Source organism: Cheilinus undulatus, linkage group 9 (assembly GCF_018320785.1).
Source record: "Cheilinus undulatus linkage group 9, ASM1832078v1, whole genome shotgun sequence".
Lineage (NCBI taxonomy): Eukaryota > Metazoa > Chordata > Actinopteri > Labriformes > Labridae > Cheilinus > Cheilinus undulatus.
The window spans coordinates 51,396,394-51,540,572 of record NC_054873.1 but is presented as its reverse complement, the minus strand read 5'-3'; the positions used below and the strand labels follow the sequence as shown (position 1 = coordinate 51,540,572).

At 41.2% G+C, this 144,179-nt stretch overlaps 3 protein-coding genes across 6 annotated transcripts; 2 read left to right on the top strand and 1 right to left on the bottom strand.

The window, feature by feature from the left end:
• Nucleotides 1-1,905: 1,905 nt before the first annotated feature.
• LOC121514619 (G1/S-specific cyclin-D1-like) lies at nucleotides 1,906-16,548 on the top strand. 2 transcript variants are annotated; one of them, XM_041794810.1, is made up of 5 exons: nucleotides 1,906-2,365; nucleotides 7,554-7,769; nucleotides 9,616-9,772; nucleotides 10,199-10,347; nucleotides 15,847-16,548. In XM_041794810.1, the coding sequence occupies exons 1-5, from the start codon at nucleotides 2,162-2,164 to the stop codon at nucleotides 16,015-16,017; spliced, it is 897 nt and encodes a 298-aa protein (XP_041650744.1). In that variant the 5' UTR covers nucleotides 1,906-2,161; the 3' UTR covers nucleotides 16,018-16,548. The 2 variants fall into 2 exon arrangements, with proteins under 2 accessions (XP_041650744.1, XP_041650743.1); XM_041794809.1 differs by having other exon boundaries at nucleotides 9,613-9,772; nucleotides 15,847-16,546.
• Nucleotides 16,549-29,144: 12,596 nt separating this feature from the next.
• zgc:158868 (uncharacterized protein LOC791147 homolog) lies at nucleotides 29,145-39,813 on the top strand. Of its 3 annotated transcripts, XM_041796244.1 has the most exons (7): nucleotides 29,145-29,368; nucleotides 35,640-35,694; nucleotides 35,800-35,996; nucleotides 36,435-36,492; nucleotides 36,977-37,095; nucleotides 37,824-37,934; nucleotides 39,568-39,813. In XM_041796244.1, the coding sequence occupies exons 1-7, from the start codon at nucleotides 29,159-29,161 to the stop codon at nucleotides 39,679-39,681; spliced, it is 864 nt and encodes a 287-aa protein (XP_041652178.1). In that variant the 5' UTR covers nucleotides 29,145-29,158; the 3' UTR covers nucleotides 39,682-39,813. The 3 variants fall into 3 exon arrangements, with proteins under 3 accessions (XP_041652178.1, XP_041652180.1, XP_041652179.1); XM_041796246.1 differs by lacking the exon at nucleotides 36,977-37,095; XM_041796245.1 differs by lacking the exon at nucleotides 37,824-37,934.
• A 4,588-nt stretch (nucleotides 39,814-44,401) lies between these two features.
• On the bottom strand, nucleotides 44,402-91,017 carry bcar1 (BCAR1 scaffold protein, Cas family member). Its single transcript, XM_041795212.1, has 8 exons — nucleotides 90,877-91,017; nucleotides 73,979-74,080; nucleotides 55,702-55,851; nucleotides 50,067-50,162; nucleotides 49,483-49,869; nucleotides 47,901-48,776; nucleotides 46,607-46,693; nucleotides 44,402-45,491 (listed from the first exon to the last, which is right to left on the bottom strand). The coding sequence occupies exons 1-8, from the start codon at nucleotides 91,015-91,017 to the stop codon at nucleotides 44,949-44,951; spliced, it is 2,382 nt and encodes a 793-aa protein (XP_041651146.1). The 3' UTR covers nucleotides 44,402-44,948.
• Nucleotides 91,018-144,179: the final 53,162 nt, after the last annotated feature.

Here is a 144,179-nt window from a genome sequence, read left to right as displayed (position 1 = left end):
GTGTCACCCTGTTAAGTTTATGGACATTCCATCCTTGCCTTAGAACACCGTGTCACCCTGTTAAGTTTATGAACATTCCATCCTTGCCTTAGAACACAGTGTCACCCTGTAAAGGTTATGGACATTCCATCCTTGCCTTAGAACACCGTGTCACCCTGTTAAGTTTATGAACATTCCATCCTTGCCTTAGAACACCGTGTCACCCTGTTAAGTTTATGGACATTCCATCCTTGCCTTAGAACACCGTGTCACCCTGTTAAGTTTATGGACATTCCATCCTTGCCTTAGAACACAGTGTCACCCTGTAAAGTTTATGGACATTTCATCCAGCAGTAGAGCAGGGGTAACTGATCTACTCAGAGCATGCTGAGTAGTTTATTAGCATGCTCTGAGCACATTTCTGCAGTCAGCCCTCTGTAAACCGCGGTAACTCTACTTTAGTTTAGTTTCATTTATGATAGACTGGGGTCATCTCTCTCTCTCTCTCCCTCACTCTCTCCTTCTCTCTCTCTCTCTCTCTCCCTCACTCTCTCCTTCTCTCTCTCTCTCTCTCCCTCACTCTCTCCTTCTCTCTCTCTCTCTCCCTCACTCTCTCCTTCTCTCTCTCTCTCTCTCCCTCACTCTCTCCTTCTCTCTCTCTCTCTCTCTCCCTCACTCTCTCCTTCTCTCTCTCTCTCTCTCTCCCTCACTCTCTCCTTCTCTCTCTCTCTCTCTCCCTCACTCTCTCCTTCTCTCTCTCTCTCTCCCTCACTCTCTCCTTCTCTCTCTCTCTCTCTCTCGCTCTCTTTCTGTGTTTAAAGAATAAAGCTAACTAAGTGTAGCTCTCTTACCGGAAGTAGAATTTTTCTTGCTTTTTTAAAAGGATGGGGCAATTTTAATGACTACAAGGAAAATGGGGCAAATAATTTCATTATTATAAATTAAAATCTGATAATTCCCACATTTAGATCCCACAATCATACCTGAACACCCCCTAATTTATCTTTATGTTACATTATGGATGTTTAACATCATATTTTGTTCTTTTCATCTCATATAACACTCATAGGCCATTAATGTCACATTTTCTTTTAAAACAATGACAATCCAACATATAGAAATCAGATTTTTGACACCAGCCAAAATAAAAGATAAAATATTTTTTTATCTGATAGTTTCTATTTAATTCTCATGATTGTGAATTTACATCTTATCTTACATCAAATACATTTACAACCTTATTTTTAAAACCCCCTTTCACATTTATGTGTCTTAAATCTCGAAATAAATCAAATATATGTGAATTATTTATTCAGGATTTCTACTTTTTTTTTTACAAAATTTTCATTTTTACTTATATACCCTTTTCAACTTCTTTTTTAATTTCCTAATGGCTTTTAATTTATTAATGATGGTATTTAATTTCATGTTAAATTGAGCCTATCTTATAGCTGTAATTATTGATCTGTATCAGCTGTAAATATCAAGAGGAATAAAACCAAAGACTTTACATCATAAAAATATATCAAACTGCCTCATAATAACGTATAATTTTTACAACACCTTTCAAATGAATATAATTTTTGAGTCGAAATTAGGATTTTTTTTTCTTAATGTGGATTATTATCTCATAACGTCTTTTAACTTTGTACTTCCATCTTTAGACTTTCTATGTATATTTATGTGTGTGTGTGTGTGTTTCTTTTTCCTCATAATGGCTCTTCGTGTTGTTGTTATGACATTTATCTCGTATTTATTATTATTTCCTTGTAATTTTGTCATTTCTACGTCGTGATCATGAATGAACGGGTACTCACGTTCTGGAGTGTGTGGTTTTATTTTGAAATGTTAGACCGGATGTGCTTTGGTGTCCTCTGATTGGCTGACGCAGTCTTCGTATAAAGAGGGGCAGAGCGGGGGGCATTGGCTAGTAAACTTTTCGGATTCTGCTGGCAGAAGCGAAACTTTCTACTTTTAACAAAACAAACGACACAAAAAAAGATTAAAAAAGGAACAAAGAAGGAATAAGCTAACACAGGAGACAGCAGAGACGAACCAGGACTCATCAGATTACCCGCTAATTTATTTAAAATAATAAAACTGGAAGACATTGTGCTTCCAGGGATTTTTAGGTCTTGTTGAAACTCCTCCAGAGGTTTCCTTTTGAAGCAGACGAAATTAAATGGAAGCGCAGTTGTTGTGCTGTGAAGGGGACAGGCCTGCCATCAGGAGGGCCTACCGGGACTCCAACCTGCTCACTGACCGGGTCCTGAACGCTCTGCTGCGGGCAGAGGACAAGTACCTCCCCGCTGCTAACTACTTCAAATGCGTCCAGAAGGAGATCGCTCCGTACATGAGGAGGATAGTGGCCACCTGGATGCTGGAGGTGAGGGAAACACTAAATGAATCAGCTTAAGGTGAAAGAAATTACAGCCGAATGAAAGCTGGAAGCAGTATTACTCATTCCAGCACTTAAAATGTTACACAGAATGCACACGGTGGGGGAAATTAACGTTATTTTGAATAGTTGGCATGTTTTTAAAAGGGGTTTGGCCCATTGTTGTCGCTATCTGAAGCTGCTCGGTAGCAGCGCTACTGCCCCTTTGGCAGAAGTTTGCAGAAAGAAAAGCTAAAAACGTAATAAAATCAGCTGAAATATGATGAAAATATAGGCCGAATTAAACACGGAACCCTTTATTATCGACCCCACCCTTAAAAGTTTAAAAATAAGCACTTAGTTGAAAACTTTAACACTTTTTCTTATAGTTAGCATGTTTATAGGCGGAGTTTGGCCTGCTGGTGTAGCTCACTGTGCTGCTCTGTAGCAGCGCCGCTGTCTTTGTGAGAGACTTTCAGAGATTTAAAGGCTTTAAACGTAACAGACTCAGCTTAAATATGATAGAAATTAATGCCGAATTAAAGATGAAAACTTATTTCGTAATCCCACCATGAAACGTCAAATAAACTGGCGTTTAATGTGAAAATGGCAGCATTTTTTTTCATTTAGCATGTTTTTAAACGGAGTTCGGACTGATGTTGTGTTCGGTGGCTGCTATCAAATCGGTCAAACAAAGGCTTTGTACACGTCTGAAGATGTGTTTTAATGTCTCTGTGGCCTGAATTAGACTAAACAGTCTAAGCTGAAATGTCCAGAATGTTCTTTCAATCAGACAATGGAGTTAGAAAAGTTGTGGCTGAAACAAACCGTCGCCCTAAATTAAAGTTTATTATCCGCTTACTCTCTAATTTTATCCCAGCAGGGACTTAAACCCGCTCCATCTGCAGAAATGCGTCTGTACTTCATGTGTAGAGTATTTAATGATTGTTTATGAACATTTCTGAGGAGGTTGGGGCCAACAGGCTGCAGACCACGCGCTGCCTTTGTGTTGGAGGCTCGTGAGGAATTGAGGGTCCTCAGCTTTACTGAGGCTCATCGACCTGCAATTAACGTTAGTGAAGTTTACAGCCTTAGTCTGCCACAGAGACTCTCCGCGTATATGGCAGCCTTGTTCTAGTCTGTTTGCAGTATTGTCACGTAATCATGCATCCATACAGATTATTTATGAGGGGGGACTTTTAAAATCCCCATTTCCTCTTTAGTTAAATGACCTACACCCAAGGAGACCGTGGCTTTAGGGTTGGGACACTTTCCTTATGAAAAGCATTAACACACATGAGGTTGGCTCACAGCATTCCCACATTTATCCCTGTTTGTGGGTGGGCAACTGGTGGTCAGTGGACCACATCCGGCCACCGTCCTCTTTCACTGCAGCCCTCAAGTCAGGGTTAGGGTTAAATCACACTGAAATGTAATCTAGGGTTGGGACAGTCACTGATTTAATGACAACCATGGTATAACCATTGATAATATCAGATATCGGTGATAATTAATGTCCAGACAGCATACAGCCTGGGTTAGTTTTCCTAAAAGGAATGAAGAAAATATCCACAGGTGCACCAGGGATGTAAAGAAAATAAAGTTAGAGTTGAGGACATATCAATGTGTTTCTACTGCTGTCCAGTCCGCACAATAGCAATGCACTGAGAGAACAGTTAGACACAGACTAGGACAAAGGCTAAAGAACACTTTAGCAACAGGCTAATAAATGCAAACATCAACCTTTATCAACTATATCTACTGAAACATATCAGCTGTAAATATCAGTCTACATCAGCTGTAAATATCAGTCTATATCAGCTGTAAATATCAGTCTATATCAGCTGTAAATATCAGTCTACATCAGCTGTAAATATCAGTCTACATCAGCTGTAAATATCAGTCTACATCAGCTGTAAATATCAGTCTATATCAGCTGTAAATATCAGTCTATATCAGCTGTAAATATCAGTCTACATCAGCTGTAAATATCAGTCTATATCAGCTGTAAATATCAGTCTACATCAGCTGTAAATATCAGTCTATATCAGCTGTAAATATCAGTCTACATCAGCTGTAAATATCAGTCTACATCAGCTGTAAATATCAGTCTACATCAGCTGTAAATATCAGTCTATATCAGCTGTAAATATCAGTCTATATCAGCTGTAAATATCAGTCTATATCAGCTGTAAATATCAGTCTACACCAGCTGTAAATATCAGTCTACATCAGCTGTAGATATCAGTCTACATCAGCTGTAGATATCAGTCTACATCAGCTGTAGATATCAGTCTATATCAGCTGTAAATATCAGTCTATATCAGCTGTAAATATCAGTCTATATCAGCTGTAAATATCAGTCTATATCAGCTGTAAATATCAGTCTACATCAGCTGTAAATATCAGTCTACATCAGCTGTAAATATCAGTCTATATCAGCTGTAAATATCAGTCTACATCAGCTGTAGATATCAGTCTACATCAGCTGTAGATATCAGTCTACATCAGCTGTAGATATCAGTCTACATCAGCTGTAGATATCAGTCTATATCAGCTGCAAATATCAGTCTGTCAGCTGTAGATATCAGTCTATATCAGCTGTAGATATCAGTCTATATCAGCTGTAGATATCAGTCTATATCAGCTGTAGATATCAGTCTATATCAGCTGTAGATATCAGTCTATATCAGCTGTAGATATCAGTCTATATCAGCTGTAGATATCAGTCTATATCAGCTGTAGATATCAGTCTATATCAGCTGTAAATATCAGTCTATATCAGCTGTAGATATCAGTCTATATCAGCTGTAGATATCAGTCTATATCAGCTGTAGATATCAGTCTATATCAGCTGTAGATATCAGTCTATATCAGCTGTAAATATCAGTCTATATCAGCTGTAGATATCAGTCTATATCAGCTGTAGATATCAGTCTATATCAGCTGTAGATATCAGTCTATATCAGCTGTAGATATCAGTCTATATCAGCTGTAAATATCAGTCTATATCAGCTGTAAATATCAGTCTATATCAGCTGTAAATATCAGTCTATATCAGCTGTAAATATCAGTCTATATCAGCTGTAAATATCAGTCTATATCAGCTGTAAATATCAGTCTATATCAGCTGTAAATATCAGTCTATATCAGCTGTAGATATCAGTCTACATCAGCTGTAGATATCAGTCTATATCAGCTGTAAATATCAGTCTGTCAGCTGTAGATATCAGTCTATATCAGCTGTAGATATCAGTCTATATCAGCTGTAAATATCAGTCTATATCAGCTGTAGATATCAGTCTATATCAGCTGTAGATATCAGTCTATATCAGCTGTAGATATCAGTCTATATCAGCTGTAGATATCAGTCTATATCAGCTGTAGATATCAGTCTATATCAGCTGTAGATATCAGTCTATATCAGCTGTAAATATCAGTCTATATCAGCTGTAGATATCAGTCTATATCAGCTGTAGATATCAGTCTATATCAGCTGTAGATATCAGTCTATATCAGCTGTAAATATCAGTCTATATCAGCTGTAAATATCAGTCTATATCAGCTGTAAATATCAGTCTATATCAGCTGTAAATATCAGTCTATATCAGCTGTAAATATCAGTCTATATCAGCTGTAAATATCAGTCTATATCAGCTGTAAATATCAGTCTATATCAGCTGTAAATATCAGTCTATATCAGCTGTAAATATCAGTCTATATCAGCTGTAAATATCAGTCTACATCAGCTGTAGATATCAGTCTATATCAGCTGTAAATATCAGTCTATATCAGCTGTAAATATCAGTCTATATCAGCTGTAAATATCAGTCTACATCAGCTGTAAATATCAGTCTATATCAGCTGTAAATATCAGTCTATATCAGCTGTAAATATCAGTCTATATCAGCTGTAAATATCAGTCTACATCAGCTGTAGATATCAGTCTACATCAGCTGTAGATATCAGTCTACATCAGCTGTAGATATCAGTCTACATCAGCTGTAGATATCAGTCTATATCAGCTGTAAATATCAGTCTGTCAGCTGTAGATATCAGTCTATATCAGCTGTAGATATCAGTCTATATCAGCTGTAGATATCAGTCTATATCAGCTGTAAATATCAGTCTATATCAGCTGTAGATATCAGTCTATATCAGCTGTAGATATCAGTCTATATCAGCTGTAGATATCAGTCTATATCAGCTGTAGATATCAGTCTATATCAGCTGTAGATATCAGTCTATATCAGCTGTAAATATCAGTCTATATCAGCTGTAGATATCAGTCTATATCAGCTGTAGATATCAGTCTATATCAGCTGTAGATATCAGTCTATATCAGCTGTAAATATCAGTCTATATCAGCTGTAAATATCAGTCTATATCAGCTGTAAATATCAGTCTATATCAGCTGTAAATATCAGTCTACATCAGCTGTAAATATCAGTCTACATCAGCTGTAAATATCAGCCTATATCAGCTGTAAATATCAGTCTATATCAGCTGTAAATATCAGTCTATATCAGCTGTAAATATCAGTCTATATCAGCTGTAAATATCAGTCTATATCAGCTGTAAATATCAGTCTATATCAGCTGTAAATATCAGTCTACATCAGCTGTAAATATCAGTCTACATCAGCTGTAAATATCAGTCTACATCAGCTGTAAATATCAGTCTATATCAGCTGTAAATATCAGTCTACATCAGCTGTAGATATCAGTCTATATCAGCTGTAGATATCAGTCTACATCAGCTGTAAATATCAGCCTATATCAGCTGTAAATATCAGTCTGTATCAGCTGTAAATATCAGTCTATATCAGCTGTAAATATCAGTCTATATCAGCTGTAAATATCAGTCTATATCAGCTGTAAATATCAGTCTACATCAGCTGTAAATATCAGTCTACATCAGCTGTAAATATCAGTCTATATCAGCTGTAAATATCAGTCTATATCAGCTGTAAATATCAGTCTACATCAGCTGTAAATATCAGTCTACATCAGCTGTAAATATCAGTCTACATCAGCTGTAGTTATCAGTCTACATCAGCTGTAGATATCAGTCTTTATCAGTTAAGTCTATGATTAGACATGTTGTGGTCTTGTTTTTGGGTGCAGGTCTTTAGTATAACATTAGGCATGTGTAAGGTGTAATGCTAACAGTGTTGTGGTCTTGTTTCTGGCTGTAGGTCTGTGAAGAGCAGAAATGTGAGGAGGAGGTCTTCCCCCTCGCCATGAATTACCTGGACCGCTTCCTGTCTGTGGAGCGGACGAAGAAGACTCACCTGCAGCTGCTGGGAGCTGCCTGCATGTTCCTGGCGTCCAAACTGAAGGAGACGATCCCGCTCACTGCAGAGAAACTCTGCATCTACACCGACAACTCCATCACACCCTCACAGCTGCTGGTAGGTGGGCAGGAGTGGGCAGAGCTTTGAATCTGAGGAGAATAATGTTAGCTTAGAGGAAACGTTAGGGCTGTCTGGATCTGCTGGTTTTTACTGTGACAGAAACATTTGTGTCTACCTGGTCTAAACATTACCAAAGCAGACAAGCAGCTCAAAAAACAACCCTGATTACAAAGGAGTTGGGTCACTGTACCACCTGTTGGTGGAGTCATCATAAAATCCAAGAGCAGAGATCAGTTAAGAGCTCTGAGAAAGTTTGGTACAGAGAAAAATCAGAGTTTCAGTTTGACAAAATGACCTGAGTGAGAGGAGGACGGATGGAGCATGAGCTCAGGAAAATTAAGCGAGCAACTTAAGACTTGAGCACAAACGGCACCGAGGCGGTTTTAGAAAAGCCTGAGCCCAACATTCAAAGTGGTGATGTTAAAATTAGGTCTTTAGTTTCGCGACAACAGTGACTCCATATAAACCAATGAGAAATGTTCATTCATCAAATATAACTAACGAGGAAATCAGCTGATTGGCTCTGCCACGATCAGCTGATCAGTCTACAGCCTGTTAGGAGTGTGACATACATGTAAATGACATATCTGATCTAAAACCATCAGTTTAGAGCTGGACAGCGAGTCCACGCTGACCAGGCTGAGAGCTGTCTGGCTTTATAGCGCTTGCTCTGCTCACGCTCAGATTGATCTGATTGATTTTTTAAAAACGATTTAATGAAAACCTTTTCTCCCATTATTGTTTCTTTGTTCTGTTTAACCACTTTATACCATGTTCCTCCTCATTTTATTACCCGTTTTACCTTTCTTAACCCCTTGTTGCCCACTTTTTAACTGCTTTTCTCCATTTTCCTGCCCATTTTCCATTTTCACCTTTTTTGCCTTTGTCAACTGATTTTTGCAGCTTTTGTCTCATTTTTGCAACTTTAAACCATTTATGCCTGTTTTAACTACTTTATACCATATTCCTCTTAATTTTATTACGTTTTTTTAGCTTTCTTAAGTCATTGTTTGCCACCTTTAACCACCATTTTCCTGTTCATTTTGCCCCTTTTTTGCCTTTGGTAGCTTTTTTTTGCAGCTTTTCCCCCATTTTGCCACTTTTTAGCCCTTTTTGCCTTTTTCCTTGTTGCTGTTATTTTCCCTGGGTTATTTCAGTTCCTTCCTCTTCATTCTCTGGCATCCTGACGTTTTTTGCACATCGTGGCCCAGCTGTGAGGTCCAACATTATTTTCCTGCTGGTCTGGTTCAGATGGCCGTCCACATGGTTAACATGAACGTAAAAAGCTGATTTGGTCTTAGAACAGGAGTTTACATGAAGAGCTGCTCCATCATGAATAAATCAGTCTTTGTAGCTCTGGTCAGAGCTTTTATTATTCAGGTTTTCACTGCCTGACTTTAATGGACCATGGTTTCTGACCTCCATGGGCCCTAGTCTGTCAGGGTCCCAGAAAGCTTGGCCCTTATCCCCCTTATGGACGACCTTGGTCATGAGTATTCAGGTTTCTGTTTAGATGGTCCAGGATTAGAAATATTGATGTAAGTGTTTTTAAGAGTACCAGAGCTGATCTGAGCAGCAGACTGTTCTGGATCCAACGTCTCTGGAGGAAGGGTCCTAAGTGGTCTGCTGATCTTACCTTCTACCCCTGTTTCACTGATCAAGTTCACTGCCAGCTCATCTTCCCTGTGGAGGTGTCCTAGTGGTCTCAGAGACCCTCAGAGCCTTCTCTCTTAAATCCAAAAATCCCCCCGTGCAGACAGGGGCCCTCCGTCTGCCCGCCCGCGTTAATCCGTTCATCTGTTCCTGGATCACTCCTGAACCTGTCCTCGTCCTCTCACAGCAGATGGAGCTGATGGTTCTGAACAAGCTGAAGTGGGACCTGGCCTCTGTGACCCCCCTGGACTTTATCGACCACTTCCTGTCTCAGCTGGCGGTACGGGGGCAGAACAGGCCGATCCTCAGGAAGCACGCACAGACGTTTGTGGCGCTCTGTGCTACAGGTACGCGTCTCTCTATAGTGTTGAAATGTTCATGAAGAAGGATGGTTGGTACTAAAAATGAAAGACAAGCTCATGAAACTAACCTGTTACTGATGACTGATCCTCTGTGGTGGCTCTGACACACCCACCCACCAGGGGAGGGGTCTCATAGGGCAGACGCCACTGACTCTGACCCTGCACCACTTTAGCAGACCCTCAGAGCCTCCAGACTCAGTTTTCTGTTCTAGTATGGGTGAAAGGATGCTCTTGGGGCCGCCCCCTCTCCTCAGGTGCAGCCAGTCCTGAGCATGCTTACCTGTTCTACATAAGCACTAAACACCTACTACTAACTCTCACCTGACTGCTGAGCTCAGGTTTGTCTCTCTCTTTGCTGTCGTGAGTGTTCTGATGGTAACCATAGTAACGTTTGGCGTTGCCCCCACACAGACGTGAAGTTCATCGCGAGCCCTCCGTCCATGGTGGCTGCAGGCAGCATGGTGGCGGCGGTGGAGGGTCTGCAGATGAGGATGGCGGGAAACGGCTCTGTGTGTGAGAAACTGACGGAGCAGCTGGCCCAGACCATCAGGAGTGATCCGGTGAGTCCGCCATCAAGGCGCTCAGTTCTTCAGCGTTTATCCGTCCCATTTATAACGGAAACGTTCCATCAGCCACGGTCTGGCGGGGATTTTCTATTCAACTCTGCTCCACGCCCATGTAAAGGCGATGAGTTTTATTAACAAGAGAACAGAAACAAACTTATAGGAGTGTGCCGCAGAACGCTGATCTGTTCAAACCTACTATCACTAGAGTTACATGACCGCCGTCATGGCAACGGGAATTTACACTCACCTTAAAGTCAGTGTACGGAAAATCATAGGGGGCACTCGGCAACAGTTTTTCTGACGCAAAACTTTTTTTTTTTTTTTTCAAATTAGGAAAGTATTTATTCTGAGATCAAAAAGGAATTCTAAAACAAAACTCAGAATTCAGATTAAAAGTCATAATCCTGAGATCGAAGTCGGAATTCTGAGATCAAAGTTGGAATTCCGAGACCAGAGTCGAGGTTCTGAGAAAAGTCGGAATTCTGAGATCACAGTGGAATTTCTGAGGCCAGAGTTGGAGTTCTGAGATCAAAGTTGGAATTCCAAAATTACAGTCAGAATTTGAAGATCAAAATTGGAGTTCTGAGATCAAAGTCAACGTGATGAATCATCACTTTTTTCTCAGTCTTGAGAGCCAGAGTTCGATTTAATAAATTCTGTTTATTGATAACTCTAAAGGTTATTCCTGAGGAGTCAGGGGTCAGTATTGACAGGCGGTCCCTAACAGGGATAGTTTTACCCACCTGGGATACAGGCGGTCTCTAACAGGGATAGTTTTACCCACCTGGGATACAGGCGGTCTCTAACAGGGATAGTTTTACCCACCTGGGATACAGGTGGTCTCTAACAGGGATAGTTTTACCCACCTGGGATACAGGCGGTCCCTAACAGGGATAGTTTTACCCACCTGGGACACAGGCGGTCTCTAACAGGGATAGTTTTACCCACCTGGGATAGAAACGGTCTCTAACAGGGATAGTTTTACCCACCTGGGATACAGGCGGTCTCTAACAGGGATAGTTTTACCCATCTGGGATAGAAACGGTCTCTAACAGGGATAGTTTTACCCACCTGGGACACAGGCGGTCTCTAACAGGGATAGTTTTACCCACCTGGGATACAGGCAGTCCCTAACAGGGATAGTTTTACCCACCTGGGATACAGGCGGTCTCTAACAGGGATAGTTTAACCACCTGGGATACAGGCGGTCTCTAACAGGGATAGTTTAACCACCTGGGATACAGGCGGTCCCTAACAGGGATAGTTTTACCCACCTGGGATACAGGCGGTCCCTAACAGGGATAGTTTTACCCACCTGGGATACAGGCGGTCTCTAACAGGGATAGTTTTACCCACCTGGGACGCAGGCGGTCTCTAACAGGGATAGTTTTACCCACCTGGGATACAGGCGGTCCCTAACAGGGATAGTTTTACCCACCTGGGATACAGGCGGTCCCTAACAGGGATAGTTTTACCCACCTGGGATACAGGCGGTCTCTAACAGGGATAGTTTTACCCACCTGGGATAGAAACAGTCTCTAACAGGGATAGTTTTACCCACCTGGGATAGAAACAGTCTCTAACAGGGATAGTTTACCCACCTGGGATACAGGCGGTCTCTAACAGGGATAGTTTTACCCACCTGGGATACAGGCGGTCCCTAACAGGGATAGTTTTACCCACCTGGGATACAGGCGGTCCCTAACAGGGATAGTTTTACCCACCTGGGATACAGGCGGTCTCTAACAGGGATAGTTTTACCCACCTGGGATACAGGCGGTCTCAAACAGGGATAGTTTTACCCACCTGGGATAGAAACGGTCTCTAACAGGGATAGTTTTACCCACCTGGGATACAGGCGGTCTCTAACAGGGATAGTTTTACCCACCTGGGATACAGGCGGTCTCTAACAGGGATAGTTTTACCCACCTGGGATACAGGCGGTCTCAAACAGGGATAGTTTTACCCACCTGGGATAAACGGTCCCTAACAGGGATAGTTTTACCCACCTGGGATACAGGCGGTCTCTAACAGGGATAGTTTTACCCACCTGGGATACAGGCGGTCTCTAACAGGGATAGTTTTACCCACCTGGGATACAGGCGGTATCTAACAGGGATAGTTTTACCCACCTGGGATACAGGCGGTCTCAAACAGGGATAGTTTTACCCACCTGGGATACAGGCGGTCTCTAACAGGGATAGTTTTACCCACCTGGGATACAGGCGGTCTCTAACAGGGATAGTTTTACTCACCTGGAATACAGGCGGTCTCTAACAGGGATAGTTTTACCCACCTGGGATAGAAACGGTCTCTAACAGGGATAGTTTTACCCACCTGGGATAGAAACGGTCTCTAACAGGGATAGTTTTACCCACCTGGGATACAGGCGGTCTCTAACAGGGATAGTTTTACCCACCTGGGATACAGGCGGTCTCTAACAGGGATAGTTTTACCCACCTGGGATACAGGCGGTCTCTAACAGGGATAGTTTTACCCACCTGGGATACAGGCGGTCTCAAACAGGGATAGTTTTACCCACCTGGGATACAGGCGGTCTCTAACAGGGATAGTTTTACCCACCTGGGATACAGGCGGTCTCTAACAGGGATAGTTTTACCCACCTGGGATACAGGCGGTCTCTAACAGGGATAGTTTTACCCACCTGGGATACAGGTGGTCTCTAACAGGGATAGTTTTACCCACCTGGGATACAGGCGGTCCCTAACAGGGATAGTTTTACCCACCTGGGACACAGGCGGTCTCTAACAGGGATAGTTTTACCCACCTGGGATAGAAACGGTCTCTAACAGGGATAGTTTTACCCACCTGGGATACAGGCGGTCTCTAACAGGGATAGTTTTACCCATCTGGGATAGAAACGGTCTCTAACAGGGATAGTTTTACCCACCTGGGACACAGGCGGTCTCTAACAGGGATAGTTTTACCCACCTGGGATACAGGCAGTCCCTAACAGGGATAGTTTTACCCACCTGGGATACAGGCGGTCTCTAACAGGGATAGTTTAACCACCTGGGATACAGGCGGTCTCTAACAGGGATAGTTTAACCACCTGGGATACAGGCGGTCCCTAACAGGGATAGTTTTACCCACCTGGGATACAGGCGGTCCCTAACAGGGATAGTTTTACCCACCTGGGATACAGGCGGTCTCTAACAGGGATAGTTTTACCCACCTGGGACGCAGGCGGTCTCTAACAGGGATAGTTTTACCCACCTGGGATACAGGCGGTCCCTAACAGGGATAGTTTTACCCACCTGGGATACAGGCGGTCCCTAACAGGGATAGTTTTACCCACCTGGGATACAGGCGGTCTCTAACAGGGATAGTTTTACCCACCTGGGATAGAAACAGTCTCTAACAGGGATAGTTTTACCCACCTGGGATAGAAACAGTCTCTAACAGGGATAGTTTACCCACCTGGGATACAGGCGGTCTCTAACAGGGATAGTTTTACCCACCTGGGATACAGGCGGTCCCTAACAGGGATAGTTTTACCCACCTGGGATACAGGCGGTCCCTAACAGGGATAGTTTTACCCACCTGGGATACAGGCGGTCTCTAACAGGGATAGTTTTACCCACCTGGGATACAGGCGGTCTCAAACAGGGATAGTTTTACCCACCTGGGATAGAAACGGTCTCTAACAGGGATAGTTTTACCCACCTGGGATACAGGCGGTCTCTAACAGGGATAGTTTTACCCACCTGGGATACAGGCGGTCTCTAACAGGGATAGTTTTACCCACCTGGGATACAGGCGGTCTCTAACAGGGATAGTTTTACCCACCTGGGATACAGGCGGTCTCAAACAGGGATAGTTTTACCCACCTGGGATAGAAACGGTCTCTAACAGGGATAGTTTTACCCACCTGGGATACAGGCGGTCTCTAACAGGGATAGTTTTACCCACCTGGGATACAGGCGGTCTCTAACAGGGATAGTTTTACCCACCTGGGATACAGGCGGTATCTAACAGGGATAGTTTTACCCACCTGGGATACAGGCGGTCTCAAACAGGGATAGTTTTACCCACCTGGGATACAGGCGGTCTCTAACAGGGATAGTTTTACCCACCTGGGATACAGGCGGTCTCTAACAGGGATAGTTTTACCCACCTGGGATACAGGCGGTCTCTAACAGGGATAGTTTTACCCACCTGGGATAGAAACGGTCTCTAACAGGGATAGTTTTACCCACCTGGGATAGAAACGGTCTCTAACAGGGATAGTTTTACCCACCTGGGATACAGGCGGTCTCTAACAGGGATAGTTTTACCCACCTGGGATACAGGCGGTCTCTAACAGGGATAGTTTTACCCACCTGGGATACAGGCGGTCTCTAACAGGGATAGTTTTACCCACCTGGGATACAGGCGGTCTCAAACAGGGATAGTTTTACCCACCTGGGATACAGGCGGTCTCTAACAGGGATAGTTTTACTCACCTGGAATACAGGCGGTCTCTAACAGGGATAGTTTTACCCACCTGGGATAGAAACGGTCTCTAACAGGGATAGTTTTACCCACCTGGGATACAGGCGGTCTCTAACAGGGATAGTTTTACTCACCTGGAATACAGGCGGTCTCTAACAGGGATAGTTTTACCCACCTGGGATACAGGCGGTCTCTAACAGGGATAGTTTTACCCACCTGGGATACAGGCGGTATCTAACAGGGATAGTTTTACCCACCTGGGATACAGGCGGTCTCAAACAGGGATAGTTTTACCCACCTGGGATACAGGCGGTCTCTAACAGGGATAGTTTTACCCACCTGGGATACAGGCGGTCTCTAACAGGGATAGTTTTACTCACCTGGAATACAGGCGGTCTCTAACAGGGATAGTTTTACCCACCTGGGATAGAAACGGTCTCTAACAGGGATAGTTTTACCCACCTGGGATAGAAACGGTCTCTAACAGGGATAGTTTTACCCACCTGGGATACAGGCGGTCTCTAACAGGGATAGTTTTACCCACCTGGGATACAGGCGGTCTCTAACAGGGATAGTTTTACCCACCTGGGATACAGGCGGTCTCTAACAGGGATAGTTTTACCCACCTGGGATACAGGCGGTCTCAAACAGGGATAGTTTTACCCACCTGGGATACAGGCGGTCTCTAACAGGGATAGTTTTACTCACCTGGAATACAGGCGGTCTCTAACAGGGATAGTTTTACCCACCTGGGATAGAAACGGTCTCTAACAGGGATAGTTTTACCCACCTGGGATACAGGCGGTCTCTAACAGGGATAGTTTTACTCACCTGGAATACAGGCGGTCTCTAACAGGGATAGTTTTACCCACCTGGGATAGAAACGGTCTCTAACAGGGATAGTTTTACCCACCTGGGATAGAAACGGTCTCTAACAGGGATAGTTTTACCCACCTGGGATAGAAATGGCCCTGGCCATCTAGACCACCTTGGCCGTGTGAAGTCCGCACTGACGTGGTCTCCCTGTCCCCCCTTTAGGACTGTCTGCGAGCGTGTCAGGAGCAGATTGAAGCTCTGCTGGAGACGAGCCTGAGACAGGCTCAGCACCAACAGCAGCAGCAGCACTCGGTTGCCATGGAAACCAAGAACAGCAGCGAGGGGCAGGGCCTCTCAGTCACGCCCACAGACGTCCGAGACGTGAACATCTGATGGAGGAAGCGACGGAGGAGCTGGTCCAGGTCCAGGTGATAACCCAGGAGGCTGTGTTTGAGCTCTGCAGAGACTGAACGTCTGGGATGAGGAGCAGAGCCAAATCCAGGAGCTGATTGGACGGTAACATGTCCGGGACTCTAAAGACTGAAATCCAGCCGTCAGTAAGGCTGAAACACTACACTGTGGCTGAGTGATGAATGGGCAGCTGAGATCTGTGAGGGTTTGTTTTCAGACCTGCAGGTGGACTTCCTCCTGAGACTGAAGCTGACGCTGAGTCGCTCTCTCTTTAAACGCTGTTTTTTATAACCTTTAAAGCTACAGGTCATGTTTCTGTTTGAAAACTTCAGGGTGGTGATGACGCAGACATCCACGTCTGCTCTGATAACGGTGATCACCTCAGCTGTTTCTCCTCAATGATCAACCTCAGCCTTCGCTAACGGCCGTTATCTCTACATGAATTGTTCATACATGAGCTGCTGAACGTGTTGTCCATGCTAGCTGCTGTTTGGAAGTTCTATTAAAACGTTTCTACGTTTCTAAAGCTCTGAGTCAGTCTTTTCCATGTCCAGATTTTAACAGCTCACCTCACTCTCTCCAACACCTACAGTCTTATCTTTGAACCAATGACGGCCTGAGCACCAAAACAGAGCAAAACCTCTCAAGAAGTCAGGATTATTCTTGTTATCGAGCATGTTAAATCACATCTTTACAGCTTCATATCCAAACCTTCACTGAATGTGGCACATCTACCCAGCCTGGTGAAACATTGAATGTTTTGGTGCTTCGGCCCCTTGAATTTCCAAAAAGAGGTTCTTCATAGAGGTTACCGTCACCTAGAACGATCTGGTGGGCTTATGTTTTAATGAGAACTATGAAAAAGCTTCTCAGCCCATACCCAACGCTGACAGGCATTTCCAGAAGAATCTCTAAGATGAACTCATCCTAGGAGGCTCATCCACATCAGTTTAGAGGGAGTCCTCAGTCCCTGACTGTAGTATTATCACTTAATTACCACTAGATGGCACTAAAGTGTGGAGTAACGAGCACAAATCTGAGCTCAAAAGAAGCAAGCATGCAGTAATGTCACTATCTAATATGTAGTCATTTATGACATCAATATTCATCACATACTCATTTATGACCTAAAACAGTCAGTCAGTAAAACACACTTTGTTGAGTAGAAGATGAAGGAATTAGGATGAACAAAGAAATTATGTGTAATTTATGAAAATGATATAGACTGATATTTACAGCTGATGTAGACTGATATTTACAGCTGATGTAGACTGATATTTACAGCTGATATAGACTGATAACAGCTGATATAGACTGATATTTACAGCTGATGTAGACTGATATTTACAGCTGATATAGACTGATATTTACAGCTGATGTAGACTGATATTTACAGCTGATGTAGACTGATATTTACAGCTGATGTAGACTGATATTTACAGCTGATGTAGACTGATATTTACAGCTGATGTAGACTGATATTTACAGCTGATATAGACTGATATTTACAGCTGATGTAGACTGATATTTAAAGCTGATATAGACTGATATTTACAGCTGATGTAGACTGATATTTACAGCTGATGTAGACTGATATTTACAGCTGATATAGACTGATAACAGCTGATATAGACTGATATTTACAGCTGATGTAGACTGATATTTACAGCTGATATAGACTGATATTTACAGCTGATGTAGACTGATATTTACAGCTGATGTAGACTGATATTTACAGCTGATGTAGACTGATATTTACAGCTGATGTAGACTGATATTTACAGCTGATGTAGACTGATATTTACAGCTGATATAGACTGATATTTACAGCTGATGTAGACTGATATTTAAAGCTGATATAGACTGATATTTACAGCTGATGTAGACTGATATTTACAGCTGATGTAGACTGATATTTACAGCTGATATAGACTGATATTTACAGCTGATATAGACTGATATTTACAGCTGATGTAGACTGATATTTACAGCTGATGTAGACTGATAACAGCTGATGTAGACTGATATTTACAGCTGATATAGACTGATATTTACAGCTGATGTAGACTGATATTTACAGCTGATATAGACTGATAACAGCTGATATAGACTGATATTTACAGCTGATGTAGACTGATATTTACAGCTGATGTAGACTGATATTTACAGCTGATGTAGACTGATATTTACAGCTGATATAGACTGATATTTACAGCTGATGTAGACTGATATTTAAAGCTGATATAGACTGATATTTACAGCTGATGTAGACTGATATTTACAGCTGATGTAGACTGATATTTACAGCTGATATAGACTGATATTTACAGCTGATATAGACTGATATTTACAGCTGATATAGACTGATATTTACAGCTGATGTAGACTGATAACAGCTGATGTAGACTGATATTTACAGCTGATATAGACTGATAACAGCTGATATAGACTGATATTTACAGCTGATGTAGACTGATATTTACAGCTGATATAGACTGATATTTACAGCTGATATAGACTGATATTTACAGCTGATATAGACTGATATTTACAGCTGATATAGACTGATATTTACAGCTGATATAGACTGATATTTACAGCTGATGTAGACTGATATTTACAGCTGATGTAGACTGATATTTACAGCTGATGTAGACTGATATTTACAGCTGATATAGACTGATATTTACAGCTGATGTAGACTGATATTTACAGCTGATGTAGACTGATATTTACAGCTGATATAGACTGATATTTACAGCTGATGTAGACTGATATTTACAGCTGATATAGACTGATATTTACAGCTGATGTAGACTGATATTTACAGCTGATGTAGACTGATATTTACAGCTGATATAGACTGATATTTACAGCTGATATAGACTGATATTTACAGCTGATATAGACTGATATTTACAGCTGATGTAGACTGATAACAGCTGATGTAGACTGATATTTACAGCTGATATAGACTGATAACAGCTGATATAGACTGATATTTACAGCTGGTGTAGACTGATATTTACAGCTGATATAGACTGATAACAGCTGATATAGACTGATATTTACAGCTGATATAGACTGATATTTACAGCTGATATAGACTGATAACAGCTGATGTAGACTGATATTTACAGCTGATATAGACTGATAACAGCTGATATAGACTGATATTTACAGCTGATGTAGACTGATATTTACAGCTGATATAGACTGATATTTACAGCTGATATAGGCTGATAACAGCTGATATAGACTGATATTTACAGCTGATATAGACTGATATTTACAGCTGATATAGACTGATATTTACAGCTGATATAGGCTGATAACAGCTGATATAGACTGATATTTACAGCTGATATAGGCTGATATTTACAGCTGATATAGACTGATATTTACAGCTGATGTAGACTGATATTTACAGCTGATATAGACTGATATTTACAGCTGATATAGACTGATATTTACAGCTGATGTAGACTGATATTTACAGCTGATGTAGACTGATATTTACAGCTGATATAGACTGATATTTACAGCTGATATAGACTGATATTTACAGCTGATGTAGACTGATATTTACAGCTGATGTAGACTGATATTTACAGCTGATGTAGACTGATATTTACAGCTGATGTAGACTGATATTTACAGCTGATATAGACTGATATTTACAGCTGATGTAGACTGATATTTACAGCTGATATAGACTGATATTTACAGCTGATGTAGACTGATATTTACAGCTGATGTAGACTGATATTTACAGCTGATGTAGACTGATATTTACAGCTGATATAGACTGATATTTACAGCTGATGTAGACTGATATTTACAGCTGATGTAGACTGATATTTACAGCTGATGTAGACTGATATTTACAGCTGATGTAGACTGATATTTACAGCTGATATAGACTGATATTTACAGCTGATGTAGACTGATATTTACAGCTGATATAGACTGATATTTACAGCTGATATAGGCTGATAACAGCTGATATAGACTGATATTTACAGCTGATATAGGCTGATATTTACAGCTGATATAGACTGATATTTACAGCTGATGTAGACTGATATTTACAGCTGATATAGACTGATATTTACAGCTGATATAGACTGATATTTACAGCTGATGTAGACTGATATTTACAGCTGATGTAGACTGATATTTACAGCTGATGTAGACTGATATTTACAGCTGATGTAGACTGATATTTACAGCTGATGTAGACTGATATTTACAGCTGATGTAGACTGATATTTACAGCTGATATAGACTGATATTTACAGCTGATATAGACTGATATTTACAGCTGATGTAGACTGATATTTACAGCTGATGTAGACTGATAACACCTGATGTAGACTGATATTTACAGCTGATATAGACTGATAACAGCTGATATAGACTGATATTTACAGCTGATGTAGACTGATATTTACAGCTGATATAGACTGATAACAGCTGATGTAGACTGATATTTACAGCTGATATAGACTGATAACAGCTGATATAGACTGATATTTACAGCTGATGTAGACTGATATTTACAGCTGATATAGACTGATATTTACAGCTGATATAGGCTGATAACAGCTGATATAGACTGATATTTACAGCTGATATAGACTGATATTTACAGCTGATATAGACTGATATTTACAGCTGATATAGACTGATATTTACAGCTGATATAGACTGATATTTACAGCTGATGTAGACTGATATTTACAGCTGATATAGACTGATATTTACAGCTGATATAGACTGATATTTACAGCTGATATAGACTGATATTTACAGCTGATGTAGACTGATATTTACAGCTGATGTAGACTGATATTTACAGCTGATGTAGACTGATATTTACAGCTGATGTAGACTGATATTTACAGCTGATATAGACTGATATTTACAGCTGATGTAGACTGATATTTACAGCTGATATAGACTGATATTTACAGCTGATATAGACTGATATTTACAGCTGATGTAGACTGATATTTACAGCTGATGTAGACTGATAACACCTGATGTAGACTGATATTTACAGCTGATATAGACTGATAACAGCTGATATAGACTGATATTTACAGCTGATGTAGACTGATATTTACAGCTGATATAGACTGATAACAGCTGATGTAGACTGATATTTACAGCTGATATAGACTGATAACAGCTGATATAGACTGATATTTACAGCTGATGTAGACTGATATTTACAGCTGATATAGACTGATATTTACAGCTGATATAGGCTGATAACAGCTGATATAGACTGATATTTACAGCTGATATAGACTGATATTTACAGCTGATATAGACTGATATTTACAGCTGATATAGACTGATATTTACAGCTGATATAGACTGATATTTACAGCTGATATAGACTGATATTTACAGCTGATATAGACTGATATTTACAGCTGATATAGACTGATATTTACAGCTGATATAGACTGATAACAGCTGATATAGACTGATATTTACAGCTGATATAGACTGATATTTACAGCTGATATAGTCTGATAACAGCTGATATAGACTGATATTTACAGCTGATATAGACTGATATTTACAGCTGATGTAGACTGATAACAGCTGATGTAGACTGATATTTACAGCTGATATAGACTGATAACAGCTGATATAGACTGATATTTACAGCTGATGTAGACTGATATTTACAGCTGATATAGACTGATAACAGCTGATATAGACTGATATTTACAGCTGATATAGACTGATATTTACAGCTGATATAGACTGATAACAGCTGATGTAGACTGATATTTACAGCTGATATAGACTGATAACAGCTGATATAGACTGATATTTACAGCTGATGTAGACTGATATTTACAGCTGATATAGACTGATATTTACAGCTGATATAGGCTGATAACAGCTGATGTAGACTGATATTTACAGCTGATATAGACTGATATTTACAGCTGATATAGACTGATATTTACAGCTGATATAGACTGATATTTACAGCTGATATAGGCTGATAACAGCTGATATAGACTGATATTTACAGCTGATATAGGCTGATATTTACAGCTGATATAGACTGATATTTACAGCTGATGTAGACTGATATTTACAGCTGATATAGACTGATATTTACAGCTGATATAGACTGATATTTACAGCTGATGTAGACTGATATTTACAGCTGATGTAGACTGATATTTACAGCTGATATAGACTGATATTTACAGCTGATATAGACTGATATTTACAGCTGATATAGGCTGATAACAGCTGATATAGACTGATATTTACAGCTGATATAGACTGATATTTACAGCTGATATAGGCTGATAACAGCTGATATAGACTGATATTTACAGCTGATATAGGCTGATATTTACAGCTGATATAGACTGATATTTACAGCTGATGTAGACTGATATTTACAGCTGATATAGACTGATATTTACAGCTGATATAGACTGATATTTACAGCTGATGTAGACTGATATTTACAGCTGATGTAGACTGATATTTACAGCTGATATAGACTGATATTTACAGCTGATATAGACTGATATTTACAGCTGATGTAGACTGATATTTACAGCTGATGTAGACTGATATTTACAGCTGATGTAGACTGATATTTACAGCTGATGTAGACTGATATTTACAGCTGATATAGACTGATATTTACAGCTGATGTAGACTGATATTTACAGCTGATATAGACTGATATTTACAGCTGATATAGACTGATATTTACAGCTGATGTAGACTGATATTTACAGCTGATGTAGACTGATAACACCTGATGTAGACTGATATTTACAGCTGATATAGACTGATAACAGCTGATATAGACTGATATTTACAGCTGATATAGACTGATATTTACAGCTGATATAGACTGATAAAAGCTGATGTAGACTGATATTTACAGCTGATATAGACTGATAACAGGTGATATAGACTGATATTTACAGCTGATGTAGACTGATATTTACAGCTGATATAGACTGATATTTACAGCTGATATAGGCTGATAACAGCTGATATAGACTGATATTTACAGCTGATATAGACTGATATTTACAGCTGATATAGACTGATATTTACAGCTGATATAGACTGATAACAGCTGATATAGACTGATATTTACAGCTGATATAGGCTGATATTTACAGCTGATATAGGCTGATATTTACAGCTGATATAGACTGATATTTACAGCTGATATAGACTGATATTTACAGCTGATGTAGACTGATATTTACAGCTGATGTAGACTGATATTTACAGCTGATATAGACTGATATTTACAGCTGATATAGACTGATATTTACAGCTGATATAGACTGATATTTACAGCTGATGTAGACTGATATTTACAGCTGATGTAGACTGATATTTACAGCTGATATAGACTGATAACAGCTGATGTAGACTGATATTTACAGCTGATATAGACTGATAACAGCTGATATAGACTGATATTTACAGCTGATGTAGACTGATATTTACAGCTGATGTAGACTGATATTTACAGCTGATGTAGACTGATAACACCTGATGTAGACTGATATTTACAGCTGATATAGACTGATAACAGCTGATATAGACTGATATTTACAGCTGATATAGGCTGATATTTACAGCTGATATAGACTGATATTTACAGCTGATGTAGACTGATATTTACAGCTGATATAGACTGATATTTACAGCTGATATAGACTGATATTTACAGCTGATATAGACTGATATTTACAGCTGATGTAGACTGATAACAGCTGATGTAGACTGATATTTACAGCTGATATAGACTGATAACAGCTGATATAGACTGATATTTACAGCTGATGTAGACTGATATTTACAGCTGATATAGACTGATAACAGCTGATATAGACTGATATTTACAGCTGATATAGACTGATATTTACAGCTGATATAGACTGATAACAGCTGATGTAGACTGATATTTACAGCTGATATAGACTGATAACAGCTGATATAGACTGATATTTACAGCTGATGTAGACTGATATTTACAGCTGATATAGACTGATATTTACAGCTGATATAGGCTGATAACAGCTGATATAGACTGATATTTACAGCTGATATAGACTGATATTTACAGCTGATATAGACTGATATTTACAGCTGATATAGGCTGATAACAGCTGATATAGACTGATATTTACAGCTGATATAGGCTGATATTTACAGCTGATATAGACTGATATTTACAGCTGATGTAGACTGATATTTACTGCTGATATAGACTGATATTTACAGCTGATATAGACTGATATTTACAGCTGATGTAGACTGATATTTACAGCTGATGTAGACTGATATTTACAGCTGATATAGACTGATATTTACAGCTGATATAGACTGATATTTACAGCTGATATAGACTGATATTTACAGCTGATGTAGACTGATATTTACAGCTCATGTAGACTGATATTTACAGCTGATGTAGACTGATATTTACAGCTGATGTAGACTGATATTTACAGCTGATATAGACTGATATTTACAGCTGATGTAGACTGATATTTACAGCTGATATAGACTGATATTTACAGCTGATATAGACTGATATTTACAGCTGATGTAGACTGATATTTACAGCTGATGTAGACTGATAACACCTGATGTAGACTGATATTTACAGCTGATATAGACTGATAACAGCTGATGTAGACTGATATTTACAGCTGATATAGACTGATAACAGCTGATATAGACTGATATTTACAGCTGATGTAGACTGATATTTACAGCTGATATAGACTGATAACAGCTGATATAGACTGATATTTACAGCTGATATAGGCTGATATTTACAGCTGATATAGGCTGATATTTACAGCTGATATAGACTGATATTTACAGCTGATATAGACTGATATTTACAGCTGATATAGACTGATATTTACAGCTGATGTAGACTGATATTTACAGCTGATGTAGACTGATATTTACAGCTGATATAGACTGATATTTACAGCTGATATAGACTGATATTTACAGCTGATATAGACTGATATTTACAGCTGATGTAGACTGATATTTACAGCTGATGTAGACTGATATTTACAGCTGATATAGACTGATAACAGCTGATGTAGACTGATATTTACAGCTGATATAGACTGATAACAGCTGATATAGACTGATATTTACAGCTGATGTAGACTGATATTTACAGCTGATGTAGACTGATATTTACAGCTGATGTAGACTGATAACACCTGATGTAGACTGATATTTACAGCTGATATAGACTGATAACAGCTGATATAGACTGATATTTACAGCTGATATAGGCTGATATTTACAGCTGATATAGACTGATATTTACAGCTGATGTAGACTGATATTTACAGCTGATATAGACTGATATTTACAGCTGATATAGACTGATATTTACAGCTGATATAGACTGATATTTACAGCTGATGTAGACTGATAACAGCTGATGTAGACTGATATTTACAGCTGATATAGACTGATATTTACAGCTGATATAGACTGATAACAGCTGATGTAGACTGATATTTACAGCTGATATAGACTGATAACAGCTGATATAGACTGATATTTACAGCTGATGTAGACTGATATTTACAGCTGATATAGACTGATATTTACAGCTGATATAGGCTGATAACAGCTGATATAGACTGATATTTACAGCTGATATAGACTGATATTTACAGCTGATATAGACTGATATTTACAGCTGATATAGGCTGATAACAGCTGATATAGACTGATATTTACAGCTGATATAGGCTGATATTTACAGCTGATATAGACTGATATTTACAGCTGATGTAGACTGATATTTACTGCTGATATAGACTGATATTTACAGCTGATATAGACTGATATTTACAGCTGATGTAGACTGATATTTACAGCTGATGTAGACTGATATTTACAGCTGATATAGACTGATATTTACAGCTGATATAGACTGATATTTACAGCTGATATAGACTGATATTTACAGCTGATGTAGACTGATATTTACAGCTCATGTAGACTGATATTTACAGCTGATGTAGACTGATATTTACAGCTGATGTAGACTGATATTTACAGCTGATATAGACTGATATTTACAGCTGATGTAGACTGATATTTACAGCTGATATAGACTGATATTTACAGCTGATATAGACTGATATTTACAGCTGATGTAGACTGATATTTACAGCTGATGTAGACTGATAACACCTGATGTAGACTGATATTTACAGCTGATATAGACTGATAACAGCTGATGTAGACTGATATTTACAGCTGATATAGACTGATAACAGCTGATATAGACTGATATTTACAGCTGATGTAGACTGATATTTACAGCTGATATAGACTGATATTTACAGCTGATATAGGCTGATAACAGCTGATATAGACTGATATTTACAGCTGATATAGACTGATATTTACAGCTGATATAGACTGATATTTACAGCTGATATAGACTGATAACAGCTGATATAGACTGATATTTACAGCTGATATAGACTGATAACAGCTGATATAGACTGATATTTACAGCTGATATAGACTGATATTTACAGCTGATATAGACTGATAACAGCTGATATAGACTGATATTTACAGCTGATATAGACTGATATTTACAGCTGATATAGACTGATAACAGCTGATATAGACTGATATTTACAGCTGATATAGGCTGATATTTACAGCTGATATAGGCTGATATTTACAGCTGATATAGACTGATATTTACAGCTGATATAGACTGATAACAGCTGATATAGACTGATATTTACAGCTGATATAGGCTGATATTTACAGCTGATATAGACTGATAACAGCTGATATAGACTGATATTTACAGCTGATATAGACTGATAACAGCTGATATAGACTGATATTTACAGCTGATATAGGCTGATATTTACAGCTGATATAGACTGATATTTACAGCTGATATAGACTGATATTTACAGCTGATATAGGCTGATATTTACAGCTGATATAGACTGATATTTACAGCTGATATAGACTGATATTTACAGCTGATATAGACTGATATTTACAGCTGATATAGACTGATATTTACAGCTGATAAAGACTGATATTTACAGCTGATATAGACTGATTTACAGTTGATATAGACTGATATTAACAGCTGATACAGACTGATTTACAGCCGATATAGACTGATATTTACAGCTGATATAGACTGATATTTACAGCTGATATAGACTGATATTTACAGCTGATATAGACTGATATTTACTGCTGATATAGACTGATATTTACAGCTGATATAGACTGATATTTACTGCTGATATAGACTGATATTTACAGCTGATATAGACTGATATTTACTGCTGATATAGACTGATATTTACAGCTGATATAGACTGATATTTACAGACAATCTAATATTGAGCTTTTCTCAGCTAATGTATACTAATGCCATAAAATGCTGATCCTTCTGTACATTTTTATCCCAACTTACGCAGTGATAACTTCTTTTGTATTTTCTTTCCTAATATTGTGACAAAACACTCTGTATTTGGAAATCCTCCCTCGGAAACAAATATGAATAAAATCTGAAGGAAAGCTTAACAATGAATTGAGGGGATAAAGATGGTCAAATATGTGATTAAATTCCACCGACACATACCGCTAAGGTTCAGGGAGGTTCAGACAGAAAGTCCTGAGCGGTCTGAGGTCAGGATGACTGTAAATGATAAAATGTCAGAGCAGACTTTGATCCAGACTGAAAACTCTGCTGTTTCTGTATGGAAGTGAGGAAAACGTGGGCTTTTATTTTGACATCCATCTTCTTTTGCACTACAGAAGAACGTGGTTATAACCATTATAACCATTATAAAGGTTTTAATGGTTGTAATGGTTTTAATGGTTATAATGATTATAATGGTTATAATGGTGATGGTGTGGGCTACAGGTTCAGTTAACCAGAATAATCCGTCCTTTAGCACGATTTGTTCCAAAGATTAGAAAAGAATGACCTCCTGGCAGTCATGTGACTCTGTGAAGTTTACTCCTGCTGGACAGTGAAAGTAGGGCGGAGGGTCTAGGAGGTCAGAGTGATGTCGGTCCTCTGGAGTCTAATCATGTCCAGGTGTAGCTTTGTGCCAGATACTGTAGAAACCACCGGACAAAGTCTGAGGGACGGCAGTCAGACTCTGCCGTCCAATCCACCCCTGCGCACACACACATACCGACAACATTGATCTCAGGTTGACTGACCTTTGTTGGCAACTTTTGTAAAAGTGGGTGGACCTAGTGAGGAGTCAAGGTCCTTGCCAGCTCCACCCACTTTTACCAAAGTTGCCAGCTATGGTCAACTATTAGAGAAAAATGGAGGGAAAATGCTGCGTTCCAGTTACTATCAGTTGGAAACTCCAGGTATCAGATATTTACCTTCTTACCTGCGGCATGTTCTGTGGGAGCGTTCTCTTACTCTACCAGTCTTTTCTTACCCCCGTCCCAACTTTTTTGGAGCATGTTGCAGTTCCCCAGGGTTGACCAACAAAATCTGTCATGCATTGTTAATCGAGAGTTAAGAGTCTTCTTTCGTTCATGGCCCCCTCTATTTTACATTAAGACCCTTACAGGCACCTGTGCAGGTGACCATGATTATATCTGCTGCTCTGAAGAGTGGATGGTCGCCACAGACTAGTATATCTAAAATATGGATTTATTCCCCAGTAGAGTCACAGAAGATTTCTTACAGATCAGACTGCATAAAGAAAATATTATATGAAAGTGTTATACAAAACAACATTCTGCACAAGAAAAGACTGCATCAAACCAACAAAGAGGAGACTGTTTAAAGACAAGACTGCATGAAGAAAATAATGTCTGAGTAAATAACTGCATCAGAGAAAACACTGCCTGAAACTGTCTGAAAGGAAATATTGCATCAAAGAAAAGATTGTTTAAAGATTACATAAAGAGCAGGTTGCATAAAGGAAGGTTAGAAGTGTGTAATAGAGGAAGTGCTCTGGCCTTTTTTATCAACAAAGAGGCTCCTCCTGCTCTCTTTTAAAGTCCACACCTTAAAGAAGAGTGTTTGTGGATGACTGAGCTCACAGACGCTCAGTCACAGCGCGGCGAGCAGGCTCACAGACGCTCAGTCAACATGTTTGAGACACTGCAGGGGAACATTCTGGTGACCGGCGCCAACAGAGGCATCGGACTGGAGCTGGTGGCACAGCTGGCCCAGCAGGTGGGCAAGGACGCTCACCTGTTCGCCTGCTGCAGGGAGCCAGAGGGCAGCCGAGCTCAGGTGAGACACCTTTACAAGACTGACAACAGCAACTTATGAATGAGCAAGGAAATACATAATTAGACCAAACTAGAGCGGGAAAACAGTTCATTTTCATGTGATGATGGCAGTATTTCTACACTTAATCATGATTAATCCCATTGCTTCTGCAGTTAACCATGATAAACCAGAATTTTTTTTTCAAGTAAGTCATGATTAATTGCAAAATTTCTACAGTTAATCATGATTAATCCCAGTACATCTACAGTTCATCATAATTAAACCATGTACTTCTACAGTTAATCATGATTAATCCCAGTACATCTACAGTTCATCATAATTAAACCATGTACTTCTACAGTTAATCATGATTAATCCCAGTACATCTACAGTTCATCATAATTAAACCATGTACTTCTACAGTTAATCATGATTAATCCCATTACTTCTACAGTTAATCATGATTCATCCCAGCACTTCTAGAGTTAATCATGATTAATCCCAGTACTTCTACAGTTAATCATGATTAGAATAGGTTCTCAAAAACTCTGTGCATCTAATAATGTTACCCCCTGGACAACAAGTACCAGCAAAATAGTTCCTAACATTAAGCATGGAAAATGGGACACTTCCATAAAACAAAAACCAGATGAAATATTCAAATAAATAAATGACATAACACGTATGGCCTTAAAACTCAGTGCTTGATGTTTACATGTTTCACCTTCAGCTGCTTTCTTTCAGCCTTTTTATTATGACAGACACTCATGGCCTTTTATGGTCATTCAGGTTCCTGGTGGTGATCTTTAATGATTAGAGAGCACATGTTTACTAAAAAACAGATTATCTGATAGCTCAGACTGATACAGAGGTGGTCCGGGTGTTCTTCATCCTGATTGGATGGTTGTGTAGACGCAAGGAGTACTAGCAGGCACTAGAGCCATCAGTCAGCTGACCAGGTCTGCGTCATTCTACTAATGGCTTTGTTTATGCCTCCCTAAAGTACTGGGGATTATGGCGCGATTAATGACTTTAACCTCAGAGTTCTGACTTTAATCTCAGACTTTAACCTCAGAATTCTGACTATAATCTCAGACTTTAACCTCAGAATTCTGACTTTAATCTCAGACTTTAACCTCAGAGTTCTGACTTTAATCTCAGACTTTAACCTCAGAATTCTGACTTTAATCTCAGACTTTAACCTTAGAATTCTGACTTTAATCTCAGACTTTAATCTCAGAATTCTGACTTTAATCTCAGACTTTAATCTCAGAATTCTGACTATAATCTCAGACTTTAACCTCAGAATTCTGACTTTAATCACAGACTTTAACCTCAGAATTCTGACTTTAATCTCAGACTTTAATCTCAGAATTCTGACTATAATCTCAGACTTTAACCTCAGAATTCTGACTTTAATCACAGACTTTAACCTCAGAATTCTGACTTTAATCTCAGACTTTAACCTCAGAATTCTGACTTTAATCTCAGACTTTAACCTCAGAATTCTGACTTTAATCTCAGACTTTAATCTCAGAATTCTGACTATAATCTCAGACTTTAACCTCAGAATTCTGACTTTAATCTCAGACTTTAACCTCAGAATTCTGACTTTAATCTCAGACTTTAATCTCAGAATTCTGACTTTAATCTCAGACTTTAACCTCAGAGTTCTGACTTTAATCTCAGACTTTATCCTCAGAATTCTGACTTTAATCTCAGATTTTAATCTTAGAATTCTGACTTTAATCACAGACTTTAACCTCAGAATTCTGACTTTAATCTCAGACTTTAACCTCAGAATTCTGACTTTAATCTCAGACTTTAATCTCAGAATTCTGACTTTAATCTCAGACTTTAATCTCAGAATTCTGACTATAATCTCAGACTTTAACCTCAGAATTCTGACTTTAATCACAGACTTTAACCTCAGAATTCTGACTTTAATCTCAGACTTTAATCTCAGAATTCTGACTATAATCTCAGACTTTAACCTCAGAATTCTGACTTTAATCACAGACTTTAACCTCAGAATTCTGACTTTAATCTCAGACTTTAACCTCAGAATTCTGACTTTAATCTCAGACTTTAACCTCAGAATTCTGACTTTAATCTCAGACTTTAATCTCAGAATTCTGACTATAATCTCAGACTTTAACCTCAGAATTCTGACTTTAATCTCAGACTTTAACCTCAGAATTCTGACTTTAATCTCAGACTTTAATCTCAGAATTCTGACTTTAATCTCAGACTTTAACCTCAGAGTTCTGACTTTAATCTCAGACTTTATCCTCAGAATTCTGACTTTAATCTCAGATTTTAATCTTAGAATTCTGACTTTAATCACAGACTTTAACCTCAGAATTCTGACTTTAATCTCAGACTTTAACCTCAGAATTCTGACTTTAATCTCAGATTTTAATCTCAGAATTCTGACTTTAATCACAGACTTTAACCTCAGAATTCTGACTTTAATCTCAGACTTTAACCTCAGAATTCTGACTTTAATCTCAGACTTTAACCTCAGAATTCTGACTTTAATCTCAGACTTTAACCTTAGAATTCTGACTTTAATCTCAGACTTTAACCTCAGAATTCTGACTTTAATCTCAGACTTTAACCTCAGAATTCTGACTTTAATCACAGACTTTAACCTCAGAATTCTGACTTTAATCTCAGATTTTAATCTTAGAATTCTGACTTTAATCTCAGACTTTAACCTTAGAATTCTGACTTTAATCTCAGACTTTAACCTCAGAATTCTGACTTTAATCTCAGACTTTAACCTCAGAATTCTGACTTTAATCTCAGACTTTAACCTTAGAATTCTGACTTTAATCTCAGACTTTAACCTCAGAATTCTGACTTTAATCTCAGACTTTAACCTTAGAATTCTGACTTTAATCACAGACTTTAACCTCAGAATTCTGACTTTAATCTCAGACTTTAACCTTAGAATTCTGACTTTAATCTCAGACTTTAACCTCAGAATTCTGACTTTAATCTCAGACTTTAACCTCAGAATTCTGACTTTAATCTCAGACTTTAACCTCAGAATTCTGACTTTAATCTCAGACTTTAACCTCAGAATTCTGACTATAATCTCAGACTTTAACCTCAGAATTCTGACAATAATCTCAGATTTTAATCTAAGAAATTCTGACTATAATCTCAGATTTTAATCTCAGAATTCTGACTTTAATCTCAGATTTTAATCTCAGAATTCTGACTTTAATCACAGACTTTAACCTCAGAATTCTGACTTTAATCTCAGATTTTAATCTCAGAATTCTGACTTTAATCTCAGACTTTAATCTCAGAATTCTGACTTTAATCACAGACTTTAACCTCAGAATTCTGACTTTAATCTCAGACTTTAACCTCAGAATTCTGACTATAATCTCAGATTTTAATCTTAGAATTCTGACTTTAATCACAGACTTTAACCTCAGAATTCTGACTTTAATCTCAGACTTTAACCTCAGAATTCTGACTTTAATCTCAGATTTTAATCTTAGAATTCTGACTTTAATCTCAGATTTTAACCTTAGAATTCTGACTTTAATCTCAGACTTTAACCTCAGAATTCTGACTTTAATCTCAGACTTTAACCTCAGAATTCTGACTTTAATCTCAGACTTTAACCTTAGAATTCTGACTTTAATCTCAGACTTTAACCTCAGAATTCTGACTTTAATCTCAGACTTTAACCTTAGAATTCTGACTTTAATCTCAGACTTTAACCTCAGAATTCTGACTTTAATCTCAGACTTTAACCTCAGAGTTCTGACTTTAATCTCAGATTTTAATCTCAGAATTCTGACTTTAATCACAGACTTTAACCTCAGAATTCTGACTTTAATCTCAGATTTTAATCTCAGAATTCTGACTTTAATCTCAGACTTTAACCTCAGAGTTCTGACTTTAATCTCAGATTTTAATCTCAGAATTCTGACTTTAATCACAGACTTTAACCTCAGAATTCTGACTATAATCTCAGATTTTAATCTCAGAATTCTGACTTTAATCTCAGATTTTAATCTCAGAATTCTGACTTTAATCACAGACTTTAACCTCAGAATTCTGACTTTAATCTCAGATTTTAATCTCAGAATTCTGACTTTAATCTCAGACTTTAACCTCAGAATTCTGACTTTAATCTCAGATTTTAATCTCAGAATTCTGACTTTAATCACAGACTTTAACCTCAGAATTCTGACTTTAATCTCAGACTTTAACCTCAGAATTCTGACTTTAATCTCAGATTTTAATCTCAGAATTCTGACTTTAATCTCAGACTTTATCCTCAGAATTCTGACTTTATTCTCAGATTTTAATCTTAGAATTCTGACTTTAATCACAGACTTTAACCTAAGAATTCTGACTTTAATCTCAGATTTTAATCTCAGAATTCTGACTTTAATCACAGACTTTAACCTCAGAATTCTGACTTTAATCTCAGACTTTAACCTCAGAATTCTGACTTTAATCTCAGATTTTAATCTTAGAATTCTGACTTTAATCACAGACTTTAACCTCAGAATTCTGACTTTAATCTCAGACTTTAACCTCAGAATTCTGACTTTAATCTCAGATTTTAATCTTAGAATTCTGACTTTAATCTCAGACTTTAACCTTAGAATTCTGACTTTAATCTCAGACTTTAACCTCAGAATTCTGACTATAATCTCAGATTTTAACCTCAGAATTCTGAATTTAATCTCAGACTTTAACCTCAGAATTCTGACTATAATCTCAGACTTTAACCTCAGAATTCTGACTATAATCTCAGATTTTAATCTAAGAAATTCTGACTTTAATCTCAGACTTTAATCTCAGAATTCTGACTTTAATCTCAGACTTTAACCTCAGAATTCTGACTTTAATCTCAGACTTTAACCTCAGAATTCTGACTTTAATCTCAGACTTTAACCTCAGAATTCTGACTTTAATCTCAGACTTTAACCTCAGAATTCTGACTTTAATCTCAGACCTTAACCTCAGAATTCTGACTATAATCTCAGACTTTAACCTCAGAGTACTGACTTTAATCTCAGACTTTAACCTCAGAATTCTGACTATAATCTCAGACTTTAACCTCAGAGTACTGACTTTAACCTCAGAATTCTGACTTTAATCTCAGACTTTAACCTCAGAGTTCTGACTTTAATCTCAGAATTCTTTCTGCATGTCTGAGTCAAATATAGAGAGTTTGATGGTTTGTGATTACTGTGAAGCTTGGTAAAGCGCAGGATCTGGTTACCTTACTGCTGTAGCACCTGCTGAACCTGCTTACCTGAGTCAGTATGACTCAGTCTGATTCATTAAACACACAAACAAAAGGTGAAATCCTTGGGATTAAGGAACAAGCCTCACATGGGGCCCTGCTGGAGGTAAGGAGGTGCAACCATACAGGTGAAGTTCCCAGCATGACCATTTAAGAGGTGTGTTGAATTATTTGTCAGTGGTATAAAAACGGGACCTTTCAGTTTAAAGAAATGCATTTAAATACCACGTAGAGCAGTGTTTCCCAACCATTTTTCCTTGGAGCCCCCCCCACACGCTCCTCAGAAAAGCAGAGCCCCCCTAGGACCCAAAAGAGAAGAAAAAGTGACATATTGCTGCCAAAAATCAACATAGATTTTAACTCTTCCACTGATAAAACCCTAAAAAAGGTCCATGCATACTTTTCTCAACAAAAGAACTTTGTATGAACTACTTTATAACTGCTTTATCATGGTTTTAGTCAATATTTGCAAACCTATTTTTGGCAGCCTCAGAGCAAACAAAGCCTCGCGCCCCCCCTAAGATCTCTGGCGCCCCCGCTGGGGGGTCCCGAACCCCAGGTTGGGAACCAAGGACGTAGAGTCTGGACCTCCTTTATAGACTAAAGCTCCACCTCCTCCACCCCAGCCTCCTCCTTTATAGACTGAAGCTCCACCTCCTCCACCCCAGCCTCCTCCTTTATAGACTGAAGCTCCACCTCCTCCACCCCAGCCACCTCCTTTATAGACTAAAGCTCCACCTCCTCCACCCCAGCCTCCTCCTTTATAGACTGAAGCTCCACCTCCTCCACCCCAGCCACCTCCTTTATAGACTAAAGCTCCACCTCCTCCACCCCAGCCACCTCCTTTATAGACTAAAGCTCCACCTCCTCCACCCCAGCCTCCTCCTTTATAGACTAAAGCTCCACCTCCTCCACCCCAGCCTCCTCCTTTATAGACACCTCCTCCTCTTCACTGATCCAGACTGGACTGAGTTGGTCGTTTTAAACCTGGTTTGTTTCCTGCAGGCTCTTAGAGACCTCAGCGCTCAGCATCCTGGAAAGATCACAACAATCTGCCTGGGTAAACACAACATTCTTTTCTATATCAGCTCATAGAGTGTTAGAAAGATGTGGCAGCATGGTCGTGCCTGACCATCGCTCCAGTCTGATATAAATGTTTTTCCAGATCTGTCCGATGAAGAGAGCATCTCTGCAGCCGTCCAGGCGGTAAGCGATCAGATCGGAGATGGCGGTCTGAACCTTCTCATCAACAACGCCGCCATCAACACACCAGCTAAGCCGGCGCCACTATCCACCACTGAGAAACAACACATGATGGAGGTCTACGAGACCAACGTGGTGGGACCGTTCCTCCTAGCTAAGGTGGGTCACAGACTCTCATGGTAAAAGTGTGAGAGTAAAAATCCTCCTCAGTCTTTAACAGAAACAGTCAAAAATCTATCAGAGATAAAAAGTGAGTCCATCATGAACAGATGGACAGTTTGAAGTCTGTAGGAGAAACAGAGCTGGAGTTTCAGGGCTGGGAGGTAGAATTAGATGTGTGTATGTGATAGAAAGTTGGGACGTTATCATATTTACTTTGATTGGTGGAGGCTGGACCAATGAAGATCCACTGAACTAGAATAATGTAAACATGAAGAGATAAACAACAGAACACACACAGTAGAGAGCAGCAGTAGTTCTAGTTTTACCTTTTTAGACCTTCTATGTATAAATCTGTCTATCAGTGAAAGGATAAAGACATTTACTAAAGCTGTGAACTGATAAAGTTTAATTCAGCAAACACCTTTCTGTCCTTAGAAGTTTCTTCCACTCCTCCAGAGGGCAGCAGAGAGCTACACACCTGAACACGACACAGGTAAACATCTGTAAAAATAACCTCATAGATAATAATGATTAAAAATAATTGTCATATTAATTAATAACTAATTAAAAATGAATCATCCATCCATCCAGGGGTGCATGTTCTCCCTGTGCATGTGTGGGTTCTTTCCCGGTCCTCCAGCCTCCTCCCACCACCAAAGACATGCATGCTAGGTGAATCTGTGACTCTGATTTGCCCATAGATGTGAGTGCTATTTGTCTCTATATGTCAGCCCTGTGATTGGCTGGTCCCGGGTGCAACCCGCCTCTCGCCCAATGACAGCTGGGACAGGCTCCAGGCCCCTGCGACCCCTAACATTCAGGGAGTTCTGCGAATTGTAGTTGAAGCAGGCCAAGCGTCATCAGAGACTAATCAGGGCTCGCCTCAGCGACCCCCCTCCAGATGGCGCCCACATCCACGCCCACGTAACGTCTCACAGTGTTTGGTGTCACAGTGAAGTCTCTGTGTCTCATTCTAGGTGGGAAAATGTCGTGTAGGAGGTCGGCCATCATCAACATGTCCACCCTCATCTCCTCCATACAGAAGTGTCCGGAAAACTTCTCTTATGCTCAGATGTACCCGTACAGGACCAGCAAGGTAACCTGGCCAGCATCGACGCAGCTGATTGGACAGATCCATCCATATAGATACATAGCCATGCCCAGCTCAAACGTGGCCCATGGCCTTCTGGTAGTTTCTCTGTGCAGTCTCTGCTAACCTCCTGGCTCTCTGCTGCTGTGATGTCATCTTCAGAAACCAATGGGCGTGTCTTATGTGGGTGAAATGTTATCAGCGGTGACCTGAGGTGTGTTCCACCTCCAGGCTGATCTCTGCATCGGTGAAACAGAAACGTAGAGTTTGTCTTCAGACGTCTGTGGGTGTGGGTGGTGGTAAAGAATGTCAGGTTTGTCTCACCCTGACTCTCCGGTTTGTTCCGTCCATCCTGTTCAGGCAGGTTCACGCTGAGCCTCCATCAGTCCCTGATCATGATCCTGTCAGGCCTCCTCTGCTGAGGTTAGGACCATGCGTCTGTAACCCAGGGTCATGTGATCACATATTTCTGTGGACAGGGTGGACTTTAAACTGCAGCCGGTGTAAAACCAGGTTATAAGACCAGTCAGTGGGTTTATGTGTGGTTAGAAAAGTCCAGGTACCAGATCTCTGATTTCTCAGTGTTCTGTCTGAGCTCCAACTCTCAGTGGTAAACCCAGAGGCAGAACAGTACCCACAGCAAACTCCAGGGGGCGTGAGAAACCCCCTCACATGTTTAGAGTGACTGAGAACAGCCTTTATGGTGACTGATACCAACTCCTCTCTGCCTCCAGGCTGCTCTCAACATGCTGACTCGCTGTCAGGCCGAAGACTTCAAGACTCACAACATCCTGGTGGTGGCGATCCACCCGGGCTGGGTCCGCACCGACATGGGAGGAGACCAGGTGAGGCCTGGTGGAGCTTTCTAAGATGATCAGGTTAGAGGCAGCTGCAGGTGAACTGCTGAGGGTGACAGCAGCGTTTCTAACCAGGAACTAACTCCTCACGCTGAAACAGGAAGGAAGTCTGCGGTCTAACCCACAGACTCCACAGGACCGTGTCCAGGTGGTCTGTAGGGGCTGGGGTTTAGATCCAGACTGTGGTCCACGTCCTAGCTCACTGGGTCTGTTTGTAGAGAGCAGAGCGAGTCTCAGAGCAGCAGGAAACTAAAGACTTCATCTATCACAGCCTCACAGCGGACCGCTACAGAAATCTGCCTTCTCTCCTCTCTGATTCTCTGTTCCTTCATCTTTTTCTCTCAGAGTTGATTTTTATTTTCTCCACCCTTCATTCTTAATTCACTTACTGTGTGGAGCCTGTAGTAGGCTCTTTCTTATGTTTTACCCATGTGGTATTGTTATAATTAAAAAGTGGTTCTAATAGAAAATAATAGTAATAATAAAAACAGTTATAATAAAAAATGTACTTGAAATAAAATAATAGTTATAATAAAAACAGTTATAATAAAAAATGTACTTGAAATAAAATAATAGTAATAATAAAAACAGTTATAATAAAAAATGTACTTAAAATAAAATAATAGTTATAATAAAAACAGTTATAATAAAAAATGTACTTGAAATAAAATAATAGTACTAATAAAAACAGTTATAATAAAAAATGTACTTAAAATAAAATAATAGTTATAATAAAAACAGTTATAATAAAAAATGTACTTGAAATAAAATAAAATTAATAATAAAAACAGTTATAATAAAAAATGTACTTAAAATAAAATAATAGTTATAATAAAAACAGTTATAATAAAAAATGTACTTAAAATAAAATAATAGTTATAATAAAAACAGTTATAATAAAAAATGTACTTAAAATAAAATAATAGTTATAATAAAAACAGTTATAATAAAAAAATGTACTTAAAATAAAATAATAGTTATAATAAAAACAGTTATAATAAAAAAATGTACTTAAAATAAAATAATAGTTATAATAAAAACAGTTATAATAAAAAATGTACTTGAAATAAAATAATAGTAATAATAAAAACAGTTATACTAAAAAATGTACTTAAAATAAAATAATAGTTATAATAAAAACAGTTACAATAAAAATTTTACTTAAAATAAAATAATAATGAAAATAATAGTTGTAAAATCATAGTTATATTAAAAACAGTAGTTATAAAGAAAACAAGAGTTATAATAAAACAATATTTATTATAAAAATAATAGTTATAATAAAAATAATAGTGATTATAAAAATAGTACTTATAAAATAATAATAGTAATAATAGTTATATAAAAAGTTTTATTAAAAATAATAATAATAAAATAATAGTTATCATAAAAACAATAGTAATAATAAAATAATAGTGATTTTAAAATAATAGTTATATTAAAAATAATAGTTATAAAAAATAAAAGTTGTATTAATTAATAGTAATAATAAAATAATTGGTATGTTTAAAACAGTAGTTCTGATAAAGACAATATTTATAAATTAAGATTTTTTTAATGTAATCTCTGCTGCTCTGTCTTTCTGTTTGACCCCCCCACCCCCACACACACCCCCTCCCAGGCCCCGTTGACCACTCAAGACAGCGTAGTGAGCATGCTCGGTTTGATGTCATCACTCAGTGACGAGGATTGTGGGCAACTTCTGGACTATCAGGGCAGCGCCATCCCCTGGTAGCAGGCAGAACAACATCAGCTGACAGATGGGACTGATACATTAAAACTTTGATCTCGAGTGCTGTTGTTTGAAACTGTTCTCTAAATCCACATGTCGGCATAAACATTTAATAAATGTTCATATTCAAGTACAGCCTGAGGTTGAACCTGTCCTTGAGCTTTTATTGTAGAGGCAGTAGAGGAACACTGGTGAGGATGCACCGCCATCTAGTGGTGAACCTGCAGACTGCAGCTACTCACTGACAAGTTCTTCCCTCAGTCCAGTGGACCTAGACTCTCCCTGCCAGGTCCCCCTTTGGCAGATGACAATTTATTAAACCCTAATCTCAGAGTTCTGACTTTAATCTCAGAGTTCTGACTTTAATCTCAGCGTTCTGACTTTAATCTCAGTGTTCTGACTTTAATCTCAGAGCACTGACTTTAATCTCAGAGTTCTGACTTTAATCTCAGAGTTCTGACTTTAATCTCAGAGTTCTGACTTTAATCTCAGTGTTATGACTTTAATCTCAGAGGACTGACTTTAATCTCAGAGGACTGACTTTAATCTCAGAGTTCTGACTTTAATCTCAGAGCACTGACTTTAATCTCAGAGTTCTGACTTTAATCTCAGAGTTCTGACTTTAATCTCAGCGTTCTGACTTTAATCTCAGAGTTCTGACTTTAATCTCAGAGTTCTGACTTTAATCTCAGAGCTCTGACTTTAATCTCAGAGTTCTGACTTTAATCTCAGAGCACTGACTTTAATCTCAGTGTTCTGACTTTAATCTCAGAGTTCTGACTTTAATCTCAGAGTTCTGACTTTAATCTCAGAGCTCTGACTTTAATCTCAGAGTTCTGACTTTAATCTCAGAGCACTGACTTTAATCTCAGCGTTCTGACTTTAATCTCAGCGTTCTGACTTTAATCTCAGAGTTCTGACTTTAATCTCAGAGTACTGACTTTAATCTCAGAGTTCTGACTTTAATCTCAGAGTTCTGACTTTAATCTCAGCGTTCTGACTTTAATCTCAGAGTACTGACTTTAATCTCAGAGTTCTGACTTTAATCTCAGAGCTCTGACTTTAATCTCAGAGTTCTGACTTTAATCTCAGTGTTATGACTTTAATCTCAGAGCTCTGACTTTAATCTCAGAGTTCTGACTTTAATCTCAGAGCACTGACTTTAATCTCAGAGTTCTGACTTTAATCTCAGAGTTCTGACTTTAATCTTAGCGTTCTGACTTTAATCTCAGAGTTCCGACTTTAATCTCAGTGTTCTGACTTTAATCTCAGTGTTCTGACTTTAATCTCAGCGTTCTGACTTTAATCTCAGAGTTCTGACTTTAATCTCAGAGTTCTGACTTTAATCTCAGAGTTCTGACTTTAATCTCAGCGTTCTGACTTTAATCTTAGCGTTCTGACTTTAATCTCAGAGTTCCGACTTTAATCTCAGTGTTCTGACTTTAATGTCAGAGCACTGACTTTAATCTCAGCCTTCTGACTTTAATCTCAGAGTTCTGACTTTAATCTCAGAGCTCTGACTTTAATCTCAGCCTTCTGACTTTAATCTCAGTGTTCTGACTTTAATCTCAGAGCTCTGACTTTAATCTCAGAGTTCTGACTTTAATCTCAGATTTCTGACTTTAATCTCAGTGTTATGACTTTAATCTCAGAGTTCTGACTTTAATCTCAGCCTTCTGACTTTAATCTCAGAGCTCTGACTTTAATCTCAGTGTTCTGACTTTGATCTTGGAGTTCTGACTTTAATCACAGAGTTCTGACTTTAATCTCAGAGTTCTGACTTTAATCTCAGAGTTCTGACTTTAATCTCAGAGTTCTGACTTTAATCTCAGATTTCTGACTTTAATCTGTGTTATGACTTTAATCTCAGAGCTCTGACTTTAATCTCAGCCTTCTGACTTTAATCTCAGAGCTCTGACTTTAATCTCAGCGTTCTGACTTTAATCTCAGAGTTCTGACTTTAATCTCAGAGTTCTGACTTTAATCTCAGAGTTCTGACTTTAATCTTAGCGTTCTGACTTTAATCTCAGAGTTCTGACTTTAATCTCAGAGCTCTGACTTTAATCTCAGTGTTCTGACTTTAATCTCAGAGCTCTGACTTTAATCTCAGTGTTCTGACTTTAATCTCAGAGCTCTGACTTTAATCTCAGAGCTCTGACTTTAATCTCAGAGTTCTGACTTTAATCTCAGTGTTCTGACTTTAATCTTAGCGTTCTGACTTTAATCTCAGAGTTCCGACTTTAATCTCAGTGTTCTGACTTTAATGTCAGAGCACTGACTTTAATCTCAGCCTTCTGACTTTAATCTCAGTGTTCTGACTTTAATCTCAGAGCTCTGACTTTAATCTCAGAGCTCTGACTTTAATCTCAGCCTTCTGACTTTAATCTCAGTGTTCTGACTTTAATCTCAGAGCTCTGACTTTAATCTCAGAGTTCTGACTTTAATCTCAGATTTCTGACTTTAATCTCAGTGTTATGACTTTAATCTCAGAGTTCTGACTTTAATCTCAGCCTTCTGACTTTAATCTCAGAGCTCTGACTTTAATCTCAGCGTTCTGACTTTGATCTTGGAGTTCTGACTTTAATCACAGAGTTCTGACTTTAATCTCAGAGTTCTGACTTTAATCTCAGAGTTCTGACTTTAATCTCAGAGTTCTGACTTTAATCTCAGCGTTATGACTTTAATCTCAGAGTTCTGACTTTAATCTCAGATTTCTGACTTTAATCTGTGTTATGACTTTTATCTCAGAGCTCTGACTTTAATCTCAGCCTTCTGACTTTAATCTCAGAGCTCTGACTTTAATCTCAGCGTTATGACTTTAATCTCAGAGTTCTGACTTTAATCTCAGATTTCTGACTTTAATCTGTGTTATGACTTTTATCTCAGAGCTCTGACTTTAATCTCAGAGTTCTGACTTTAATCTCAGCCTTCTGACTTTAATCTCAGAGCTCTGACTTTAATCTCAGAGTTCTGACTTTAATCTCAGAGCTCTGACTTTAATCTCAGTGTTCTGACTTTAATCTCAGAGTTCTGACTTTAATCTCAGAGCTCTGACTTTAATCTCAGAGCTCTGACTTTAATCTCAAAGTTCTGACTTTAATCTCAGAGTTGATTGGTTGGTTGGTATATTGTGTTTATTTGCCTGTCACTGTAGTTGATTGGTTGGCTGGGTGATTGTTGATTGGCTGGTTGGTTGGCTGGTTGATTTATTGATTTATTGATTGGTTGGCTGGTTGATTTATTGATTTATTGATTGGTTGGCTGGTTGATTTATTGATTTAGTGATTGGTTGGCTGGGTGATTGTTGATTGGCTGGTTGGTTGGCTGGTTGATTTATTGATTTATTGATTGGTTGGCTGGTTGATTTATTGATTTATTGATTGGTTGGCTGGTTGATTTATTGATTTATTGATTGGTTGGCTGGTTGATTTATTGATTTAGTGATTGGTTGGCTGGTTGATTTATTGATTTATTGATTGGTTGGCTGGTTGATTTATTGATTTAGTGATTGGTTGGCTGGTTGATTTATTGATTTAGTGATTGGTTGGCTGGTTGATTTGTTGATTGGCTGGTTGGTTGGCTGGTTGATTTATTGATTTATTGATTGGTTGGCTGGTTGATTTGTTGATTGGCTGGTTGGTTGGCTGGTTGATTTATTGATTTATTGATTGGTTGGCTGGTTGATTTGTTGATTGGCTGGTTGGTTGGCTGGTTGATTTATTGATTTATTGATTGGTTGGCTGGTTGATTTGTTGATTGGCTGGTTGGTTGGCTGGTTGATTTATTGATTTATTGATTGGTTGGCTGGTTGATTTGTTGATTGGCTGGTTGGTTGGCTGGTTGATTTATTGATTTATTGATTGGTTGGCTGGTTGATTTGTTGGTTGGCTGGTTGATTTATTGATTGGCTGGTTGGTTGGCTGGTTGATTTGTTGATTGGCTGGTTGGTTGGCTGGGTGATTGTTGATTGGCTGGTTGTTGCTGTGACTGAACCTGTGGAATTGTTTAGAGACAAAGACCCATCATGTCTGTATGTTCCAATAAAAACCAGAGTGTGAGAGGAAAGAAGAAAAGCAGGTTTAATTGGTGGTTTTAACCCTTTCTACTCCTCCTTACATGCCTCTTACAAAAACAGCCCACAGTCAGATTTATGAAAACCATCATCTTGAAGGACACGTACGTGGAGATGTTTGGCTAGCACTGTGACCTGCACTGGTGAAGTAGAACAGTCTGATCCTGAACTTTAGTGATCCATCACGTGTTTCTCTGGGCGTGCTCCAGTGTTTCTGGTCCGTTAAGTGTTTCTCTGTCAGAGCGGGAGAAGAGCATCCTAAAACGTACAGTCATACATATCATCACATCCATAACAATAATGATACAGGAAGCAGCCGCGGTGGACCGGACTCACGCGGCCGCCATGTTCCTCAGACGCCACGCTCAAACGCTGCTATCCCATCATACCCAGCTGTTTTAGGCAGGTACAAACACCTTAGATAACAGCTATAGTGCTCGGCTACTTCCTGTTTCATGGCGAGATTGTGGTTGTTGGTCCTGCCAGGTCATTCTTGTGAACGAGATATCTCAAGATGGCTTGAAGGGATTTTCTCCAAACTTGGCACATTTGTCGACTCTGATTTACGGATGAACTGGTCATTATTTTTGCCAAGAAGTAGGCCATAGCTAGCAACTTCTGGAAAAGTGGGTGGAACTGGCGAGTCGCCAGTTCCACCCACTTTTCCGGAAGTTGCAAACAGGTCAGTCAACATGAGGGACCACCTAGCTTTAGGGGTACAGCATCTGAGCCGTGGCGTCAGTAACATGGCGGCCGTGGGGGGCGCGGCCTATTAGGCGATATGGTATAGTCAGAATAATAACAATTACTGATCATGTCTAAAAACTACACTTAGGTTTCCATCTTTTCTTCAAAAAACGCTCCTTATATTTATATTTCTGAAGTCTTCTCGGACTAAATCGGTAACTTAAATATTTACAATGATTATTTTACATCCGATGGCCCAGCCCACTGAAGAGAAATGTTCCTTTAGTTTGTCCAGAGTAAAAACGGTGGAGAAAGGAGGGATGGGGGAAGAACAGTCCCAGAGAGAGGGGAGGGTCCAAACTGGCCCCCAGTGCGCAGGGTTTCCCACGCTACATGTCAGGAGCACAGGGGTTCCAGGAGGCGGCAGGTTTGTCCACTTCCTGCTGCATGGCGGGCAGGGTCTACCAGGATTTACCACCCTAGTGTTCTGTGCCCTCCCCCCTCCTCCCCCCTACATGACCAGCAGCTGTCCCAGCACCATCCTGAACTGCTGCGTGCACCCCGCCAGCTCCCTGACCCGCTCCGTCATATCGCGGGCGGCCCCGGGGGAGGGGTACTGCAGCGCCGCCGTCTTGGTGCTGATGACGATGTCTTTGAGTTTTTCGCAGAGCGTGTTGCTGCTCTGGGCGACGCGCGCCCTCACCTCCGGGGACTTGGCCTGCCGGGACAGCGTGTCTCCGATGAACACCAGCTTGTGCGCGCTGAGGATCACGAACTTGCTGTGGGCCACGAAGATCTTCGGCGGCTGGTTGGAGTTGACGGCGGTGAAGAAGGCGTCGATGGCGTTGGTCACCGTGGTTACGTTCTGCTCGCACTGCTCCTGGTAAAAGAGGAGGAGCTGTCGGTCGCCGTGGCACAGTTTGGAGGAGGAGCCTCCGGAGCCGTTCTGGGACAGCTGGTTGGCCAACGGGTGGTGAGGGGACGGGACCCAGCCCGTCATGTCGTTGTTGATTGGCCGGCTAACTTCCTGCTCAAGACGCTCAAACTGTTTGATCTGGAGAGAGAAGAAGAGGAAGTTAAGAGACAGGAGGACCAGCTGTGATTGGCTGCTGAGATGACATCATCATTAATGGTCAGCTTTGTTAAATACTGAAATTCTACTTTGGTAAAATCTCAGGTGTTTTCATGGAAATTTGGGGACGTCTTTGTATGTCTGAGAGTTTCATTAGAAGTTTTGAGGGGAATCTAACTGAAAATTGTTTTTTAGCATTTTCAAGTATTGTGGATATCTGTGGAGTTTTTCACTGGAACTTTTGGGTAAAATGTTACATTATAATTTTCATTTTTGCCTGGGAATTTTGGAATTTGTTTGACCGTTTACAAATCACAATTTTTTATTGAATTTGATTTTTATTTAATTTGTCTTTCTTTTTTAATAATTCATACATTTTTTTTCTAAATTTGGGGAATTTCATAGGAAATTTCCAATTTACTTTAAAATTTCCAGAAATTCATTTGAAAGTTTTGGGTAATTTTTCCCACATTTTCATGGATTTGTTTGGGAATGTAGTGTTACATTCTAAGGAATTTGTTAAGAAATTTAAGGAGGATTTTCTTTGATAATTTGGGTAATTTTGAGGAAGATGTCTTTTTTCATTTTCATGTGAACTGACTCGTGTATATATGTTATATTGTTTTAGATCGTCATGTATTTTCTTGTATATTTTAACCAGGGGGCAAACACAATATAAAGAGTAGAGACCAGCACTGCTCTGCCGTTTTTACTTCCTGTTTGAAATAATCTCCATCAGACATTTTCACTAAACACTAAACCGCTGTTCTGGTTTCATGGATGAATTTCGCATAAGGAGGGAGAAAAGCTGTTAAAAGAGGCCTTCCTGGTTCACGCTGGGATCAAACATTTCACAGCTTTTCTTTCTCATCCTGGGGAATTCAACAGTGAAACCAAAACAGCGGTTTAATTTTTAAACACTCATTTTAAGTCTGTTTCTTAATTTTGGATTTCTCATTTTAAAACAGAGTCTACTGGCCTAAAACAACACTGAGCTCCATGCCTGACTCTGTTCTAGATGTTTCTGCGGTACCGTTCATGATGTCAGCTCAGGTCAGAACTCTCTCTGTCCCAGGATGAGAGGCTCTCTGACGTACCTGCTGCTGCTCCAGCTGGGTTTTATGTCTGGTGATGTTTCCTTTCTCCAGCAGCTGTCTTTGGTTCTTCTCAAACTCCTCTTTACCCTGAAACAGAGACGAGAGCAGGTGAGAGTCTTAGACCTGATCCACAACGGCCTAAGGAGAGCTCTGTCTCCCTCTAGTGGTTCAGCCAATGTTAAACAGAAAGACAACCATGTTCATTTTATTTAATAATCAATAAAACTGATTTATCAAGTTCTACCTTTACATGAAGTAATTCAGAATAAAGACTACTATATTTTATTTATTAATTATCAGTATAAATGTAAAAAATTTTAAGTATTTTCATGGAAAATATGATGATATGTTTTCATTATTTGTTGAGAGTTTCACTGGAAGTTTTGGAGGAAATTTAATTTGAATTTGTGTTTTTTTTTATATATATTTTCTCGGGAATTTAGGAAAGTCCCATGAAAATTTTAGAACATTTGTTTGGAAAGTATTTTCATGAGAAATGTGGGGGAATGTTTGAATATTTGTGATTTTTCTTCACTGTAGGTTTAGAAAGAGTTTTTATTTATGTTTTCATTTATTTGACATTGAATGTTTGTGGGAGGGTGAATGGAAATGCCCAGGTTTTGGAATTGATCTGCTTTTTTTAGTTCGTTTGTTTTTTTTTTTTCATTTGTTCTTTTTTTGAGATGGAGGGGTCATGGAAATTTGGGAAATTTATTTGTATTTTTGAGATTTTCACTGGGCATTTTTGGGGGGTCCTGGAAGTTTGGGGTATTTTTTCCCTCATTTTCATGGAATTTCTAAGGAATGTTTTTGTACATTCTTAGGAATTTCTTCAGAACTTTAGGCGGATTTAACCTGAGAATTTGAGGAAGGGGAACTTGTCTTTGGAATGTTTAAGCAGCTTCACTGAAATATTTGGGGATATTTTGGAAACTTCAGGGGACTTTTACATGGGATACTTCAGAAAAAATGTTTAAGAATTTGTGCAGAATTGTTGGAGATTTGGTGAATTTGTGTGGATTTTAAAGGAAAATTTCCACTGAATTCAGCCTTTTTAGGGTTAATGTTGAGCCTCACCTGCTCTAAAACCGACCCAGGTCTGGATTTTCTGCTGAAACAGGACCTTCAGGGGGATTTGTGGATGTCATTTCTGGTCTAAACTACTTCCTGTTCAGAGACTGAGCTTTAGGACTGATCAGGTTCTGCAGTTCCAGAACCAGAAACTGGAACTAGAGCGGAAGTCTGAGGAGGTGAAACCTGGTCTGAACCAGAGTCGGACTACTTCCGTTCGTACCTGTAGATGTACGTAGTCGTAGTCCTCCATCCAGCCTTCCTCCGTGCTCTCGTACGGACGCTCCACGCCCTCCTCTTCCTCTGCAGCAGTAAACTTTGGCGGCGAGGGGAGGGGCCGTGACTGAATGTTGGCTTTCTCGCCTCCCTGGTAGCTTCCACTTCCTGACCCTGTCATGTGACCGCCGATCTCCCCCGGGATTGGGGGGAGGGGCAGCTGCTGCTGCTGCCGGTTGGTCCGTTTGAACAGCAGCGAGGCGTTGCCGTGGAGAAATGAGGCGAGCTGCTTGGCGTCGTCGGGGATGCCTCTCGCCGTCATGATTAGCCGGTCCAAGTCATCCCCACCTGGTGGGGGCGCCGATAGCGCCGAGTGTGACCAGGAGATGGCGTCTAAGCTCTGACTGTGGCGAATCAAACTCTGGAACACCTCCTCCATCTTCCCCACCTGGCGGCCCAGCTTGGTCTGAAGAGAGCGGTCAGTGGCCTGGGCAGCATTCGCCACAGCGCCACGGGCAAACTCCAGGAAGTCCCTGACTGTGGCGCGGACACGGTCAGCCGCCTGATGGATGGCGGGGAGGTTCCCCTCCAGGTGGGACGAACTCCTCCAGTTACCTGTGATGAAGGACATCATGAGGGACACGCTGGACTCCACCGCCTGCTGGAGGCGAGACAGACGCTCCATGGCCTGCTCCAGGTCGAGGATTAGGGGTTTCCCAGGAGTAGATCCAGGGGCAGGATGTGATGTGGAAGTGTCCCGGACAGGAACCATGTCTAAGGACGACGCCGAGTGGTTGCTCCTCGTGCTTCCTGTGCTGGAGGCTGACAGACGCTTAAAGGACATGGACAGGTCGTCTGAGGTGGACTGAGGGTCACGAACCACCTGGAAACACGGGAAAATACCGGAGTGTTATGAACAGTGTTTGGTAGTGTTACTTTTGAGACGAACTCGTTAGATTACTGCGTTACACACTGAGAAAACTAACGCGTTACCCCCAGCACTGGTTATAACATCATAACATAGAAAAACACCGGAATGTTATGAACATAGTAACAAAGGAAAATACCAGAATGATCACCCTGGAATCTCAGGAAAACACTGGAACCTTAAGACCATGATAAAAAGGAAAAAAGGGAATATTCAAACTGAAATCAAAGGTTCAAACACGATCAAAGTCACTGTTTCCTTAGGGTCAGGGTTAGTAACTGAAGTCTGGACGGTTTAAGTTGAAAATATCTAGTGTGCCAAAATCTGACCGTGTTCTGGGTCACTGTTTGGGGAATGCTGGGGTCACAGAATGTTGTAATCAGATATAACTCCCAGTGTTTCCAGCGTAAATATCAGATGGTTTTGTCATTTTCTAACTAATAGACATTTAAGTGAAAAAATATACATACTGTCCCTTTAACTTCCCTTCGGGGATGAATAAAATTATTATTGTATTGTATTATTGTATTGTAAATGACCATGTTATGTTAAATTGATCCCAAATCAAACCCAGATTAAAATCGCATCACTGACAACTTTCTGATGACATCAAAGGTTATTTCAGTCAGATATTGTGGGACTGTCCCTTTAAGAGACCCACCTGTGGGGGGACGTCATACACATAGTGGTCTCCTCTCTCCCCCCCCTTCTCCTCCCTCTCTCGAGGGAAGTCGTAGACGTCCTGGGAGTGGTGACCTCCGGTCCGCATGCTCGCCGGGATGTCGTAGATGTCCTGGCGTGCCTGGCTGACTCCGCCCCTGTCTCCATGGTAATGCTTGTCGGTCAGGATGGGGGGCGGGACGTCGTACACGTCCTCTGGGATGGGGGGCTCGTCGTCGTCGTCCAGGTTGTTGTGCAGGTACTGGCCTGAGGGGACGGGGACCGGAGGTTTGAGTTTGGCAAAGTGAGGGGGAACGTCGTACGTCTCCTCTCTGATTAGCTGAGCATCAGGGACGTCTTTACTGACGGACGGCGGGAAGTCGTACACCTGGAGGGAGAGATGGAGGTGAATGTTATCCTGCTTTAGTTATTACTGTCTTTATTTATGAGGTTTTTGTTCCTCTGAGCTCGTTTTCACTTTAATTTACATCATAAAAACATCTGTGCGCTCTCATATCTCCTCTGTCAGAGCAGCAACACGTGATCATATTTCTCTCAGACCCCTCATCTCAGAGCTGATCTTACCGTCTGCTGCGGGTTCTTGTCTGTGCTCGCCGGGGTGTCGTATATATCCTGACCACTAGAGGGCCCCTTCACCACCATAGGAGGAGTGTCGTACACCTAAACAGAGGGGAAGAGGAAGAACATCAGGGCCATGCGGGAACAGAGATCTGTCAGCTCCTCCTCTTCCTCCTTCTATCAGCCTCACATATGGAGTCATTATTGCTGCAAATCTCAGAGCTTGTCTTAACATTCTGAGATGAGAGTGATTCTGGTCTCAGATGTTTCTTCAGTCTTTCCATCAAACCTCCTCTGTGCTCTAAACCGCCTCCCTGTTCTGAGATCCCCTCTGTTAGAGCTCTAAATGTCTGCTGGGTCTTTAGGGATCACAACATTCTCCTCTGAGTTCCTCATTTTCTCTTTTTGGGTTAAAGACCCTGCAAAGTAAAAATAAATCTGTATTTAGGTTTGTGGTATGATAGATCACTGTGTTATGAACCCCCAGGTCAAATTTCAGTCACATAAAGCATCTCCAAGTTTATAAAATGAAGCTTCAAATCATGAAAAACGAGGCAGTAAAATCTGCTCCAGGATGGTGTGGGCGTGTCTGTTGAATGAGCTGAAACCACGCCCACTCAGGACACCGGTAGTCTGCAGCATTAACCCCCTCACTCATGGTGTCATACTTGGAAAAATATTTTCCCCTAAAAACATGAACCAGTAAACAAACATGCAGAACTATAACTTTGCAATGAAACATGAACATTATAGAACGGTACAAGAGTACAGGACTGGATTCATTTGCACAAAATGAACCAGAAGTCCCTGCTCCAGGTGACTGCTTCCTTCCACAGTATTGTAGCATTAGAGGGGCGGGGTCATTCTCTACTGTGGGCTCATGACATCGTGAGCCCACATATTGGCCCCGCCCACATGAAACCAAGCCAGGAAAGAGATGAAATGGCCTAAATCCAGAATGCAGTTACATGTAGATCTCAGAGTTTTCACATGTTTACAGCAACCAGATTCCAACATTTCTAGAGTGTTAAGACAAAAACTTTGGATTTCACTTTACAGGGTCTTTAAACTTTCTCCGAGCACTCTAAAGTTATTCCTGATCTCAGATTTTATGATGAACCGACCAATAGGAAACAGGCAGAGGATGGACCAGTCAGGTCAGCCCTGCCCATTGTTGCTATGCTGTCCTCCTTTGATCTCACTGAGAGAGTCCCAACATTCTATCACACACACACTCGGTAGAACTCTGAGAGTTAAAATCATCATCAAACTTTAACAGAAATGATTAAACATCTGTCAGAGAAAGTAAAACAGATGGGCTGAGGAGGAGTTTTAGGGCTTGGATTGAGATGATGTGTGTGTATGTGACAGAATGTTGGGACTCTCTCAGTGAGATCAAAGCCAATGTCTCAGCACAGCAACAGCGGGCAGAGCTAACGTGATTGGTTAAGAGCGGCGTTAGACGTCCGTCAGACTGAGACACGTCTGATCTGTCCGCCCTCCAGAGACGGGTGCTGCAGAAAAGATGGACATTAGGGGTCAGCTCCTCTTCCTCATTAGCTCCATTCCTCCTCCTCATCCTGAACCTCCTTCCTCACCTCTCCTCCCTCTCCTCCTCATGTTTGACCTTCACTAAAGACTGATGTAAAATTTAGAGAGGGAGAATGTTACATCACATCAAATATTAAAGCTGAAGAAAAGGAAGACAGCTGAGAGAGTCACTCAGAATTTCAGCCACAGCTCTCTGACCCTTTTTAAACCTCACAGTGACATCCTTAATGACCTTCAATGAAAACAGCCTGACAGCTCAGACTGTCACAGAGAGCTCTGGGATGTCTTCATCCTGATTGGCTGTAAAGACAAACACATTAAAGAACACCCCGTCAGATCTGCTGTATTCTGTTAGTGGACTGAGACCATGGCTGTATTTATGACCGGACTCCCTCAGAGTGACGGGATTCTGTCTCTCTTTAGAGGTCTGGACTTTCATCTGAGCTCGGTAATCAGAGCAGGTCCGTCTGCTAACCTCTCTTTAGTTGGTAAAACTTTGACTTTTAGTCTTTAAAACAACAGAAAAGAACCGTCTCTGGAGTGATAAAGGCCCCAACATTCCAACTTTCACCAACATTCCTCCCCTCTGCCATTGATATCATCTTTTAAAGCCTATTAACATTCTATTCCTGCTTTTAATGATGTCATCATAATGCCTATAAAACATTCTATTCCTACTTTTGATGATGTCATCCTAAAGCTGATAAACATTCTATTCCTACTTTTGATGATGTCATCCTAAAGCTTATAAACATTCTATTCCTGCTTTTGATGATATCATCCTAAAGCTGATAAACATTCTATTCCTACTTTTGATGATGTCATCCTAAAGCTGATAAACATTCTATTCCTACTTTTGATGATGTCATCCTAAAGCTGATAAACATTCTATTCCTACTTTTGATGATGTCATCCTAAAGCTTATAAACATTCTATTCCTGCTTTTGATGATATCATCCTAAAGCTGATAAACATTCTATTCCTACTTTTGATGATGTCATCCTAAAGCTGATAAACATTCTATTCCTACTTTTGATGATGTCATCCTAAAGCTTATAAACATTCTATTCCTGCTTTTGATGATATCATCCTAAAGCTGATAAACATTCTATTCCTACTTTTGATGATGTCATCCTAAAGCTTTCAAACAGTCTATTCCTGCTTTTGATGATGTCACGCTAAAGCTTATAAACATATTATTCCTGCTTTTGATGATGTCATCCTAAAACTTTTAAACATTCTATTCCTACTTTTGATGATGTCATCCTAAAGCTTATAAACATTCTATTCCTGCTTTTGATGATGTCACGCTGAAGCTTATAAACATTCAATTCCTGCTTTTGATGATGTCATCCTAAAGCTTATAAACATTCTATTCCTGCTTTTGATGATTTCATCTAAAGCTTATAAACATTCTATTCCTGCTTTTGATGACATCACCATAATGCTTTCAAACATTCTATTCCTGCTTTTGATGATGTCATCCTAAAGCTTATAAACATTCTATTCCTGTTCTTGATGATGTCATCCTAAAGCTTATAAACATTCTATTCCTGCTTTTGATGATGTCATCCTAAAGCTTATAAACATTCTATTCCTGTTCTTGATGATGTCATGCTAATGCTTATAAACAGTCTATTCCTGCTTTTGATGATGTCATCCTAAAGCTTATAAACATTCTATTCCTGCTTTTGATGATGTCATCCTAAAGCTTATAAACATTCTATTCCTGTTCTTGATGATGTCATCCTAAAGCTTATAAACATTCTATTCCTGCTTTTGATGATGTCATCCTAAAGCTTATAAACAGTCTGTTCCTGCTTTTGATGATGTCATCCTAAAGCTTATAAACATTCTATTCCTGCTTTTGATGATGTCATCCTAAAGCTTATAAACATTCTATTCCTGTTCTTGATGATGTCATCCTAAAGCTTATAAACATTCTATTCCTGCTTTTGATGATGTCATCCTAAAGCTTATAAACAGTCTATTCCTGCTTTCGATGATGTCATCCTAAAGCTTATAAACATTCTATTCCTGCTTTTGATGATGTCATCCTAAAGCTTATAAACAGTCTATTCCTGCTTTTGATGATGTCATCCTAAAGCTTATAAACAGTCTATTCCTGCTTTTGATGATGTCATCCTAAAGCTTATAAACATATTATTCCTGCTTTTGATGATGTCATCCTAAAGCTTATAAACATTCTAATCCTGCTTTTGATGATGTCATCTAAAGCTTATAAACATTCTATTCCTGCTTTTGATGATGTCATCCTAAAGCTTATAAACAGTCTATTCCTGCTTTTGATGATGTCATCCTAAAGCTTATAAACATTCTAATCCTGCGTTTGATGATGTCATCTAAAGCTTATAAACATTCTATTCCTGCTTTTGATGATGTCATCATAATGCTTGCAAACATTCTATTCCTGCTTTTGATGATGTCACCATAAAGCTTATAAACATATTATTCCTGCTTTTGATGATGTCATCCTAAAGCTTATAAACATATTATTCCTGCTTTTGATGATGTCAGCCTAAAGCTTATAAACATTCTATTCCTGCTTTTGATGATGTCATCCTAAAGCTTATAAACAATCTATTCCTGCTTTTGATGATGTCACCATAAAGCTTATAAACATATTATTCCTGCTTTTGATGATGTCATCCTAAAGCTTATAAACATTCTATTCCTGCTTTTGATGATGTCATCCTAAAGCTTATAAACAATCTATTCCTGCTTTTGATGATGTCACCATAAAGCTTATAAACATATTATTCCTGCTTTTGATGATGTCATCCTAAAGCTTATAAACATTCTATTCCTGCTTTTGATGATGTCATCCTAAAGCTTATAAACAGTCTATTCCTGCTTTTGATGATGTCATCATAATGCTTGCAAACATTCTATTCCTTCTTTTGATGATGTCACCATAAAGCTTATAAACATATTATTCCTGCTTTTGATGATGTCATCCTAAAGCTTATAAACATTCTATTCCTGCTTTTGATGATGTCATCCTAAAGCTTATAAACAATCTATTCCTGCTTTTGATGATGTCATCCTAAAGCTTATAAACATTCTATTCCTGCTTTTGATGATGTCATCCTAAAGCTTATAAACATATTATTCCTGCTTTTGATGATGTCATCCTAAAGCTTATAAACAGTCTATTCCTGCCTTTGATGATGTCATCCTAAAGCTTATAAACATTCTATTCCTGCTTTTGATGATGTCATCCTAAAGCTTATAAACAATCTATTTCTGCTTTTGATGATGTCATCCTAAAGCTTATAAACAGTCTATTCCTACTTTTGATGATGTCACCATAAAGCTTATAAACATATTATTCCTGCTTTTGATGATGTCATCCTAAAGCTTATAAACATATTATTCCTGCTTTTGATGATGTCATCCTAAAGCTTATAAACAGTCTATTCCTGCCTTTGATGATGTCATCCTAAAGCTTATAAACATTCTATTCCTGCTTTTGATGATGTCATCCTAAAGCTTATAAACAATCTATTTCTGCTTTTGATGATGTCATCCTAAAGCTTATAAACAGTCTATTCCTACTTTTGATGATGTCACCATAAAGCTTATAAACATTCTATTCCTGCTTTTGATGATGACATCCTAAAGCTTATAAACATTCTATTCCTGTTTTTGATGATGTCATGCTAAAGCTTATAAACATTCTATTCCTGTTTTTGATGATGTCATCGAAAGCTTATAAACATTCTATTCCTGCTTTTGATGTCATCATTCTAAAGCTTATAAACATTCTATTCCTGCTTTTGATGATGTCATCTTTTAATTAAAGTCTGATAACATCTGATTGTACATTAAAACAGTATGGATGTCTTTTTGTGCATTGAGCATGCTCACTGGTTGTGGATGCCACTGAATGCTTTTTCCTTTTAAATCTGTTTTTCCAAATAATTTTCAATCAAAGTAAAAATCCAAAGGAATGTTAGGATGAAAACACGTGAAAACAACATTAACCTCTGCTAAACGCCATATTAAACCAGAGTGGTCCTGTTGGAAACATTACTGACAGTCACACATGAACACACGTGTCTCCTACCTGTGTGTTATACTGCTGGCGGGTCGGCGGTACGTCATAGATGTCCTGCTGAGCCGGAGGTGGATGTCGTGGCGGGACATCGTACTCGTCCTGCTCCGGTTTCACCGTGTCGTACACGTACACCTGTCCGACCCGAGTGGGAACCACCACCTGTACCAGAGAGATGATGAGATGGTGAAACAACATCCAGACTCACGGTCATGATAAAGACAGAAGACTGGTAACATTCTTTTTCACAACACCTACACCAGACAGACATAAATGAAAGACAGAATGTTACATCACCAGTGTTCTGTTCTTTGATCAAACATGAAAATAAAAAACATCTGCAGCTGGTCACACATGTAGGGAAAAAGAATGTTCAATCACCACTGCTCCATTCTTTGATCTTCTCTTTGATCAGAACAGAAAAGATAAAATAAAGAATGACTTGTTTTCATTTAATCTTTCTGTTTGTTTGTTTGTTTGTTTGAATCTGAACTTCCGGGACAACGGCAGCTTTTTCATGTTTTAGCAGTAATCTGGAAAGAGCTTGTTCCTTGATTTTGGATTTATCATGTCAACGTCAAAGTCTCTAAAACCTGACAGAACATGAAGAGTTGAAGTGTTAAAGCCTGCTGATGTGGCTACGGCAGCCTGCAGGGGTCAAACGGTAACTGGTGTCACCTTTTAAAGAGTTTACTGGCCCCTCGCAGCGGCTCAACAAAGACTCGGGTCGTTCATTTTCATTGAAAAGAAAACTCTTGTGACGGGCAGCACTACAAACAGAGCGGGGGTCCTGGCGGCGGCGGCGTGGGAACGGGGCGGTCCTATTGTGTGTCTGTTTAAACTGTGTATTATGGGGTGTGAGTGCAGAGTCAACCCGACTGTCTGGAAGCAGCACAGCTGTGATACACAAACACGCCACGAACATGACTGAAAGAGCTGTGATGGGGAGAAAACATCTGTCATTTATTAACTAGAACATCCTGATCATCAATAACGCTTCTGTAAACCACTGTTCCCTGAATTATAACCCTTAATGCATAAACGGAGCCTGACCCAAAAACCTGAACCAGAATTTATGAAACTCTGAGTTCATACAGAAATCAGCTGCAGGAGCAGATTCATTACACTTCCAGGAAGTTATTAGTGAAAAAGCTCATGTTCTTCTTTAAATTGGATAAACATTCAGTAAAAATGAAGCCAGAGTCTACATGACAGCATAATAAACAAACATAAATAAATAAATAAATACAGAATAACACTGAGCGCTGATGATGGAGCGGGGTGTGATGTGTTGTGCAGATGTGATCTCAATGATGAATTCTAACAGTGATGAGTGGACGTGCTCTATCAGATCCTGTTAAATCCTCTCAGCAGCTCTCTGATAATATTTGCTCAGCGTCAGAGACAGACAGAAACAAACGATCACAGCCTCCATCTGACAGCCTGTCTGTACTCATCTGCTCAGCCTCTCACACGCCGCTCTCTCGCCAGAGACGGGCGATCAAGCTTGTTTTATACCCAAATAAAACCAAGACTCCATCACACCCTCAGAGTCATTCACGCCATCAGGTTTCTGCAGTCTGTTACCCAGAAATATGGAACCAGGCTCACCAGCAGATAGTCAGAGTGGTTCTGGACCTGGGCCCTCCTTCAGACCAAAGTCCTCACAGTCCTGGTGATCAGATGATCTCACCAGAGTCAGACTGATCCTACACTCCATGATCACAATCACAGCTGCTCTGGTTTTACACATTTAACATGATCAGTAATCCTGTTACATGGCGTAAAGCTGAGCACGCTCTCTGAGGATTAGACATAAAACAGAATGATAGCCAACCAGGGAACAGCTGACTGGAGGAGGAAGCACAACAAACACAGCCATGGTGGGGATAGAAAACATGAGGCATGAAGTCAGAAATGGAGGAGAAACTTCCTGTTTTTTGGCAACAACACAACTTCCTGTATAGCTGTGGCTCTCTACTGGTTTATAGCTAACAGCTAGCCACATTTAGCTTGTTTACACAAAAAGGATGTAGCAGGAAACTAACAGCAAGCCACACAAAGCTCCACTACTCAAAAATGGATGTAGCAGGAAGCTAACAGCTAGCCACATTAAGCTCCATTACTCATAAATGGATGTAGCAGGAAGCTAACAGCTAGCCACATTAAGCTCCATTACTCATAAATGGATGTAGCAGGAAGCTACATCGGAGCTAGACATGAAACCAAGTAGCTCTGCTGGTGTTCCTGCTGGTCTAGGATCTAGGGTCGAGTGTCTAAGGTCTAGTGTCTAGGGTCTAGTGTCTAAGGTCTAGGGTCTAGGGTCTAGTGTCTAGTGTCAAGGGTCTAGTTTCTAAGGTCTAGGGTCTAGGGTCTAAGGTCTAGGGTCTAGTGTCTAGGGTCTAGTGTCTAGGGTCTAAGGTCTAGTGTCTAAGATCTAGGGTCTAGTGTCTAGTGTCTAGGGTCTAGTGTCTAAGGTCTAGGGTAAGGTGTCTAGTGTCTAGAGTCTAGTGTCTAGGGTCTAGGGTCTAGGGTCTAGGGTCTAGGGTCTAAGGTCTAGTGTCTAGGGTCTAAGGTCTAGGGTTTAAGGTCTAGGGTCTAGGGTAAGGTGTCTAGTGTCTAGGGTCTAGTGTCTAAGGTCTAGGGTCTAGGGTTTAGGGTAAGTTGTCTAGGGTCTAATGTCTAGGGTCTAGGGTCTAGTGTCTAGGGTCTAGTGTCTAGGATCTAGGGTCTAGTGGTAGTGTCTAGTGTCTAGGGTCTAAGGTCTAGGGTCTAATGTCTAGGGTCTAGGGTCTAGGGTCTAGTGGTAGTGTCTAGTGTCTAGGGTCTAAGGTCTAAGGTCTAGGGTCTAGGGTAAGGTGTCTAGTGTCTAGGGTCTAGTGTCTAGTGTCTAGGGTCTAGGGTAAGTTGTCTAGGGTCTAATGTCTAGGGTCTAGTGTCTAGGGTCTAGGGTCTAGTGTCTAGTGTCTAGGGTCTAGTGTCTAAGGTCTAGTGTCTAGTGTCTACGGTCTAGGGTCTAAGGTCTAGGGTCTAGGGTCTAGTGTCTAGTGTCTAGGGTCTAGGGTCTAAGGTCTAGGGTCTAGTGTCTAGGGTCTAATGTCTAGGGTCTAGGGTCTAGTGTCTAGGGTCTAGGGTCTAAGGTCTAGTGTCTAGGGTCTAAGGTCTAGGGTTTAAGGTCTAGGGTCTAGGGTAAGGTGTCTAGTGTCTAGGGTCTAGTGTCTAAGGTCTAGGGTCTAGGGTCTAGGGTAAGTTGTCTAGGGTCTAATGTCTAGGGTCTAGTGTCTAGGGTCTAGTGTCTAGGATCTAGGGTCTAGTGGTAGTGTCTAGTGTCTAGGGTCTAAGGTCTAGGGTCTAATGTCTAGGGTCTAGGGTCTAGGGTCTAGTGGTAGTGTCTAGTGTCTAGGGTCTAAGGTCTAAGGTCTAGGGTCTAGGGTAAGGTGTCTAGTGTCTAGGGTCTAGTGTCTAGTGTCTAGGGTCTAGGGTAAGTTGTCTAGGGTCTAATGTCTAGGGTCTAGTGTCTAGGGTCTAGGGTCTAGGGTCTAGTGTCTAGTGTCTAGGGTCTAGTGTCTAAGGTCTAGTGTCTAGTGTCTACGGTCTAGGGTCTAAGGTCTAGGGTCTAGGGTCTAGTGTCTAGGGTCTAGGGTCTAGGGTCTAAGGTCTAGGGTCTAGTGTCTAGGGTCTAATGTCTAGGGTCTAGGGTCTAGTGTCTAGGGTCTAGGGTCTAGGGTCTAAGGTCTAGTGTCTAAGGTCTAGGGTAAGGTGTCTAGTGTATAAGGTCTAGGGTCTAGGGTCTAAGGTCTAGTGTCTAGGGTCTAAGGTCTAGGGTTTAAGGTCTAGGGTCTAGGGTCTAGTGTCTAGTGTCTAGGGTCTAGTGTCTAAGGTCTAGTGTCTAGGGTCTAGGGTAAGTTGTCTAGGGTCTAATGTCTAGGGTCTAGGGTCTAGCGTCTAGGATCTAGGGTCTAGTGGTTGTGTCTAGTGTCTAGGGTCTAAGGTCTAGGGTCTAAGGTAAGGTGTCTAGTGTCTAGGGTCTAGTGTCTAGTGTCTAGGGTCTAGTGGTAGTGTCTAGTGTCTAGGGTCTAAGTTCTAAGGTCTAGGGTAAGGTGTCTAGTGTCTAGGGTCTAGGGTAAGCTGTCTAGGGTCTAATGTCTAGGGTTTAGTGTCTAGTGTCTAGGGTCTAGTGTCTAAGGTCTAGTGTCTAGTGTCTAGGGTCTAGGGTCTAAGGTCTAGGGTCTAGGGTCTAGTGTCTATGGTCTAGGGTCTAGTGTCTAAGGTCTAGGGTCTAGTGTCTAGGGTCTAGGGTCTAAGGTCTAGGGTCTAGGGTAAGGTGTCTAGTGTCTAGGATCTAATGTCTAAGGTCTAGAGTCTAGGGTCTAAGTTCTAGGGTCTAGTGTCTAGGGTCTAGGGTCTAAGGTCCAGGGTCTAGGGTCTAGGGTCTAAGGTCTAGGGTCTAGTGTCTAGGGTCTAGGGTCTAAGGTCTAGGGTCTAGGGTAAGTTGTCTAGGGTCTAATGTCTAGGGTCTAGGGTCTAGTGGTAGTGTCTAGTGTCTAGGGTCTAAGGTCTAGGGTCTAGGGTAAGTTGTCTAGGGTCTAATGTCTAGGGTCTAGTGTCTAGGGTCTAGGGTCTAGTGTCTAGTGTCAAGGGTCTAGTTTCTAAGGTCTAGGGTCTTAGGTCTAAGGTCTAGGGTCTAGTGTCTAGTGTCTAGGGTCTAGGGTCTAGTGTCTAGTGTCTAGGGTCTAGGGTCTAGGGTCTAGTGTCTAGGGTCTAGGGTCTAGGGTGTAGTGTCTAGGGTCTAGGGTCTAGGGTCTAGTGTCTAGTGTCTAGGGTCTAGTGTCTAGGGTGTAGTGTCTAGGGTCTAGGGTCTAGTGTCTAGTGTCTAGGGTCTAAGGTCTAGTGTCTAGGGTCTAGGGTCTAGGGTCTAGTGTCTAGGGTCTAGGGTCTAGTGTCTAGTGTCTAGTGTCTAGTGTCTAAGGTCTAGGGTCTAGTGTCTAGGGTCTAGGGTCTAGTGTCTAGGGTCTAGGGTCTAGTGTCTAGGGTCTAGGGTCTAGTGTCTAGTGTCTAGGGTCTAGGGTCTAGTGTCTGGGGTCTAGAGTCTAGGGTCTAGTGTCTAGGGTCTAGGGTCTAGTGTCTAGGGTCTAGGGTCTAGTGTCTAGGGTCTAGGGTCTAGGGTAAGGTGTCTAGTGTCTAAGGTCTAGTGTCTAGTGTCTACGGTCTAGAGTCTAGGGTCTAGTGTCTAGTGTCTAGGGTCTAGTGTCTAGTGTCTAGTGTCTAGGGTCTAGGGTCTAGTGTCTAGGGTCTAGGGTCTAGTGTCTAGTGTCTAGGGTCTAGTGTCTAGTGTCTAGTGTCTAGGGTCTAGGGTCTAGTGTCTAGGGTCTAGTGTCTAGTGTCTAGTGTCTAGGGTCTAGGGTCTAGGGTCTAGTGTCTAGTGTCTAGGGTGTTAGGGTCTAGGGTCTAGGGTCTAGTGTCTAGTGTCTAGGGTCTAGGGTCTAGTGTCTAGTGTCTAAGGTCTAGGGTCTAGTGTCTAGGGTCTAGGGTCTAAGGTCTAGGGTCTAGGGTAAGGTGTCTAGTGTCTAGGATCTAATGTCTAAGGTCTAGAGTCTAGGGTCTAAGTTCTAGGGTCTAGTGTCTAGGGTCTAGGGTCTAAGGTCCAGGGTCTAGGGTCTAGGGTCTAAGGTCTAGGGTCTAGTGTCTAGGGTCTAGGGTCTAAGGTCTAGGGTCTAGGGTAAGTTGTCTAGGGTCTAATGTCTAGGGTCTAGGGTCTAGTGGTAGTGTCTAGTGTCTAGGGTCTAAGGTCTAGGGTCTAGGGTAAGTTGTCTAGGGTCTAATGTCTAGGGTCTAGTGTCTAGGGTCTAGGGTCTAGTGTCTAGTGTCAAGGGTCTAGTTTCTAAGGTCTAGGGTCTTAGGTCTAAGGTCTAGGGTCTAGTGTCTAGTGTCTAGGGTCTAGGGTCTAGTGTCTAGTGTCTAGGGTCTAGGGTCTAGGGTCTAGTGTCTAGGGTCTAGGGTCTAGGGTGTAGTGTCTAGGGTCTAGGGTCTAGGGTCTAGTGTCTAGTGTCTAGGGTCTAGTGTCTAGGGTGTAGTGTCTAGGGTCTAGGGTCTAGTGTCTAGTGTCTAGGGTCTAAGGTCTAGTGTCTAGGGTCTAGGGTCTAGGGTCTAGTGTCTAGGGTCTAGGGTCTAGTGTCTAGTGTCTAGTGTCTAGTGTCTAGTGTCTAAGGTCTAGGGTCTAGTGTCTAGGGTCTAGGGTCTAGTGTCTAGGGTCTAGGGTCTAGGGTCTAGTGTCTAGGGTCTAAGGTCTAGTGTCTAGGGTCTAGGGTCTAGGGTCTAGTGTCTGGGGTCTAGAGTCTAGGGTCTAGTGTCTAGGGTCTAGGGTCTAGTGTCTAGGGTCTAGGGTCTAGTGTCTAGGGTCTAGGGTCTAGGGTAAGGTGTCTAGTGTCTAAGGTCTAGTGTCTAGTGTCTACGGTCTAGAGTCTAGGGTCTAGTGTCTAGTGTCTAGGGTCTAGTGTCTAGTGTCTAGGGTCTAGGGTCTAGTGTCTAGGGTCTAGGGTCTAGTGTCTAGTGTCTAGGGTCTAGTGTCTAGTGTCTAGTGTCTAGGGTCTAGGGTCTAGTGTCTAGGGTCTAGTGTCTAGTGTCTAGTGTCTAGGGTCTAGGGTCTAGGGTCTAGTGTCTAGTGTCTAGGGTGTTAGGGTCTAGGGTCTAGGGTCTAGTGTCTAGTGTCTAGGGTCTAGGGTCTAGTGTCTAGTGTCTAGGGTTTTAGGGTCTAGTGTCTAGTGTCTAGTGTCTAGGGTCTAGGGCCTGGGGTAAGGTGCCTGACTGTGAAGGATGTTTACCTGATTAAACGATGGCAGCTCTGTCCTGTAAACACTGTTCACTAAGCTTTCAGGACTATTGAGCACATTGAGCTGAGTGCCAGATGTGCCCTCCTCTCTCTCTCTCTTGCCCCCCGGCTCGTGTCTGACTGATTACCCATGTTATTGACCCCCCCCCCCCGAGAATAGACACACTAACGCTAAGTGATCTGTTTGATACGAGTCATGGTAAAAACCCCCGAGCCTTTAATCCGTCCAGGAGATGAGAGCGGAGCTGCTCACACATCCTTCCTCCTCCCAGTCCAGGACTGGGACGTCCCAGCTGTTCACCAGTAAAACCAGTTAGAGCGTCCCTATCTTTATGATCATATCTGACTCTGTGGGTTAACCTGAATCTGACCTCAGTCGTCTGGTCATTTTAATGTTCCACTGATAAAAGCAGAGCACACACACCTAAACATGTTTTTATCACTAAAACTGCTGCTTTTAAAGGACCAGTGCGTCATTTTTCACCCAGCAGCATTCAGCAGAAACAACCAAACACAATATTCATGAGTAAACACATTTATTATCAGTGTTTGATTACACAGAAATGTAAAACTGTTTCATTTTCATAAACCAAGAAAAAGACTAATTCGTAGGTTCCCTCCACAGATGGCCAGAGTATTCCAGAACCATGGGACTTTGATTTAGGGTGCTTTCACATTAGGCCCAGTTGTTTCGAACCGCGCCACTACTAAAAAAATGTACTAAAAATAAAAACCTGTACTAAAAAAATGTACTAAAAATAAAAACCTGTACTAAAAAAATGTACTAAAAAAATGTACTAAAAATAAAAACATGTACTAAAAATAAAAACCTGTACTAAAAAAATGTACTAAAAATAAAAACCTGTACTAAAAAAATGTACTAAAAATAAAAACCTGTACTAAAAAAATGTACTAAAAATAAAAACCTGTACTAAAAAAATGTACTAAAAAAATGTACTAAAAATAAAAACATGTACTAAAAATAAAAACCTGTACTAAAAAAATGTACTAAAAATAAAAACCTGTACTAAATAAAATGTACTAAAAATAAAAACCTGTACTAAATAAAATGTACTAAAAATAAAAACCTGTACTAAATAAAATGTACTAAAAATAAAAACCTGTACTAAATAAAATGAACTAAAAATAAAAACCTGTACTAAATAAAATGAACTAAAATAAAAACCTGCACTAAAAATAAAAACCTGTACTAAAAATAAAAACCTGTACTAAATAAAATGAACTAAAAATAAAAACCTGTACTAAATAAAATGAACTAAAAATAAAAACCTGTACTAAATAAAATGAACTAAAAATAAAAACCTGTACTAAATAAAATGAACTAAAATAAAAACCTGCACTAAAAATAAAAACCTGTACTAAAAATAAAAACCTGTACTAAATAAAATGAACTAAAAATAAAAACCTGTACTAAATAAAATGAACTAAAAATAAAAACCTGTACTAAATAAAATAAACTAAAATAAAAACCTGTACTAAAAATAAAAACCTGTACTAAATAAAATGTACTAAAAATAAAAACCTGTACTTAATAAAATGAACTAAAAATAAAAACCTGTACTAAATAAAATAAACTAAAATAAAAACCTGTACTAAATAAAATAAACTAAAATAAAAACCTGCACTAAAAATAAACACCTGTACTAAATAAAATGAACTAAAAATAAAAACCTGTACTAAATAAAATGAACTAAAAATAAAAACCTGTACTAAATAAAATGAACTAAAAATAAAAACCTGACTAAAAAATGTACTAAAATAAAAACCTGTACTAAATAAAATGAACTAAAAATAAAAACCTGTAATAAATAAAATGAACTAAAAATAAAAACCTGACTAAAAAATGAACTACAAATAAAAACCTGTTCTAAATAAAATTAAAACCTGTACTAAATAAAATTAAAACCTGTACTAAATAAAATTAAAACCTGTACTAAATAAAATTAAAACCTGTACTAAATAAAAGGTGCTAAACCTCAGACCTCAGTTAGAAACTGTATTTTGTATTTACTCAGGCTGTCTTAGTGAGATATTAAAGTTGGTTTGATGATCCAGAACATCTCAGAGTGATAAATATGCAGAAGCATCAGGAATCAGAGGGGAATACTCTTTCACGGCTGTAGGTGCCGTTTAACTCCTGAAAACACACATGAGCGCAGAGAGAACGACGTCCTGAAGAACACTGAAGTTTAACCACAGAGGCGCTACTGCTCATGTGCAGACGGTCTAGCGTCTTAGCGGGTCAGTGGAGCAGAAGAACCCGGACCCAGAGGTGTCATCTGTTCATGTGTCAGTGAGAATATCTGGTCTGAGGCTCAGACTCCCCAAGAATGTCCCGCTCTGCCTGATTTACTGTAAATGCTAATTAAACTCACTACCACTCCTTATATGGTCACATCGGGATCTACAGAAACCAGGATGGCCGCAGACTAAATGACAAACTGGAGGACTGAACAACCACCAGGACTGCTGGGTGACATCATGGCGGCGACGCCGGCTTCTTATAGACGGAGGACGGGACAGAAACTCCACCGGTCCGCCTCCGTATGAGCAAACCCTGATCAGAACTACATTTCCCACAATCCTTCAGTGTCACAACAACATCTCTGGGCTGCTGCTGGTGAAGTCAACAGTCCCTGACTGGTGAACAGGACTAACTGTTAACATGAGGATGCGGACCCTAACTGTTAACATGAGGATGTGGACCCTGGCTGGTGAACAGGACTAACTGTTAACATGAGGATGTGGACCCTGACTGGTGAACAGGACTAACTGTTAACATGAGGATGTGGACCCTGACTGGTGAACAGGACTACTAACTACTTAGACTCAGAGGTTTAGGTCTGAATAAAGGGCTCTGAGGGGTTCAGTAGTCTCTAATTAGAGTCCCAGTTCATCCTCAAACTCAGAAACCAGCGGCCTGCTCTGCTGGGTCTCCTCACAGAGACTCTGTCCTGAGTCCAGGTCTACTCTCAGATTTACTGACCCACATAGAGATCTGTGAGAGTCCTGCTCTCAGAATAAATCAGTGGCCTCATAAAAGCTGCCGCCGCTCCGACCTGCTGACAATAAACGCCTCCACGCACTAATTTATGAGCCCACGGCGAAGGAGGATTCCTCCACACGCAGGCTGGATGTTCTCTGTGAGATGACGTCAGGAGGAGTCATTGTTCAGCAGACGACCTTTGCTCCCCCCAGCGCCCCCGCCCTCCTCCAACATGAACAAACAGGCGTGGGCTTTACTCGCCAACCAAACACGCTGGAGGAAATCTCTGCTGGTAAAGAACAGCTCGCTTCAAAACGACCACGCCGACCACACAGGCCGAAAAATAGCCTTTCTATACGTGCAGCTGCATCAGAGAGAGAAACACGGCGTCAGGAGCAGATGTGGGGCTCAGAGAGGAGCATGGGTAAAAATAGAGAGGGATAATTAGAGCAGGAGGGAGGTGGACATCTAAACTCTGCTAACAGGCTCCAAAGACATAGATCTATGTACATAGATCATGGTGGACTCTACAGAGACTGGTCACTAAACAGACGATTCCTCATGTGAAACTTTCACTTTCATACTTTCAGATTTCACAGAACGGAATCATGACAGGATCCAGAAAACGAGCTGGATCTAAAAATGTAGGTGAACAAAAAAAAACAGACAAATTCAACTGGTGACTAACATTAGAACCCTCAAATACACATCATAGACTCTGAGGACCACATCACAGACTCTGAGGACCACATCACAGACTCTGAGGACCACATCACTGACTCTGAGGACCACATCACAGACTCTGAGGACCACATCACAGACTCTGAGGACCACATCACAGACTCTGAGGACCACATCACTGACTCTGAGGACCACATCACTGACTCTGAGGACCACATCACAGACTCTGAGGACCACATCACAGACTCTGAGGCACACATCACTGACTCTGAGGACCACATCACAGACTCTGAGGACCACATCACTGACTCTGAGGACCACATCACTGACTCTGAGGACCACATCACAGACTCTGAGGACCACATCACTGACTCTGAAGACCACATCACTGACTCTGAGGACCACATCACAGACTTTGAGGACCACATCACTGACTCTGAGGACCACATCACTGACTCTGAGGACCACATCACAGACTCTGAGGACCACATCACTGACTCTGAGGACCACATCACTGACTCTGAGGACCACATCACAGACTCTGAGGACCACATCACAGACTCTGAGGACCACATCACTGACTCTGAAGACCACATCACTGACTCTGAGGGCCACATCACTGACTCTGAGGACCACATCACAGACTCTGAGGACCACATCACAGACTCTGAGGACCACATCACTGACTCTGAGGACCACATCACAGACTCTGAGGGCCACATCACTGACTCTGAGGACCACATCACTGACTCTGAGGACCACATCACAGACTCTGAGGACCACATCACAGACTCTGAGGACCACATCACAGACTCTGAGGACCACATCACTGACTCTGAGGGCCACATCACTGACTCTGAGGACCACATCACTGACTCTGAGGACCACATCACAGACTCTGAGGACCACATCACAGACTCTGAGGACCACATCACAGACTCTGAGGACCACATCACTGACTCTGAGGACCACATCACTAACTATGAAGACCACATCACTGACTCTGAAGACCACATCACAGACTCTGAGGACCACGTCACTGACTCTGAGGACCACGTCACTGACTCTGAGGACCACGTCACTGACTCTGAGGACCACGTCACTGACTCTGAGGACCACATCACTGACTCTGAGGACCACATCACTGACTCTGAGGACCACATCACAGACTCTGAGGACCACATCACTGACTCTGAGGGCCACATCACTGACTCTGAGGACCACATCACAGACTCTGAGGACCACATCACAGACTCTGAGGACCACGTCACTGACTCTGAGGACCACATCACAGACTCTGAGGACCACATCACTGACTCTGAGGACCACGTCACTGACTCTGAGGACCACATCACTGACTCTTGGTTGATCTCACTGACACTCAGACCTGCTACAGAGAAACCAACTAGAGTTTATCAGATAGATCATGGCTACACAAAGCCTAAATGTCTCTGATTATCCTGATGAATGCGTATTGTCAGGCTGCTGGTTTGAATGTAACACGGTCGGTTGCGGGCGCTGAGACAAAGACGCCAAAGAGCAGCAGCAGGAGTCAGAGACGGAGCGTGTGGATGCCATGGCAGCTATGTGGGGCATGTGGCAGCACTCACAGAGGCACCAAGAGGCAGCGCAGGGGGGCTTAACAGATTAGTGCATGTCTCCAGGAGAGCACCACCACACTCTACCCCCCACTGCACTGGATTCCAACACCACATGGCACGGCTGATGCTGCCTGCGTTTCTGTCAGGATCCTCTCCATGTGTGCGTGCTCAGACTGGCTGTCTGCTGATTCTGGCAGCGAGGGACGGACTGAGTCGGCTCCAGGCTGCAGAGCCGTGGCAGAATTTGTTATTAGGGCGTCATCGTGTTGATGCTGTCACATTAGGAACCATTTTCATCCTGCTGCATCTGCAGGGGGGTCTTTTCCTCGTCTTTATGATGGCGGTGAGGAAACGGCCCGACTTAACTGAACATACAGAGCTAGCCTCCTGGCTGTTAGCATGAAAATGAAGACCTGATACCGGCCCTGCAGCAGCAAACATCCACTAACAGTGCTGATTATCAAACACAGGGCCTGGCCTCTTTCTATGCCAGCAGCACCTACAACCTCAGCTTCATAACAATATGATAAAACTACAGAGACACAAACCTGGAAACAGAAAAAAGAGATGAGAACTCCTGACAAACAGCAACAACACTCTGGCTTTGAACCATCTCAGCCACAGCCCTAACTCTGCAGAACTGGAACCCTCCAAACCCGAACAGGAGGGTCATTACAAAACCAGATTACTTCATCTCTGTCGTTAGAACACAGACGTACAATCCTACCTGGCCTATCATGGCCTATGTTGGGAAATGTAATGTTGTCTTGGTAAATGTAATGTTGTATCCATAAATGTAATGTTGGATCGGTCCAGTGGTCAGTGGGCAGATCTGTGTGGGACCGTCCCAGACAGCTGTGTTGACTTCATTAGTCTCCTCCTAATCTCTCAGCGTGAGGCTCGGCAGAAACGTAGCTCCAACACTCTCGGCAGCTCTCACCAGTAAATCCAGAGACACGGTTCCTGGTTTAAAGTGGGGTGTGTGAGTCTAATCCAGCACGCTTTGAGCACATTTAGAGAATATCTGTTCCCAGCCTGCTGGCTGTCTGATCTCTGAGAGCTGAGAGAAGAGCTGAATGTTGAAGCTAAATGTGTGCTGTACTGTGTCTAATGTTGAGACTCTGTGCTGTACTGTGTCTAATGTTGAGACTCTGTGCTGTACTGTGTCTAATGTTGAGACTCTGTGCTGTACTGTGTCTAATGTTGAGACTCTGTGCTGTACTGTGTCTAATGTTGAGACTCTGTGCTGTACTATGTCTTACGTTTGTGACATCTCAGGGGGATTTTGGGTTCCTTTCTCATCATCTGGTCCTGATGATCTCTCTTGTCACGCTGGATTAAAGGGGACATATTATGCAAAAGTCACTTTTTTAGGCTTTTCAAACACAAACATGTGTCCCTGTCCACTATCCCCTCAAGTACCAGAAAAATCCATTCCCTCTCTCCCTCCCTTTCTCCACCTTTTAGAAAATGGGTGCTGAAACAAGCTGTTCTCAGATTATATCCGGAGTGACCCCACGAGGGGAGACAGCATCCGCCCCCAGGTTTAGTTGGCCCTCCCCCACTTAGGGGAAAGTTCTGCCCTCCTCTACTGATCCTCTCAGCTACCAGCTGAGATGCTGGATAGCTCAGTGGGTTACTCTGCTGACTATGATCTGGGAGACTGATGGTTTGAATCCCAGTTAGGTCCTAAACTTCGGATAAAAGTGTCTGTAACATCAGGAGTGCCACATCCATTTCCTGAGAGGGGTGTAGTCAGGGGCGGAGTCAGACAGCTCATTAACATTTAAAGCCACTGACACAGAAACGGCTCATTCTGAGAAGGGCTGAAACAGAGGGGTTTTTAGACAAGCAGAAATCCAATACCAGAGGGTTTTTTCAGCAATAAACTTCACAGGCATGTTTTGGGGACCTCTGAGACCGATATAAGCTTGTCTTAAAAGGGTAAAATATGTGACCTTTAAAGCTACCTGGTGGTGTCTTGTCTCGGCCACGGTCACACTGACTCTAGTATCCTGGTTTTGATCCTGTTTTTCAGTATCCTGTTTGTTGTTTGAGCATCTTCACCTGTTTCAGGGTTTTGGGACTCTACTGCTGCACAGCTGCCATCCAACCCTCATAGCTGCAGACTCAAACACGTTAACCTCCAGAGACCTGAGCTTTAGTTTGGAATGTTTCTCTGGGTCACTTTAATAGCTCCGCCCTGTCTCTGTACAGGAAGTAGTTTAGACCAAAAACCGTGAAGGTCCAGTGTTGTTTTGCGGATCATGCAGTCCTGGATCAGTTTTAAAGCAGATATTTTGGATGTGTGTGAGCCGGCTGGTGGGTTGTTGGGGGTCTTCGGTCAGTCAGGAGTCCTAGAGTCATTTTTAATTTTGATGATGGACCACAAGGCCAAAGCAAACACGCACAAAATTTCCTCTGAAGTTCTGAATTTCCTTTTCCAAAACCCACCAGAATTCCCCGGTATGACGGCGGGAACGCCGAGCTGTGGCATGGTCATGTGACCATGCAGGACACAGTGAGCCTCCATAACAACACACACACACCTTCAGCTGTTCTCTCTGTGCGTGTTAAGATCCTTAAGTCGCCACGGCGCGTGGCGTCCGACACAGCCCGCTAAGACTTCAATGCTTTTGATGACAGCTGACAATATTCCTGCAGAACGCTGGGACACGCCCACTACAGCCACACAGGAAGAGAGGGGGGTGTGTTCTACTTTTCTGTAATCAAACATTCCCTCTGGAACGGGAATTTCTCACAGAATTATTCCGCTTTGTTCTGCCAACAGCAGCGCTGGGTCGTTTCTGGAAATTTGACTGATCAAAGAAGGGAGCAGTGGGGATGTAACATTCTTTTGTCCTCTAAGTTTGACCTACAGCAGGTGCAGGGATTGATTTCATTCTAGAAAATAATAAAGAAATAAAAGACAAGAAATAAAAACAGTTTTTCACAGTTGAAATCTGCTTTGAATTGTTTTTAGCATTTCCACAGACATTTGGGAAATTTGTTCGAATGTTTGACGGAATTTGTTTGGAAAATTTCAGGCTTTTGTGTTAATGTAAAATTTGGGAATTTGACGGATCAATTTTATCAAAGAACAGAGCAGTGCTGATGTAACATTCTTTTTTCCTTTATGTGACCAGCTGCAGGTGCTGTGGAAAAAGAATGATACATCCCTAGTGTTCTGTTCTTTGATGTTCCTTTCACATCAGAACAGTTGGCTCCTCCCCCTCCGTCATTGATGCCGAGACTCAGGCGCCATGCTTCATGGCTCCTCAGCTCCGCCTCCTCCTGTGTGGCGGAGCGTCTCAGCAGGAAGTCCTTATCTGAATGACTGTTAGAGTGGGCGGGGTCAGAGGTGAGTGGACATAAAAGCACCTGAACAACGAAGGGCGCTGGCGAGGGGCGGGCTTAATGAGTCGTGTGACCCTCATAAACAGCTTTTAGTGTCCTGACAGAGAAAACATCCGTGAGTCACGCAGAGAAATCAAACGTTCTCCATGGAGACGGCAGAACTTTATTACTCTGTCCACACAAACATCAGCATGAAAGAAGCTCCGCCTCTTTACTCACTAACAGAGATAAAGCTGCTCCAGGTCGCAAAGCTGAGGTCGCCGTCTGTGTTAGACTTTAAACAGCTTTTAGTCTCTTAAATAAAACTGCATGGAAATGTTTCCTTCGCCATGACACAGGAAGTAGTTTTTAGCAGAGTCTTGAACACCGCTACAGCCACAATTGAGAAAAGGAGACAAGTGAGATCAGTTTGGGACAATAATAGAATCTGAGAGGGAATGGGAGGGGCAAGAATGTTCATGAATTTCACTTGGAAATTTTCTGGAATTTTCATGGAAATGTTGAGGCTATGTTTGTTTCTTTTGAGTTTAACTGGAAGGATTTTTCTCTCATTTATTTTGAAATTTTTCAGCATTTTGGGGGGAATTTTCCTGATATTTTTCCAGGTCTAGGCTCATATGTGCTCATAAATGTCCTGAAATATTGGGGGAAATTTGGGTTTATTTTTATAGGACAGAAATTTAAAGTCATTTCTTTGGAACTTTAGTGAATTTGTGTTTTTAAAGGAACATTTCCACTAAATTCAGCCCTTTAGTGTGAATCTGATGCCTGTCCTTATCCAGTCCTTGTGATCCGTCATCAAAACCAGTCCTCTCTCCCTCTCTGACTGACTCTAGACCCCCAACAACACCCAGCTCTAAAACTGATCCAGGTCTGAATTTCCTGCAGAAACAGGACCTTTAGGAGCTCTGTGGACATCAGTTCTGGTCTAAACCACTTCCTGTTCAAAGACAGTCTGAGGTTTTAGCCTGATCAGGTCCTACTGATCCAGAATCAGAGACTAAAACTGTATTCAGACTAAAGCTCAGGTCTCAGGAGGCTAAAGCAACCTCTCCTGTGGCTAATACACTCACTACAGACGAGCCCCCCCCCAAAAAAAACACAGAGCTGTCCCAGGATGCCTTTCACTCGGAGCATTTCATTATGGTCCCTCTCTGATGGTGCAGATGAATTTATTATGAAGCAGGCAGAGGAACACAGATGAGGTCATGTGTTAGGAGGCCAGGGAGCAGCTGGAGCCGGCATCCACATCCTCACTAATGCACACGGCTCAGCGCACCGCGGCGAGCCCGCAGGCCCCGGGACCGCTCGGGCCGTCACCCGCTGCTGCGGCGAAGAGCTGAGTCAGCCGAGCACGAGATCACGGCTGAATTATTAACTATGCTCCACACAGTCACACTTTACCCAGAAATCATCAGTCTGTCTCTGCTGGTTCTCTCCTGTACGGAGTCATTGTTGTCGCAAAAGTCAAAGACAAAGGGGAGTTTGAGGGAAAGTTTGAAGAAAAATCCGAGCAGTCAGTAAGTCATAGTCTGGTTAAAGTGAGCTCTGTGATGGAGAACAGGACAGAACAGTTCAGCAGCATGAACACGACAAACACCGGAACATTCCAGACACGCCCACATCAAACACCAACAGCACACATTAGCAGCAAAACCAGCGATGACTAATCTGACCAATCACGCAACACCTTATTACACCTGCTGACCCACATTCATCTTTCCTTTCTCCTTGATTCTACCTGCATTCATCCTTTCCTCTCTCCTTGATTCTACCTTCATTCATCCTTTCCTCTCTCCTTGATTCTACCTTCATTCATTCTTTCCTTCCATCCTTCCTTCCTTCCTTCCCCCCTCCCTTCATCACTCCCCTATTGTTCCTTCCTTCCTCCATTACTTCCTTTCTTCCTTCCTCATTTGTTTCCTCCTTTTCTTTCTTTCTTCCTTCCTCCCTTGTTTCCTCTTTCCTTCCTCCTTTGCTTCCTGTCTTCCTTCCTCCCTTCCTAACTTCTTTCATTCCTTCCTAGTTTTCCCTCTTTCTTCCTGCCTCCCTTGTTTCCTCCTTTTCTTTCTTTCTTCCTCCCTTCCTTCTTTCCTCCTGTCCTTGATTTCTTCCTTCCTTCCTCCCTTCCATCATTCCTTTCTAGCCTAGCCCAGCACTTTGTTACCTTACTTCCTCCATCCCTTCCTTTGGTGGACCTAACCTTCTTCCTTATTTCCATTGTTCCTTCCTTTCCCTTTGTTCCTTCCTTCCTTAATCCATTGTTCTTTAGTTCCATTGTTCATTCCTTCCTTCCTGCCTTATCCCATTGTTTCTTTCTTACCTTGCCCAGTGTTCTGTTGCCTTATATCTGACCTCCCTCCCATCCTTACTTCCCTGATTCCATTGTTCCTTATCCCTTCCATCGTTCCTTCCTTACCTTGTCTGGGGGTTTGCTGCCTTATTTCCTACCTTCCCGTCCTACCTCCCTCCCTTTCATCCTTCCTTCCCTAATTCCATCATTCCTTCCTCTCTTCCATCGTTCCTTTCTCACCTTGCTGTTTGTTGCCTTATTTTCTACTTTCCTGCCTCCCTCCCTTACATCCTTCCTTTCCTCCCTCCCTCCCTCCCATCCCTCCTTTCCTAATTCCATCATTCCCTCCTCTCCTCCATCATTCCTTCCCTGATTCCATCTTTCCCTCCTCTCCTCCATCGTTCCTTCCTTCCCTAATTCCATCGTTCCCTCCTCTCCTCCATCATTCCTTCCTCTCCTCCATCATTCCTTCCTTCCCTTATTCTATCGTTCCCTCCTCTCCTCCATCGTTCCTTCCTTACCTTGCCCAGGGGTTTGGTGCCGCTCTCCCAGCTCCTTTTCTCCAGCGAAGGAGGTACTTGGTAAACATCTTGTCCAGATCCTGTCACTGTTCCATCTTTACTCTGAGCATTCTAGAAACATGTTCTCTAACTGTTCCATCTTTACTCTGAGCATTCTAGAAACATGTTCTCTAACTGTTCCATCTTTACTCTGAGCATTCTACAGAAACATGTTCTCTAACTGTTCCATCTTTTACTCTGAGCATTCTAAACATGTTCTCTAACTGTTCCATCTTTACTCTGAGCATTCTAGAAACATGTTCTCTAACTGTTCCATCTTTACTCTGAGCATTCTAGAAACATGTTCTCAACTGTTCCATCTTTACTACGGAATGAGCATTCTAAAACATGTTCTCTAACGCCTGTTCCACGTTCTGCAGAAGAAGAATAACAAAGACAAGGTCAGAAAGGTCGACTCAAACCGAAAGACACGGCATCCTCGGGGATGGTCTGATGAAAATCTCTGAGCATTCTAGAAACATGTTCTCTAACTGTTCCATCTTTACTCTGAGCATTCTGAAACATGTTCTCTGATGGTTCTATATTTACTCTGAGCATTCTAGAAACATGTTCTCTAACTGTTCCATCTTTACTCTGAGCATTCTAAAAACATGTTCTCTAACTGTTCCATCTTTACTCTGAGCACTCTAGAAACATGTTCTCTCACTGTTCCATCTTTACTCTGAGCATTCTAGAAACATGTTCTCTAACTGTTCCATCTTTACTCTGAGCATTCTAAAAACATGTTCTCTAACTGTTCCATCTTTACTCTGAGCATTCTAGAAACATGTTCTCTAACTGTTCCATCTTTACTCTGAGCATTCTAGAAACATGTTCTCTAACTGTTCCATCTTTACTCTGAGCATTCTAAAAACATGTTCTCTAACTGTTCCATCTTTACTCTGAGCATTCTAAAAACATGTTCTCTAACTGTTCCATCTTTACTCTGAGCATTCTAGAAACATGTTCTCTAACTGTTCCATCTTTACTCTGAGCATTCTAGAAACATGTTCTCTCACTGTTCCATCTTTACTCTGAGCATTCTAGAAACATGTTCTCTAACTGTTCCATCTTTACTCTGAGCATTCTAGAAACATGTTCTCTAACTGTTCCATCTTTACTCTGAGCATTCTAAAAACATGTTCTCTAACTGTTCCATCTTTACTCTGAGCATTCTAGAAACATGTTCTCTAACTGTTCCATCTTTACTCTGAGCATTCTAGAAACATGTTCTCTAACTGTTCCATCTTTACTCTGAGCATTCTAGAAACATGTTCTCTCACTGTTCCATCTTTACTCTGAGCATTCTAGAAACATGTTCTCTAACTGTTCCATCTTTACTCTGAGCATTCTAAAAACATGTTCTCTAACTGTTCCATCTTTACTCTGAGCATTCTAAAAACATGTTCTCTAACTGTTCCATCTTTACTCTGAGCATTCTAGAAACATGTTCTCTAACTGTTCCATCTTTACTCTGAGCATTCTAGAAACATGTTCTCTCACTGTTCCATCTTTACTCTGAGCATTCTAGAAACATGTTCTCTAACTGTTCCATCTTTACTCTGAGCATTCTAGAAACATGTTCTCTAACTGTTCCATCTTTACTCTGAGCATTCTAGAAACATGTTCTCTAACTGTTCCATCTTTACTCTGAGCATTCTAAAAACATGTTCTCTAACTGTTCCATCTTTACTCTGAGCATTCTAGAAACATGTTCTCTAACTGTTCCATCTTTACTCTGAGCATTCTAGAAACATGTTCTCTAACTGTTCCATCTTTACTCTGAGCATTCTAAAACATGTTCTCTAACTGTTCCATCTTTACTCTGAGCATTCTAAAACATGTTCTCTAACTGTTCCATCTTTACTCTGAGCATTCTAGAAACATGTTCTCTAACTGTTCCATCTTTACTCTGAGCATTCTAGAAACATGTTCTCTCAACTGTTCCATCTTTACTCTGAGCATTCTAGAAACATGTTCTCTAACTGTTCCATCTTTACTCTGAGCATTCTAGAAACATGTTCTCTAACTGTTCCATCTTTACTCTGAGCATTCTAAAACATGTTCTCTAACTGTTCCATCTTTACTCTGAGCATTCTAGAAACATGTTCTCTAACTGTTCCATCTTTACTCTGAGCATTCTAGAAACATGTTCTCTAACTGTTCCATCTTTACTCTGAGCATTCTAGAAACATGTTCTCTCACTGTTCCATCTTTACTCTGAGCATTCTAGAAACATGTTCTCTAACTGTTCCATCTTTACTCTGAGCATTCTAAAACATGTTCTCTAACTGTTCCATCTTTACTCTGAGCATTCTAAAAACATGTTCTCTAACTGTTCCATCTTTACTCTGAGCATTCTAGAAACATGTTCTCTAACTGTTCCATCTTTACTCTGAGCATTCTAGAAACATGTTCTCTCTGGTCCTTCTTTACTCTGAGCATTCTAGAAACATGTTCTCTAACTGTTCCATCTTTACTCTGAGCATTCTAGAAACATGTTCTCTCACTGTTCCATCTTTACTCTGAGCATTCTAGAAACATGTTCTCTAACTGTTCCATCTTTACTCTGAGCATTCTAAAAACATGTTCTCTAACTGTTCCATCTTTACTCTGAGCATTCTAGAAACATGTTCTCTAACTGTTCCATCTTTACTCTGAGCATTCTAGAAACATGTTCTCTAACTGTTCCATCTTTACTCTGAGCATTCTAAAAACATGTTCTCTAACTGTTCCATCTTTACTCTGAGCATTCTAAAACATGTTCTCTAACTGTTCCATCTTTACTCTGAGCATTCTAGAAACATGTTCTCTAACTGTTCCATCTTTACTCTGAGCATTCTAGAAACATGTTCTCTCACTGTTCCATCTTTACTCTGAGCATTCTAGAAACATGTTCTCTAACTGTTCCATCTTTACTCTGAGCATTCTAGAAACATGTTCTCTAACTGTTCCATCTTTACTCTGAGCATTCTAAAAACATGTTCTCTAACTGTTCCATCTTTACTCTGAGCATTCTAGAAACATGTTCTCTAACTGTTCCATCTTTACTCTGAGCATTCTAGAAACATGTTCTCTAACTGTTCCATCTTTACTCTGAGCATTCTAGAAACATGTTCTCTAACTGTTCCATCTTTACTCTGAGCATTCTAGAAACCTGTTCTCACTGTTCCATCTTTACTCTGAGCATTCTAGAAACATGTTCTCTAACTGTTCCATCTTTACTCTGAGCATTCTAAAAACATGTTCTCTAACTGTTCCATCTTTACTCTGAGCATTCTAGAAACATGTTCTCTAACTGTTCCATCTTTACTCTGAGCATTCTAGAAACATGTTCTCTCACTGTTCCATCTTTACTCTGAGCATTCTAGAAACATGTTCTCTAACTGTTCCATCTTTACTCTGAGCATTCTAGAAACATGTTCTCTAACTGTTCCATCTTTAGTCTGAGCGGTCTAAAAACATGTTCTCTAACTGTTCCATCTTTACTCTGAGCATTCTAGAAACATGTTCTCTAACTGTTCCATCTTTACTCTGAGCATTCTAGAAACATGTTCTCTAACTGTTCCATCTTTACTCTGAGCATTCTAGAAACATGTTCTCTAACTGTTCCATCTTTACTCTGAGCATTCTAGAAACATGTTCTCTCACTGTTCCATCTTTACTCTGAGCATTCTAGAAACATGTTCTCTAACTGTTCCATCTTTACTCTGAGCATTCTAAAAACATGTTCTCTAACTGTTCCATCTTTACTCTGAGCATTCTAGAAACATGTTCTCTCACTGTTCCATCTTTACTCTGAGCATTCTAGAAACATGTTCTCTAACTGTTCCATCTTTACTCTGAGCATTCTAAAAACATGTTCTCTAACTGTTCCATCTTTACTCTGAGCATTCTAAAAACATGTTCTCTAACTGTTCCATCTTTACTCTGAGCATTCTAGAAACATGTTCTCTAACTGTTCCATCTTTACTCTGAGCATTCTAAAAACATGTTCTCTCACTGTTCCATCTTTACTCTGAGCATTCTAGAAACATGTTCTCTAACTGTTCCATCTTTACTCTGAGCATTCTAGAAACATGTTCTCTAACTGTTCCATCTTTACTCTGAGCATTCTAGAAACATGTTCTCTAACTGTTCCATCTTTACTCCGAGCATTCTAGAAACATGTTCTCTAACTGTTCCATCTTTACTCTGAGCATTCTAGAAACATGTTCTCTCACTGTTCCATCTTTACTCTGAGCATTCTAAAAACATGTTCTCTAACTGTTCCATCTTTACTCTGAGCACTCTAGAAACATGTTCTCTCACTGTTCCATCTTTACTCTGAGCATTCTAGAAACATGTTGTTCTCACTGTTCCATCTTTACTCTGAGCATTCTAGAAACATGTTCTCTAACTGTTCCATCTTTACTCGGAGCATTCTAGAAACATGTTCTCTCACTGTTCCATCTTTACCCTGATCATTCTAGAAACATGTTCTCTAACTGTTCCATCTTTACTCTGAGCATTCTAGAAACATGTTCTCTCACTGTTCCATCTTTACTCTGATCATTCTAGAAACATGTTCTCTAACTGTTCCATCTTTACTCTGAGCATTCTAGAAACATGTTCTCTTACTGTTCCATCTTTACTCTGAGCATTCTAGAAACATGTTCTCTTACTGTTCCATCTTTACTCTGAGCATACTAGAAACATGTTCTCTCACTGTTCCATCTTTACTCTGAGCATTCTAGAAACATGTTCTCTAAATGTTCCATCTTTACTCTGAGCATTCTAGAAACATGTTCTCTAACTGTTTCCATCTTTACTCCGAGCATTCTAGAAACATGTTCTCTTACTGTTCCATCTTTACTCCGAGCATTCTAGAAACATGTTCTCTCACTGTTCCATCTTTACTCTGAGCATTCTAGAAACATGTTCTCTAACTGTTCCATCTTTACTCTGAGCATTCTGGAAACATGTTCTCTCATGGTTCCATCTTTACTCTGAGCATTCTAGAAACATGTTCTCTTACTGTTCCATCTTCATCTGAGCATTCTAGAAACATGTTCTCTTACTGTTCCATCTTTACTCTGAGCATTCTAGAAACATGTTCTCTTACTGTTCCATCTTTACTCTGAGCATTCTAGAAACATGTTCTCTTACTGTTCCATCTTTACTCTGAGCATTCTAGAAACATGTTCTCTCACTGTTCCATCTTTACTCTGAGCATTCTAGAAACATGTTCTCTAACTGTTCCATCTTTACTCTGAGCATTCTAGAAACATGTTCTCTAACTTTTCCATCTTTACACTGAGCATTCTAGAAACATGTTCTCTTACTGTTCCATCTTTACTCTGAGAATTCTAGAAACATGTTCTCTCACTGTTCCATCTTTACTCTGAGCATTCTAGAAACATGTTCTCTAACTGTTCCATCTTTACTCTGAGCATTCTGGAAACATGTTCTCTCAATGTTCCATCTTTACTCTGAGCATTCTAGAAACATGTTCTCTTACTGTTCCATCTTCATCTGAGCATTCTAGAAACATGTTCTCTTACTGTTCCATCTTTACTCTGAGCATTCTAGAAACATGTTCTCTTACTGTTCCATCTTTACTCTGAGCATTCTGGAAACATGTTCTCTAACTGTTCCATCTTTACTCTGAGCATTCTAAAAACATGTTCTCTAACTGTTCCATCTTTACTCTGAGCATTCTAGAAACATGTTCTCTTACTGTTCCATCTTTACTCTGAGCATTCTAGAAACATGTTCTCTAACTGTTCCATCTTTACTCTGAGCATTCTAGAAACATGTTCTCTTACTGTTCCATCTTTACTCTGAGCATTCTAGAAACATGTTCTCTCACTGTTCCATCTTTACTCTGAGCATTCTAGAAACATGTTCTCTCACTGTTCCATCTTTACTCTGAGCATTCTAGAAACATGTTCTCTTACTGTTCCATCTTTACTCTGAGCATTCTAGAAACATGTTCTCTCACTGTTCCATCTTTACTCTGAGCATTCTAAAAAACATGTTCTCTTACTGTTCCATCTTTACTCTGAGCATTCTAGAAACATGTTCTCTTACTGTTCCATCTTTACTCTGAGCACTCTAGAAACATGTTCTCTCACTGTTCCATCTTTACTCTGAGCATTCTAAAAAACATGTTCTCTTACTGTTCCATCTTTACTCTGAGCATTCTAGAAACATGTTCTCTCACTGTTCCATCTTTACTCTGAGTATTCGAGAAACATGTTCTTTTACTGTTCCATCTTTACCCTGAGCATTCTAGAAACATGTTCTCTTACTGTTCCATCTTCATCTGAGCATTCTAGAAACATGTTCTCTCACTGTTCCATCTTTACTCTGAGTATTCGAGAAACATGTTCTTTTACCGTTCCATCTTTACCCTGAGCATTCTAGAAACATATTCTCTCACTGTTCCATCTTTACTCTGAGTATTCGAGAAACATGTTCTTTTACTGTTCCATCTTTACCCTGAGCATTCTAGAAACATGTTCTCTAACTGTTCCATCTTTACTCTGAGCATTCTAGAGACATGTTCTCTCATGGTTCCATCTTTACTCTGAGCATTCGAGAAACATGTTCTCTCACTGTTCCATCTTTACTCTGAGCATTCTAGAAACATGTTCTCTAACTGTTCCATCTTTACTCTGAGCATTCTAGAAACATGTTCTCTAACTGTTCCATCTTTACTCTGAGCACTCTAGAAACATGTTCTCTCACTGTTCCATCTTTACTCTGAGCATTCTAGAAACATGTTCTCTAACTGTTCCATCTTTACTCTGAGCACTCTAGAAACATGTTCTCTCACTGTTCCATCTTTACTCTGAGCATTCTAGAAACATGTTCTCTCATGGTTCCATCTTTACTCAGAGCATTCTAGAAACATGTTCTCTCACTGTTCCATCTTTACTCTGAGCATTCTAGAAACATGTTCTCTAACTGTTCCATCTTTACTCTGAGCATTCTAAAAACATGTTCTCTAACTGTTCCATCTTTACTCTGAGCATTCTAAAAACATGTTCTCTAACTGTTCCATCTTTACTCTGAGCATTCTAGAAACATGTTCTCTCACTGTTCCATCTTTACTCTGAGCATTCTAGAAACATGTTCTCTAACTGTTCCATCTTTACTCTGAGCATTCTAAAAACATGTTCTCTAACTGTTCCATCTTTACTCTGAGCATTCTAAAAACATGTTCTCTAACTGTTCCATCTTTACTCTGAGCATTCTAAAAACATGTTCTCTAACTGTTCCATCTTTACTCTGAGCATTCTAGAAACATGTTCTCTAACTGTTCCATCTTTACTCTGAGCATTCTAGAAACATGTTCTCTAACTGTTCCATCTTTACTCTGAGCATTCTAGAAACATGTTCTCTCACTGTTCCATCTTTACTCTGAGCATTCTAGAAACATGTTCTCTAACTGTTCCATCTTTACTCTGAGCATTCTAAAAACATGTTCTCTCACTGTTCCATCTTTACTCTGAGCATTCTAGAAACATGTTCTCTCACTGTTCCATCTTTACTCTGAGCATTCTAGAAACATGTTCTCTAACTGTTCCATCTTTACTCTGAGCATTCTAAAAACATGTTCTCTAACTGTTCCATCTTTACTCTGAGCATTCTAAAAACATGTTCTCTAACTGTTCCATATTTACTCTGAGCATTCTAGAAACATGTTCTCTAACTGTTCCATCTTTACTCTGAGCATTCTAAAAACATGTTCTCTCACTGTTCCATCTTTACTCTGAGCATTCTAGAAACATGTTCTCTAACTGTTCCATCTTTACTCTGAGCATTCTAGAAACATGTTCTCTAACTGTTCCATCTTTACTCTGAGCATTCTAGAAACATGTTCTCTAACTGTTCCATCTTTACTCCGAGCATTCTAGAAACATGTTCTCTTACTGTTCCATCTTTACTCCGAGCATTCTAGAAACATGTTCTCTCACTGTTCCATCTTTACTCTGAGCATTCTAGAAACATGTTCTCTAACTGTTCCATCTTTACTCCGAGCATTCTAGAAACATGTTCTCTCACTGTTCCATCTTTACTCTGAGCATTCGAGAAACATGTTCTCTCACTGTTCCATCTTTACTCTGAGCATTCTAGAAACATGTTCTCTAACTGTTCCATCTTTACTCCGAGCATTCTAGAAACATGTTCTCTCACTGTTCCATCTTTACCCTGAACATTCTAGAAACATGTTCTCTAACTGTTCCATCTTTACTCTGAGCATTCTAGAAACATGTTCTCTCACTGTTCCATCTTTACCCTGAACATTCTAGAAACATGTTCTCTAACTGTTCCATCTTTACTCTGAGCATTCTAGAAACATGTTCTCTTACTGTTCCATCTTTACTCTGAGCATTCTAGAAACATGTTCTCTTACTGTTCCATCTTTACTCTGAGCATCCTAGAAACATGTTCTCTCACTGTTCCATCTTTACTCTGAGCATTCTAGAAACATGTTCTCTAACTGTTCCATCTTTACTCTGAGCATTCTAGAAACATGTTCTCTAACTTTTCCATCTTTACCCTGAGCATTCTAGAAACATGTTCTCTTACTGTTCCATCTTTACTCTGAGAATTCTAGAAACATGTTCTCTCACTGTTCCATCTTTACTCTGAGCATTCTAGAAACATGTTCTCTAACTGTTCCATCTTTACTCTGAGCATTCTGGAAACATGTTCTCTCATGGTTCCATCTTTACTCTGAGCATTCTAGAAACATGTTCTCTTACTGTTCCATCTTCATCTGAGCATTCTAGAAACATGTTCTCTAACTGTTCCATCTTTACTCTGAGCATTCTAGAAACATGTTCTCTTACTGTTCCATCTTTACTCTGAGCATTCTAGAAACATGTTCTCTTACTGTTCCATCTTTACTCTGAGCATCCTAGAAACATGTTCTCTCACTGTTCCATCTTTACTCTGAGCATTCTAGAAACATGTTCTCTAACTGTTCCATCTTTACTCTGAGCATTCTAGAAACATGTTCTCTAACTTTTCCATCTTTACCCTGAGCATTCTAGAAACATGTTCTCTTACTGTTCCATCTTTACTCTGAGAATTCTAGAAACATGTTCTCTCACTGTTCCATCTTTACTCTGAGCATTCTAGAAACATGTTCTCTAACTGTTCCATCTTTACTCTGAGCATTCTGGAAACATGTTCTCTCATGGTTCCATCTTTACTCTGAGCATTCTAGAAACATGTTCTCTTACTGTTCCATCTTCATCTGAGCATTCTAGAAACATGTTCTCTTACTGTTCCATCTTTACTCTGAGCATTCTAGAAACATGTTCTCTTACTGTTCCATCTTTACTCTGAGCATTCTGGAAACATGTTCTCTAACTGTTCCATCTTTACTCTGAGCATTCTAAAAACATGTTCTCTAACTGTTCCATCTTTACTCTGAGCATTCTAAAAACATGTTCTCTCACTGTTCCATCTTTACTCTGAGCATTCTAGAAACATGTTCTCTAACTGTTCCATCTTTACTCTCAGCATTCTAGAGACATGTTCTCTCATGGTTCCAGCTTTACTCTGAGCATTCTAGAAACATGTTCTCTTACTGTTCCATCTTTACTCTGAGCATTCTAGAAACATGTTCTCTAACTGTTCCATCTTTACTCTGAGCATTCTAGAAACATGTTCTCTTACTGTTCCATCTTTACTCTGAGCATTCTAGAAACATGTTCTCTCACTGTTCCATCTTTACTCTGAGCATTCTAGAAACATGTTCTCTCACTGTTCCATCTTTACTCTGAGCATTCTAGAAACATGTTCTCTTACTGTTCCATCTTTACTCTGAGCATTCTAGAAACATGTTCTCTCACTGTTCCATCTTTACTCTGAGCATTCTAAAACATGTTCTCTTACTGTTCCATCTTTACTCTGAGCATTCTAGAAACATGTTCTCTTACTGTTCCATCTTTACTCTGAGCACTCTAGAAACATGTTCTCTCACTGTTCCATCTTTACTCTGAGCATTCTAAAAAACATGTTCTCTTACTGTTCCATCTTTACTCTGAGCATTCTAGAAACATGTTCTCTCACTGTTCCATCTTTACTCTGAGTATTCGAGAAACATGTTCTTTTACTGTTCCATCTTTACCCTGAGCATTCTAGAAACATGTTCTCTTACTGTTCCATCTTCATCTGAGCATTCTAGAAACATGTTCTCTCACTGTTCCATCTTTACTCTGAGTATTCGAGAAACATGTTCTTTTACTGTTCCATCTTTACCCTGAGCATTCTAGAAACATATTCTCTCACTGTTCCATCTTTACTCTGAGTATTCGAGAAACATGTTCTTTTACTGTTCCATCTTTACCCTGAGCATTCTAGAAACATGTTCTCTAACTGTTCCATCTTTACTCTGAGCATTCTAGAGACATGTTCTCTCATGGTTCCATCTTTACTCTGAGCATTCGAGAAACATGTTCTCTCACTGTTCCATCTTTACTCTGAGCATTCTAGAAACATGTTCTCTAACTGTTCCATCTTTACTCTGAGCATTCTAGAAACATGTTCTCTAACTGTTCCATCTTTACTCTGAGCACTCTAGAAACATGTTCTCTCACTGTTCCATCTTTACTCTGAGCATTCTAGAAACATGTTCTCTAACTGTTCCATCTTTACTCTGAGCACTCTAGAAACATGTTCTCTCACTGTTCCATCTTTACTCTGAGCATTCTAGAAACATGTTCTCTCATGGTTCCATCTTTACTCAGAGCATTCTAGAAACATGTTCTCTCACTGTTCCATCTTTACTCTGAGCATTCTAGAAAGATGTTCTCTTACTGTTCCATCTTTACTCTGAGCACTCTAGAAACATGTTCTCTCACTGTTCCATCTTTACTCTGAGCATTCTAGAAACATGTTCTCTCACTGTTCCATCTTTACTCTGAGCATTCGAGAAACATGTTCTCTTACTGTTCCATCTTTACTCTGAGCACTCTAGAAAAATGTTCTCTCACTGTTCCATCTTTACTCTGAGCATTCTAGAAACATGTTCTCTTACTGTTCCATCTTTACTCTGAGCACTCTAGAAACATGTTCTCTCACTGTTCCATCTTTACTCTGAGCATTCTAGAAACATGTTCTCTCACTGTTCCATCTTTACTCTGAGCATTCGAGAAACATGTTCTCTTACTGTTCCATCTTTACTCTGAGCACTCTAGAAACATGTTCTCTCACTGTTCCATCTTTACTCTGAGCATTCTAGAGACATGTTCTCTCATGGTTCCATCTTTACTCTGAGCATTCGAGAAACATGTTCTCTCACTGTTCCATCTTTACTCTGAGCATTCTAGAAACATGTTCTCTTACTGTTCCATCTTTACTCTGAGCACTCTAGAAACATGTTCTCTCACTGTTCCATCTTTACTCTGAGCATTCTAGAAACATGTTCAATCACTGTTCCATCTTTACTCTGAGCATTCTAGAAACATGTTCTCTTACTGTTCCATCTTTACTCTGAGCACTCTAGAAACATGTTCTCTCACGGTTCCATCTTTACTCTGAGCATTCTAGAAAGATGCATAAAACATTCCATCCTCTGTCTTTAAATATGGTGTTGTCAACCTTTATGAAACATTCCATCCTCTGTCTTTAAATATGGTGTTGTCAACATTTATGAAACATTCCATCCTCTTTCTTTAAATATGGTGTTGTCAACGTTTATGAAACATTCCATTCTTTGTCTTTAAATATGGTGTTGTCAATGTATATAAAACACTCCATTTTCTTTTTTTTAATATTATGTTGTCAAAGCTTAAAAACATTCCATCCTCTGTCTTTAAATATGATGTTGTCAAAGCTAAAAAATATTCCATCCTCTGTCTGTAAAGATGATGTTGTCAAAGCTAAAAAACATTCCATCCTCTGTCTGTAAAGATGATGTTGTCAAAGCTTATAAAACATTACATCCTCTGTTTTTTAAATATGATGTTGTCAAAGCTAAAAAAACATTCCATCCTCTGTCTTTCAATATGATGTTATCAATGTTTAAAAACATCCCATCCTCTGCCTTTAAATATGATGTTGTCAAAGCTTATAAAACATTCCATCCTCTGTCTTTAAATATGATGTTGTCAAATTTTATACAACATTCCATCCTCTATCATTAAATATGATGTCAAAGCTTATAAAACATTCCATCCTCTGTCTTTAAATATGATGTTATCAATGTTTAAAAACATCCCATCCTCTGCCTTTAAATATGATGTTGTCAAAGCTTATAAAACATTCCATCCTCTGTCTTTAAATATGATGTTGCCAAAGTTTATACAAATTTCCATCCTGTATCATTAAAAAGTATGTAATCAAAGCTTATAAAACATTCCATCCTGTCTTTCAATATGATGTTATCAATGTTTAAAAACATCCCATCCTCTGTCTTTCAATGTGATGTTGTCAAAGCTTATGAAACATTACATCCTCTGTCTTTAAAAAGGATGTAATCAAAGCTTATAAAAGATTCCATCCTCTGTCTTTAAATATGATGTCGTCAAAGCTTTTAAAACATCCCACTCTCTGTCTTTAAAAAGGATTCAATCAAAGCTTATACAACATTCCATCCTCTGTCTTTAAATATGGAGTTGTCAAAGCTTTTTAAACATTCCATCCTCTGTCGTTAAAAATGATGTAATTTCAGAATATAAAACATTCCATCCTCTGTCTTTAAATATGATGATGTCAAAGCTCATAAAAAATTCCATCCTGTCTTTAAATATGATGTTGTCAAAGCTTAAAAAACATTCCATCCTCTGTCTTTAAAAAGGATTTATTCAAAGCAAATAAAACATTCCATCCTCTGTCTTTAAAAAGGATGTAATCAAAGCTAATGAAACATTCCATCATCTGTCTTTAAATATGGTGTTGTTAAAGCTTTAACATTCCATCCTCTGTCTTTCAATATGGTGTTGTCAACGTTTATAAAACATTCCATCCCGTCTTTAAATATGGAGTTGTCAAAGCTTATTAAACATTCCATCCTCTGTCTTTAAATATGATGTCAAAGCTTAAAACCTTCCATCCTCTGTCTTTAAATATGGTGTTGTCAACATTTATGAAACATTCCATCCTCTGTCTTTAAATATGATGTCAAAGCTTATAAAACATTCCATCCTCTGTTTTTTAAATATGATGTTGTCAAAGCTAAAAAACATTCCATCCTCTGTCTGTAAAGATGATGTTGTCAAAGCTAAAAAACATTCCATCCTCTGTCTGTAAAGATGATGTTGTCAAAGCTTATAAAACATTACATCCTCTGTCCTGAAAAAGGATGTAATCAAAGCTTATAAAACATCCCATCCTCTGCCTTTAAATATGATGTTGTCAAAGCTTATACAACATTCCATCCTCTATCATTAAAAAGGATGTAATCAAAGCTTATAAAACATTCCATCCTCTGTCTTTCAATATGATGTTATCAATGTTCAAAAACATCCCATCCTCTGCCTTTAAATATGATGTTGTCAAAGCTTATAAAAAATTCCATCCTCTGTCTTTAAATATGGTGTTGTCAAAGCTTATAAAACATTCCATCCTCTGTCTTTAAATATGATGTCAAAGCTTATAAAACATTCCATCCTCTGTCTTTAAATATGGTGTTGTCAACATTTATGAAACATTCCATCCTCTGTCTTTAAATATGGTGTTGTCAACGTTTATGAAACATTCCATCCTCTGTCTTTAAATATGATGTTGCCAAAGTTTATACAAATTTCCATCCTCTATCATTAAAAAGGATGTAATCAAAGCTTATAAAACATTCCATCCTGTCTTTAAATATGATGTTATCAACGTTTAAAAACATCCCATCCTCTGCCTTTAAATATGATGTTGTCAAAGCTTATAAAACATTCCATCCTCTGTCTTTAAATAGAAGTTGTCAAAGCTTATGAAACATTCCATCCTGTCTTTAAAAAGGATGTAATCAAAGCTTATAAAAGATTCCATCCTCTGTCTTTAAATATGATGTCGTCAAAGCTTTTAAAACATTCCACTCTCTGTCTTTAAAAAGGATTCAATCAAAGCTTATACAACATTCCATCCTCTGTCTTTAAATATGGAGTTGTCAAAGCTTTTAAAACATTCCATCCTCTGTCGTTAAAAATGATGTAAATTCAGAATATAAAACATTCCATCCTCTGTCTTTAAATATGATGATGTCAAAGCTCATAAAAAATTCCATCCTGTCTTTAAATATGATGTTGTCAAAGCTTAAAAAACATTCCATCCTCTGTCTTTAAAAAGGATTTATTCAAAGCTAATAAAACATTCCATCCTCTGTCTTTAAAAAGCATGTAATCAAAGCTAATGAAACATTCCATCATCTTTCTTTAAATATGTGTGGTGTGAAAAGCTTTAACATTCCATCCTCTGTCTTTAAATATGGTGTTGTCAACGTTTATAAAACATTCCATCCCGTCTTTAAATATGGAGTTGTCAAAGCTTATAAAACATTCCATCCTCTGTCTTTAAATATGATGTCAAAGCTTATAAAATATTCCATCCTCTGTCTTTAAATATGGTGTTGTCAATGTTTATGAAACATTCCATCCCGTCTTTAAATATGGAGTTGTCAAAGCTTATAAAACATTCCATCCTCTGTCTTTAAATATGATGTCAAAGCTTATAAAACATTCCATCCTCTGTCTTTAAATATGGTGTTGTCAACGTTTATGAAACATTCAATTCTTTGTCTTTAAATATGGTGTTGTCAACGTTTATGAAACATTCCATCCTCTGTCTTTAAATATGATGTCAAAGCTTATAAAACATTCCATCCTCTGTCTCTAAATATGGTGTTGTCAAAGCTTATAAAACATTCCATCCTCTGTCTTTAAATATGATGTCAAAGCTTATAAAACATTCCATCCTCTGTCTTTAAATATGGTGTTGTCAACATTTATGAAACATTCCATCCTCTGTCTTTAAATATGATGTCAAAGCTTATAAAACCTTCCATCCTTTGTCTTTAAATATGGTGTTATCAAAGCTTATAAAACATTCCATCCTCTGTCTTTAAATATGATGTCAAAGCTTATAAAACATTCCATCCTCTGTCTTTAAATATGATGTCAAAGCTTATAAAACATTCCATCCTCTTTCTTTAAATATGGTGTTGTCAACGTTTATGAAACATTCCATTCTTTGTCTTTAAATATGGTGTTGTCAATGTATATAAAACACTCCATTTTCTTTCTTTAAATATCATGTTGTCAAAGCTTATAAAACATTCCATCCTCTGTCTGTAAAGATGATGTTGTCAAAGCTTATAAAACATTACATCCTCTGTCCTGAAAAAGGATGTAATCAAAGCTTATAAAACATCCCATCCTCAGTCTTTAAATTGATGTTGTCAAAGCTTATACAACATTCCATCGTCTGTCATTATAAAGGATGTAATCAAAGCTTATAAAAAATTCCATCCTCTGTCTTTAAATTGATGTTGTCAAAGCTTATACAACATTCCATCGTCTGTCATTATAAAGGATGTAATCAAAGCTTATAAAAAATTCCACCCTCTGTCTTTAAATATGTTGTAATTTAAGCTTTTAAAACTTTCCATTCTCTGTCTTTAAAGATGATATTATCAGAGCTTAAAAAACATTTCATCCCTGCCTTACATGCGGGCTGGTCTTGGCCCTGCCCGGTTTCAGTAATCTGAAGGTCCTGACCCTTCTCCTAAACCATCACAGTGAGTGAACTACATATTGTCTTTCTGGTCACAGATCTGGAGAACTCCAAAACATCCCATAATAATCATCTAAATCCTCAAAGATCCACCAGTCCTTCATCAGAGCTCAGACTCCTTCATCCTGATACCTGAGCCGGTCTCTGGTCCAGGTAGAATGATAAAAATAGATACAGGTATCCATTCTTCTGACTCTGATCAGACGTGGATTTATTGATCCATTTTACCCCACAGTAGTCCATTGATCACTGTTCCAGTCCGTCTGTAGGGATGTACTGTACTATCATGAAGACTTCTGAGGACTTTATGAGGGACTTGGACCTGATGCTGGGTCCTCCACAGGGACTTTATGGATAAATAAAATGTATTCTATTTTATTCCCCTGTAACCCTTAGTAATGTCCAGATCTCCTTTAAAGGAATTTTAAATGTAGGACTCTGTCACAGGGCCCCTGGTCTATGAGGGCCCAGGTAGTCTGCCTAGAGTCCATATCTACAGGCTCCACTTAGAGCCAAAGCTGAGACTACCTGCCCTATCAGTGACCCGTCAGCCTCCAGTGTCTATGATAAAGCAGTTTCTTCAGGTCTGGTTTTGGTCCCAGCTGTCCTCACTGTGAAGACCGCGGTCTCAGCACGCCGCCATATTAACGCTCGTTCTCATACATGACCTTCTGCTGCACGTGCAAACATAGAGAGTGTGGAGTCCAAGGACATGGACCTGGACTCTGATCACAGATAAAGTGAAGGCTCAGGGCTCATCAGCGTGGGCGGGTCTAAGGTACTGTAAAACCTGGGACAGGTTCAAAGTCTGTCTGAAGGGGGTAAAAAAGTTCAGACTCCGTCCTGTTTGATGATTCGGTGAAGTCCAAACATGTCTGCAACCACGCTTCAGCACCGTGGACAGAAAGTGGACCAGAGGAGACCGTTACAGACCTTTAGGACCGGGGGCATAAAGGTCTACCCACAGACCGGGCTATTCTCACCCCTGATGAGGGTTCAGACTTCTCTCTCCTGCTAACGCTCGTCTGCCCCGGCGTGTAAACACACCACGCCTCCCTCCCTCCCTCTCTCCTCCAAATTAAACCAATATTTGGGGTCCAGGTCTGATCTCTCCTCCCTCGGCGCTCCATCCGGACTATCTCAGACTGGTACAGCCTGTACTGGCCCACAGCCAGGTCCCTCAGCTCTGCCCCATGGAACCAGGCGCTGTGATTGGTCCACTGGAGATTTAGAGTGGAGCTGTTCTCTCCACGGGTCACAGAAACCCAGACCCACATATGTCCACTAGTCCAGATCACACATCCATGGCTCAGATCCTTTTTCAGTGGCCTTCAGAGCCACAGTTCACTTTAAGGTGTTTTCAGCAGAAAGTCCTGGAACTTCTAGTCAGAGCTCAAAGATTTAGACCTCAGCTAAGAGATCCAACCGGAACACCTAAAACCAGTCTGGGTTAGGGTCTCTGACATACCAAAAGGTCCCAGCTGGTGACGAATGTGATTCAGTTTAAAAGACTGCCTAGCGGTCCTGAAGGTTTCTTCAGGGTAAAGACTAAAAAAAACAACCGATCAAAGCACAGGAACTAAAAATGCTTCAACTCATGAAAAGAACCGGTCTGAACAGGTCAGAATGGGGCTCCACGGGACCATCCCTGTCTAAACAGGACAATAAGGGTCTCAACAGGATCACCAAGGTCTAAACGGGACAGTCCAGGTCTAAATGGGACAATCATGGTCTAAACAGGACCATGGGGTCTAAACAGGACAATCAGGGTCTAAACGACACAGTCCCGGTTTAAACGGGACCATCTAGGTCTAAACAGGAAAATAAGGGACTAAACAGGACAATCCTTGTCTAAACAGGCAATCTGGGTCTAAAGGGGACAATAAGGGACTAAATGTGACAATCCTAGTCTGAATGGGATAATCCCTCTCTAAACTGGACAGTCCTGGTCTAAACAGGACATATGGTCTGCTAACCAGTGGTCCTGTTCCAGGGATGCTGTCCTGCTGTGTTTGGGTACCCGGTCTGCTCTCAGCCCTTCATCTAAAGGACTTCTCATCCATGAGGACAAAGCGTCTTTGTTTGACGGAGCGGTTGGTTCCATGCCATCCTTCATGGACCGTCCCGATTCACCAGCAGGAATAATCAGCTGTTTGTTTAACCATCAGGAACGTTCTGAGTGAGGACCATCATGACTGACTCTGTCAGGGCGTCCCAGCAGCAGAGTGAGGACCATCATGACTGACTCTGTCAGGGCGTCCCAGCAGCATGGCGCTCTGTCACACCCTCATGGAGATCTATCTGGTCTCTCACTGGTTTGTCCCTCTGAGCCTCCGTAGTTTCAGTTTGAACTGACGACCGTGAACACATGTCTCAGATTCTCACCACAGACAGAAATTCCCAGTCCACAGTCCAGGAAACAGGAAGTGCAGTGAGGATGATTCACGCTGCGTGCTGATAGGACGGAGAGTCTCTGAGATTCACCCGGGTCCCTTCTCATGCTCTGTCTCTATTTTTACCTCTGTGTCACTCTCTGCTCACTCAGCTCCAGACTGACTAGGTGATGTGAGCATGCTCCATAGCCTATATGCTGGAATTTGACCAGCTTGAATCAAACCCACAGCAGCAGACAGGATTTCTCTAATAACATATTAAAATAACAGAAAAACAATCTTTTCTGTCGCCTCCATTCTTGTCTCTGAAATGCATCAGAGGTTCTCTAATGTTCTGCGTCTGCAGGTCTTAGAAAACGTCCTCACCCTGGTGTTCTGGTGTTTCCTGCGGCTTTAGCAGCTCAGAGCTGAAGGGAAGAGGAGGAGCAGAGAGGTTCAGTGAGGAGGAAGTAACGAGAACAGCTGCTGGTGTGAGTGGCGAGCAGACAGGTCGCTCATCTGAGCGTGTGCTCTTCTATGTCCTTTGTCTGTTGCCGTCACGGTGACCCCAGAGGATAAATAAACCTGCCAGGAGAACTGTTGTGTTTGTGTTTGTCCATTCAGCAGATGGAGGAGAGCTAAACAGAAAAGTCACTTTACACCCCCCCCCACCCACCTTTATTCTGGTTTTCTCTCACAGACTCTGACTGCTCTCTGCTCCTGAATTAAACTCTTAAAACCACCTTTACTCCTCAAATTAACTCTGCCTTTCATGCTCTATTCCATCCTTCCATCCTCTGCCTATGATGATGTCATCTACTAAAGCCTATAGAACATTCCATCCTCTGCCTATGATGATGTCATCTACTAAAGCCTATACAACATTCCATCTTCTGCCTATGATGATGTCATCTACTAAAGCCTATACAACATTCCATCCTTTGCCTTTGATGATGTCATCTACTAAAGCCTATAGAACATTCCATCCTCTGCCTATGATGATGTCATCTACTAAAGCCGATACAACATTCCATCCTCTGCCTATGATGATGTCATCTACTAAAGCCTATACAACATTCCATCCTCTGCCTATGATGATGTCATCTACTAAAGCCTATACAACATTCCATCCTCTGCCTATGATGATGTCATCTACTAAAGCCTATACAACATTCCATCCTCTGTCTTAAATGATGTCATCTACTAAAGCCTATAGAACATTCCATCCTCTGCCTTCCATGATGTCATCTACTAAAGCCTATAGAACATTCCATCCTCTGCCTACAATGATGTCATCTACTAAAGCCTATAGAACATTCCATCCTCTGCCTTTGATGATGTCATCTAATTAAGCCTATAGAACATTTCATGTTCTGCCTATGATGATGTCATCTACTAAAGCCTATAGAACATTCCATCCTCTGTCTTAAATGATGTCATCTACTAAAGCCTATAGAACATTCCATCCTCTGCCTTCCATGATGTCATCTACTAAAGCCTATACAACATTCCATCCTCTGCCTACAATGATGTCTCTACTAAAGCCTATAGAACATTCCATCCTCTGCCTTTGATGATGTCAGCTACTAAAGCCTATACAACATTCCATCCTCTGCCTTTGATGATGTCAGCTACTAAAGCCTATAGAACATTCCATCCTCTGCCTTTGATGATGTCAGCTACTAAAGCCTATAGAACATTCCATCCTCTGCCTTCCATGATGTCATCTACTAAAGCCTATACAACATTCCATCCTCTGCCTACAATGATGTCTCTACTAAAGCCTATAGAACATTCCATCCTCTGCCTTTGATGATGTCAGCTACTAAAGCCTATAGAACATTCCATCCTCTGCCTTCCATGATGTCATCTACTAAAGCCTATACAACATTCCATCCTCTGCCTACAATGATGTCTCTACTAAAGCCTATAGAACATTCCATCCTCTGCCTTTGATGATGTCAGCTACTAAAGCCTATAGAACATTCCATCCTCTGCCTTTGATGATGTCAGCTACTAAAGCCTATAGAACATTCCATCCTCTGCCTTTGATGATGTCAGCTACTAAAGCCTATAGAACATTCCATCCTCTGCCTTTGATGATGTCATCTACTAAAGCCTCTGGTTCAGTCCTACTATACCCCTGTTTGTTGCTCTGATTGGCCAGTAATGTGACAGATAGAAGGATCATCCAATCATCCTCTGAGTTCTCCCCACATCACTGATTGGCTGTTGCTCAGATGGATGTGAAACATATCCCATGATGCCGTGGAAATGTGTGATTCTATCATGTTGACCCTTAAGACAACAGAAGATCTTTTATTTACATTTTAAAGGAATAAATCGAACATTGTGACGACCCGACATGGCCGATGGTAAAAGAGGGAGTTCATATAAACCTAAAATCAGACTGCTGACCCAGTTTGAGCTGAATCAGGATTTATATTGATCTGCTGAGAGGATCAGTGAAATCTGTCACACAGACGTCAGCAGATTTATAATCACCTCTAAGTTCACTTGTTCTGGACCAGCAGGATCAGCCTGCTCTGAGAAAGGGGGCAGACTAGAGTTCACATGGACCCAAACTCAGATACAGTTCTAATAAAACTCTAATCATACTCTGGTTTGGTACCACAGGAGCAGAAACAGAAGTCCTAGACTCTAAATGATGGTGGATTTCTTGTTCCCAAGGTCCAAATATCCTGAACCAACCTCTGTCCATTAACAAACCTGATTTCTACAAGACCAGAGAGATGAACTAAGACTCTAAGACAGTTTGATGGGTCAGCTGACCCAGAGAATGGACCCTGAAAAACCCAGAGACTGGACCCTGATAAACCAGAGAATGGACCCTGACAAACCCAGAGACTGGACCCTGAAAAACCCGGAGAATGGACCCTGATAAACCCAGAGAACGGACCCTGATAAACCCAGAGACTGGACCCTGAAAAACCCAGAGACTGGACCCTGATAAACCCAGAGAATGGACCCTGAAAAACCAGAGAATGGACCCTGATAAACCCAGAGACTGGACCCTGAAAAACCCAGAGACTGGACCCTGATAAACCCAGAGAATGGACCCTGATAAACCAGAGACTGGACCCTGATAAACTCAGAGACTGGACCCTGAAAAACCCAGAGACTGGACCCTGATAAACCCAGAGAATGGACCCTGATAAACCAGAGAATGGACCCTGAAAAACCCAGAGACTGGACCCTGGTAAACCCAGAGACTGGACCCTGGTAAACCCAGAGACTGGACCTTGGTAAACCCAGAGACTGGACCCTGGTAAACCCAGAGACTGGACTCTGGTAAACCAAGGGGGTATTTTAATGGTTGACAGACCTCCGGCTGTCACTGACCCAGGTTTATCCTCAGCTTTGACTCCGCCTTTAACATTCTAGACTCTTCTGTCCAATGAGAGTCTGTGGCCCTGGCAGCATCTACGTTTCTATATCTATACACTCTCAGACCTGTCAGAGGTTTCTTTAAACTCCAGGGTAGATGAACCTCAGCTGACATCGTCCTGCTCTGCTGCTTGGTTTAAATAAAGTTTCAGAGTTTGTAGTAGGAACATAAATGGCCCAGGTGTGTTGGCGTTACTGAGGCGAGCCTGAGCCTGTCACACTCACAGCCCCTCTACTACAACATTCCTCAGCCTCCACACACAAACACAACGCTCTCCTGTTACAGCACATTCCTGAGGTGTCACAACTCAGACACACACTCTCACACACACTCAGACTTTTAGATTCCATCACAGAAAACAGAATCAAATCTAATAATTCAGCCGCAGTGATCCTGTTTTTCTTTCCTTCCTCTCTTTGTTTCACCCCCCCAATACACACACACATACACACACACACACACACACCCTTCTTTTCCTGTCTTGGCACACGGGGCCGTTTCTCTTTGACATCACTGTTTGACTCGAGCTCTGGTTGGTTTGTGGAGGAGCAGAGGGATTCCTCTGACCTCGCTGTTTTTTTATTTTAGTCCTGCACCAACATAAAGAAACTCGCCGCCCTGTGGGAGGGGCCACTCATGTTTACAACTGATATTGTTTGGTACAGGACAAAGTTTAATGCCCCGCCCACTTAGCTCTATCCCTATGTGGGACTACTTCCTGTCTAGTAGAATGATTCCTGCATTTTTGTAGAGTGGAGCATCAGGTGAAGGTCTAGGGCTACATGGAGCCTGAAACAAGGATCTAACAGAGGAAACCTTAGCCCTTCATCTTTGTTTGACTACTTCCTGTTTGGTGGTATGAAGTCCTGATGCTGTAGCCCTTCATCTTTGTTTGACTACTTCCTGTTTGGTGGTATGAAGTCCTGATGCTGTAGCCTCTCATCTTTGTTTGACTACTTCCTGTTTGGTGGTATGAAGTCCTGATGCTGTAGCCCTTCATCTTTGTTTGACTACTTCCTGTTTGGTGGTATGAAGTCCTGATGCTGTAGCCCTTCATCTTTGTTCGACTACTTCCTGTTTGGTGGTGTGAAGTCCTGATGCTGTAGCCCCTCATCTATGTTTGACTACTTCCTGTTTGGTGGTGTGAAGTCCTGATGCTGTAGCCCCTCATCCATGTTTGACTACTTCCTGTTTGGTGGTGTGAAGTCCTGTTGCTTGAAGACCTTCAAACAGAGATTTTAAAGCAGAACACACACTGATAGATGGACTATCGCGTAGGGAGGATACCCAGAGCCGGCCTGGACCTTAAACCGTTCTCCTGTAGGATGAGGATGTGTTCACTAAGGTCCTCAGCTGTGTAGCTCTTTTAGTCCCGTCTGTTTCCACCCTGTGGAGTCTGGAATCCTTCAGCCCACAGTACCACTGATAGTTGTGAAGAACAGACTCAAAGTCTGGGTTCAGCTGGTTTACAATAATTATCCCAGTTCGTTCTGGTCCAGTCTGACCCGTATTCATCTGTAAAGGAACCAGAACAGCTGATCCGTACTGTCCTAATCTACGGCTGCCTTCTGTTGAATCCAACCAGACCATGAACACCAGTAGGACCAGGACTCATATAAGAGGGACCAGAGTAAAACCATGGACTGTAGAAAGAACTGGACTTACCCCGTGTGACCTCAGCCATCTGCCTACAATAGGAGGACTCAGACAGCTCTATCTAATATTGGTTTAATGGTTTCACTGGTTTAACGGTTGCACTGGTATAATGGTTCACTGGTATAATGGTTTCACTGGTATAATGGTTCACTGGTATAATGGTTCACTGGTTTAACGGTTTCACTGGTATAATGGTTCACTGATATAATGGTTCACTGGTATAATGGTTCACTGGTTTAACAGTTTCACTGGTATAATGGTTCACTGATATAATGGTTCACTGGTATAATGGTTCACTGGTTTAACGGTTTCACTGGTATAATGGTTCACTGATATAATGGTTCACTGGTATAATGGTTCACTGGTATAATGGTTCACTGGTATAATGGTTCACTGGTATAATGGTTTCACTGGTTTAACAGTTTCACTGGTATAATGGTTCACTGATATAATGGTTCACTGGTATAATGGTTCACTGGTATAATGGTTCACTGGTATAATGGTTTCACTGGTATAATGGTTTCACTATAACGGTTTCACTGGTATAATGGTTTCACTGGTATAATGGTTCACTGGTATAATGGTTCACTGGTATAACGGTTTCACTGGTATAATGGTTTCACTGGTATAATGGTTCACTGGTATAATGGTTCACTGGTATAATGGTTTCACTGGTATAATGGTTTCACTGGTATAATGATTCACTGGTATAATGGTTCACTGGTATAACGGTTTCACTGGTATAATGGTTTCACTGGTATAATGGTTCACTGGTATAATGGTTCACTGGTATAATGGTTTCACTGGTATAATGGTTTCACTGGTATAATGGTTCACTGGTATAATGGTTTCACTGGTATAATGGTGCACTGGTATAATGGTTCACTGGTTTAATGGTTTCGCTGGTTTAATGGTTTCGCTGGTTTAATGGTTTCTCTGGTTTAATGGTTTCACTGGTTTAACGGTTTCGCTGGTATAACGGTTTCGCTGGTATAATGGTTCACTGGTATAATGGTTTCACTGGTATAATGGTTTCACTGGTATAATGGTTCACTGGTTTAACGGTTGCACTGGTATAATGGTTCACTGGTATAATGGTTTCACTGGTATAATGGTTCACTGGTATAATGGTTCACTGGTTTAACGGTTTCACTGGTATAATGGTTCACTGATATAATGGTTCACTGGTATAATGGTTCACTGGTTTAACAGTTTCACTGGTATAATGGTTCACTGATATAATGGTTCACTGGTATAATGGTTCACTGGTTTAACGGTTTCACTGGTATAATGGTTCACTGATATAATGGTTCACTGGTATAATGGTTCACTGGTATAATGGTTCACTGGTATAATGGTTCACTGGTATAATGGTTTCACTGGTTTAACAGTTTCACTGGTATAATGGTTCACTGATATAATGGTTCACTGGTATAATGGTTCACTGGTATAATGGTTCACTGGTATAATGGTTTCACTGGTATAATGGTTTCACTATAACGGTTTCACTGGTATAATGGTTTCACTGGTATAATGGTTCACTGGTATAATGGTTCACTGGTATAACGGTTTCACTGGTATAATGGTTTCACTGGTATAATGGTTCACTGGTATAATGGTTCACTGGTATAATGGTTTCACTGGTATAATGGTTTCACTGGTATAATGATTCACTGGTATAATGGTTCACTGGTATAACGGTTTCACTGGTATAATGGTTTCACTGGTATAATGGTTCACTGGTATAATGGTTCACTGGTATAATGGTTTCACTGGTATAATGGTTTCACTGGTATAATGGTTCACTGGTATAATGGTTTCACTGGTATAATGGTGCACTGGTATAATGGTTCACTGGTTTAATGGTTTCGCTGGTTTAATGGTTTCGCTGGTTTAATGGTTTCTCTGGTTTAATGGTTTCACTGGTTTAACGGTTTCGCTGGTATAACGGTTTCGCTGGTATAATGGTTCACTGGTATAATGGTTTCACTGGTATAATGGTTTCACTGGTATAATGGTTCACTGGTATAATGGTTTCACTGGTATAATGGTTTCACTGGTATAATGGTTCACTGGTATAATGGTTTCACTGGTATAATGGTTCACTGGTATAATGGTTCACTGGTATAATGGTTTCACTGGTATAATGGTTCACTGGTATAACGGTTCACTGGTATAACGGTTTCACTGGTATAATGGTTCACTGGTGTAATGGTTCACTGGTATAATGGTTTCACTGGTTTAACGGTTTCACTGGTATAATGGTTCACTGGTATAATGGTTCACTGGTATAATGGTTCACTGGTATAATGGTTTCACTGGTATAATGGTTCACTGATATAATGGTTCACTGGTATAATGGTTCACTGGTATAATGGTTCACTGGTATAATGGTTTCACTGGTATAATGGTTCACTGGTATAATGGTTCACTGGTATAACGGTTTCACTGGTATAATGGTTCACTGGTATAATGGTTTCACTGGTATAATGGTTCACTGGTATAATGGTTTCACTGGTATAATGGTTCACTGGTATAATGGTTTCACTGGTATAACGGTTTCACTGGTATAATGGTTCACTGGTATAATGGTTTCACTGGTATAATGGTTCACTGATATAATGGTTCACTGGTATAATGGTTTCACTATTTAACGGTTTCACTGATATAATGGTTCACTGGTATAATGGTTCACTGGTATAATGGTTTCACTGGTTTAACGGTTTCACTGGTATAATGGTTTCACTGGTATAATGGTTCACTGGTATAATGGTTTCACTGGTATAATGGTGCACTGGTATAATGGTGTACTGGTATAATGGTGCACTGGTATAATGGTTCACTGGTATAATGGTTTCACTGGTATAATGGTTCACTGGTGTAATGGTTCACTGGTATAATGGTTACACAGGTATAATGGTTTCACTGGTTTAACGGTTGCGCTGGTATAATGGTTCACTGGTATAATGGTTCACTGGTATAATGGTACACTGGTATAATGGTTTCACTGGTATAATGGTTCACTGGTATAATGGTTTCACTGGTTTAACGGTTGCGCTGGTATAATGGTTTCACTGGTATAATGGTTCACTGGTATAATGGTTCACTGGTATAATGGTTTCACTGGTATAATGGTTCACTGGTATAATGGTTCACTGGTATAATGGTTTCACTGGTATAATGGTTCACTGGTATAATGGTTTCACTGGTATAATGGTTCACTGGTATAATGGTTCACTGGTATAATGGTTTCACTGGTATAATGGTTTCACTGGTATAATGGTGCACTGGTATAATGGTGCACTGGTATAATGGTTCACTGGTTTAATGGTTTCGCTGGTTTAACGGTTTCGCTGGTTTAATGGTTTCTCTGGTTTAATGGTTTCTCTGGTTTAATGGTTTCGCTGGTTTAATGGTTTCTCTGGTTTAATGGTTTCACTGGTTTAATGGTTTCGCTGGTATAATGGTTTCGCTGGTTTAATGGTTTCACAGGTATTATGGTTTCACTGGTTTAATGGTTTCACTGGTTTAATGGTTTCGCTGGTTTAATGGTTTCGCTGGTTTAATGGTTTCACAGGTATTATGGTTTCACTGGTTTAATGGTTTCTCTGGTTTAATGGTTTCGCTGGTATAATGGTTTCACAGGTATTATGGTTCACTGGTATAATGGTTCACTGATATAATGGTTCACTGGTATAATGGTTCACTGGTATAATGGTTCACTGGTATAATGGTTTCACTGGTATAATGGTTCACTGGTATAACGGTTTCACTGGTATAATGGTTCACTGGTATAACGGTTTCACTGGTATAATGGTTCACTGGTATAATGGTTTCACTGGTATAATGGTTCACTGGTATAATGGTTTCACTGGTATAACGGTTTCACTGGTATAATGGTTCACTGGTATAACGGTTTCACTGGTATAATGGTTCACTGGTATAATGGTTTCACTGGTATAATGGTTCACTGGTATAATGGTTTCACTGGTATAACGGTTTCACTGGTATAATGGTTCACTGGTATAATGGTTTCACTGGTATAATGGTTCACTGGTATAATGGTTTCACTGGTATAATGGTTCACTGATATAATGGTTCACTGGTATAATGGTTCACTGGTATAATGGTTTCACTGGTTTAATGGTTTCACTGGTTTAACGGTTTCACTGGTATAATGGTTCACTGGTATAATGGTTCACTGATATAATGGTTCACTGGTATAATGGTTCACTGGTATAATGGTTTCACTGGTTTAACGGTTTCACTATAACGGTTTCACTGGTATAATGGTTTCACTGGTATAATGGTTCACTGGTATAATGGTTCACTGGTATAACGGTTTCACTGGTATAATGGTTTCACTGGTATAATGGTTCACTGGTATAATGGTTTCACTGGTATAATGGTTCACTGGTATAATGGTGTACTGGTATAATGGTTCACTGGTATAATGGTTCACTGGTATAATGGTTTCACTGGTATAATGGTTCACTGGTGTAATGGTTCACTGGTATAATGGTTACACAGGTATAATGGTTTCACTGGTTTAACGGTTGCGCTGGTATAATGGTTCACTGGTATAATGGTTCACTGGTATAATGGTACACTGGTATAATGGTTTCACTGGTATAATGGTTCACTGGTATAATGGTTTCACTGGTTTAACGGTTGCGCTGGTATAATGGTTTCACTGGTATAATGGTTCACTGGTATAATGGTTCACTGGTATAATGGTTTCACTGGTATAATGGTTCACTGGTATAATGGTTTCACTGGTATAATGGTTCACTGGTATAATGGTTCACTGGTATAATGGTTTCACTGGTATAATGGTTCACTGGTATAATGGTTTCACTGGTATAATGGTGCACTGGTATAATGGTGCACTGGTATAATGGTTCACTGATTTAATGGTTTCGCTGGTTTAACGGTTTCGCTGGTTTAATGGTTTCTCTGGTTTAATGGTTTCGCTGGTTTAATGGTTTCGCTGGTTTAATGGTTTCTCTGGTTTAATGGTTTCACGGGTTTAATGGTTTCGCTGGTATAATGGTTTCGCTGGTTTAATGGTTTCACAGGTATTATGGTTTCACTGGTTTAATGGTTTCACTGGTTTAATGGTTTCGCTGGTTTAATGGTTTCGCTGGTTTAATGGTTTCACAGGTATTATGGTTTCACTGGTTTAATGGTTTCTCTGGTTTAATGGTTTCGCTGGTTTAATGGTTTCGCTGGTATTCAGGGGGCCTCTTCGATGAGAACCGGTCTTAAAATGTGTTCTGTCCCCAGATTGGAGAGTAAATGTTTTGCAGATTCTCCAGAGCGCCCGGCTCACTGCTGGTTAAGTCTCCGTTCTAACAGGCGATCGTCCCACAGAGGAATGCGTGCCTCCAGGCTGTGAGCAGCTACACAGCAGCAGACTGTAGCCTGCAGCAGCCAGGCGTGGCTCACTGTTGCCTAACCTGTTGACAGAAAACCTGGGAGCAGGAGAGCACGGAGGGCCGCTTGGGTTAAAGCTCCGCCCACACGGCAGAGAGAAAGGTCGACTCTGAGAACTGGGACGTCTGCAAATGTTCCCTCGTAGGAGGACAGTCTTCTGACAAAAACTCTGAAACTGAGATGCAGAGCCTCTAAAGACTGCCTCAGTATGAACCAGCCAATCAGAGCAGAGTCACGTCTACCTGAGCTTTTAGAGGAGCGATATCTAGGAAACTCCTACTGAGGACCTATTTCTTAAAAACAGCAGCATCCTGAGCCGGCAGCTCCAGAAATAAGCCCGTGTGTCACACTGAGCACGTCCACACTCACAGCGGTGTTTAAAGGCTTTACTGGGCCGCTCTAACACGGTAACACCCTGTCATCAGAGTCTGAGGCCTTATTCTGCACGCACAAACAACGCCGAGCGCTGAAAACACGCCGTGAAGAAAACCGCCTCCTGTCCTGTCAGCGTGGAAGAATTCAGAGAGAACACGGCGTTCATTTCATTCACCTTCATCAGCGAGCACGGTTTAGTATTTATATGAGGAAAAAAGAGGCTTTATTGGGTTAAAAATGTAAATATTCAGCGACAAAGGGTTGAAAGTTAAAAAACAAAAGGCAACATGGTGTTAACAATTTAACAGAAGCTGCAAAAGCATTAAAACTATAGTGATAAAACAGGGTTAGAGAGGGAAAAGTTAGCCAGGCCGCTAGCACCAGTAGCACTATAGCACTATCATCAGGGAGTCCATGACTGGTCTATCAGGGGTCCAACCAACGCTGTGAGCTGTCCTGACCTACGGTGTCCTAGAGCAGTGGTTCTCAACGTTGGGGTCAGGACCCCCATGGGGGTCGTAAGTCACTGAGAGGGGGGTCGCATGATGCCTTAAAAAACTAGGAACATTTTTTAAATGACACTGCTGCCACTTTACACAAGTTTCACTCAATTTTAACACATTTTTCATACTTTTCTGACCAATTTTGCCAATTTTAATAATAATAATAATAATAATATCTTGAATTGATGTAGCACCTTTCAAGAAACCCAAAGACGCTTTACAAGAAACAGATAAGAATTTGAAAACATTTTCATCACTTTAACACCAATTCTAACACATTTCAAACCCTTTCCAACACTTTTTTCTGACTGTTTTTGCCACTTCTAAACCAATCTTGCGAGTTTACCCCATTATTGCCTCTGTAAACTACTTTTCAACCACGTCACTATTCGATATGCTCATTTTTACCAGTCTAACCCATTTCTGCCAATATTCGCCCATTTTTCTCTTAGTTAACCCTATTTGCCAGTTTAAAGCAGTGTTTCATCCCATTTAACCAATTTTTCCACACATTTTTGCCAATTCAAAGTCAATTCAGCCACTTTTTAATTCCCCATACCACTATCTATGCCCGTTTTTGCCACTTTAACCAATTTTTGCCCTTTTTGCTTTTTTTTGCCAATTTGATCACATTGTTGCTAACCCATTTCTGCTACTTCTAAAATCCAATTTCACCATCTTTTCCACCATTTTTTGCCATTACTAACCTATTCTAGCCATTTTTAACCCCTTTTATTTCTGTTTTTAACTAAAGGGATTTAAACCCATTTTTAGAAGGCTGTCTACCACACAGATGAGTAAAAATATATCTGCTTCTCTGGTAAGAGTGGTTATTATTCAGGTTAAAGCTCTCTCTTATATCCCCCTAAAGGACGGCCTTGTCTCCACATGACTGTTCTCGAGTGTTCATGACGGTGTTCATCCACCTTCAGGTACAGTGGGGGTCCCCGGTCTCTGGCACCTTTATTTTGGGGGTCCCCGGTCTCTGGCACCTTTGTTTTGGGGGTCGCGGGCTGAAAAGGTTGAGAACCCCTGTCCTAGAGGGTCATTGTTAAAGAGGATTCTGTAGTCCTCCATGGAGGTGTGCCAGTCTGTGCAGTAGTCTCTCCTCAGCTGTGACTCTCATGGCTCTGGTGTTTGTGCAGAGCTGCAGCTGAGACTGCAGCGTGACTCTGTGATTCAGCTGGAGGACAAACAGACGCTGATTCACTTCAGTCTCAGCGCTGATCTCTACTGTACCGAGAAAACACGGCCTATCAAACACAGCAGGTGTGAAGGAAACACAGCAGCAGACTCACACTGGGAAATCCAGGCATGGTGGACCCAGAGAGTCCACTTCACTGACTAGTATGGGTGGTCTGGGCCCTGCCTCGGCCCGGCATGGATGGAGGAGGTGGACTTTGGCGTGACACGGTACGAGTGTTCATGCAAAGCAAAAGCATGGGTTGGCAATACGAGCATGATGGGTAATTGATACCAATGTTCTCTCTACAGTCCTTCAGTGTTAAACGCCATATCTGACCAAAACTACTCCAAACACGCCACAGCGCCGCTCTCCATCAGACTGATGCTGACACCAGGGGGAGACACCACGACCTTTTACAGGGTGTTTGCAGTCACATGATCCTGGTGACCTGGAACAGCCTGTTAAAGCTCTAGGTGGCGCTGCAGTCATGCTCAGTCATACACCCATCAGCTATGATCTCTAACCTTTAGAACAAGGGGATTTGACCCCAGGTGAACTGGTCTACATGGATAGGAGGAGATCCAGATCACTGATGACCTAGTCCTGCAGACCTCCTACTGCAGGTTCACTGGAGGCCTTGACTGGCCTGCATGCAATAGGCAAGGATGGACTGTTTCATGAGCTATAATGACATCATATTTAAAGGTAGAGGATGGAATGTTTAATAAGCTTTAATGACATCATATTTAAAGGTAGAGGATGGAATGTTTAATAAGCTTTAATGACATCATATTCAAAGGTAGAGGATGGAATGTTTAATAAGCTTTAATGACATCATATTTAAAGGTAGAGGATGGAATGTTTAATAAGCTTTAATGACATCATATTTAAAGGTAGAGGATGGAATGTTTAATAAGCTTTAATGACATCATATTCAAAGGTAGAGGATGGAATGTTTAATAAGCTTTAATGACATCATATTCAAAGGTAGAGGATGGAATGTTTAATAAGCTTTAATGACATCATATTTAAAGGTAGAGGATGGAATGTTTAATAAGCTTTAATGACATCATATTTAAAGGTAGAGGATGGAATGTTTAATAAGCTTTAATGACATCATATTCAAAGGTAGAGGATGGAATGTTTAATAAGCTTTAATGACATCATATTTAAAGGTAGAGGATGGAATGTTTAATAAGCTTTAATGACATCATATTTAAAGGTAGAGGATGGAATGTTTAATAAGCTTTAATGACATCATATTCAAAGGTAGAGGATGGAATGTTTAATGCTATAATTACATCATATTCAAAGGTAGAGGATGGAATGTTTAATAAGCTTTAATGACATCATATTTAAAGGTAGAGGATGGAATGTTTAATAAGCTTTAATGACATCATATTTAAAGGTAGAGGATGGAATGTTTAATAAGCTTTAATGACATCATATTTAAAGGTAGAGGATGGAATGTTTATAATCTTTGATGACATCATCTTCAAAGGTAGAGGATGGAATGTTTAATAAGCTTTAATGACATCATATTTAAAGGTAGAGGATGGAATGTTTAATAAGCTTTAATGACATCATATTTAGAGGTAGAGGATGGAATGTTTAATAAGCTTTAATGACATCATCTTTAGAGGTAGAGGATGGAATGTTTAATAAGCTTTAATGACATCATATTTAAAGGTAGAGGATGGAATGTTTAATAAGCTTTAATGACATCATATTTAAAGGTAGAGGATGGAATGTTTAATAAGCTTTAATGACATCATATTTAAAGGTAGAGGATGGAATGTTTAATAAGCTTTAATGACATCATATTTAAAGGTAGAGGATGGAATGTTTAATAAGCTTTAATGACATCATATTTAAAGGTAGAGGATGGAATGTTTAATAAGCTTTAATGACATCATCTTAAAAGTAGAGGATGGAATGTCCATGACGCTGGGAATGTCGGGGGCTTTTCTCCCATCTTTGGCAAAAAGCAGGTCTTAGTTTAGAACTCCTTCAGTCTTCAGTGCGGTCACAGAGGACAAGCTGTTTCCTGTGACCCACAGCCTGGCGGAATGTGGGTCAAAGGTCACCATGTTCTCTGACTCATGCTCTGTGACTGCCTGAGTCACAAACATTCAGATCAGAAGCAGAGAGGACCTCTACTGACCAGGCAGTTCTGGTCTCTAATTGGCTGATTCACAGAGTGACCTCATGACGAACATCAGTGCATTTGTGTCTCCAGGTCAGTGAAGTCAGAAGCGTTTGTAGGCGTGTCCATGGTTACATTGGGGGTCTGTGATTGGTCCCCAGGGCCAGAGGGGGGCTGGAGATGGTGTTTGTGTGGCAGACGGGGGAAATTCCTGCAGTGAGCCTCGGTGACTCAGTGAGTGAGTCAGGACCAAAACCTGGGAAGAGAAATGTGTTCTAACAAATCCAGGACCAGAGAAGCTTGGTGGTATTTTTACTGCTATACAGTCTGATATTTACAGCTGATATAGACTGATATTTACAGCTGATGTAGACTGATATTTACAGCTGATGTAGACTGATATTTACAGCTGATATAGACTGATATTTACAGCTGATATAGACTGATATTTACAGCTGATGTAGACTGATATTTACAGCTGATATAGACTGATATTTACAGCTGATGTAGACTGATATTTACAGCTGATGTAGACTGATATTTACAGCTGATGTAGACTGATATTTACAGCTGATATAGACTGATATTTACAGCTGATATAGACTGATATTTACAGCTGATATAGACTGATATTTACAGCTGATGTAGACTGATATTTACAGCTGATGTAGACTGATATTTACAGCTGATGTAGACTGATATTTACAGCTGATATAGACTGATATTTACAGCTGATATAGACTGATATTTACAGCTGATGTAGACTGATATTTACAGCTGATATAGACTGATATTTACAGCTGATATAGACTGATATTTACAGCTGATGTAGACTGATATTTACAGCTGATGTAGACTGATATTTACAGCTGATATAGACTGATATTTACAGCTGATGTAGACTGATATTTACAGCTGATATAGACTGATATTTACAGCTGATATAGACTGATATTTACAGCTGATGTAGACTTGATATTTACAGCTGATATAGACTGATATTTACAGCTGATGTAGACTTGATATTTACAGCTGATATAGACTGATATTTACAGCTGATGTAGACTGATATTTACAGCTGATGTAGACTGATATTTACAGCTGATGTAGACTGATATTTACAGCTGATGTAGACTGATATTTACAGCCGATGTAGACTTGATATTTACAGCTGATATAGACTGATATTTACAGCTGATGTAGACTGATATTTACAGCTGATGTAGACTTGATATTTACAGCTGATATAGACTGATATTTACAGCTGATATAGACTGATATTTAAAGCTGATGTAGACTTGATATTTACAGCTGATATAGACTGATATTTACAGCTGATGTAGACTGATATTTACAGCTGATGTAGACTGATATTTACAGCTGATGTAGACTGATATTTACAGCTGATGTAGACTGATATTTACAGCTGATATAGACTGATATTTACAGCTGATGTAGACTGATATTTACAGCTGATGTAGACTGATATTTACAGCTGATGTAGACTGATATTTACAGCTGGTATAGACTGATATTTACAGCTGATGTAGACTGATATTTACAGCTGATATTCCACCCAAAGCTTCAGTTAAACTCTCTTTCAGATCAGAGACCTGTGTCTGATCCTCAGGTTCTCAATCTTTGTCTCCTTTTTTCATTTATGAATGAAACTAGCTCGACAAGCGTTAATTAGCAGCTTTACTGAACTCCACATTTATCCAATTAAAGCCTCAGTGAGTGAATTATTTGTGAATAAACAAAATAAAGAAATAACGATGCGACACAACATGGCAGCGATGTTCAGTCAGTGGGAGAGCTTTGACATGGCTGCCTCTACAGCAGCTTTATTTTACATTAATTACACACTAATCACTGCGTGTAATTACTGCTAACACACGCTCACACTGCTGCCTGTGTCAGACACATTCCTGAACGCTAACACCGAGGAAAGACACCACACTCAGAGAAGACTGTCTGCTGACTCTCTCCCCTGTCTCTCGCTCCTTTTCACTAAATCAGTGTCACATTCAGTCCATGCACACATCAGCCCATCCTGCCTCTCTTTCTCTGGTTTCTACTGGAGCGTTTTCCTCTTTCAGCCCACTGATCGCCTCTCTCCCTCCGTCCTCCAGCCATAAAACCTTCATCTCTCTGCACTTTCCTCTGAGTCAGCACAAACACACCACGTCCTCTCACTCCCTCTCCCTCGCTCTGCCTCTCCTTTTCTTTTCTTCCTTTCTTTCCTGCAGCCATAATAAGACAGACTTGTGCTGATTCTGTGCAGCCATGCATCCAAGACGCAAAGTTTCAGAAGAAAACACGAGCACAGAATCTTTGGGTTCATGTCTTTCCTCTTTTTCTGTCCTTTAGTTTCTGTCCCTGACTGCATCTGCACAGGGCAACATCACACTGATGTTTCAAAGAGAACCAAAACAGACCAAAAAGAATATTCAGCATACCTCAGCTCTCTGTCATTACAGACACACCAACTACCAACACTTTAGGTCGACTGTCCCCTAATGTTTGGAAAAATGGAGGGAAAAAGGCCCCAACATCCCAAGCTTCACCAAAATTACATCCTGAGGTCATCACAGCTTAAAAAAACTCCCCCTGTCTTTGAAGATGATGTCATCCTTTCATGTGTCTAAAACATTCCATCCTCTGCCTTTGAGGATTTCATCCTTTCATGTCTATAAAACATTCCATCCTCTGCCTTTGAGGATTTCATCCTTTCATGTCTATAAAACATTCCATCCTCTGCCTTTGAGGATTTCATCCTTTCATGTCTATAAAACATTCCATCCTCTGCCTTTGAGGATTTCATCCTTTCATGTCTATAAAACATTCCATCCTCTGCCTTTGAGGATTTCATCCTTTCATGTCTATAAAACATTCCATCCTCTGCCTTTGAGGATTTCATCCTTTCATGTCTATAAAACATTCCATCCTCTGCCTTTGAGGATTTCATCCTTTCATGTCTATAAAACATTCCATCTTCTGCCTTTGAAGACGTCATCCTTTCATGTCTATAAAACATTCCATGTTCTGTCGTTGAGGATGTCATCTTTTCATGTTTATAAAACATTCCATCATCTGTCTTTGAGGATGTCATCCTTTCATGTCTATAAAACATTCCAACCTCTGCCTCTGAGGATGTCATCCTTTCATGTCTATAAAACATTCCATTCTCTGTCTTTGAGGATGTCATACTTTAATGTCTAAAACATTCCATCCTCTGCCTTTAAAGACAATGTCATACTTTAATGTCCTTAAAACATTCCATCCTCTGCCTTTAAAGACGATGTCATACTTTAATGTCCTTAAAACATTCCATCCTCTGCCTTTGACAATGTCATCCTTTAATGTCTATAAAACATTCCATCCTCTGCCTTTGACGATGTCATCCTCTAATGTCTATAAAACATTCCATCCTCTGCCTTTGATGATGCCATCCTCTAATGTCTATAAAACATTCCATCCTCTGCCTTTGACAATGTCATCCTTTAATGTCTATAAAACATTCCATCCTCTGCCTTTAAAGACGATGTCATACTTTAATGTCCTTAAAACATTCCATCCTCTGCCTTTAAAGACGATGTCATACTTTAATGTCTAAAACATTCCATCCTCTGCCTTTAAAGACGATGTCATACTTTAATGTCCTTAAAACATTCCATCCTCTGCCTTCAAAGATGATGTCATACTTCAATGTCTATAAAACATTCCATCCTCTGCCTTTGAGGATTTCATCCTTTCATGTCTATAAAACATTCCATCCTCTGCCTTTGAGGATTTCATCCTTTCATGTCTATAAAACATTCCATCCTCTGCCTTTGAGGATTTCATCCTTTCATGTCTATAAAACATTCCATCTTCTGCCTTTGAAGACGTCATCCTTTCATGTCTATAAAACATTCCATGTTCTGTCGTTGAGGATGTCATCTTTTCATGTTTATAAAACATTCCATCATCTGTCTTTGAGGATGTCATCCTTTCATGTCTATAAAACATTCCAACCTCTGCCTCTGAGGATGTCATCCTTTCATGTCTATAAAACATTCCATTCTCTGTCTTTGAGGATGTCATCCTTTCATGTCTATAAAACATTCCATCATCTGTCTTTGAGGATGTCATCCTTTCATGTCTATAAAACATTCCATCATCTGTCTTTGAGGATGTCATCCTTTCATGTCTATAAAACATTCCATCCTCTGCCTTTGATGAAACATTCCATCATCTGTCTTTGAGGATGTCATCCTTTCATGTCTATAAAACATTCCATTCTCTGTCTTTGAGGATGTCATCCTTTCCTGTCTACAAAACATTCCATCCTTGCCTTCGATGACATCATCATCTAAAGTCTTTGATGGGTTTTAGAAGGATGATGTCATCAAAGTGTAGAAAACATTCCGTCCTTGCCTTTTGCATGCAGGCTGGTCTAGGCCCCAGTTGCATTCCAGTCTAACCGTACCCCCTCAGACTTGTCAGTTGAATATTTTTTAAGTTTGTGATACATGAGGGAGAAAAGCAGTTAAAGATGTAGCTCTGGATGGCCCTCATTCATTCTAACCAGCAGCCTCAGAGTGAGTGTGACTTCAGCCAGACTGGCTTGTTTACACAGATTTGTTTGCACTGACTCGATGATATGGCGTTTTCCTACAGCCTGTAAACGTCTCACTCACATACTCGCCAACTTTTGTGAAGGTTAATAAGAAATGCTGCTGTAAAACGTCGACTCTAAATCTTTGAAACTCTTTCCTGAACAATAAGAGGCCGTGAGGAGGAGTAGGAGGAATGTTAGGTCGTTCGTTCTGTCCACAAACATTCCTCCAGAGGAAAAGTGAAGTCTGCTCGACCCCGGAGTAATCCTTCCTCCACGGACACAAACACACAACCTCACCAACACACTCTCCCCCGGGAGCAGCAACAAAAGGTAGGAATCTGCAGAGAAATGTTAACTCCAGTCTCCCTCTCCTCCCCCCTCCCTTACCCAGCTGGGAGTGGGTCTGAAAACAGCCTTTAAAGAGCACGCTCACTCACCAGATAGTTCATGTTGCTGCAGTGAGGCGGACTCTCTCTGGACTGATCTGGGGCAGGGCTGCCCCTCCAACACTCCACCAACTAGATCCTTCACAGAAAAGTAGATCCCAAAAGATCCCAAAAAACTCCTCCACGTCTCCCCCCTCCTCCCGTCCTCGCTCCCTGTGTCCTCCCTCTCTCTCCCTCTCTCTCTCGTCCCGTCTTGATGGATCCTGTCTTCAGGACTCGATCAGATCTGGTCTTCAGGACTGGATCAGATCCCGGCTCATTCTGCCTCTCCGTGATCTAACACAGCAGGAATGAGACGGTGGCTGCTGAGCCCACATTCACTCCTAGCTCGCTCGCCCCTTCTCTCCCTCTCTCTCTCTCTCTGCCTGAGGAAAAAGGGGGCGGCGTGTAACCCGACACGTCACTTCCTGTTGGATCCTGATATTCCCTCAGCCCTGTGGACGGCGGCCTGAGGAGCTCCTCTCATGCAAACTCACTCTACCCTCCCCCCATCTGACCCACTGCCCCCCCCCCGGCTCTCCCTCTCCCTCTCTCTCTCCCCCTGGCTGTGAGAGCCTGTCGGTGCATCCTGAAACTCTCTCCCTCTCAGAAATTCATGTATTTGTCTCTCTCAGGTCAGTTTTTAATGTCTATGTTTTTTAAGCCCCGCTGTGGCTCAGTGGGTGGAGCCAGCGCTCATAGGCTGAGGCTATAGTCCTTAACGCTCTGGTCAGAGGATCGATACCCTGTCTCAGCAATACATGTCCACCATCCTCCCTCCCCAAAGTCCCTGCTTCTCTTCACCTGTCCTTTCAATTAAAGGTAAGAGGACCAGAAAAATAATAAAATAAAATAAGTAAAATATAATAATAAATATATAAATACTTCAAGAACAAAATAAAAAATAAACAAAATGAAAAAAAGTGAAATGTAATAAAAGAATAAATATATATATATATATATAAAAATACCAAGAACAAAAAAATTAAATGAAATTAGTAAAATGTACTAAAAGAATACAGATAAATATAAAAACAAATCAAGAACAAAATGGAAAAATAAAAATAAAATAAAATAGTAATTAAAAACATAAAATAAAAAATGTGAAGAAACAGAAAAACAAATTAAAAAATGATTTTAAAATTAAATAACAAAATTGTGGTTGATTATATTGTGAATTGCAACAGACAAAGACGGTGTTTTCACGGCCAGAGGATGTTTAGTTTAAATAATGGATCCAAAAGTAAAAAGATGTTTCCTGATGACTGTTCAATAACAGCAGAGAAAACATAGAGACCCTGACGTTGGCTATTTTAGGAATTTCATATCAAAAAGAGAATTAAAAAAAGGATTTACAGATTTTAGTTTTATTTTTTATGTTTTCCAAATAAAAATCAAGAAATGAGAAACTAAAGGAACAAGCTGTTTCTTCATTACTGCTAAAAAAAATCAAAGAATGAATAACATAAATAAACTTTAATAACTATAGTCTATTAATTCACCAGCACACTCCCCATTAACATCGTTTCAAACTCTGTTGTTTCACTCAGATCTATTATTATACTGTAAAACAGTGGAGGGTTATGCAGGCTTTTATTTTTACATGATGGCTTTTATTTTAAATGTGCATCCTCCAATTAATTATCCTCACAAATTTACAAATACAAATATTAGACTCATTTTGACTTTGTTTTTTGGTTTTCCATTTTTGTGACTGAAAGGAAATCAAGGAAGCAGCTCATTATTTTACTTAGACAAATCTGTTTTTTTCTTCCTTTTCTTTTCAGAAACAAAAACACAGAAAAGCGAGGCTGTCTCTGGGTTTCTGAAGTTTGTTTCAACCCGGAAGGTCCTGAAAGTACACTGATGTCAAACATTCTTTTCTTTTTCTCTTTTTTAATTTCCAAAATTCATAAAAAAAAATGTAAATGGTTTATTTTGTATCATTGTATCATTTTAGTGTTTGAGAACATAAAAGTGGAGCTGTAACATTCTTTTTAGCAGGTGCAGGTGTGAAAAAGAATGTTACATCACCAGTGTTCTGTTCTTTGATTCTCCATTTTTACCAGACAAACAAACAGAAAAATGAACCATGACGATTTTTTCATTTCATTTTCGAAAAACAAAAACAAAAAGTTGAGAAAGTTTTTTTATTCCCAAGTTAAAAAGAAGAGGCTGAAAGCACCACAGTCATGTGTTTCCATGTCTTATCTTCCTATCTTTAAAGAGTTTTTGTAAAAGCAGCTTGATCCTTGGTTTTGGATTTCTCATTTCAGAACAAATTCTGTTGGCTGTAAACACACTGACCACCTCTACCCCAGTCCCGCCCACTTTCCAAAGACTAAAGACGGTCAACATGAGGACGCTGATATTTTTGTTTTTAGGACTCAGCTCAGGTGAGGAGCACAAGGTGTGCCATTCACGGCCAGGCTGATTCTAAGAACTGGCTCCTGTTCCGAACAGTGAGAGGTATCTTCCTTTCCGAACAGTGAGAGGTGGCTCCCATTCCAAACATTGGGAGCCGGCTCCCGTTCTGAACAGTGGGAGCCGGCTCCAGTTCTGAACAGTGGGAGCCGGCTCCAGTTCTGAACAGTGGGAGCCGGCTCCCGTTCCGAACAGTGGGAGCCGGCTCCCGTTCCGAACAGTGGGAGTCGGCTCCCGTTCTGAACAGTGGGAGCCGGCTCCAGTTCTGAACAGTGGTAAATGGCTCCCATTCCAAACAGTGGGAGCTGGCTCCCGTTCCGAACAGTGGGAGCCGGCTCCCGTTCCGAACAGTGAGAGGTGGCTTCCTTTCTGAACAATGGGAGCCGGCTCCCGTTCCGAACAGTGAGAGGTGGCTTCCTTTCCAAACAGTGGGAGCCGGCCCCCGTTCTGAACAGTGGTAAATGACTCCCATTCCGAACAGTGGAAGCCGGCTCCCGTTCCGAACAGTGGGAGCCGGCTCCCGTTCTGAACAGTGGGAGCTGGCTCTTGTTCTGAGAGATGGCTTCGTTCTGTTGTTTCAAAGATGGTACCAAATGAAGCTGGAGGCCTGATTACTGAGCTGACTCTGATAATCCAGATCTCTACGGAGAGCCAGAACCTCGTCTCTCTAAATGAGGCTGGACCAATGTGAACATGGAGAAGCCCAGCAGAGCTCGGACTCTGAGGAAAATCTCAGACTTCCTGGATCCATCTTTGATATTTCTGAAAATAATACCTGACTGATTTCCCAACACTCTCCTCGCTCTCTAACAGCCACCGCCGTCCCCGCTGTGGCGAGGAGGGAGAGGTGGAGCAGCCCGTTGTCTGATGTCGGAACAACAGCGGTCACATTGTGTCTGCTGACCGACGGCGTGCCAAGCTTCCAGAACATTCCTCACACCTACACACAGAGAGGACGGCCTGCTCTCTGCCCTCTCTGACCGCCGCGCTCCACAACGGCATCCTCTGTCACACTGACCTATAAACGTGGAGAACAGAGGGCGGCCTGTCACTGATGTGGGTCAGAGCGGAGCTCAAGATGGAAGCGGGACACCTTTTTTCTTCAGAACGTCTTTGCTCCCTGTCCAGAAAACTCTCTGGCACTAAAGAGACAGTCCTGGTATGGGGTGTTCGTGTGATCCTGATTCAGAGAGCTAGGCCGGGGGGGGGTTCATAGAGGTCCTGGATCAACAGAAAAAAGAACCAGGAGGCGGAGCCTGTAGATTTCTAGGCTTGTCCTCTGGACTCATCTGAACCGTCAGTAGATACAGGTCCAGATATCAACATGTGAGACCTGGTTTAGTCTGCATCGCAAGGACTGATATTTACAGCTGATATAGACCCTTATCTACAGCTCTGGACCCTGGACCTGCTCTGGGCTCCTGGACCCCTCCTGGACCCCTGGACCTGCTCAGACTAGAATGTATCAAACATAAAACAAAAGCTGTTTTCAGACATCTGTGAGCCACATCAGTCCTAAATCCTGGGTCAGACGTTTGGGCCTTAGTCTCTGACCCACCAGGAGCTGCAGAGAGGGAACAAAAGGATCCTTGTTCTGATCCGGTCTCTCACACGGAGGGACAACAGGACCACTGTGTGCTCTAACATGACATCATTTCCTGTGATTGTGTTTCTGCGTCACTCTTCTAAACCTGCTTCATCAGGAATGTTCCGCTCAGGGATCAGCTGATGGAGGACAGTCCAGTCCAGGTTCACTTCCTGCTGCAGGGTTGGAGTCCAGACCTCATCCACGAGATCCAGGAGGACGGCCCATAGACCCTACACCCTCGAAAACCAGAACCAAACCCAAAGGAGGCAGAGCAGACATCCATCCATCCATCCATCCATCCATCATCCACCATCCATCCCTCCATCATCCATCATCCATCCATCCATCATCCATCATGCATCCATCCTGTCACTGTGCTTACATATAGAGCATGCTCAAACTCACACCTACGGGAAATTTAGAGTTATCCATCGACCAAAGGAGCTTGTTATTGGTCAGTGGGAGGAAGCCGGAGAACCCGTGCATGCACAGGGAGAACATGCAGACCTGACAATTCAGGACTGGACCAGGAACCCTCCTGACCCAGGAACCTTCCTGCAGAGAGGCAGCAGCGCTAACCTCTGCACCACTGTGCAGTTTAATAATGCTGCTATGAGAACATGAGCCTTTACGCTATGAACACATGAATGAAGTAATGCTGCTATGAGAACATGAGCCTTTACGCTATGAACACATGAATGAAATAATGCTGCTATGAGAACATGAGCCTTTATGCTATGAACACATGAATGAAGTAATGCTGCTATGAGAACATGAGCCTTTATGCTATGAACACATGAATGAAATAATGCTGCTATGAGAACATGAGCCTTTATGCTATGAACACATGAATGAAATAATGCTGCTATGAGAACATGAGCCTTTACGCTATGAACACATGAATGAAATAATGCTGCTATGAGAACATGAGCCTTTATGCTATGAACACATGAATGAAGTAATGCTGCTATGAGAACATGAGCCTTTATGCTATGAACACATGAATGAAGTAATGCTGCTATGAGAACATGAGCCTTTACGCTATGAACACATGAATGAAATAATGCTGCTATGAGAACATGAGCCTTTACGCTATGAACACATGAATGAAATAATGCTGCTATGAGAACATGAGCCTTTACGCTATGAACACATGAATGAAGTAATGCTGCTATGAGAACATGAGCCTTTATGCTATGAACACATGAATGAAGTAATGCTGCTATGAGAACATGAGCCTTTATGCTATGAACACATGAATGAAGTAATGCTGCTATGAGAACATGAGCCTTTACGCTATGAACACATGAATGAAGTAATGCTGCTATGAGAACATGAGCCTTTATGCTATGAACACATGAATGAAATAATGCTGCTATGAGAACATGAGCCTTTACGCTATGAACACATGAATGAAATAATGCTGCTATGAGAACATGAGCCTTTATGCTATGAACACATGAATGAAATAATGCTGCTATGAGAACATGAGCCTTTATGCTATGAACACATGAATGAAATAATGCTGCTATGAGAACATGAGCCTTTACGCTATGAACACATGAATGAAATAATGCTGCTATGAGAACATGAGCCTTTACGCTATGAACACATGAATCATATAAGGCTACTATGAGAACATGAGCCTTTATGCTATGAACACATGAATGAAATAATGCTGCTATGAGAACATGAGCCTTTATGCTATGAACACATGAATGAAATAATGCTGCTATGAGAACATGAGCCTTTACGCTATGAACACATGAATGAAATAATGCTGCTATGAGAACATGAGCCTTTACGCTATGAACACATGAATGAAATAATGCTGCTATGAGAACATGAGCCTTTACGCTATGAACACATGAATGAAGTAATGCTGCTATGAGAACATGAGCCTTTATGCTATGAACACATGAATGAAGTAATGCTGCTATGAGAACATGAGCCTTTACGCTATGAACACATGAATGAAATAATGCTGCTATGAGAACATGAGCCTTTACGCTATGAACACATGAATGAAATAATGCTGCTATGAGAACATGAGCCTTTACGCTATGAACACATGAATGAAATAATGCTGCTATGAGAACATGAGCCTTTATGCTATGAACACATGAATGAAATAATGCTGCTATGAGAACATGAGCCTTTATGCTATGAACACATGAATGAAATAATGCTGCTATGAGAACATGAGCCTTTATGCTATGAACACATGAATGAAATAATGCTGCTATGAGAACATGAGCCTTTATGCTATGAACACATGAATGAAATAATGCTACTATGAGAACATGAGCATTTATGCTATGAACACATGAATGAAATAATGCTGCTATGAGAACATGAGCCTTTATGCTATGAACACATGAATGAAATAATGCTGCTATGAGAACATGAGCCTTTATGCTATGAACACATGAATGAAATAATGCTGCTATGAGAACATGAGCATTTATGCTATGAACACATGAATGAAATAATGCTACTATGAGAACATGAGCATTTATGCTATGAACACATGAATGAAATAATGCTACTATGAGAACATGAGCCTTTACGCTATGAACACATGAATCATATAAGGCTACTATGAGAACATGAGCCTTTATGCTATGAACACATGAATGAAATAATGCTGCTATGAGAACATGAGCCTTTACGCTATGAACACATGAATGAAATAATGCTGCTATGAGAACATGAGCCTTTATGCTATGAACACATGAATGAAATAATGCTGCTATGAGAACATGAGCCTTTATGCTATGAACACATGAATGAAATAATGCTGCTATGAGAACATGAGCCTCTATGCTATGAACACATTAATGATATAATGCTTCTATTAGAACTTTATCCTTTATGCTATGAACACATGAATGAAATAATGCTGCTATGAGAACATGAGCCTTTATGCTATGAACACATGAATGAAATAATGCTGCTATGAGAACATGAGCCTTTATGCTATGAACACATGAATGAAATAATGCTGCTATGAGAACATGAGCCTTTATGCTATGAACACATGAATGAAATAATGCTGCTATGAGAACATGAGCCTTTATGCTATGAACACATGAATGAAATAATGCTGCTATGAGAACATGAGCCTTTATGCTATGAACACATGAATGATATAAGGCTGCTATGAGAACATGAGCCTTTATGCTATGAACACATGAATGAAATAATGCTGCTATGAGAACATGAGCCTTTATGCTATGAACACATGAATGAAGTAATGCTGCTATGAGAACATGAGCCTTTACGCTATGAACACATGAATGAAATAATGCTGCTATGAGAACATGAGCCTTTATGCTATGAACACATGAATGAAATAATGCTGCTATGAGAACATGAGCATTTATGCTATGAACACATGAATGAAATAATGCTGCTATGAGAACATGAGCCTTTATGCTATGAACACATGAATGAAATAATGCTGCTATGAGAACATGAGCCTTTATGCTATGAACACATGAATGAAATAATGCTACTATGAGAACATGAGCCTTTACGCTATGAACACATGAATGAAATAATGCTGCTATGAGAACATGAGCCTTTATGCTATGAACACATGAATGAAATAATGCTGCTATGAGAACATGAGCCTTTATGCTATGAACACATGAATGAAATAATGCTGCTATGAGAACATGAGCCTTTATGCTATGAACACATGAATGAAATAATGCTGCTATGAGAACATGAGCCTTTATGCTATGAACACATGAATGAAATAATGCTGCTATGAGAACATGAGCCTTTATGCTATGAACACATGAATGAAATAATGCTGCTATGAGAACATGAGCCTTTATGCTATGAACACATGAATGAAATAATGCTGCTATGAGAACATGAGCCTCTATGCTATGAACACATGAATGAAATAATGCTGCTATGAGAACATGAGCCTTTATGCTATGAACACATGAATGAAATAATGCTGCTATGAGAACATGAGCCTTTATGCTATGAACACATGAATGAAATAATGCTGCTATGAGAACATGAGCCTTTATGCTATGAACACATGAATGAAATAATGCTGCTATGAGAACATGAGCCTTTATGCTATGAACACATGAATGAAATAATGCTGCTATGAGAACATGAGCCTTTATGCTATGAACACATGAATGAAATAATGCTGCTATGAGAACATGAGCCTTTATGCTATGAACACATGAATGAAATAATGCTGCTATGAGAACATGAGCCTTTATGCTATGAACACATGAATGAAGTAATGCTGCTATGAGAACATGAGCCTTTATGCTATGAACACATGAATGAAATAATGCTGCTATGAGAACATGAGCCTTTATGCTATGAACACATGAATGAAATAATGCTGCTATGAGAACATGAGCCTTTATGCTATGAACACATGAATGAAATAATGCTACTATGAGAACATGAGCCTTTATGCTATGAACACATGAATGAAATAATGCTGCTATGAGAACATGAGCCTTATGCTATGAACACATGAATGAAATAATGCTGCTATGAGAACATGAGCCTTTATGCTATGAACACATGAATGAAATAATGCTACTATGAGAACATGAGCCTTTATGCTATGAACACATGAATGAAATAATGCTGCTATGAGAACATGAGCCTTTATGCTATGAACACATGAATGAAATAATGCTACTATGAGAACATGAGCCTTTATGCTATGAACACATGAATGAAATAATGCTGCTATGAGAACATGAGCCTTTATGCTATGAACACATGAATGAAATAATGCTGCTATGAGAACATGAGCCTTTATGCTATGAACACATGAATGAAATAATGCTGCTATGAGAACATGAGCCTTTATGCTATGAACACATGAATGAAATAATGCTGCTATGAGAACATGAGCCTTTATGCTATGAACACATGAATGAAATAATGCTGCTATGAGAACATGAGCCTTTATGCTATGAACACATGAATGAAATAATGCTGCTATGAGAACATGAGCCTTTATGCTATGAACACATGAATGAAATAATGCTACTATGAGAACATGAGCCTTTATGCTATGAACACATGAATGAAATAATGCTGCTATGAGAACATGAGCCATGACATGAGCCTATGCTATGAACACATGAATGAAATAATGCTACTATGAGAACATGAGCCTTTATGCTATGAACACATGAATGAAATAATGCTACTATGAGAACATGAGCCTTTATGCTATGAACACATGAATGAAATAATGCTACTATGAGAACATGAGCCTTTATGCTATGAACACATGAATGAAATAATGCTACTATGAGAACATGAGCCTTTATGCTATGAACACATGAATGAAATAATGCTGCTATGAACATGAGCCTTTATGCTATGAACACATGAATGAAATAATGCTGCTATGAGAACATGAGCCTTTATGCTATGAACACATGAATGAAATAATGCTGCTATGAGAACATGAGCCTTTATGCTATGAACACATGAATGAAGCTTACAGTGATGCTTCATTCATGCTCTCATGGAGGAGAGGGTTTTACATGAACAGTCTTTGCCAGAGCAGAGGTCATAGGTCAGAAACCAAAACTGATGGGACACTGTGATTACACACTCGTGCACGCTCGCACGCGCTCAGACGGCCTCAGCTGGACAGAGATGAGATCAAAACGGTTCCTCCCTCCTGGAGGTCATCAGTCCCTCCATCAGCTCTCAATGCTTTCTATTCACTGAACACAAACCGGCGCTCTGAGCACGCTCAGTATTTGTCAGAAACCTGACGCACCAACGCACGAAAGCCTGAGAGAAGAGACTGGACTCACCAGGAGGCCCAGAATTACGACGGTACCTGAACTAATCGTTGTTGTTGTGGGACCTAGACAGCAGGTCACTGACGGCGATCAGTCTGACCACTGCTCTTAAAGAGCTTCCTCAGGAGCGCCTCTTTCCCGGGGATTAATGCGGCCTAGTGTGGAAAGGCGTTGTGAAGAACATTCCAGATTCTCTGAGAGTGACGCCGCCGACCATCAGAGACGCCCGAGGCCACTCTTTGTTGGTCCGGGTCCACAATCAGGTCTTTGACGGCGGCAGGATGATGGACAGGGCAATCCCGAGGGCGCCGCGACACCACAGACCAGCTCAAGTCTCTGTGTTAAAGCACCGAACCAGGACGCTCCCACCAAGTCTGAGTCCTGAACCCATCTGAGTCCTGAACCCGTCTGAGTCCTGAACCAATATGAGTCCTGAACCCATATGAGTCCTGAACCCATATGAGTCCTGAACCCATATGAGTCCTGAACCCATATGAGTCCTGAACCCATATGAGTCCTGAACCCGTCTGAGTCCTGAACCCATATGAGTCCTGAACCCATATGAGTCCTGAACCCATCTGAGTCCTGAACCCATCTGAGTCCTGAACCTATCTGAGTCCTGAACCCATCTGAGTCCTGAAGAAGAGTCCTCCTTTGACTAGACTCCAGCCAGGGTCCTGGTCAGAGGTGGATCAGGTCTACATCAGGACTCTGAATGAACTAGGATTCTACTGCAGGGTGATCCGGATCATGAATCAGAGATCGGTCTGACAGTTGAGGATCTGGTTTTCTCTCCTGTTTACGGTGAAACCAGCGAAGGGCAGCAGGGAAAACCAGCTGGATTTCTGTTTCACTAAAAACTAGGGGTGGGACAAAAAATCGATACACTGAAATATCGCGATCTTCCTGGCGTGATATTGTATCGATATTTAATTAATTAGCTAATTATTCACTTAGTTGGTGCGGTAGTTTGTGGTGTAATTTCACCCCCTGACCACTAGTTGGCGGCAGGCATCGCTAGCTGGCAGTTGACTCTTGCCTCTTCTCTCTTGAGGCAACGAGATCACGCGAGACTTCCGGTCTGCGTGAGCCGGTTGCTTGTAGCTACCCAGCAGAGCGACTTCTGCTGCATTCATAGTGGATGTGTACACTTATTTTGGCTTCCAAAACATTAAAGACAGCACAAACTTAGACAGGAGTTAGACTGTCGTTTGCAAGATATGCCACGCCAGAGTAAAATACTGAGACAACACAACGAATCTACGAGTTAGGCATCATCGCGTTAGCGCTACAGCTAACGGCTAACGTCAACAAACAAGCCCGTTGAAGCTACCGCTGGTCTCTACTCATGCAGCCATAATCACAGTCGTTTTATCTGTAAGGACCTGTCCCGTGTAGTGTCGTTAAGAATGACGGCTTCAGTAACACAAGAAAGAAACACTGGCCTGTCACGTCATGCCCTCCGCAAAACACAGTCCATCAGTCTGAAAGCTGGACGTGACGATCAGCTCGTCTCCCATAATCTCCCTCCATGAACACATTATGTGATGACATAAAAGACTGATAAAATATGAAATATAAAGGATTGGAGTACATTCACTCTATAAACATTTATTCCCCTTTTCTTAAAAAAAAATCACGGCAGCATTTTAATTCAGTGCAACAAATGGGGAAAATCCTCATCTTCAGATTGAACAAAGATAGGTCAAATGCGAGATGATGCAGGACTATATATTTTTTAAATAGCTTAATTCTACATTGTTAAATTCGATATTCACTTAAAATGACATAGTAAGTTCTACATATATATACTACACACATATGTATAGACTTTATGCACTTCATATTCAGTATTTAGCTCAGTCTGTGTCAGACTCTGTGAAATTGATACTAAATTGTTGTGAATAAATTGAGAAATCCTGCACTTGACCATTTTATAACTATTTTGTATTCTCTAGTTAGACACATTTTGTGATGTATGGTTATACACATGTGATGTGTATTTTTCCTGATATAGTCTGTAGGCATCATTATCATTCATCTTTTTCACTGGTGTTTAAAAAGCTAACTAAAGATTGGAAAAATCGGCAATATCGTAGAATCGCAATTTAAATCGAATCGGCACCTAAAAAATCGTAAAAAAATCGAATCGGGAGAGAAGTGAATCGTCCCAGCCCTACTAAAAACGTTTTCACTTTTTAAATCAAGAATTTCATCATCAAACTTAATTTTCTCAAAGTCTAGCTTTTCATTTCTTTAAATCTCCATTTTCATGCTTTCATAATTAAAATTCCCCTTTTCCAATATTTTCATTTCTTTTTTCCAAAACTACTTTTAATTTTTTAAATCTAGAATTCAAATTTTGAAGACCCTAAATTTAACCCATTAAAGCCTTAAAACACAAATTATGGCCAGAAAATTCTAATTTTTTGGAACTGAAATGTATTTTTCAAAAAAAAAATCCAAATTTCCATAAATTTAACACAAATATATTTTTCTATCTTATTTGATACGTTTGGTGTTTTTGGTAACTGATAATCCACATGAGGGCATTTTTATCATTTATCAGATTAATTCAGAAGTTTTGTTGGTAATGTATTGATCCTATTGATTAGATAAAGGTATCATAAAAGTATGTATCAAATATGATACAACAGGCTTTAAGGGGTTAATTTTCAAAAATCCTCATTTTCACCAAAATTTAATCTAAATGTTGAGTTAATTTTTCTAAATCTAAAATTTTCATTTCTGAATTCTTACATTTTTTTCTTTTACATCTACATTTTAATTTGTTGACATCTTTTTTTTAATTTTCATCTTAAATATTCTTGTTGACACTCTACATTTTCATTTCTCAGAACATAAAATTTCATTTTCAAAAAGGGTTCAGTTTTTAAAATCTCCATTTTCATATTTAACATCTAAAATTATCATTTTCATAATCTAAATATTTCTGTTTCAGTTTTCCAAATTTCATTTTCATATGCAACATTTTTTTTCAATTATTTTCATTTTTCAAAATCTAAAATTGTAATGAAAAAAGATTTTACATTTCCACCTTCGGCACTGATCAGAGACGGTGTATTTATCATGGATTAGCTTAGCGCTAACATGTTTCCCTAATTAACATAAACTCTGTCAGCCATCATGGGATTAGAAAGAACGAGTCATCGGTTAAATGCCTTAAAAGAGCTGCTTAGGATGTAACCAATGAGCTTCTAAAGGTTTATTCTTAAAGTGTTTCTGCCGACAGGACTCCCTGAGTCTGGCTGACACGGTCAGAAACTAAACTGTTGAAGGTGTCTGTCGAAGCATGAATCACTTCCTGTCCACTCCTCTTCACTTTTATGAATGTAATCTTCCAGATGTGTAAATGCGGGTCAGAGCCGAGCAGCAGATCATGGACCTGTAAACGTCTCATCACAGCACACAGCACACCATGCTGTCACACCTACCTCCACCTGTGGAGCCCCCTGCAGGCAGTCAAACATCCTGCAGAACACCTGGAGGGACCGCACACATGTGAGCACCAGAAAAACAAACAAAAACAGAAGAAGAAGAGTCCACGGTTTTCTAAAAACACCAACATCTTCATGGTGGTATCTACCAACCACTCCAGGGATTTCAATACAACTCATCGTCTACATCATACACACATCTACAACAGGAGGTTACTATGGCAACAGAGCCTGAAGATGCAACGACCCAGTGTGGACTGGTCTACAAGCGATATAGACTGATATTTACAGCTGATATAGACTGATATTTACAGCTGATATAGACTGATATTTACAGCTGATATAGACTGACATTTACAGCTGATGTAGACTGATATTTACAGCTGATATAGACTGACATTTACAGCTGATATAGACTGATATTTACAGCTGATATAGACTGATATTTACAGCTGATATAGACTGATATTTACAGCTGATGTAGACTGATATTTACAGCTGATATAGACTGATATTTACAGCTGATGTAGACTGATATTTACAGCTGATATAGACTGATATTTACAGCTGATATAGACTGATATTTACAGCTGATATAGACTGATATTTACAGCTGATATAGACTGATATTTACAGCTGATGTAGACTGACATTTACAGCTGATGTAGACTGATATTTACAGCTGATATAGACTGATATTTACAGCTGATATAGACTGACATTTACAGCTGATGTAGACTGACATTTACAGCTGATGTAGACTGACATTTACAGCTGATATAGACTGATATTTACAGCTGATATAGACTGATATTTACAGCTGATATAGACTGATATTTACAGCTGATATAGACTGATATTTACAGCTGATATAGACTGATATTTACAGCTGATATAGACTGATATTTACAGCTGATATAGACTGATATTTACAGCTGATATAGACTGATATTTACAGCTGATATAGACTGATATTTACAGCTGATGTAGACTGACAGTTACAGCTGATATAGACTGATATTTACAGCTGATATAGACTGATATTTACAGCTGATATAGACTGATATTTACAGCTGATATAGACTGATATTTACAGCTGATATAGACTGATATTTACAGCTGATGTAGACTGATATTTACAGCTGATATAGACTGATATTTACAGCTGATATAGACTGATATTTACAGCTGATGTAGACTGATATTTACAGCTGATATAGACTGATATTTACAGCTGATATAGACTGATATTTACAGCTGATATAGACTGATATTTACAGCTGATATAGACTGATATTTACAGCTGATATAGACTGACATTTACAGCTGATATAGACTGACATTTACAGCTGATGTAGACTGACATTTACAGCTGATATAGACTGATATTTACAGCTGATATAGACTGATATTTACAGCTGATGTAGACTGATATTTACAGCTGATGTAGACTGATATTTACAGCTGATATAGACTGATATTTACAGCTGATATAGACTGATATTTACAGCTGATATAGACTGATATTTACAGCTGATATAGACTGATATTTACAGCTGATGTAGACTGATATTTACAGCTGATATAGACTGATATTTACAGCTGATATAGACTGATATTTACAGCTGATATAGACTGATATTTACAGCTGATATAGACTGATATTTACAGCTGATGTAGACTGATATTTACAGCTGATATTTACAGCTTAGATCAGAGAAGGTTTCAGACCAAGGTGGCGGTTTAGAGCACAGAGGAGGTTTGATGGAAGGTAGAACTGCAGTTCTCTGCCACTGTGACTGAATTAGAGTCCAACATTCATATGAAGCACAGAGATGCTGCCAGGGGGTGGGGGGGGGGGGGGGGTGTACATGTCGTCGTGGATGAGGCTCACAGGAACATGACTGACCTACATTATCACAGCGATGATTTTCACCTCGCTGCTTTAGATCCATTTATTCATTCATGCTTTAAAGCGTGAAGCACTCAGGATTCACTGACTCTATGAGCTGACTGCTCCTGTCTGCTCTTCCTGCTGGTGACATTTTATTTCTGCATAATTACCTCTCTACACTCTTAATGTCTGTACACATCATGACGTTAGACAGACAGCTGGGTTTAGTCCTGTGATGCAGGCTCGACTGGGTGGAAATGAAGTCAAGGATGTGGAGCCGAGGTCAGGAAGGTCTTCTGAAGAACGGATTTTAATTTCTGATATTCAGTTTGGTAAAAAAATTATCCAAAAACAGCCGGTACTGGAGTCATGTGACGTTCGCTGACAGAGTCACAGTCTGGAACATTTGCCATTATTTTTAAAGACAGAATTAACTCAATGAACTTAACCCTTTATGGGGCAAGGAGCCATATATGGTCTCTTCAGATGACTTCCTTCCTGCCCCCCGACTCCGTCAACATCACAGAGTGACAACAAACCATCCAACCAATCAGTGGCCAAGAACATCTCAAACTTCCTTTTTCCTCCAGAACTCTCACACTTCTTTTTTTCACATATAATTTCTGGGCTTTTTTGGGGATTTTATCTATACCTCCTTCTGGGAACGACGGGAGCCGGCTCCCTCTGGGAACGACGGGAGCCAGCTCCTTTTTAGAATAACAGAAGCTGGCTCCTTTTGAGAATAACAGAAGCCAGCTCCTTCTAGGAATGATGGGAGCCGGCTCCCTCTGGGAATGACGGGAGCCGGCTCCCTCTGGGAACGACGGGAGCCGGCTCCCTCTGGGAACGACGGGAGCCGGCTCCCTCTGGGAACGACGGGAGCCAGCTCTTTTGAAGTACAACGGGAGCTGGCTCCTTTTGAGAACAACGGGAGCTGGCTCCTTCTGGGAATGGTGGGAGCAGGTTCCTAAGAATGACGGGAGCCGGCTCTTTTTGAGAATGACAGAAGTCGGTTCCTTCTGGGAATGACGGGAGTCTGCTCCTTCTGGGAATGACGGGAGCTGGCTCCTTCTGGGAATGACAGGAGTTGACTCGTTCTGGGAATGACAGAAGCCGGCTCCTTCTGGGAATGGCGGGAGCAGGCTCCTGAGAATGACGGGAGCCAGCTCCCTCTGTGAATGACAGGACCTGACTCCTTTTGAGAATGACGGGAGCCGGCTACTTCGGGGAATTACGGGAGCTGGCTCCTTTTGAGAATACAGAAGCTGGCTTCTGGGAATGACAGGAGCTGGCTCCTTTTGAGAACAACGGGAGCTGGCTCCTTCTGGGAATGGCGGGAGCAGGTTCCTAAGAATGACGGGAGCCGGCTCTTTTTGAGAATGACAGAAGTCGGTTCCTTCTGGGAATGACGGGAACCGGCTCCTTCTGGGAATGACGGGAGCCGGCTTCTCCTGGGAATGACAGGAGCTGGCTCCTTTTGAGAACAACGGGAGCTGGCTCCTTCTGGGAATGGCGGGAGCAGGTTCCTAAGAATGACGGGAGCCGGCTCTTTTTGAGAATGACAGAAGACGGTTCCTTCTGGGAATGACGGGAACCGGCTCCTTCTGGGAATGACGGGAGCTGGTTTCTCCTGGGAATGACGGGAGCTGGCTCCTTCTGGGAATGACAGGAGTCAACTCGTTCTGGGAAATGACAGAAGCCGGCTTCTTCTGAGAATGACAGGAGCCGGCTCCTTCTGGGAACGACGGGAGCCGGTTCCTTCTGGGAATGATGGGAGCCGGCTCCCTCTGGGAATGACGGGAGTCTGCTCCTTCTGGGAACGATGGGGCCGGTTCACTCTGGGAATGACAGGAGTCGGCTCCTTTTAAGAATGACAGGAGCCGGCTCCTTCTGGGAATGGCGGGAGCAGGCTCCTGAGAATGACGGGAGCCAGCTCCCTCTGTGAATGACAGGACCTGACTCCTTTTAAGAACGACGGGAGTCGGCTCCCTCTGGGAATGACGGGAGCCGGCTCCTTCTGGGAATGGCGGGAGCAGGCTCCTGAGAATGATGGGAGCCAGCTCCCTCTGTGAATGACAGGACCTGACTCTTTTTGAGAATGACAGAAGTCGGTTCCTTCTGGGAATGACGGGAGTCTGCTCCTTCTGGGAATGACGGGAGCTGGCTCCTTCTGGGAATGACAGGAGTTGACTCGTTCTGGGAATGACAGAAGCCGGCTCCTTCTGGGAATGGCGGGAGCAGGCTCCTGAGAATGACGGGAGCCAGCTCCCTCTGTGAATGACAGGACCTGACTCCTTTTGAGAATGACGGGAGCCGGCTCTTTTGAAGAACAACGGGAGCTGGCTCCTTTTGAGAATAACAGAAGCTGGCTCCTTCTGGGAATGACAGGAGCTGGCTCCTTTTGAGAACAACGGGAGCTGGCTCCTTCTGGGAATGGCGGGAGCAGGTTCCTAAGAATGACGGGAGCCGGCTCTTTTTGAGAATGACAGAAGTCGGTTCCTTCTGGGAATGACGGGAACCGGCTCCTTCTGGGAATGACGGGAGCCGGATTCTCCTGGGAATGACAGGAGCTGGCTCCTTTTGAGAACAACGGGAGCTGGCTCCTTCTGGGAATGGCGGGAGCAGGTTCCAAAGAATGACGGGAGCCGGCTCTTTTTGAGAATGACAGAAGACGGTTCCTTCTGGGAATGACGGGAACCGGCTCCTTCTGGGAATGACGGGAGCTGGTTTCTCCTGGGAATGACGGGAGCTGGCTCCTTCTGGGAATGACAGGAGTCAACTCGTTCTGGGAAATGACAGAAGCCGGCTTCTTCTGAGAATGACAGGAGCCGGCTCCTTCTGGGAACGACGGGAGCCGGTTCCTTCTGGGAATGATGGGAGCCGGCTCCCTCTGGGAATGACGGGAGTCTGCTCCTTCTGGGAACGATGGGGCCGGTTCACTCTGGGAATGACAGGAGTCGGCTCCTTTTAAGAATGACAGGAGCCGGCTCCTTCTGGGAATGGCGGGAGCAGGCTCCTGAGAATGACGGGAGCCAGCTCCCTCTGTGAATGACAGGACCTGACTCCTTTTAAGAACGACGGGAGTCGGCTCCCTCTGGGAATGACGGGAGCCGGCTCCTTCTGGGAATGGCGGGAGCAGGCTCCTGAGAATGACGGGAGCCAGCTCCCTCTGTGAATGACAGGACCTGACTCCTTTTGAGAATGACGGGAGCCGGCTCTTTTTGAGAATAACAGAAGTCGGCTCCTTCTAAAGCAGGCTCCCTCTGCAGGAGTCGGCTCCCTTCTTAAAGCCGGCTCCTTCAAAGAATAGCGAGCAGGCTCCTGAGAATGGCATGGGGAGCAGGCTCCACTCTGAAGACCTGACTCCTTTTGAGATGGCAGCTCTTTTGAAAAGTCGGCTCCTACTGGGAATGACGGGAGCGGGCTCCCTCTGGGAATGACGGGAGTCGGCTCCTTCTGGGAATGACGGGAGCCGGCTCCTTCTGGGAATAGCGGGAGCAGGCTCCTGAGAATGACGGGAGCCAGCTCCCTCTGTGAATGACAGGACCTGACTCCTTTTGAGAACGATGGGAGCCGGCTTCTTTTAAGAACGACGGGAGTCGGCTCCTTCTGGGAATGACGGGAGCCGGCTCCTTCTGGGAATGGCGGGAGCAGGCTCCTGAGAATGACGGGAGCCAGCTCCCTCTGTGAATGACAGGACCTGACTCCTTTTGAGAATGACGGGAGCCGGCTCTTTTTGAGAATAACAGAAGTCGGCTCCTTCTGGGAATGACGGGAGCGGGCTCCCTCTGGGAATGACAGGAGTCGGCTCCTTCTGGGAATGACGGGAGCCGGCTCCTTCTGGGAATAGCGGGAGCAGGCTCCTGAGAATGACGGGAGCCAGCTCCCTCTGTGAATGACAGGACCTGACTCCTTTTGAGAACGATGGGGCAGCTTCTTTTTAAGACAGAAGTCGGCTCCTCTGGGAATAGCGGGAGCAGCTCCTTCTGAATGAGAATAGGCTCCTGAGAATGGCGCCAGCTCCCTCTGTGAATGACAGGACCTGACTCCTTTTGAGAATGACGGGAGCCGGCTCTTTTTGAGAATAACAGAAGTCGGCTCCTTCTGGGAATGACGGGAGCGGGCTCCCTCTGGGAATGACGGGAGTCGGCTCCTTCTGGGAATGACAGGAGTTGGCTCCTTCTGGGAATGATGGGAGCCGACTCACTCTGGGAATGACAGGAGTCGGCTCCTTCTGGCAATGGTGGGAGCAGGCTCCTCCTGGGAATGACAGGAGCCGGCTCCTTCTGGCAATGGTGGGAGCAGGCTCCTCCTGGGAATGACGGGAGCCGGCTCCTTCTGGGATTGATGGGAGATGGCTCCTCCTGGGAACGACGGGAGCCGGCTCCTTCTGAGATTGATGGGAGCTGGCTCCTCCTGGGAACGACGGGAGCCGGCTCCTTCTGAGATTGATGGGAGCTGGCTCCTCCTGGGAACGACGGGAGCCGGCTCCTTCTGAGATTTATGGGAGCTGGCTCCTTCTGGGTGTGATGGGAGCTGGCTCCTGTTTTAGAGACAGTTTCCTTCTCCTAAATTTGCTGTTGCTGTGATAAAAACCAAAGTGGTTCCCAGTAAAGAGCGGTCTGGGGGCAGAAAGCCTTGCTCCTCTCCAGTGTGAATGCTGCTGGCCATTGCTGTTGTGACGTCTCTGATCAGCTGATCTTAACGAGGTTTAGTTATGCCCCCTGCCCTCCTCTGAGGAGCATGACCTCCAAACTGATGTCAGAGGAGGAAGCGTTCTTACATAAGTCGCAGAGGGAGCGCTGGCTCTGTAATGTGAGCTGAAATAATCCTGACCTAATTTCACTGCTTTGCTCCTGCAGCGAGGTCACACCAACATGGGGTGCAGTCTGGGGTCCGGCCTCGCCGTCTGGCTGCAGGAATGCTGCGTTTCCTCTCTGACAGAGCTCAGCTGCTCCTTGAGGAAACGTTTCCTCTGCAGAAATCTCTGCAGCAGTTCATGGCCAAAACTTCAGGGTTGAAGATCATTACCAGAACTTTAGTCTGCTAGCGGGACTGTAGCGGTTCACAGAGGCCACCTAAACAGAGAAAATCACAGAGGTGGTGTCTGCAGGTTTCTGGGGTTGTCCTCTGTCAGTGGGGACAGATCCAGGATCTCTCTGTGATAGCTGGTACGGTCTGAGGACTGGGCATTAAAGGGTTAAAATAAAGAGAATGAGGAAACCCTCCTGATCTGAAATCATAAAGTCAGCAGGTGAACAGGTCCGTCCTGGATCAGTGCCTCACGGTGATCTGTAGTTTACAGCGGGGTTAGGGTCAGCGTGCTCCTGGTCCCACTGACCACCTCAGAATTCTATTCATTTATTTACCGTCATAAACAAAAACACACCAAATGGTCTCAACACCCCTCCAAATGACTGGTTCATCTAAATAATAATAACTAAATGAGATCCTCCATTACAGATCTGAGCTTGGACTGGTTTACTGTCGTATTTCAGTCTTAACGCTCCGGGAGGAGAGTTGACAACGATCCCAGTAAACCCAGAGTCTAGAGATGGATATTTGGTTCTTTCATCCCCCTCCTCTCAGTGAAAGTCTCCGTCACATCTTCACAAAATAAAACCTGTCTCAGCGGGAGCCGTGGATAAAAATAGGAGAGTTGTCAGAGTAAAAATAGCACAGGTCATGTTTTATCAGCCACTAAAGAGGAGGGAATAAAGACTCAACAAAAACACCTCACTGCAGACCACCACAGAGAAGAGAGACAAGACTAATATTTAAATATGGACGGACGAACTCTAACAGACGTGGGACAGCAACTTTAACAAGATAGAGAGGAAGATGAGCAAGGATGGAGCTGAGGAAGGTCCAGACTGCTGTAGACACTGCAGGGCCCAACGTGCCTGAAACAATATTTAAGAATATTAAAGAAAATCGTGAAAGAGGCCTGATCAGAAGATTAGAACATAATATATCAATATTATATCATACACCATATATATCGAATATCAGTCTATATCAGCTGTAAATATCAGTTTATATCAGCTGTAAATATCAGTCTATATCAGCTGTAAATATCAGTCTATATCAGCTGTAAATATCAGTCTATATCAGCTGTAAATATCAGTCTACATCAGCTGTAAATATCAGTCTACATCAGCTGTAAATATCAGTCTACATCAGCTGTAAATATCAGTCTACATCAGCTGTAAATATCAGTCTATATCAGCTGTAAATATCAGTCTACATCAACTGTAAATATCAGTCTATATCAGCTGTAAATATCAGTCTACATCAGCTGTAAATATCAGTCTATATCAGCTGTAAATATCAGTCTACATCAGCTGTAAATATCAGTCTACATCAGCTGTAAATATCAGTCTACATCAGCTGTAAATATCAGTCTACATCAGCTGTAAATATCAGTCTATATCAGCTGTAAATATCAGTCTAAATCAGCTGTAAATATCAGTCTATATCAGCTGTAAATATCAGTCTACATCAGCTGTAAATATCAGTCTATATCAGCTGTAAATATCAGTCTATATCAGCTGTAAATATCAGTCTATATCAGCTGTAAATATCAGTCTATATCAGCTGTAAATATCAGTCTATATCAGCTGTAAATATCAGTCTACATCAGCTGTAAATATCAGTCTACATCAGCTGTAAATATCAGTCTACATCAGCTGTAAATATCAGTCTACATCAGCTGTAAATATCAGTCTATATCAGCTGTAAATATCAGTCTACATCAACTGTAAATATCAGTCTATATCAGCTGTAAATATCAGTCTACATCAGCTGTAAATATCAGTCTATATCAGCTGTAAATATCAGTCTACATCAGCTGTAAATATCAGTCTACATCAGCTGTAAATATCAGTCTACATCAGCTGTAAATATCAGTCTACATCAGCTGTAAATATCAGTCTACATCAGCTGTAAATATCAGTCTACATCAACTGTAAATATCAGTCTACATCAGCTGTAAATATCAGTCTACATCAACTGTAAATATCAGTCTATATCAGCTGTAAATATCAGTCTACATCAGCTGTAAATATCAGTCTATATCAGCTGTAAATATCAGTCTACATCAGCTGTAAATATCAGTCTACATCAACTGTAAATATCAGTCTATATCAGCTGTAAATATCAGTCTATATCAGCTGTAAATATCAGTCTACATCAGCTGTAAATATCAGTCTATATCAGCTGTAAATATCAGTCTACATCAACTGTAAATATCAGTCTATATCAGCTGTAAATATCAGTCTACATCAGCTGTAAATATCAGTCTATATCAGCTGTAAATATCAGTCTACATCAGCTGTAAATATCAGTCTACATCAACTGTAAATATCAGTCTATATCAGCTGTAAATATCAGTCTATATCAGCTGTAAATATCAGTCTATATCAGCTGTAAATATCAGTCTATATCAGCTGTAAATATCAGTCTACATCAGCTGTAAATATCAGTCTATATCAGCTGTAAATATCAGTCTACATCAGCTGTAAATATCAGTCTACATCAACTGTAAATATCAGTCTATATCAGCTGTAAATATCAGTCTATATCAGCTGTAAATATCAGTCTATATCAGCTGTAAATATCAGTCTATATCAGCTGTAAATATCAGTCTATATCAGCTGTAAATATCAGTCTATATCAGCTGTAAATATCAGTCTACATCAGCTGTAAATATCAGTCTATATCAGCTGTAAATATCAGTCTATATCAGCTGTAAATATCAGTCTATATCAGCTGTAAATATCAGTCTACATCAGCTGTAAATATCAGTCTATATCAGCTGTAAATATCAGTCTATATCAGCTGTAAATATCAGTCTACATCAGCTGTAAATATCAGTCTTTATCTATATCCGTTGAAATTAATCAGTAAAAATGGGAATATCAGACAAAAATCCTCTCATTCATAGCTAGGTTATGATTCCTTGGCCCTACTCACTGAGGAGAGGGCCGTATGAGGGCCCCCGGCTGCCAGTTGCCCACCCCTGTTGTAGCAGCCTGTAAATGTGCTGAGTGACATGAGGGGTTGACCCCACTGGGAGCATGAATGTGGGATTATTCTGGAGTGTTTTCATCCCAAGCTGTCCTCACCAGAATATCTGGTTGTAAATGCCGGCCTACAGTCGATGACAAAGATTACGATGATTAGGAAAAGTAGCATGGAATGACCCAATCACCTGCAGCAGAGTCTGATGGCGATAATCCCTGTGTAATCCATGTTAATCTGCTCTAATATACACGTAACGTGGATTACAGCATTGACACAGAGCTGATGATCGGCCCGCTGTGGGCTCAGAGGTCACTGATGCTGTAAACCCACCATGTTGTTGCAGGGACTGGTTTTATTCTGGTCCATATTGGGGCCGTGTTCATTAGCCTACTTTACTTCTGCCAGCCTATAAAAAGAGGCAGCAGCCTCCCAGGGACACATCTGTCCTCCTGGTTTCTGTCCTCTGTGACTGACGACGATCACAGTATTTACCCCACAGCCGCCATCATACCGCCGTCTAACTGAAGGTCTGTTGATAGCTCTAAGGGATAAATGTGAGACTATGGTGGTCCTGAGGCCAGACCAGCACTACTGCTCCAGGATGTAGAGGAGTCTACATGAAACCAGCATGGATGCTGATCCGTACCAGACCAGGGGTCTATGTAACCCCCAGCCCTTCATAGACTCAGCCCTCCATCAGAGGAGGACTGGGAGGACTGGGAGAGAGGATGAGGAGGAAACTGAGAAGAAGGAAGCTCCAGGAAAGGATCATTAAAGCTGATCTGTCTGCCCCAAAGCCACACCCAAACGCCAACGTTAGGGGCGGGGCTTGTGTCTTCAGCATGCTGCTGTTACCTCCAACCTTCTCCCCCATTTTTACCAAACAGTCGGCCATATTTGGCTTTTTACATGTGGAAAATAGCGAGGGGAGGAGCATGGCCGCTGTGGTATAATGGCCTCTCTACCAACAACTCAATAAAGCAGAAACCGACCAATCAGCTCACTGAAGAACGTCTGGTTCGTAGAGTGAGAGATAAAGCTGAAGACCAGAGCAGACAGGAAGTGACTGATGAGTGAACAGGAAGCTGCCTCCATGATCAGGGAGTGAACAAGCATCTACAGGATGAATCTCTCTCTCCTCCACCCGTTTACACTTTCATTACTCGCCCTTCACGTCTCCCTCTCGGCCCCTCCCCCCTCCTCTACACATGCCGTGTAAATCATCCACTCAGCCGGCAGTAGACCCCATCATGGTGGAGGTCAGGGGTCAAGCGCAGCCAAACTGAAGGAGGCGTTTCCAGTGGAGAGGAGGAGGATAAACAGACGGATTCAGAGCTTCAAGGAGAAAAGAGACGGGGATGGAGATCGATGAAAACCCTCACACTATCGATCAGTCTGTGGATTATTCTGTTGCAACTTTTAAACCAATATTACATTTACATTTTGCCACTTTTTCACAGTTTCACCATTTTAACGCCCATATTTTGCCTTTGTGTTTGTGTTCCACAACTTAAAAATGTAAATGTTGGTAGTTTTAGCAAAGATGTGAGTATGTTCAGTATGTTTGGTTTTACAGAGTGAAATGCTGTGAATAATAAATTTGACCTAAGGCAGGATCACTGCGTCTTTAGCAGAGACACAATCGCCAATCAAAGTCTGCACGAAGAGGAAGACAGGGACACTTCTACATGAAGCTGCTGAGGTTTTATGTCCACGCATAGACGAGTCCATCCTCAGCTTTCAAGAATAATCCTGTCAACACATGATCTCAAACACATCCACGTCCACATGAAAACACAAACGCCTGCCCCGTGTCAACAGTAGTCGTCCTTCGCCATGGACATAAAGCAGCTCGCTCAGACAGCAGCGATGTTCCACCAATGTTCCATTTCATTTTCAAATGAACCACATGTCAACCAAAACCTCAGCCTGGGGGAGGGGCTTCTGTCTTTGGACTGCTGTATGACGCAAGACTGACCACCAACATCATCTCCCATCGGTAGGTTTCTACGTCACAAAATGTTACCACCTCTAACTGACTTTACCTTCAGAGACCACTCCCATCATTCAGACACCACTCCCATCATTCAGAGACCACCCCCATCATTCAGAGACCACCCCCATCATTCAGAGACCACTCCCATCATTCAGAGACCACCCCCATCATTCAGAGACCACTTCCATCCATTCAGAGACCACTCCCTCCATTCAGAGACCAATCCCATCATTCAGAGACCACTCCCATCATTTAGAGACCACTCTCCTCTATTCAGGGACCACTCCCATCATTCAGAGACCACTTCCATCCATTCAGAGACCACTCCCATCATTCAGAGACCACTCCCATCATTCAGAGACCACTCCCTTCATTCAGACACCACTCCCTTCATTCAGAGACTACTCCCATCATTCAGAGACCACTCCCTTCATTTAGAGACTACTCCCATCATTCAGAGACCACTCTCCTCTATTCAGGGACCACTCCCATCATTCAGAGACCACTCCCTTTATTCAGAGACCACTCCCTTCATTCAGAGACCACTCCCATCATTCAGAGAGCAATCCCATCATTTAGAGACCACTCCCTTCATCCAGAGGCCATTCCCATCATTCAGAGACCACTCTCCTCTATTCAGGGACCACTCCCATCATTCAGAGACCACTCTGCCTTATTCAGAGACCACTCCCATCATTTAGAGACCACTCCCTTCATTCAGAGACACTCCCATCATTCATAGACCACTCTGCTCTATTCAGGGACCACTCCCATCATTCAGAGACCAATCTGCTCTATTCAGGGACCACTCCCATCATTCAGAGACCACTCCCATCATTCAGAGATCGCTCCCATCATTCAGAGACCACTCCCATCATTCAGAGACCACCCCCATCATTCAGAGACCACTCCCATCATTCAGAGACCACCCCCATCATTCAGAGACCACCCCCATCATTCAGAGACCACTCCCATCATTCAGAGACCACTCCCATCCACAAAGAGACCACTCCCATCATTCAGAGACCACTCCCATCATTCAGAGACCGCTCCCATCATTTAGAGACCACACCCATCCATTTAGAGACCACTCCCATCATTCAGGGACCACTCCCATCATTCAGGGACCACTCCCAACATTTAGAGTCCAGTCCCATCATTCAGAGACCCCTCCCATCATTCAGGGACCACTCCCAACATTTAGAGACCAGTCCCATCATTCAGAGACCACTCCCATCCATTTAGAGACCACACCCATCCATTCAGAGACCACACCCATTATTCAGAGACCACTCTCCTCTATTCAGAGACCACTCCCATCATTCAGAGACCACTCCCAACATTCAGAGACCACTCCCTTCATTCAGAGACCACTCCCATCATTCAGAGACCACTCCCATCATTCAGAGACCACTCTCCTCTATTCAGGGACCCCTCCCATCATTCAGAGACCACTCTCCTCTATTCAGGGACCACTCCCATCATTCAGAGACCACTCTGCCTTATTCAGAGACCACTCCCATCATTTAGAGACCACTCCCTTCATTCAGAGACACTCCCATCATTCATAGACCACTCTGCTCTATTCAGGGACCACTCCCATCATTCAGAGACCAATCTGCTCTATTCAGGGACCACTCCCATCATTCAGAGACCACTCCCATCATTCAGAGATCGCTCCCATCATTCAGAGACCACTCCCATCATTCAGAGATCGCTCCCATCATTCAGAGACCACTCCCATCATTCAGAGACCACTCCCATCATTCAGAGACCACTCCCATCATTCAGAGACCACCCCCATCATTCAGAGACCACTTCCATCCATTCAGAGACCACTCCCTCCATTCAGAGACCAATCCCATCATTCAGAGACCAATCCCATCATTCAGAGACCACTCCCATCATTTAGAGACCACTCTCCTCTATTCAGGGACCACTCCCTTCATTCAGAGACCACTCCCATCATTTAGAGACCACTCCCATCATTCAGAGACCAATCCCATCATTCAGAGACCACTCCCATCATTTAGAGACCACTCCCATCATTTATAGACCACTCCCTTCATTCAGAGACCACTCCCATCTTTCAGAGACCACTCTCCTCTATTCAGGGACCACTCCCATCATTCAGAGACCAATCCCATCATTCAGAGACCACTCCCTTCATTTAGAGACCACTCCCATCATTCAGAGACCACTCCCATCATTTAGAGACCACCCTGCTCTATTCAGAGACCACTCCCGTCATTCAGAGACCACTCCCATCATTCAGAGACCACTCCCATCATTTAGAGACCACTCCCTTCATTCAGAGACCACTCCCATCATTTAGAGACCACCCTGCTCTATTCAGGGACCACTCCCATCATTCAGAGGCCACTCCCTTCATTCAGAGACCACTCCCATCATTTATAGACCACTCCCTTCATTCAGAGACCACTCCCATCTTTCAGAGACCACTCTCCTCTATTCAGGGACCACTCCCATCATTCAGAGACCAATCCCATCATTCAGAGACCACTCCCTTCATTCAGAGACCACTCCCATCATTCAGAGACCACTCTCCTCTATTTAGGGACCACTCCCATCATTCAGAGACCACCCCCATCATTCAGAGACCACCCCCATCATTCAGAGACCACTCCCATCATTCAGAGACCTCTCCCTTTATTCAGGGACCACTCCCTTCATTCAGAGACCACTCCCATCATTCAGAGACCACTCCCATCATTCAAACATTTCAGAGGCCCTAATACTTCTTAGTACCAATCCTTTAGATTTAGGTCAGTCAGTGAGCCTTCAGCTCTGACTCCAGGTCAGTCAGTGAGCCTTCAGCTCTGACTCCAGGTCAGTCAGTGATCTCTGAGCTGTCAGCCAGCGATGGTTTGATGTCTTCATCACATTTTATCAGCTAATAATCAGAACTGCAGTGAGTCGGTGAAAATGAAATTGTGTCATTTAATCTGAGACAGAGAGGATTTCTAACTGTCAGTCATTCAGCAGCGAGAGGGAAGGACAGGTGTCTGAGCAGTTCAGCTTTTTAGACACATTCAGTTCAATCTGAATAAAACCGAGTGGTTATTCTCACAATCTCTGTGTCAGAGGGGTTTTTACTTATCCATGACTTTATTTTACCAGGTTTTCCACAAACATCTTCCTGTTTCCTCCTTTAACTGTGAAACAAACACAGGGTTGACAGAGCCCTGCTGTAAACGCTCTCCATCTCTTGCCGTCACCTCCTATCACGGCGCTCACTCCCCCGTCTGTGACCGACACACTGCGCCGACCCTCCTGTTGCCCCTGGCAACCCCCCGCTGAGAGCCAGGAGAGCGGGGAAATTGAGATGCGAGGTGTGTTTTGATGTGTGTGTCGCTGGGAAGGGGGCGAAGCCGCTCTCTGTAAGTGGTGATGATTAATATGGAAGTGAAAAGCAGCACGCAGACACCAGCAGTCCCTGCACACCGCCTCAGGAAACCCCGACTGGTGTTAGCATCTGTCCTCACATTAGCACTCAGCAGGAGACTGGCTGCTCCAATAACCCCACAAACAACGCTGTCAGGACTTAGTATAATATTAACACTAGTACAACATTCCATTCTCTGCCTTTGATTGTCATATTAACATTCCATTCCTCATCAGTCTGCTCACACCTGACAGCAAACATGGAGGCACTGATACCTGCAGACAATAAAGATGATATATCTTCAGAGGAAAGGAGGGAATGTTGTAGGAGTTTTAAGGAAGACACCGTCAAAAGCAGAGGACGGAATGTTTTATATGCTTTAAAGATGACATCATCTTCAAAGGCAGAGGACGGAATGTTTTAATTGCTTTAAAGATGATGTCATCTTCAAAGGCAGAGGACGGAATGTTTTATAAACTTTAAAGATGATGTCATCTTTAAAGGCAAGGATGGAATGTTAAAAAGTATCAATGGATGACATCATCAGAGCCAGAGGGCAGAATGTTGGTGATGTTTGGGATGTTGGGGTTTTTCCCTCTGTTTTTGTTTTTTGCCACATAGTTGGTCATAGTTGGCAACTTTGGGAGGAGTGGGTGGAGCCTCGCTCCTCACCAGTTCCACCCACTTTTCTAGGATTGTTGATTGTTGATCAGAGGAGGAACTGCCACAGTGTGATGTCACCCTGGTAGGACCTACAGAGACCTGAATCTGTTTAGGTGAAAATGAAAAACGCTCTGGCGTTCTCTCAGACAGTACAGCAACAGTTCCCCTCTGAGATCAATGACATACATTATATTTAGGTTTCTAACATTCCTTCATGTGTTTGTAGAATCAGCTCCTCTCTACAGTCTTAAAATATCTGACCCTGCTCTGCTCTCTGCTGCTGAGGAAGAGTGTGTGAAGAACTAACACACACACACCAGAGCTAACACCCACACACACACACACACACACACACACACGGGAGCAGGAACCATGCAGAGAAACATCCCAAACATCCCAGCACATCCTGTCTGTGAGTAACCACTGCACCTCACACACTGAGTCTGACATGATCCACGCCAGCGCTGCACAATAAGCTGCTTTCACATCAGACATGATTGGCTCTTACTGTGCATGAGCACGACTCCCCTCACTCTTCTACTGCCCCCCCCCCCATACCCCCTCCAGTAGTATGGTTCTGTATGTGTACACTGTCTGATACCGTAGGTGGAGGTCTGACTGCAGCTGGTTTGAATATTCGCCAAGAAGAAGGAAGTAGAGTCCACCATGGCTACCCCTCAGGTCTACATTAGTCTCTGCTCCATGTGGACTATAGAGTCCATCCTGCTACTGTGGATGGTTTTATTATTTCAGACATTTCTCCTCCTTCCACATCTCCCTACAGCTCAGAGGATGAAACAGAACCGTGCCGTACAGAATTGATGGAGACGTCCACGTCCTCCACCTCTGAGTCGTCTCTACACTAGATTCTCATGATTTCCACCGTGCAATCAGAAAAATGTGAACAAACTGCTGAGCCAGCTGTTTTAAAGAGGCATATCACATGTGGATCTTAGTCTGGTGTAAGTCCTAGACTCCTCTAGACTCTGGTCTCCAGGTAGACCAGGTCCCCTGTGGTAAATCTGTGTTCTAAGGTGTAGGGATCATAGCAGATGGATGCAGAACTGTTCTGATGACTGCAGTGCCACCTAGAGCTTTTAGACTGTTGATCCAGGTTCCTGACTGCAAATGTTCCCAGAGAGGGTCATCCAGGATCAGCCAGTATTTCACCCTCCTTCTGAAGGTAGAACACAGAAACCATCCTGTATTAGAGGCCCTCCTTCTAAAGGTAGAACACAGAAACCGTCCTGTATTAGAGGCCCTCCTTCTAAAGGTAGAACACAGAAACTGTCCTGTATTGGAGGCCCTCCTTCTAAAGGGAGAACACAGAAACCGTCCTGTATTAGAGGCCCTCCTTCTAAAGGGAGAACACAGAAACCGTCCTGTATTAGAGGCCCTCCTTCTAGAGGGAGAACACAGACACCGTCCTGTATTAGAGGCCCTCCTTCTAGAGGGAGAACACAGACACCGTCCTGTATAAGAGGCCCTCCTTCTGAAGGTAGAACACAGAAACCGTCCTGTATTAGAGGCCCTCCTTCTAAAGGTAGAACACAGAAACTGTCCTGTATTAGAGGCCCTCCTTCTAAAGGTAGAACACAGAAACCGTCCTGTATTGGAGGCCCTCCTTCTAAAGGTAGAACACAGAAACCGTCCTGTATTAGAGGCCCTCCTTCTAAAGGTAGAACACAGAAACCGTCCTGTATTGGAGGCCCTCCTTCTAAAGGTAGAACACAGAAACTGTCCTGTATTAGAGGCCCTCCTTCTAAAGGTAGAACACAGAAACCGTCCTGTATTGGAGGCCCTCCTTCTAAAGGTAGAACACAGAAACTGTCCTGTATTAGAGGCCCTCCTTCTAAAGGTAGAACACAGAAACCGTCCTGTATTAGAGGCCCTCCTTCTTAAGGTAGAACACAGAAACCGTCCTGTATTAGAGGCCCTCCTTCTTAAGGTAGAACACAGAAACTGTCCTGTATTAGAGGCCCTCCTTCTTAAGGTAGAACACAGAAACCGTCCTGTATTAGAGGCCCTCCTTCTAAAGGTAGAACACAGAAACCGTCCTGTATTAGAGGCCCTCCTTCTAAAGGTAGAACACAGAAACTGTCCTGTATTAGAGGCCCTCCTTCTAAAGGTAGAACACAGAAACCGTCCTGTATTAGAGGCCCTCCTTCTAAAGGTAGAACACAGAAACCGTCCTGTATTAGAGGCCCTCCTTCTTAAGGTAGAACACAGAAACTGTCCTGTATTAGAGGCCCTCCTTCTAAAGGTAGAACACAGAAACTGTCCTGTATTAGAGGCCCTCCTTCTTAAGGTAGAACACAGAAACCGTCCTGTATTAGAGGCCCTCCTTCTTAAGGTAGAACACAGAAACCGTCCTGTATTAGAGGCCCTCCTTCTAAAGGTAGAACACAGAAACTGTCCTGTATTAGAGGCCCTCCTTCTAAAGGTAGAACACAGAAACCGTCCTGTATCGGAGGCTGTCTTTCCAAAGGTAATAACAGGTAAACGTTGCTGTATTGGAGGCGGAGCAGAGGAGCGTCTCTGCTGCCTGCAGGCACGGTTAGTGAGACGATCCTGAGGAATGTGAGAAAAACAGCACAACAAGCTGCATCAAGAACAGGAGTATGTGAGTGTGTGTGACAGAGAGCCAGCTGAACACACACTCAGATCAGCTGTCTGACGCTGACAGGCCTGCCAGGAATAACCACGTCTGAAACGGCGAGCACTCGGTGAACTGCACATTCACGCTCCGTCTGATGGGTCAGACGCGTTAACACATGGGAACGTTAAAGAAGGAGATTTAAATTCAGAGTTCTGTGTTTGTAGAGATGCTGCGATGACGAGCAGACCTCAGAGCTGACGGCGTGATAAAGCCCAGCCTCAGGGTACCGGGGTGTGTGCAGGACCCAACACGAGCCGTCAGCAGCGTGTTCAATCCTGCTCATGTATGTGTGAGGTAGGGCTGGGCAACACGTGGACATTTAACATGCATGCATGTTTCTAAAGGAGAACACGGAGAGAAAATACAATTTAGGTTCATACGCTGATAGTGCGTACA

Bases quoted from the DNA above. Each gene is read 5' to 3' on its own strand.
- LOC121514619 (XM_041794809.1), top strand. From the start codon at position 2,162: ATGGAAGCGCAGTTGTTGTGCTGTGAAGGGGACAGGCCTGCCATCAGG. The intron at 2,366-7,553 runs GTGAGGGAAACA...TTCTGGCTGTAG, and splicing joins TGGCCACCTGGATGCTGGAG to GTCTGTGAAGAGCAGAAATG. The intron at 7,770-9,612 runs GTAGGTGGGCAG...GTCCTCTCACAG, and splicing joins TCACACCCTCACAGCTGCTG to CAGATGGAGCTGATGGTTCT.
- zgc:158868 (XM_041796244.1), top strand. From the start codon at position 29,159: ATGACTGAGCTCACAGACGCTCAGTCACAGCGCGGCGAGCAGGCTCAC. The intron at 29,369-35,639 runs GTGAGACACCTT...TGTTTCCTGCAG, and splicing joins CAGAGGGCAGCCGAGCTCAG to GCTCTTAGAGACCTCAGCGC. The intron at 35,997-36,434 runs GTGGGTCACAGA...TTCTGTCCTTAG, and splicing joins GACCGTTCCTCCTAGCTAAG to AAGTTTCTTCCACTCCTCCA.
- bcar1 (XM_041795212.1), bottom strand. From the start codon at position 91,017: ATGTGGGTCTGGGTTTCTGTGACCCGTGGAGAGAACAGCTCCACTCTA. The intron at 74,081-90,876 runs GTCCGGATGGAG...TAGAATGCTCAG, and splicing joins GGCTGTACCAGTCTGAGATA to AGTAAAGATGGAACAGTGAC. The intron at 50,163-55,701 runs GTAGGAGACACG...CCCTCTGTTTAG, and splicing joins GCCAGCAGTATAACACACAG to GTGTACGACACTCCTCCTAT.